Source organism: Leptinotarsa decemlineata, unplaced genomic scaffold (genome assembly GCF_025532065.1).
Source record: "Leptinotarsa decemlineata unplaced genomic scaffold, Ldec_3_MD MMD2_tig00000882_RagTag_RagTag, whole genome shotgun sequence".
Classification (NCBI taxonomy): Eukaryota; Metazoa; Arthropoda; class Insecta; order Coleoptera; family Chrysomelidae; genus Leptinotarsa; species Leptinotarsa decemlineata.
This window is the reverse complement of record NW_027412556.1, coordinates 18,285,560-18,418,943: the sequence shown is the minus strand read 5'-3', so window position 1 is coordinate 18,418,943 and position 133,384 is coordinate 18,285,560. Positions and strand designations below refer to the sequence as shown.

Here is a 133,384-nt window from a genome sequence, read left to right as displayed (position 1 = left end):
TCAGTTCCACCATTTAAAGATGTGGATGCAGTACGCAAGTCAAGATTGGGTCGATATTGTAGATCTCAAATCATCGGTTCAACATTTGTCGTCTAAATTGAAGGTGTTGGGTGATGGAGCCGAACATGCAAGCGTTTATGATATGAGTGTATGCTATGATGAAAAACAAATCGAATTATGCCTTCGTGATGCTGAGAACTATTGGAGTGGTGCAGAAGTTTGCAACAAATTTTTGGATAATGAATTGGAATTGTGGCAACTTTGTGAGGTTATGATTGAACTGAACCTAAGAAGATTCCTGTATAGCCTCCAACCATACTTGCCAGAATGGATTATTCATCACTTTGAATTGAATGATGAAAATCGAGAGGAAATTGAAGATGGTCGCGAAAATGATGATTATGAGGAAGAAGTTATTTTAGATAGTCTGTATGTTCCTGTGAATCATAAATAATGTCAAATAAAAAACTTTGTATTATTTTCATGTTTTATTTATTTAAATCTGATGAAATACAATAGAAAATGATTACAAAACAATAAATATGATATAAAATACAATACATGATATAAGTCAGTTACAAATAAAAAAAAAAAAAGATCATAAAACAGTACATGATAGAGTGAAAAAAAAAGTGTCAATATCTGCTATGAACTGAACCATCCAATGCATTGTATGTTAAAACTGTATCATGCAAAATTAATGCATATACTTTAGTGTTGTCTGGAAACTTGGTCTTCCTCGTCTCAAACTCAATCTTTATATCAATAGTTGATGATTTTGTTGCATTCGGTTGATGGGAACAATCGATGACGAATAGTGGATTCTCTCTAAATTGTCCAATGTCCATCAGAGGTTCACTCATATCTTTATCATAATAACTTCGCTGGAAACTCTCAAAAGCATAATAAGCAGGAGCATCAAGTTTTTTATCGAAATTCAAATTCCAACGCTCATATGGATAAACTTCAGAATTCAAGTATACTCGAATACTATTGATATCAGCAGTTGTGAATTTTGTAATATCTTGTGTTCTATCTTCAGATGTGGTAGTACTTTGGAATGCGATGATGACAAAACGAGGAGTTTCCAATGCGTTAGTTGTTTTGATGGCCCATATGTCTGAAGAAGTCCCACGTAATGATGGTAGTTCATAGAGGTCCCACATACGATACGCCAACTTGATTTTGGCATTCAGACCGCTTTTGTTTATTCTACTCAAAAGTTTGAGCTTGTGTTTATCATCTGGTACAATATGCCTTATTTTCCATTCGATTTTATTTATTTCCAAATCAGCATCAACCTCACCTATATATGAGTTTTTGAATGATCGAGCGATAATCAAAATCAATTCCTGTTTGGCATTCAAGATACTTTTGTTGTAATCTTCAGCAAAACCCATCAAATATTTCAGTGGTAGTTTTCCACTAAAAACATGACTGTTTGTATCCAAGATATCTTGCTTCAATTGTGAAAGTCCCCAACCAGATGTCAATAATGTGTTAGCATGAGATTGTCCAAATGATATCATGGTTTTCATTGTAGATGTTATCCCAGGTTTTCTAACAACAGCCACTTGTTCACCTCCCATTTCATAACGAATTTCGTCAAAGAGAAATGCAATTGCATTATTCGAGAGATAGCATGTTTTCGCTACATCTTTGGGGGTGAATTTACCTTCTATGTAAATGAAGCTCTCGGCAATATCTAGTATAACATCTTGATTATTGATTGCAATTCTGATTTCATCCGAATTCCTGAATAGCGGTGATCCATAGGGCTTATATGTGTGCTCATGTAAACTTATGAGAGAATGATCGAGCACTGGTTCATTGAATATATTCAACTTTTCATTGTTTGTTTCGAGCACCATTGTTATTTTCTCACTTTCAATCCAATCGATTTCAAAAATTTAAGATCACTCACAGACAGAGCGTTATGTGCTAACTGTTTAGCATACACTTGTGGAATGAGCTTCTTTTTATGCACACCTTTCTTTTTGATAGTGCAACTCGTTTGGGATTGTTCAATGCGATTTTGTCTATTATAAATGAAACCCATAACAACAGTTATTCGATTTTCTTCAATTCCAAAATAATGAAAATCTCTTCTTCACTTCCAAAATCGATAAGGTTATTTTTTTCATCCAAAATACGCACTGTAATGTTGTGAATCAATTGACGACCTTCTGGACTGACAGGCATATATATAATACTGTGTGGTTCTTTAGTAAGATTGTAGCCAGGTTCAACATCAATATCGAATGAGAAAAGAATGTGGGATTCTTCACCATTTATATATGAACCAGATATTATATTGCAATCTAAGCGGATAAGTCTCACAGTTGTAATGTTTATTGGTAATGATGATTCATGTATCTGATTTGGTGGAAATATTTCATGAGCGAACCCCATCATTTCTGCTATTGAATTTGGATGTGTCAGATCAATTTCATATTTGGATCGCATTTCACATTTGAATGTATTATTATTGGCGTGTAGATAGAAAATATCATCTGCAACGACATCATTTGGTTTTTTATCATGAAACAATCTGAACATGATATGTTTCTGTATGACGGCATTGATCTCTTCTATTTCATAAGCACCACATGGAATTTCAATTGTCAACTTTTGGGGTATCGATGAGTTGTCATTACTGATTCTAAAACTAACTAAGTTATTAGCTTCAGTTATATTATTGATTGTATTGCATCCATAGAATCCCAAAAGTCCTAATCCATAACGACTGTTCCTATCCAATTCAATTGGTGGAAAAAAATCCGCACTCAAGACACTTGTCCCGACAGCTTGTAGCTCGAACTTTCGTGACATGACTGATGAATATTTTGAAACACATTTCAATTTATTATTGTACACAGCAACAGCACATTTGAGACAATTTACACTTTTTGGAAGGTGTTGTATTGTAATAAGTATCATTTTTATTGATACCAATATTCACATCCTCTATATTACAAATACAACACATAGATTTCCGAGGTATAGGACCGTCATTAACATCCGATTCTGAATTTTGATCGTGGTGGTGGTGCTCATAACAATATCTATGTTTCATTATATCGATGTCATCTTGCAGATGCTTAGGCAACTTTTCCCAAACATATGCAATCTCATGTGCAACACATGCAAGTATCACTTCCTTAGGCATATTTGCAAGCATCACTTTATCCATTTTTTTCAAGGTACCATATTTTGAAAACATTCTAAGTGAAAACCCCATTCCCTTGATAGCCTCCCGATCCAGTTTTGGTGTTGAATCCATTTTTATTTGGAAAATTATTTAGAGAGAAACTGCAAGCACAAGTGACCACAGAGAACTGTATTAAATTTCTGTTGTCGATCATAGTTATATTTGATTTTTACATTCGAACATTTTCGAAAGAATCGAGTCAATTCCAATGGTGGGGGTAGATCTCCAAAACTATCGAAATATGTGACTTCTTTCCCACATTTTTTATATGCCACCCAATGTGTTCCTGGTCCACTTATTCCATCTAAATTAACAATAGCTGTCTCGTTTTGTTTTGGACCTGAAGATGGTAATCTATCACGCATAAAAACACCACGAAAATGTGGAATTTTCATTTTTTGTGCATAATAACTGAGATCGAGATCAGTAAGAGGCCTCTGAGGTAGGGGTTCAATTAGTTTTTTGTTTTGTTTGTGGCTTTGTATGGTTTTAAATATAGTCCTAAACCTTTACGGTATGGTTTGAGATATATTCCACTTCCGCGTTTGCCTAATGCTACAGCCTCCATGGTTTTATTGTGACGATTGGCTTCCATTAAAGCCGCTCTGCTGGCTTTTGCCGAATTCACGGCCTTGGTAATACCAGCAGCAGCTCCCGCCAAACTTCCTAGTGCGGATAGTCCAGCAAAAATTGGTATCAATGGTAAAAGTCCACCGATCTTGGGAACAGGAATTATGCGTGGTGTGCGGATTTTCTTCTTTCCACCGGCAGCTTTAAGGTATTTACGTGCCGCCTGCAATGCCACAGTGATAGCTTTTTTGCTATTATTCGTCACAAATTGATTCCCACCAGCTTTCTTCAATACATTTCGCACTTTATGGACTATCCCAGCACCAAATGCAACTTTTTTAATTTTATTTTTCTTCGTTTGTTTCCTCTTACATTTTTTCTTATTGGTACTACAACCCATGCCCATATGTCTTTTCGCTTTCATAATGTTGGTGACAAGTAATGCAGCTGCTCTTTCCCCAATACTCGCGTCCTTCGATTTAACCCTATCCCAAGCGCTGTATTCAAGTTCTTTGTCGGCTAAATGTCTTGCTGCAAGATCGGATGGATGCTTAGAATATTGAATATCGTGTTTTTTGCATTCAATATCTAATTTATTGATTCCAGGGTCGTTACGAGCTAAACGTTGTTTCAATTTTGTACCCGGTCCACAGTATTGATAACCTCCGGTAGATGTAATTCGAAAGGAAGTTTGTTTATTAAATCATTAACAAAACCACAACCTCTTTTAATTTTACGATCACTTTCAATACGTCCGTATCGTTTGATGGTACACATTGAAATGAATAAGCTAATAACATTTATATAGTCTCCAACCACGGCACGATGCGCATTGTAAAACAGAAAGAAAAGTTTGCTGTAGATAATCTAGATGAGAAATTTGGTTGTGGATTGAATGGACAAAGGGTATTCAGACATGGTCCACTACTTCCATCATCAGTTCGAGGACTCATTATAGGACCTTCAAATTGTGGAAAGACGAATGCAATGATATCACTATTAACACATCCACAAGGACTGAGATTTAGAAATGTGTATCTCTATTCGAAATCACTCAATCAACCTAAATATCAGTACTTGCGAAGTGTTTTGGAACCTATAAAAGGATTAGGTTTTTATACATTCAGCAATAATGCAGAAATAGTGGAACCCTCCGACGCTAAGCCTAATTCTGTTTTCATTTTCGATGATGTGATATGTGAAAAGCAAGATATTATTAGATCATATTTCTGTATGGGACGTCATAAGGATGTTGATTGTTTTTATCTAGCACAGACATATTCACGGGTACCCAAACAGTTAGTGCGTGACAATACCAATTTCATTATAATGTTCAAACAAGATGAGACGAATTTACATCACATTTATTCAGATCATGTTTCACCCGATGTAACATTCAAACAATTCCAATTGATGTGTGTTAAATGCTGGGAGGACCAATATGGATTTCTAGTCATTGATAAGGATAGAAAAATAGATGAAGGTAGATATCGCAAAGGATTCGATAGTTTTATATACCCATGATCTTGTTTTTGGAACTTATTCGATCACTGAATATTGTAGTGGTCACTTCACCAACGAATTAAGCTTTAATTCAAAAAAAAGGGCATTATGAATACAAAAAAAGATCCTGAAAATAAAAACAATGAAATAAATTTGAAACGTCAACTAGTAGAGACAACAGAAGCTGTCAGGCAGAAATTCAACTCTATCAAGAATGATAATATTGAAAATCGTACGACACTTGAAAGATTGTATGAGCCCATAATGAAACCATTGAATGTTTTATCATCAAACGCTACTTCTAAATCACCAGTGTTATCACCAAATCATGGAACTGTTCAATCTACTTCAAATTATCCCATGAGTACTCCAATAGGAAGAAAACAATCTTTTGGTAGTGTATCATCTGTGAATAGTGACACGAGCACACTTCAAGACGATATGAGAACAACTCTATTCGAAACACCATCATCGTCCCACATCGATTCCTCGGATCCTGACATCTCACCTGTTATGAATGAAAGTGGTGAAGATGTTTTGATGAAACATTTGAATAATATAAAATCTAGAAATCCAGCATATGATGGAACATTTGGCGTACGTATGGATCCAATTACACAAAAGCTGAAAATGGGAAGTCTAGTGGTAAATTTCAAAGATGGAAACATTTCATTTTGGGATGCTAATAAAGTGAAAAAATATGAATGCGCAGGTAGTCCAGAATTGTATGATATGATTTTTTTGAAGAATCCACAAGATGTTGATAATGAAGAAACTCGTCAAGTATATTCCAAAATATTGAAAATAACGAATGCTCCATATAAACAATATCATCTGAAGAATGGTTTTAAAAATACAAATTCTAAAAAATTTCGTGAAGTTATCAAACCTCTATTAGACTCACGACAATATCCAATAAGAAGTAGAAGTAAAATTGGTGGAGCACTCAAACGAGTGAAAATGGAGAAAATATATAATTCTAAACCTGTGAATTATGTGTACTGGAATTCACCGAAAGAGTTAGTTGCTCGCCTACGACTATTGGTAGCTTCAAAGTCAGCCGGACATACCGGACATGATAATGAAATAATTTCAATAATTGAAGAATTACGTGAAGAAGGTATAATATATTAACATATTCACATGTAATGATCACTGTCACATCATCATTCAATGCAGTAACATTATCACCTTTTCTCTTTAATCATATTGAAATAGAATGACTAATGAAATAAGTGATGTCAAACGACAAGTTGTTAATGAATTACATAAACCTGCAAGACGTAATTTTCGTAGAAGAATAACCACCATCAAAGGTTTTGCAGATCTATGGCAAATAGATTTAGCTGAACTGCAACCTTATGCAAAAAGTAATGAAGGATACCGATATATACTTGTAGTGATAGATTGTTACTCCAAATATCTGTGGACTGTAGCAGTTAAAGATAAAACAGGTAGTACAGTAACTAATGCAATGAAACATGTACTGAAAGAAGCCAAATACTCCCCCAAACACATACAAAGCGATCAAGGGAAAGAATTTTTCAATAAAAGCTTCTCATCTCTCATGCGAGAATATAATATCAATCATTATTCAACATTTAGCACAAAGAAGGCAGCTATAGCAGAAAGAGTGATTCGTACAATAAAGGCATGGCTCTACAAGGAATTTTCGATGAGAGGTCACCACAAATGGCTTGATATTCTTCCAATTATAACTAGTAGATATAATAATAAAGTTCATCGTACAATAGGTATGGCACCCATCAATGTTGATTCAACAACAAAATTAAAATTCAAGGGTATCAATGGAATTGGAGGAAGACAAAGTAAACCCAAATTCCAATTAAATGATATTGTACGTATAAGTAAATACAAACATATTTTTGAAAAGTCTTACACTGCGAATTTTACCACGGAGCTATTCAAGATTGTTAAAATTAATAAAACCATCCCAACGACTTATAATCTTGAAGATATGAATGAACAGCCGATTAGAGGATGTTTTTACGAAGAAGAGTTATTACGAACCGAGAATCCTGACGTATATCTGATTGAGAAGGTGTTGAAGAGAAGAAAAAATAAAGTATATGTAAAGTGGTTAGGCCTTCCTAGCGAACAAAATTCTTGGATTGATGAATCAAATATGGTTTAAATGTATATAATAGTGACTTTTATGAATAAAGTAATATTAAAGTTCATTATTGTTTTCATTTCAATTATAAGTATGTGAACTGAAAAATATTGCAGCGGTAAACATTGCCCCAGCCATTCGCAATGTTCTGTGTATACCAAACCAAATTAATTGTATACTCCATTCCCGCTTATATTTTTCAACTCACGATATTGAAAACACATTATCATTCCCAAAACTAATCGCCGTCACTTTGAAATGCAGTATCCAACTCTTTTTGCCAATTATCTCTCACTGATAATGCTGTCTCATAAAGCTTAGTCGACTCCTCAAGCTCAGCCTGAGCTTGCATTCTCGAACGTTGATGGAATTGCTTATCTTTACCAATTTTTGAACGGAGTTCATCAGCATCTTTAGACATTCTAGCCAATTCAACCTTCGCTAATGCAATCTTGGCATCTAATGCTTCAAGAGTTTCATTATTAGCATTAATAGCTCGCTCACTCTTTTCAAGTTCAGCAATAGTCATCTGTGCCTTTACAAGACGGCATTTTGCTTTCCTTTTCATTTCCCCAAACCGATGGAGGGGGCTGAAAGAAGATAGCGGTTCAGCTTTCAAATCACTCTTCATTTCTTTAGGAGTACCTTTTGGCTTCCTCTTCGATCTGTCACTTTTCGTTGCGGGTTTTTTCTGTCGCACAACACTTTTGGATTCTTTCTTTTCTTTAAAGTCAGTGACAATCGATGAAGATGCCTTAGTAACCTTCCTCTTGATTGTTCTAGATTTCTTATCAACACCAAGAGGAAGGGTAGATGAAGAGTGTTTGAGTGATGATAATTGCGAAACGATCGGATTTTCAATAATAATTTGCTCATTTGGTTCTGGCACATCTGCAAAGTTAACGAAGTCGTTAATATCAAAATCATTTATCGAATCTTGACTCGATAAATGTAATACTGGAATATTTTCAAAATCAGTCTGATCGATATCAACAAGTGGTGAACCATCTTCAGCAATCAATAGCGGCATAGAGCTCATGATTATTAAGGTCTGAGGAATGATATGTGATAGCAATAGAATGTGGATAGGAAAGGTGATGATGTTACTGAGACCTCACCATTTATAGAAGAAAATAAACTAGCGCATGCGCTCTTTCATCAACTGGCACATGCGCTCTCTCACTAAACTATTCACGCATGTAACAATCTTTGTCATTTAAGAGGAAAACTTTGTGTTGCATGCATGTATTTTTAAATGTTAGAAAATAATACAAATAAATTCAAAATATATATATTTATTAATAATAGAGGACAATAACGATAATAAAAAATGAAAAATGTTAATATGTCTCTGTGGATGTGGAACGTTCTTTGACTCTATTCCTCAATAGTTGTTGCTCGTGCGTCAAACACCAACATTGAAAAAAATGGATTCTCCTATTGGGGTAGAGTTGACCAACCTTCTCACACAGATCCCAAGTACTTCTACATGCATTGCATACATGATTCCAACAATTCATGGAATATGTATCACAACGCAAACAACGTTGCAGTGGAGTTGGAACGGCAGCACAGGTACCACAAATATTTCTACAGATACCTATATTGTTAAATATTATAGGTTCGGAACACTTCAGACACTGTAACTGTTGTTGACGATAATCCGATTTTGTTCGCTTCGGTGGATGAGAAGGAGGCGATAGTTGAATCCGCAACACGCAATCACTACACATACCAGTACATGGATTGATTGAATCCTTAGGTCTACTTATTTGACAAAAGTAGCACACAATAGCCCCTGCAATCATCATTGGGTAGACACACACTTTTGGTTTTTCATTCCACTCTTTTGGAAACGGCATTTTACTAATTCGATTAGAAATATTAAGAGATGACTTACAGAAACTCTGAATGCTCTCTCCTATACCTACGATCTCTATTTATACAAATCAACATCATGTGGAAGTATAGTGGGATAACTTCTCCTACTATTCCACTCTAAACGAGTCAAGTGGGAGTCGCATCACCTCCTATATAAGTTGACTTGCAAACCTAGAGTTCATTCATTCACTCTCTACAACTGTGAGCAAACAACAACAAGATGAATTCTGCAAAAATAAATGCTGCATTAAATAGAATAGCTGCTGTTGATGAAAACAATTGGATAGACGAATCAGATGATGAGGATGTCAATGTTCCGCTAGAGGAAGTGATAGTTGAAGCAGAAGATGTTGGAGTCGATGAAGATGAGATAGACGAAGTTGAAAACGAGGCCAACCAAAGCGACGAAGATGATGACGTGATGGAGTTTGAGAGGGTCATGGATGAAGAAGGAGATGATGAAGGGATAGAAGCTGACACAACTGAAGGTGATGGTGCTATGAGGATCGGTATGCGAACACTCAATGTCAGTGAGACACTGGAAGATCCCTTGGATTTGTATTGTGCATTGGATGCATACGTATTGATCAGCACAATAGATGGAGAGAACAAAAAACTATGTTGGTGCTGCTTTCGGTTTTATTCGCATAGAAACAATAATGGAGGGTGGTATGCCCATGTCAACACCCACAACACTGTCTCAATTATGGAAATGGGACAGAATTGGTGTGAAGCTTGCGAGAGGCCACTAACAAACTTCACCCGAGTATCTACATGTATTATATGTAATAATGTCCAACCTGTGGCACAATAACCGTGGACCTACTGGTCAAAAAAAAACAACAGCCCTTTTCAGGGCTACATTATTCACACAAACAGTAGTTAGTTGTATTAGTATTCATAGATTATGTGACAAATGAATACTTTGACTAATAAAAGTCTAAGTTGGAAATTTGTTAGTCTTTGAATATCTATACATTATATGACAAATAAATTACTACTTTGACTGAAAAGTCGAAATTTGGAATTTGATAGTCATTGAATATCTATGCATATGATGAGTACTACTTTAAATGAAAGTTGAAGTTGGCATTTGTCAATCATTCATATGCATATAATGATGAATACTTTCACATACATATATTTCGTTTGAGATTATAATGTTAACATAATGTTAACAATGGTATGAATCTGTTTCTGTTTGAAAGTATAATGGTAGCTCTGAAAAGAGCTATTTTTTTTTATTGTTTCAGTCTTTAATTGTAGCCCTGAAAAGGGCTGTTATTTTTTTATTAATCCATGCAATGATATGGACTAACGCTCCTCATCATCAGAAACAATAATTATGGTATCGTCATCTGAATCAGATGATATACTAATGATATCATCCTCATAGTAGTCATCTGAATCAGATGATATACTCATGATGTCGTCGTCGTCATAATCAGCTGAATCAGATGATATACTAATCACATCATCCGCATTATTATCGTCAACAGCATCTATGTCGTCCTGAATACCTTGTTCCACTCGTTCTGCGAAATCATCAGGAAGATCATAGATTCGCTGCAGAAATTGAGCGAAGGTTGTACTCAAATGATCAGACGTTGAATCTATTTCATGTACTTGGATGGGTCCTGTACTCGACATTGTGGAAGAATGATATAGAACTGGGATTGTTGCTATATTTATATTGGAAGAAATGAAATGGAGGGGGTGAAATGTAGAACAGTGTTTGAGATTCGAAAACATCAAGAATGAAACTCTGAGCGATTATTAGGAGAAATTCTAGTGATTATTATGGAAAAAAAACTAATAAGAGGGAGAGGAAGGGAGGAAGACACTGCCCCAGCCTCGCAGTGCCTCGTGTACACCAACCAAAAAGTGTGTACTCCGTGGAAGGAAAGGAAAGGAAATGATGGACGAGTAGATGATTATATGTCATCATCGGAATTGAGGACATCATCATCGATTAGGATTGGGGATGGCGGAGGACTATCCTCGATGAGGATAGGGGATGGTGGAGGACGTCTAACGTCAAGCTCGTCATCAGCATCATCACCAGAGTCGTCGTCGTCATCATCATCGTCGTCGCTACTCATTGGGACAATGTCATCATAAGCAGGGTCCCACCATCCGTCAGGATCTGGATATTCCGAGTCATCCAAGTGTCCTTCGTCACTGCCAGTGACATGTTGAACTTGCATCCTGATGTCGTGATCCCGGTATTCGTATGGCGGACTGTGGGGTTCCGTGGTGGAAGAGACTACCTGTACCTGGCTGTTATCCCAGTAATTGAAGTTGTACCCCTGATCCGGGCAGCTATAGGGTTCGGAGGTTGAATCGGGTTCCATCTCGATGCTAGCTGATCAACTGAATGTTTCATCAGATGATTTCTACTTTTATACTTTCGAGAGGGAGTGGGAGAGGAGTGGAACATTGAGTAGGGGTAAATTGTAGTGTGACATAAGACATATTCAATGAGTAGGGGTAAATTGCAAAGTGACATAAGACATATTCAATGAAAGAGATACTTGAATGGATAAAATACAAATGAAATATACTTGTCGATTTCACTATGAAACATGTCTATTTTTTATTTTTTAAATTTTCTTCACATGAAATTATTTACAAGTGATTAGAGGACACAAAAATTGATGTGAGGTATTTGTCTAGAAGAACTTGGAATTGAAATAAAAAAAATAATAATAATAATAAGAGGAAGTGAAGAAAAATGCTCCAACCATCGCATTGTTCAATGTGTACCAAACCAAAAAACAGTGTACACCCTTTATTTCACTTCCTTTTCCTTTATTCAATATAAACTTAACAAATATAAACTTAAAACTACCATAATTAAATACTCCTAACTAACCTAAAACTAATCTTACATTTACACTTCATCTACAAAAAGAGTGTCCATAACTGTCACTATTTTTTTGTACAGCTTTATCGAAGAGGTCTCTGCTTTACACCTTTCCTGCAGAGATGCATAATTCCGATCTATTTCGGCCATTTCCTTTTGGATTTCCCTCCGTCGGTTATCCATTTCAGCCATTTGTCGCTTCATGGTAACCAACGCGGCCTCGCTAGATCGGGCAGCTCGTTCTGCTTTCTTGCATCTCTGCAGAAAAACACTCATCTTTTCACTAACCTCTCCGATAGGCTGTGGCACCAACACCTCAGGATCCGCCGGTGTCGCTGGCAGCGGTGGTAGTCGCGTCACCAACGGCGACAATATCACCAACTCCGGAGAAGGACTCCTCGGAATTTCCACTGCTGCTGGTGCTGCTGCTGGTGTGGAGGCCCTCTTACGAGAGGTCGAAAAACTACCTGCATAAGGATTAGTCCTATTGCAAGTAGCTCGGTACTTTGAAATAGGACCAACCTTTGCTGCAGGTCGTTGGCAAACCTTCTTCACAGCCCTGACTTCCTCCTCCTCCTCGAATAAGTCAGGGCTAGAAGATCTGCACCTAACTCGCGAACGCGAAGTGGTTGGCTGGTCAACCGTCACCGCTCTCGAAGATGCTGCCTCCTCCTGGTCAGCGGACACCGGCAGAATAGACGCCACAGCATTATTCACCTCCTGTGTATTGGTTGCCATTCTGAAAAAGAAGAAATAATACAAAGTTAGTTGATATAAAAAATAACATTCCTAATTTACTTACTCAAATATCAAGTTGGTCGTTGGAACGTACTGCCTTGTTGTGGAGTGGACTGCTCTCGATGAGATGACTTCTCGAACTGAATGTTGTGGAGTGCTCTCCGGAGGGTATCGACTTCGATGCGTGAGCGGTGGGAAAATGGTGGGAGCGCACATGCGCGATGAGGGTAGGGGTGTACATGCGCAAATGTTGGGAGTCGGGGGGCGGGGCTTCGGGGAGGGGAGGGGCGGGGCTTCGGAAAGGGGGCGGGGCTTCGGAAAGGGGCGGGGTATCCGAAAAGTTGGTGGCGACGGGGGGGGGCGTGGCCCTAACGGGCCCCGCCCACTGCCTGGGCTCCGCCCAGGTGGGTGGGGCCTCCGGCCCCAGGTAGGCGGGACATCTGGAGAGACATCTACGCCCTCTTCGCGCGCGCGTTCGTAACATAATATGCAACCGAACACCTAACCTAACGTATTAACGTATTAACGTAACCTAACCTAGTACGCTAACCTACCGCTATGCAACCGAACACCTAACCTATCGTATGTATTAACGTAACCTAACCTAGTACGCTAACCTACCGCTATGCAACCGAACACCTAACCTAACCTAACCTAACCTAACCTAACCTAACCTAACCTAACCTAACCTACAGTAACTATTAACCTAACCTAACGAGGGAATACTAACCTAACACCTAACCTAACGTAAGTATGCAGCTAACCTAACGTAGCTATTAACCTAACCTAACGAGGGAATACATTCACCATGTTGGTTCCATTAATACATCATCAGTTGGTTTTGGTTTTGGTTGTATTATTCTATGATTTGGATTAATGTTCAGTCCTGGATATCCCAGTCCACCTGATGATGATGGCCTGACTTTATAGTTTCTCTCCAAAACTTCTTTATGGTTTTTCTCCAATACTTCAACTCTCTGTTCCAGTACATCATACTTTTTCATTGTAGTCCCTGTTATGTTTGACATAGCATCAAATTTTTTATTTGTAGACGCTGTTATGTCAGACATTTTTATGTCTACATCACTTGTAAGTTTGTCAAATTTACGAGTGAAAGTTATCCGAGCCTCTGCAATTTTATCGTCAAATGCTTGCCGGGCGTCCCGAGCAATATTGCCTATTGTGGATTGTATTGCAGCTTGTAGGGCTAGAAGTATAACTTCCTTTGCTCCATTAATTTCCCCCTCAAGATATGATACAGTTACACAATCACTCTTGTCAATTGGTTCACTTGTATTTTTCAATATTTTCCTTTGCATGTCATAATGACCATCTTTTGTTAATTTAAAACCATTCCCAGGAGGACCTCGAATGACATTACCACCCCATTTTCTTTTTCTACCAAACTTATCGATTGTTTTAGACATTGTGCACTCTACGATGATTCTCTTCAAACTGATATTTCTGTCATTTACATTATACTATATATTGCAGTAATTGATTAGGGAAATAGAAATAATACAAATAAAATTTTAATCATTTTATATTCATTACAGTAATACATATACATACATACATAATACATTAATATCACATTACTTCTATCATATATTATTAATTATAAATGGCTACATAAATATCAATATTGAATTTTCCGGTTTTGAAGATATTGAATGATATTTCAATCATTGATCTCGGCAGATAATAAATTAATCAATTGATCCAATGGAGTCTCCTGAGATTGTGATTGTTGAATAATATTACTTATCCAACGAATGTTCTCATTTGGATCGTTTTCATAAAATTCAATATCATTATGACCCCAAGGAAGAGTGTGGGTAGTATTCGGAATGATAAATCGTTTATCATCGTGATATGATAATGCAACTTTATTTTTTAATTCAGTATACATATCATGTAACACGCTTCTAAATGAATTCATCTTTCTGAATATCATACCACCTTGTTCGACGATTTTTTGATAATCTTCGCATGTCAATTCATTCTTTATTACAGATCGTTTAACCCCTTTGGCTTTCTTAAATTCACCATCAACAGATTTCACATAATATGCTTTAGCACCTGTACCATAAAAACTCATGATTGGATCATTTGGAAATTCATCTTTGAAGTTACCCAAGACTGAACTTGTTACTGGAATATTGAATTGGTTAACTATACTGTAATTGGATGTATCAAATCTACTTATGTTAGTTTTTATGAATTCATAAAAATTTTCTGTGTTTACTTTAAGAATGAGCGAGTCGGTATCTGTGTAAAGTAAAGAGACATTTTCATCAAAGTGTTGTTTGATGCATCCATAGAAAAAGTCATACATGACTGTTTTAGATAATTCTAATATGGAAAATCCCAAATATAATGGTTTATCGTAATGAACCTTCACTCTACCCAATTGAATGGCAACGAAATTATCAGTGAAAATTGAACAATTTTTGAAATTTGGTTTGGCTATGAGAGTGCTGGCACCTATATTTTTCTTTATATTTTCCCAATGTGTAACGAGTCTAACATCAATTCGATTATCTACATTCTCCATTGTCTTTCCATACACCGCATTATTCATTAGTTTATAGAAATCTTTAACAGATTTGTTGTTAGACCTATTACGCATTTCAGTATTAAGATCTATATAGGGTTTCATCCAGCATGATTGTTTGAATTTCAATACTCTATGTGTATTCATTACAATCAATCCATTTTTGACAGCTTGCTGTAGATTCCTATAATGAACAATATATTTTCTTTTATCATTCAAATTTGGAATTAATTTGGGAATTTTCGATTGTGTACGAGGTGGTATTATTTTTTCGACTAAAAATGGAAGGTCAGAATGTTTATCATGCAACTCTTGTGGATAATGAATGTCCACTTCAAATACATACCCATACGGACTATCAGTACTCACATCCATCACATCGAGATTAAGAATTTCATTTGGTGTCAACCATGTAAATTCACTTGTTGGTAGAGGTTGTGACATACTGTGACCGTATAGATTTGTTGCATCTAAATATGTAATGAATGTGGAAGGTTCGTTGGGATTATAATTGGGTAAAAATCTATTATTTGCTATATGTTTCCTCTCGCTACATTGACTAATTCCACCTCGTATACCTTTTTGAAAAAAGTGAATCATATCAATGTCAGTTAGTAATTCCAATTCAACATTAGTGAACTTCAACATGGCATCCCATGATAATCCAGGTGCAGTGTAATATTGTGCCGGATCTAAGTTATATATCTCTAAACTTGTGGTGCGGAAGTTTTCAAAAATATCACATAGTAGCAATACATCCGACTTCAAATACAAATCAGAGTATTCCCCCAAATTCTGACACTCGAATAAATTCCAAACTTTTCTAGCCCTATCATAATCAGTTTCCGATATATGTTCACAATTGAGTGTGTCATAAAACTGATTTTTTGTCGGAAGTAATGGATAATTCAATTTGTCAATGTCATCAACAAAACTATATGGAAATACACCTTTCTGTCTCATCAAATTGAATTTCTCAATTTGTGGGAAATGTTTGTGCATCTCCAAACATTGATCGGAGGTCAAGTTTGCACCCAACTTCTCCAACGAATTAGTCATAAATTTATAACTATCGATAAATCTCATTTTGAGATAATTCTTCCTAACCACACCATCTTTATCGGTATAGCTGTGTGTAAAGAGATGCTTCGTGAAAGATATATATTTCTCTTTAGTTTGCGGGATAACATCAACTTTCTCTTTATTCCTATACAATTCTTTTATGAATAAATGACAATCATAACCACTTAAATTATGAAAAATGATAGGTATGAAGTTTGGTATTTTGAAATTTAAATTACATTTCGAGTGAGCGGCATGTGATCTTTTCTTTCCTGTGACATGACAATGATCTCTTACTTTGACGTCACCATCAGTAAATGCTTTATTACATATACCACAAGTTCTGGCTGCAACAAACTGTTCTTCTTCTTCGACAGTTTGTGTATCCATTGGTTTAGGGTTTCTGAGATGATTTTCATGTATCTCTTTCAAATCATCTTCAATGCTACTCACAAATTTCTGAGCTGCATCTACACCCCTATATGTAACAAATTTTGTCAAATCATCATTATATGAACACTTTATCAAATAAGCAAATGAATATGGGGCATGTTTGAATGTTTTAATCGTGTATGAACTTCCAGGATTTGGCTCATTCACATGAATCGGTTTAAGCACTGATTCAAAATCAGCATACACTACAAATGGCACCCTCATTTGCCTCTCAAAGTTTTCAAACATTAGTTTATTTTCCGCAACCATTCTACCATATTTATTGATCTTTAAATTAGTAGTTGGTGTTGTGGTACTAATGTGATTACAATCATACATATTATGACGTAAAAGCAATCTCTCATCAGAAAAATATATCAAACATCCGTCACAAAAATATTTTTTCTGTCTATGAGCTGATAGTTGATTAGAAACTAATCTTGAAAGATCTTTGATCCAACAATAGTGACCATTACCGGAGTCATCAGTTATAAACAACAAATTGACATGTCTCCGGAGTCTTCTCTGTGAGTATCGCAATGGACCAATCACTTCATACTTCATTTTACCCTTCTCAAATGTACTCTCTAAACCGTAAACATTAATTGAAATATCATTCCTATCTTCGAATATTTCGATACTCTTATTATTAACTTTAACCGGAAAATCCATACCTGTGACATCTAAAACAGTGGAAAAATGTGGATATGACGTAAGTTCGGACACTCGACTATCTGCAGGATATAATGCTGATGTTATAGCCCAAGCAAAACAATATTGATCTTCATTACGAACATTCACAACAGCTTTCTTCCATTGAATACATTGAGGCAGCTTCACATATGAACGTCCTTCCAGTGGACTGTATTTATTAATGTTGACCTCGAGAAACAATATTTTTTCACAAGTCCAACCTGAATTATAAAAAAAAAAAATATTACTATTCAATCTTATTGAAATTTTTAAAAAATAAATACCTGAGTCACGATCCTGGAACTCAGTCGTTTGAGCCACAATTACATCACGGAATCCATCAAAAACAGCATTCAAATCTGAAGATTGGTCCACTATTTTATTTTGGGAATTAAATGACTTCGTGTCCCTCGAATCATCAGTCTGAAGAATATAATTCCCAAAAACTTCCATATTCACCTTGATGCTTTTATGGATCCTGATGGCTGATTCCAGTAATTCAATGACCTTCTGCCTAATCTTATTGAAAAATGACATGTAGTCACTGGTTACAATCGAACTCTCCACCCTGTATGTAGCAATGCGGCAATTGAATGCATTCGTTATAATTTGAACACCGTCAGACAATTGAACACATGCATTATTTTTATGACTCATGGTTCTTCGGTGAGAATTCACTTGGCTCATAGGAATTGTCACATTACAACAATTGCACGTATACATAGGTGTTGCATTATCCACTCTCACCCGTTTCACTGCAGGCCCTCCTTGGCAACTCTGGAGCTGATGCCGACGAAGATTATCACTACGAGTGAAAGATTTACCACAGTCACAGGAATACATTTTATATAATAGTTCTCACTAACTCACTTGATGTAAACTGACATAGCCAACACTCGTACGCTTCTTAAATACACTCTGATAGGACCCGTCAAGACGTCATAGCCAACCCCACTTCTCAACTACATGCGCCAAGATTACCTCCCAACTGAATGCGATAACAGATGTCGATATACGAGCAAGCAGTGGTCGTTGCGGTCTCGGAGAGGGTAGACGCTAGGCAAACAGTCCTCGGCTGCCGTTGTGTCACCATCGATAGCGGGGCTAGAGCGAATCTTCATCGCTTCAGGAGAGGTGAGGGCAGACCGATGAATACGCATTACTCTGCCACACGTCGTGGAGTGAACATGTCGCTCTCTAGCCGTTGAACGGTTATTGCTGTGACGTCACTCCACTACTAACTTGGTGCCCTAACACCGATGGAGCATTTATTACTTGGAGGATCTTCGAAGTATGCAGACGTATGTTTGTACATAGACAAACAAGCACATGATGAAACCCTGTACCGTGCATTCTCCTACACACACACATAAACACACAAAATCTCATATGAAAAAAAAATCTGAACGATCCATGCACCAGACACTTCAAGGTCACAATGCCTTGACTTCACTGCACAACAAAAAAACTTCACCAAACAACAACCAATAAAAAAAGCAATTAATACGTCATAGTGGTGGGGGGAGGCCGAGAATCAGCTGTAAACAACTCACGTACTCCACAGGTCTGGCGATTCCGGGCCGGAACCCGGCGTTGTTTTGCCGATGGTAGCTGGTCTGGAGTAGTTGGTGTCATCGTGAAAGACTTCGTTCTCTGTTGTCTAGAAGGTTTTGGACTTGCCGATTCATTTTCTTCAATTTTCTTAGTGTCTAGGTTTTCTCAATTGGAAGCCTCAAGGCGACCTGGTATTCCCTGTGCTGCCTAGTAAAACTCACTTGAGTTAAAAGGGATGTGTTTATACTTAACAGTACACCTCCAGCTAAGCAGCTATCAAGTAGAAACTTCACAAAGTGTGCAAGAAGCCCGGAGATTCAGTTGTTACCCTCCGACCTGTACTGGAGATTTCGCCAAAAAATTCCTTATCGAAATCAAAACAAGGATATGATTTGTAGGTTATTGCTGCAGGAAATATCCGTATAACTGCACCTTAGGCTTAAATTGACTCCGAAATTTGAAATCTCCGGGGACGAACTTCAAAACCAAGCCGCTTGAATTTCTCCAAGTTGACATTCAGATATATTGACTACAGTGGGTATTATAATTTTCACACATCAAATTTACAGGAGACACTTTTCCAAAGTTGGATCTAGTAAAAGGGGTATAGAAAGTGATATGTCTACGTGTTGTAGCTCGAGATACCTTGAAGTGAATTTCTTCTAGTAACGAGGGTGGAACAATGGAACAATGCAAAATTTTGTATAATGTGATGATACTTGATGAAATTCTACAGTGCTTCAAAGAAGGCAGACCAAATCTTTGAGGTAGTGTGCAGTGGTCAGTTTCTCTACCAAATCAAAGTAGCATACTCTTATTTGGAGCGAACGAGAGATTTATAAAATATGGTTAAGATGGTAATATTGGTGAATGATTTACAGTCGCGCAGAACAAATCCAAGTATTTTTCTAGCCAATACCGCGACAGTATTGGTGTGACCAACATATGTCAAACTGCTGTAGAACATCACCAGTAGATCTTTGACAGATTTTTCTCGATGGAGTATTTCATCCTCGAAAGTATGAAAATTCCCAATAATATTGGTATCTCCAAGTCGTCTGCAAAAAGTGAGTTGTCACACAGAAGCTCGAAGTTGAGATTATTTATGGAGATGATGAAAATCAGTGGTCCCAGATTGGAGCCTCGTGGCACACCAGATGATGATAAGCATGGCGCAGACGCAAATCCATTATAAAATACAACACCGGTTCTCTGATCCTAATAAGAGCGTAGAAGTCGAGTTAGCGAGAGATTTGAACCAATTTGAGCTTTCCTCTCTAGTAAGATGGAGTGACTAATTCTGTCGAAGGCCATTGCTAATCTGTGTATATAACGTCAACTTGCCCTTTTCTGTCCATTACTTTTATAAAAAACTGCTGATACTGTAAAGATTAGATACACTGGATTTATTTTGCTAGAAATTCATTTTGGTTTGCAGGGATCAGGGCTTTGACTTGTGGCATTAGCTGGTTCCAGAGAAGTTATTATTATTTCTGTGATTTCTTGCTTTGCGCATTAATTTATCTTTGGCCTTAAGTGTAACTTCAATAGGACGCCAAGATAACTTTGCAGGATCAAATTTCACAGCAAAGTTAGTATGAGGTATCAAATAACCCAAAACAGTACCTTAATTTTGTCTAGCTCCGGCTTTCACTGGAGGAGCTTGCATTCTCAGGATCTTCAACTTTGAAAAGTATCAAACTTTTCTTCCTTACTTGCCTTTCTGACACTTCCTGAACTACCTTTTCAAAGTTGGTGGTATCATTTCGAAATTGCTTATTACCTACTGTCGATTTCAACTCAGCAACATCCTTTTTCAAGGCAATGATGATAGATTTGAGTTCATTGTCTTTGCTACCCATATCTATACAGCGTGAGCAAGTCCAAGAGAAACTTGTTTTTGATTTATGGTTCTCAGTTCGTAGACGGTTGGATCAACGCATTGGTGAAAGAAATGTTTAAAAGCACAGAACATAGTTGACAACCTTATGTTCTTCCAGCGATTTATCACAACATGATCAGGTAGGATTCGTCATATCCGAAAGATGGGTTCAGCTGAGAAAACTGTGCAACTGTGCCGTATATTTCTTAGGATTTTTTCATAAGAATAACAGCTCAGGTTAGAATACACAGGTTGAAGGCCTAATTTCGGTAGGAACATTCGCAGAATGAGCATCACTGATGATAGTTTACAGGATATCACAAGTTTCGAATATTAGTTTTCACTTTTCCACAGTTCATCTAGTTAATTACTGAGAGAGAAACACATGTATTTACTACAGCGTTACCAGTCAATATTTGTTCAATTATTCTCAAAACATGGTAGATGGCCTTTCAGGAGGTTGAAAAAATTAATATTCTTCAAAAACTTCTCGTGAAAAAATGAGTAACTATAGATCAGAAAAACTCAATTGAAACCTATGTTTTATGTTCTATTTTTTATTCATAGTGATTTCAGTCAATTAAATAATCGTACTTTGAATATTTTATATAAAATATTATACTTCGCAACCACCTATATTTTCCCTATTGAATAATTTGGAGGTACAATATTATTCTCATGTCGGGTCATCACATAAAATACATTCATCTGAAGAAAATATAAATTACGGCAATATATGATAGTACGTGGGAAATATAGCTTGTTAAAATACGAAATGACTTTCTCGTTCCATTCAATATTCTTTACCTTAACATCAAGAGGTCAGTTTGTTTATTTATCCCTTTGATATCCGGCGAATTGCCAGTTAAAATCGGATATTCCATCACATCGAAATCGTTCTCTGTCATCTACAACTCGACAGAATAAATATTTTGATATATTTTCACCTGAGTGTTGATATATCCGGAATTGGAAAATAACTTGCTGTACTGAAAGATTTTTCACAGTCAAAGGAAACATGAAAACTGAGCTAGAAGTTTGCTGACGAAACTAGGTTTCTGTTTCCCATGGAGTTAACGATTTTTACATTTCATTAAAATAACGACATAACAGTATATTTTGATGCACTAGAGATTTCAATTTCAACTTATCCAATTTAGAAAATAATGCAGTTCAAACATTCATTTTCATTCTAGAAGAATTCGACCTCTTACAATTATTTGATTCTCCTACACGTATTACAGATACCACTGCTAACATGTTAGATTTGGTGATTGTGTTGAATAAAGAAACGGTAATTGATAAGAGGGTGATTGATTGCAATCTATCAGACCATGAGTTGATATATGTGGTTATTAAAACTGACTACAAAATTAAAAATTCTAGAATGGTGACATAGAAATCATGACAACTCTAGTTATGATTTATTTCAATACGACTTAACAAGAATACCAGTTTCCACACTTTATACCTATGACAAAGTTTCATTTTTGGTTGATCATCAGTTTATTTGAATAACATGCCCCGTTAGTGACCAAAAGATTCACCAAACCACCTGCACTCTGTTTAACTGAGAATGTTGGAATAATTATGAAAACTAAAGACAGGGCTTCTCATAAATTCAAGCAGAGTCAATGTAACAAAGACTGGGATTATTATAAACAGTTAAGAATCTAAACGAATCAAGCAATGACGAGAGGAAAAAATATTTTTCATTCAAAAATTAAGTCACTCATCAGACAAAGATTGGTGGTCAATTTTATGGAATAATGATATATTGAATTAGTCCAGTCATTTGGTTTTATCTGCGGAAAAATTCCTACTAAGCTGAATTCTGGTATACACCTTCATTACGGCATTATAATGAAGATGTGAAAAATCGACATTGATTTCGTGCCGGCTAAAATAGTTATAAGGGTCAAAAGGTGTCGAAAATCAGTTTTTCGCGAATATTTCGCGACCTATGGCTCGAAGGTCAATAAAAGTTATGATAAAAATTATTTCTCATACGATTATGTACAAAAAATGTCTCCTGCATTTTTCTGTAGAGTCAACCGTTTTCGGACTAAAGCGCTGAGAAAGCGACTACATTATGGTGCGACTACATTTGGTGTAGAATGCAAGACACGTTTTTTTTAACATAGTTTTCCTCGTAGGCATAATCCATGAACTGTAATGAATGGTTTTTTATAATTTTATGTTCAATAATTGTTCATTTGTATATTGAAAAATAGGGAGAAAAAATGTTTGTAGATAATTTTCTTTTATATTCATTCGTCGTCGATACCCTCAATTTCAACTTCATCAAAAATTGCTGACAAAATTTCGAGTGGACTTATTGCTGTATTCAAATCAACATCTCCATCATTTTCATCACTAGTGATGAAATGACTGACCACGACAATGTTTAGAACGACAAGCTTTAGAACACCTCAATTCAATTTTTTCACATCCACATTTGCCACCACAACCTTTTGTACAATTACAAAATATTGTCTTCAGTAGATCATCGGGTGCTGGTGGCAATAAAGTTGTTATTGGTTGTAATATATTATTTTTCAACTCCCAACCCCACTGTTCTAGATCAATTTCTTTTCCTAGCCAGGTTTCTATTTGATGATAGACTCGATATATATGCTGTTGAGCTGCTGAAGAAGTGGGTGGTGATAATTGAAATTTCACAGCTGTGCTTTGTGTTAGTTCAACAAAGTTGCAGTATCTGTAATTGTCGATTGAATTTTCTGATTTTGGAGCACCGTACATTGCTAGTAGAAAATGTATTCCAGCATTGACAAGGGCATCTCGAGCGCAATTTTTTTGTTGTTATATTTCTGCAGAACTGTGTAAATCGGATCTTTTTTCAAACATCTCCTTGACTTTAATTCTTCCTTTCCCAAAAAGTATTGAAGTTGTGTCACATACGGTCATAGCATGTAGAAACAGAATATTTTTCTTGCAGTGTGGATACTTGTTGAGGCTCTCAGTCGAGTATATTTTTGTTTCAACATTGTTTTCCCTGGTTTCTTAAAAATATTGATGTAGGTTGATCAAGTATTTGTTTGCGTGCTACGAGAAGTATAATCTTTACGACAATTACTGTGAACATTTGCGAATGTCATAGTATTCAAATATTCAATGTTACCATCACTTCTTGCGACACTAGCATTTTTTAATGTTTGTAGACCACGTCTCACTTCTACTACGTCACCACTAGATAACGATTCATTACATAAGAAACATTTATCACTTATTCTGAAAACTGTTCAAGAGCACAAAACTACGAAAATAACGTCTTCAACACTTAAGAAATATTTCAATATTTGTTGCAGAAAAAACAAATCCAGAAAATTTTGAAGATCTACTCGAAATCATTATATTACCTACGATGTCCAAAATGATTGAAAAAATAATGGAAAAGTTAATCAAAGCACATCTTTCAAAAAAAGCCACAGTTGCGCTTCGGCACTTTTCCATTTGGTGGATGATATTATGAAAGTTACAGACACGGGCAAATGCACTACATTAGTTATGCTCGATTTTAGGCGTGCATTTGATACAATCATTCATAATATCTTATCATCAATTCTAATACATCTAGGTATGACTGAAAGCCTAGTATCATCTGTTAAATCATATTCGACGGAAAGACAGCAAATGATACGTATTGACCTGAACAGGTGGACCACAAGGATCTACCAATGGGCCTGTTCTTATTTCGTTCCATACAAGTCAAACTACCAAACATATGAAATATTCTAAAGCAACTGAACTTCAAACGTTCTATATACCTACACACTAAGTTTAATGGACTGACGCCTATCAGAAAACAACTACTCCCCTGGCTAATATCACGAAGGGTGTTGGATTATATCCGACAGGCGTCAGTGCAGGAATCTTCACAGAAAATTTCCTGCATATGCAATTGGCAATACAACTGAAAGAGTCGACCTTCAATTATGGAACGGGCACACTTGCAGACCGGTTTCGGGCTTATTAGCAACTCATCAGAGCAAGATAGTGACCATCATCGACCTAAAGTCAATGATATTCCACAATTGAAAATCGGAATTCTTTCAGAGTATTTCATTCCTCTTCCGAAGTTGGAGTGAACATCACAAAATGCCACTCCATCTAGTGGACGAAGTACTAACCAACTGTATATCCGTAATTTGCTCGATTTCTCTGAGTGAGGAAGAAAAACTTTCTTATTAGTCAGTGGGCTATGCTTGAAGACTGGCAGTAAACAATCTAAAGAATAGAATAGAATAGAATAGAATTTATAGTTTCATTCAAATACATAGATATAATATATAAGCACAGAGAATATAGCGCACCAAAATTATAGTACGTTATGATATTTTGGAATAATGATATATGTGATATAGTTTAATTTACATATATAAATATGCTTTTTGTGTACAGTAAATATAACGCACCACGATGTGTGTCATATTACAATCTGAGCAAACAAATATAACAAAACAATAATACAAATTACTACAGAGCAAGCTCGTGTGTAGCAAACAGTAATACCGTAATTTTAAATATGTCTCTAGTGCAACGTTTGTAAGTGTTATGTGTCGCGTAATACAGGACTATGAACTCAGACATAATTATTTGCAACAGAATTTAAGAAAAAAAATGAGTAAAAAAAAGGTGAAAAAAAAAGATGTGGGGTAGAGATGTGTCGGTAGACAGTAGTTGAATATAAAGTGTGTGAGTTTGAAAATGTGAATACAACTTTTTATTGTATTGGATGATATAACAATTGCACCAACTGGTTGGAATTCTCAACGATCCACAGTGTTATTTTTGATTTGAAGGAATTGAGAAACTTAATATCCCTAATTGATTTATCTACAATATTGTACAATTTTTTACCGAGATAATTAAAACTGTATCTCGTCAACTTATAGTTAAAGGATGGAACTTGTATATTTCTATTAGACACAGCTCTAGTTGTGACACTTTCATAAGATAATGCATTAGACGGATTTCGAGTTTTGTGGGTAAATATCAATAAGTTCTTGAGGTACAGTTCTTTGACTGTTAGGACTCTGAATTCTTTGAAAAGAAGATTAGATGGATATCTTCTAGGTTTCCGAAGGCAGATCTTGATAATGTATTTCTGTGCTGTAACCAATGATTCCATAATTGTTTTATATGCCGATCCCCATGCTATTATGCAGTACTGCAGTAAGCTCTGTGTGATAGCATAGTACACTGTTTTAAGAGTTACAGTATTCAGTATGTTTCTCAGTAAATGAAATTTATAGATGGTTTTTCTTATTTTTGAGACCAGATTAGATATATGCACTTTCCAGGTTAGTTTATGGTCAATCATAATTCCCAGATACTTGGAGTTCTCGACATAGCTGATATTATGTTTGTTGATATTAATGTTTTGTAGGTTATTATTACTATTGTTTTTGAAAGGAATTGCTACTGTTTTGACAATATTCAAAGTAAGCAAATTATTATTCAGCCATTTGCTGACAGACAAGAGATTTTGGTTTGTTCGGTTGATAACTTCAGGCCAAGAATTCCCCACAAAGGTAATCGCTGTTTCATCGGCATAAGCAGTGAAATTTCCCTGAATATCTAAAGATAACATATCGTTCAGATAAATAACGAATAAAATGGGACCCAGAATCGTACCTTGAGGAACTCCATAGGAAACAGTTTTGTATTCACTCATCTCACCGTACACCCTTGTACATTGGATACGATCGGAAAGATAACTTTTCATGAGATCATGTCCTGGGCCTCTTATTCCATAACTATATAACTTGTTCAGTAGCTTATAGTGGCTCACGGTGTCAAAGGCTTTCTTTAAATCAAGCAATACCGTCAAAACTTTCTTGGATCTATCAATATTTTTGCAAATGTTTTCCATAAGTTGAGTTACTGCATCGTTCGTACCAACACCTTTTATAAATCCAAATTGTGATTTATTTATTATTTTATGTTTATTTAAAAAATCATAAAGTCGATACGCTAAACATTTTTCAAACAGTTTCGAGAATACAGAAGTGTGAGATATTGGTCGATAATTGTTTATGTCTGTTTTGTCACCCCCCTTTAATACTGGCGTAATCACCGACACTTTCAGCGCCTTGGGAAAAATCCCCTTTTCCATGCAGGAGTTATATATATGAAGCAGTGGGATAGTTATGTCATTTTTTATTAATTTCAATATTTTCACCCTGATATTATCTTTCCCTGGAGAGGAATTTGTTCTCATTTGAGTTATATGATTACACAATTCAACATTGGTTATTGGTTTAAGGAATAGTGAAGACTCATTGGTGGGAATTGGGGTTTCTACAAATGATGGATCATCCACTATCTTATTTGCGAGTGTTTCCCCAACTTCGCTGAAAAATTCATTGAATTTATTATCTATTTCAAACCCATTATCCGAATACTCATTACCGATTTTTAAGTTAATTTTTTCTTTAGCCGATATACCACCTCCTGTACAATTTTTTATTATTTTCCACGTTTCTTTTATGTTACCTTTAGCATTATCCAACTGAACTTCAATATCATTGACTCTAGGTCGATGATAGTCACTATCTTGCACTGATGAGTGGCTAATAAGCCCGAAACCGGTCTGCAAGTGTGCCCGTTCCATAATTGAAGGTCGACTCTTTCAGTTGTATTGCCAATTGCATATGCAGGATATTTTCTGTTAGGATTCCTGCACTGATGCCTGTCGGATATAATCCAACGCCCTTCGTGGTATTAGCCAGGGGAGTAGTTGTTTTCTGATAGGCGTCAGTCCATTAAACCTACTGTGTAGGTATATAGAGACTGGCTTGAACGTTTAAAGTTGCTTCAGATTGTTTACTGCCAGTCTTCAAGCATAGCCCACTGACTAATAAGGAAATATGAAATATTGTCGAATGAACCTTTATGCAGACGATACTCAAATCTACCATTCATTTGATCCTAATGAAATTGATGTATTCAAACTATTCTGACAACTTATTATTGAAATCAGGTGTACCACAAGGATCTATCCTTGGGCCTGTTTTCATTTCGCTCTATACAAGTCAATTTATAAAAATTTATGAAATATTGTCGAATGTCAATGCTAGTAAGTCAAATATTCTAAGTTTTGATCCAAAAAATCATAGAAATTTGGTAAAAAGTCTGGTGAAAATTAAAATGGGACAAGATAAACGTGAAGTGGTTGATTGTGCTGAAAACCTAGGTAACATTATGGATGAGAATCTTCGTTTTGAAAAACATCTGAATGAACTAATTCCCAGAGCATATGAATGTTTCAAATTAGTCTCCGGTAGTAGACAATATTTATCAAGAATGCTTTGCGACAGCTTGGTTTTATCCAGTTTCAATTTCGCAAATTGTCTATATGATCTAAATCTCACAGTTTTAATAAAAAAAAAGAAATAAGAAATACAATATTTTTGTTTGAGATTGTTTTTCGGTATACGTGAATATGAAAGCATCACCCATACTTTGAAAGTTAAAAATTGGTTGAATATGGATTATCGGATGTTCCTTCTCTCTGCTTATATCATAGCAGAGAGAAGGAACTAAACTAAAACACCAAACATTAAATTTAAACTTCAAAAGGCTTTTGATGGGACGGTAGCCGGTTGTGTTGACGTGGGGTGATTGCTCCACTCACTCAATCGACCGCTGTGTGAACTGGTGGTTTGAACTGCAAGGCCGAATGATCGAGTCCACTTCCTATCGTCCAACCTGTGCTAGGAATCACACGCTAAAACGTAAGACCTCGTTAGTCCTCAGCTCGCACCAGTTTCGAGTTTTGACAGTTGTATTATGCCAATAAATACTTATTCGAATTGAACTCAAGTTGTGAAATGGGAAATGGAGTCGCTATTTTTTTTACCGTAGTGTGTGCCCCACACCGTGGTTTATGTGATCATTGTGTCCGTGAATCATGTGTCATGAGCAAACGCAGTGAGCCAATAATGACATCCTTCTTCACCTCAATGCGGCAAGCCGGTGTCTTGTTAATACCGCATATGCTGGACATGCTGATAGAAAGTGCATTAGGGTCTCAGACGCTTCGCTGCAGGCCCTGCACCTTGTGTCAGAACCTCTATACCCATCACGCGACTGCGGTAGACTAAGGTGTTGAAGACACCATCCTGCTTCAATTCCTGCTCTCTCATTGTCGCAGACCATGCAGGCTACATCCAGTACCTTTCTGTCATGTAGACACTCCAAACTAAAAAATCCTTCCTGTTGTCGGGGGAAGTACAACCGTGGAACGGACGATTTGAAATGCAAACTCCTATAGAGATGCATCATTTTTCGGGTCTTCACGTCGAGTTGATAAAGCTTCTGCCGAGTCCACTTCACTACTCCAAACGAGTACTATTATTATTAGTGCAAATGTACCTCAATGAGAACGGTGTCCGCTGTAATGTCTTCTAGAAGATTAATAATCATTTTGTGTTAGTGATATTTACAAATTCACTGCACCGATTTTAGGTTGTGTGGTCTGTTTAAAGCATAGCGGATTGATTAAGTCGACTTCATTCAATAATTTATTAGAATAACCACAACATATGGGCGGATGTATCTCAATGAATAATGGTCCACCCTATTACTAGTCGAGTAATTAATTTGGGGTGAGTTTTAGTCACCTGTGAATAAAACGCCCACATCGAAATGATGCGAAGCTGACTTTGCCAATTATTAAAGTAACTTGCGGTCATGCCCGGAATTTACTAATCCTATTCACTAAATTGAACGGATAAACAGATATCCAACAAACTTTGTGGATTCAATTTTCATGAAACTAGCATCCACTGTAAATAAACGCAATAAGGAATCTTGAAAATTCTCATACTCATTCAAGTACTTTCATGTCCAAAGGCTATTACCAAAATACCTACGATCTGAAATCCGAATGAGACTTCTATTTCCGTTCGAATCAACAAGGAAATCAGTGTTTTTTTTTCTCATGTGGACACATAATGTAACAATCTTCGAAATTATAGCGAGTGTCACACTGACAGTCCAGGTGACATCATTTTGAATACAATATGGCCGACACCTCCTTATTAAGGAGCTCAAAACTTATGGAAAGAAGATTTTGTCATGATGCATTAGCATGAATTGATAAGTTTTGTATAGAGTAGGCCAAATTGAGCAATTTTAAAGGGAAATTCCTGTTTTCAAACTAGAGAGACGAAAACTGATGGCTGTGATGGATTTTATGACAAACTCAACGGTGAAACCCGCATATCTATATATATATATATATATATATATATATATATATATATATATATATATATATATATATATATATATATATATATATATATATATATATATATATATACATCATGTAATTCGAAAATGAGATATCAATAGTTATTGATGAAAAACTATTTTAAACGACATCTTGTATAGTCCTGCATATTTCAAAACAGCTCAAAATTACCCTTCCAAAAATGATGGTTAATGGTTTGCTAGAGTCATCTTTGAAATAGAAAGCTTTTAGGTTTTTTCATGTAGACTTTTAAACGCACACTTTGATCAAGTAGGCTTTGGAAGAGGCGGCAATAAAATAGAAAGTAGTAGCTATCAAATGATGAGAAGGCTTTTCATAGCAGTAATTGAAACGCATAGTTTCAATAAAACTGATAACAGTTTATACTACAGCTGCCGGACTGAGTCACGGCCAGTGAGAAGCCCCTCCCTCACCATCTGCAGTAGATGTGTAGAAATCTGTTACCAGTCTTTTAGATTATTCGAGCCGTAAACATCCCAATGCAGAACCGTATTTACTTAATGATGGAGTTTGAAAGTAAATTGCATAAACTAATTTTGAATAGTCAAACCCGTGACAATACCATACGATTTCTCCTACCGGTCATGACTCAGTCCGGTAGCTGTATATTTACTACTTACGAATGGAACTTCAACAATTATAATGATAATGAAACATATATTTCTTCCTAAAAGGGGTTCAGATATCTACCAGCTTCTCCTACACACAGGCGACACCTTTTCTAAACGTTTTTTGCCGATTTGATTAGTTCAATAGGAGTGAGTGATGTAAAACTTTGCTTTCAATTCGTATCTAGAGTAATTCAAAAATGTGATCTTCCAACTTTCCACAAAGGTGTGAAAGTCCATTGGTGTTAAGTCGGTGACCTGGCCAGCCAATGGTTGGGTATTTTGTAGGCATTTGATGACAATTGCTGTGTTGTTAGGCGAAGCACCGTCTTGTTGACAAATTATTTTTCGAAGCTCCATTGGTGGCAATTCATCAACAAGGGATTCAATATTTTTCGTTGAAATCTCTAATTACTTCTAAGATGTGAGAGTGCCAGTAAAATCCACCGAAAATGCGGTATTACAGCTCACTAATTACGTTTACGAAGCACTTGATAGAGGCATACCATCACTAAGGATTTTAATTGATCTATCAAAACCATTTGATACATTTAACCACTCCATTCTACTATGCACTTTGGAAAATATTGGAATAAAAGGTAATGCATATGAATCAATAGAGACATATCTCACAGGTAGAAAACAGATTTCAAAAATAAGGAATATGAAAAGCGGTGAGAAAAAAAATTGAATGTGGAGTGCCGCAAGGAACGGTTCTGGGTCCGTTGCTTTTTAATATTTATGTGAATAAACTGTTTTGATTGGAACCGCAGGACGCATTATAAGTTCTGCAGACGATACTGTTATTCTTTACTCTGAGCAATCTTGGTCTGAGGTCAAAGACATGGCAGAGAAAGATCTAGAAAAAAATCAAAGATTGGTTCGACCATAAACATCTTTCATTGCCATTTTCTAATAATAAAGCTACACTTCCTCAATTCAATCAACTAACTATCTGAAACTTCTTCAAGATATCCCCAGCTAACCATATAAAGTATTTAGGGGTTCTCATAGATCCTCACCTGAGATGGGGCTTTCATATCAAGCACATTGTAAACAAATTGCGATGTATATCATACAAGTTTCGTCAACTGAAAAATAAACTCAACATTGAACAAAAAAAAATAACTTTAGTTTGGTTCGAAGGCATTTGATATACTGCATAATAGAATGGGGTGGGGTATCCAAATCACATCTTCGCCCATCTTGAAACTGGTGTTGAATAAAGCGCCCCGTTATCCCAGTGATATGCTATATAAACAATCAGGAGTATTTTATCCTAAACAGCTGTTTTACAAGTCACTGGTATTGAATCAATATAAGGAAAAAAAAAACATTGTGTAGTCCAAGCCACTCGAAATAAAAACAGGTACATAGCACCATTTGCAAACAAGTCAATGGAACAAAGATCTTCCTTTTTTGCGCCCCGTTGTGTATAATTCTTTACCAAAAAATATTCAAACTCATGGGTCGTATAGTCGATTGAAACATTCATTAAATGAATACATACGCAACATACTTCGCACAAGAATTGGCGAAATATTTGACCAGAGTAATTAGATGTCCATTTCATGCAATTCTGATATGGAAATTGGTATAATGACTAATCAGAACAATTGGGTGTAAATCTGAAAATCAACAAGTCAATTATGGTTCCGCTGAGACTTTTCATTAATTGTTAATGAAACTGCAAGTATTCATTGTGCATTGCATTTTATTTTATTCCACCACAGTTTATTTATTTATATATATATATATATATATATATATATATATATATATATATATATATATATATATATATATATATATATATATATATATATATAAAATCTAGAAAGGTTAGCTGCTGGAAAATAATTCCATGAAAATCAAAAAATAAATAGATAAGTACTCTTTGATCATTCCCATATTGATTTCAATTTAAGAGCCACCGGTATACAGCTGTTTCACCCTATTGGGCATCGTCAGTACCGGGCAGGCGGTCCTCGATTGAAGACAAAATGAGAAAAAACCAAGAAAGTACTTGATAAAAATAGCTGCGTAAACGCAAGCGAAACATAAGTGGAACCACCTATTGGTGTGACACCCAAGTCAACTTGCCAAGTTGACTTGGAGACACCCAAGTCAACTTGCCAAGTTGACTTGGAGACACCAATAGGTGGTTCCACTTATGTTTCGCTTGCGTTTACGCAGCTATTTTTATCAAGTACTTTCTTGGTTTTTTCTCATTTTGTCTTCAATCGAGGACCGCCTGCCCGGTACTGACGATGCCCAATAGGCTGAAACAGCTGTATACCGGTGGCTCTTAAATTGAAATCAATATGGGAATGATCAAAGAGTACTTATCTATTTATTTTATATATATATATATAAATATATATATATATATATATATATATATATATATATATATATATATATATATATATATATATATAGATATATATATATATATATATATATATATATATATATATATATATATATATATATATATATATATATATATATATATATATATATATATTTAGACAATACCACATCACTTTGTTTTGTTTCATTCTCCAATGATTTTATTCTGTACATTATATACATTTTAGATTTAGCTTTCGATATATGTGAATATACAGGGCTATTCAAATTCGTTTCTGTACATGGTGATCTCGTAAACGATAAGAGATAGTCAATTAAATTGTGGTAAAGTTGCATATTTCAGTGACCTATTCAATGACGTGAAATAATCGAATATAGCTCTTCTAGTTCTGGAGATATACAGGAAAAACCAAAAAATCCCAAATTATTTTTTTGCCCATTTCTTCTTTATTCGCAGACATATTGAATACCTGTTCACATTTTACTATTGGCACTTGATGTGGGCTATCAGAATATGTTCATGAATCTTTTATATAGGGTGTCATCTGACTTGGGTCACTCCCATCTTTGAATTTTTAAATACGGACCTGTATTTTTGTTGTAGTTTTTGTATCGTCGACGTTCACTTCATACTAAGAAATTAAATTGAAATTTATATTTTGGGATGTTTCGGTAATATTTGACTATAATTGTGTGAATTATTCCCTTTTAAATTACGACCCTGGAAATTGCTTGACTAGAGTTGATTAAAAGCACGATAGCATATTTCACGTCTCTCTATGTACCGTAAAGTTTTTCGATAGTTTGTTTTTTCATTTTAAGGTGCCTGTTCATATTTTTTCCATTGCTCTGAGCATTTTCAACAATGAACTTCGAATACGAAAACCTTTTGTGATTATCTGAAATATATCTACATCAAAAATTTATTATATGTGTTTTTATGAGCAGAAAAAGAAATGATACCAATAATAACATCCGAAACTAACACTATAACTGTAATGAAAACTGAAATGAAGTAATTTATATACACAAAAAAATTAATGGCGCAATAAATGTTCGAATTGGAGACCATCCATTTCGAGACATTTTTCAACTCGGTTTTTCATATTATTTATTGCCCTTAATACACTTATCCGCTGCATTGCGAAATCATTGAAAATCCTGAATCTGGAGTCTTCCACATTTTCTATCTCTCTGCCAGCGTAAATCCTATTTTCCAATGTCCCGCATAGAAAATAGTCCAAAACAGTAAGATCTGGTGATCTTGCAGGCCATCTTATCTGGTGATCTTGCAGGCCATTATTGGTCTCGAAATGGAAGGACTCCAATTCGAACATTTATTGTGCCATTTTAATTTTAATTACAATTATAGTGTTGGTTTCGGATGTTATTATTGCTTTAATTTTTTTTGCTCATGAAAACAGATATAATATATTTTTGTTGTTGATATGTTACAGATAATTATTAAAGATTTTCTCATTGGAAGTTAATTGTAGAAAACGCTCAGAGCAATGGAAATATGGAAAAGTATGAGTAGGTACCTAAAAATGAAAAAATCAACTCTCTAAAAACTCTACGGTACATAGGAAGACGTGAAAGTGGCTATTGCGTTTTTATTTAACTCAGTCAACCAATTTCAAGAGCCGTAATTAAAATGAAATAATTCACCCAATTATAATCAAATATTACCGAAACATCCAGAAATATAACATGAAATTCAATTCCTCAGTATGAAGTGAATGTCTACGATTCAAAAACTATAACAAAACATACAGGTCCGTATTTAAAAATTCAAAGATGGGGGTGGCCCAAGTCAGATGACACCCTATATAAAAGATTCATGAACATATTCTGATAGCTTACATCAAGTGCCAACAGCAAAATGTGGACAGATTTTCAATATGTCTGCGAATAAAAAAGATATAGGCAAAAAGATAATTTGTGATTTTTTTGTTTTTCAATATCTCCAGAACCAAAAGAGCTATACTCGATTTCTTCACATCATTGAATAGGTCTCTAAAATACGCAACTTTGTCACAATTTAATCGACACTCTATCTCTTATCGTTTACGAGATCCCCATGTACAGAAACGAATTTGAATAGCCCTGTATGTACCTATATCTGTATATATGAATATTCTTTATTTATTACACAACACACAAGTAACATATGTTGCTTCCGTGGATTGTAAGATATTTATTGGCGATGTATTTCTCTTCTACTTGTCTTGTATGAGAGCAAATAAATATATTATTATTATTGTTATTGTTATTAATGAACGGGCCGATAATTCTACCCCTGAAAACACTTGTCCACCACTAAGTCCTAATCTTTCTTGACTTCTCTGCTCCACAATAGAATGAGGATTTTGTTGTACCCAAGTATAAGAATTGTAACGGTTGAAAATGCCTGGACTGTTCACATTACCTATCCAAATATAATTTAACGGAAAATAACGCACTCGGTTACAACTTTCCAGAAACCACTGGCCACTGAGGCGTTCAAAATCTCCCGGGCTGAGTTGATGAACACTTCTGGTTCTATATGGCTTGAATTTGCGTTTTTTCAAAATCCTTTTAACGTTAGTTAGGAGGATTTTGGATCGGATCGTCACGTGTGATGAAAAGTGTATCCTCTATGCCAACAGGAGAAGTTCGGTACAGTGGTTGGACACCAATACACTTTCCAGAGGCACAAAACTCACCAAAAAAGTACCATGGTTATGGTATGGTGATCAGCGGCTGGTGTGATCCACTATAATTTTCTGCAACTGGGCCAAACCATCACAGCAGTGTCCTATGAGTAAATGGTCAGAATATACTAAAAACTACGTCAGCAGCAACCAGCAATGGTCAACAAAAGAGGACCGAACGTTGAAGTTCTGTCTCACTCATCACACTCCCAGACCTCTCCCTAATCGAATTCCATATTTTTAAGCACTTACATAATCTTATCGCCGGTAGAACTTTCGCCAATCAAGACCAGGCAAAAATGGACTTCGTTGACTTTATTGAATCCCGAGCACCCAATTTTCTTGCTGACGGTTTGAATTGACTTGTACTACGTTGGAAAAAGTTCACCGATTCAAATGATGCTTATTTAGATCGAATTTAATGAGTATTCACTGAGATATTAAAGTTATAAGTTTATTTATTCAAACGGACTAATCTTTTGAAACAACCCAATGTTATGAATGAAGGTAAAATAAATTATCTGTTGAACTGAAGGACATCAATGTGAACACATTATCAAATTTTTCAGTATTACCTAATGTTCAATTGTGTAATTTTTTTTAATGCTGATTGACATGACAATAGAATAAAAATTCAAAAGTAAATTGCTTTAATTTTTCCAAATATCAACACAATATGTGTCAAAATCTATCGATTCGAAAAATATAATTTTTTTTTATTCAATTTAACCAAAAAATCTCAGAGACTCACCATTCATTGTATCCACGTGAAGGGACACTGAATACAAATTTTTCAAATATTCCCAAGTAAAAAAACAGGTATGAAGGTAATTGAATCTTTTCCACAATTCAATTTACTTCCCACCTTTTACAGTCTCCAAGATGAATTACCTTAACTGGACCACGAGATAAGAATTCCAAAATATAACCTCGTATTTTCTGATCTCATATATTTCAGCAACAAATTCAAATCGATGAGAACCTTGATTTCTTATTATCCTTCATGAAACATCTCTTTCATCAATCAAACTTCTTTTGAGCAATCTTCAGAATAGAACTCGTAAACATTCAAATTAGTTTCAGGGCGGGGCACCACGTATAAAATGTAAAGGTCATAATTATATCTGATAGTGATTGCGAGTTCTTATATAGAAGCGCAAGAAAATGCATCTGGTGAGTACTTTCAAACAATTTTTTCCTTTTAACTTAACCTATACCGTGACCTTTGAAACCAAGAGTTCAACAGGTATTCTATATTTAATCATTGGGAGTGTGCTGTGTGGTAATATGATCTGAATTACTTATAGCCAGCATCATACAGGATGGACAAAAACGTTTTACTCTATCCACTATACTATATCGAAGCCATCAAATGAACCATATAAAATTTCAAATGGTAGACATTACAATTAAACAATCAATAATAAACAAACGAAAAGGTAAAAATTCTTCAAAGATTTCCATTGAAAATAAATTGAAGCTATTTTCGCTTTCACACCGGAAGTTCAAATTTTTGTAATAAATAAACATAACACATAACACTAGTCAACACAAAATTTGACTTTGACATTAAAGTATGAAATTTCTGTAAACTAGATCATAGGTGTACGAAAAAATGATACGTCACGACAAAGTTTGCTTTGCTTTGCAATTTTTGACAATTTGCAATTTTGAATTTCATTCTATAATGAAACAATATGAATATAAGTATACATTATTTTCATTAATTTCTATCCTCGAATTAGTCTACTTTTTCTTTTATGTTCGTAAGTACTTTCTCTCAATAAACCCGGAGTATACAGTCTCCTATCATATTTTCATTGTATTGGCTCTGATAACGTTGTTCTAAGTTCATGATATCTTGTTGAAAACATTATCCCCATATTATTTTGAATTCATCTAAATGTGCATGCAGCATAGGTACTTTTAAAGACATCCTGCAATCCATGGCTTCAAAAATTTGTAACATTTTCTAGTTGTTTGTAGTCTTCAGCTCTATTATTTTCTTAAAATCCAGATACTACTGCTACAAATCTATTACAACTCGCATTTTCAACCCTTTTAGGCAATCTTGGAAATTTTCATCAGCAAGAATTTGATTTGTGGACCAACGGAAATTTCAGCTCCTCACAGTTTCGGAAGAATTTACTTGAATATCCAAAATTTCCTTAATTTTTTATCCAATTTTATTTACAAATTTTTTTACAAGCCCTAACTTGTTTCTAACACTTTTTCTGCATCAACAATCGACTCAAATTTTACATTTTATTTCCCGGCACAAAGTTCTGTTTTAATAAACCATGATCGTCTAGTATAATGCTGAGAATTTGCTTTGCTGTCCCATAAACAAAGATAACAAGGATATTTTGTATGTCCACTCTATAGTCCTATTAAAAAATCCTACCATTTCGAAACATCCAATCAGCTGCCACCTATATTCGTGATACTTTACATATTGTAGTAAGATTTCAACACTTTCATAGTTTCCATTCAGATTTACTGAGTGAGCGAGTGGAAAAGAACACAGGGTATCCCAATTTCTTCGAATATACTTTTCATGTCTTTACAAAAATAGATACCATCTTCTTTTGTAAAAAATTATGAAAATGTTTCATGCTGAGTTCGCTGTTCTGTGATAGTCACATCATCAAGTGAATTCCATCGTTTTAAATATGAACCCAAAAGATCTGCTTTACTATTAATCAAATTAGATCTCTTTCTTGTTCGATTAATGGACTATTTATTTTGTAGAAATTCGTATCGAATAAAAGATAAAAAAGACAGCTTGAATATTACTGGAGATCTTTCTCAACACCAGACTGTTATTTTAATACCCCGTCAGGTGTTTCAATCACCTGACTATTACAAAAGGAAACATTGTAAAATTAATTTAAGACAAGTAGATGAGTCAATATTGTGGAATTGATTTAAGACACTTAAGACACAGGTACCTAGAAGAGGTATGGTATAAATAAGGATAACTTTGTAAGTATGATTATTTCGATCCTCCTCTTCAAGATGATCACTTGGTGATCGAAACACGTGTCAAGGTGTTGAAATAAGGGTTTGGGAAAAACTCCGGTAATAAGATAGCTTTTGTCTAATTTTTACTAAAATTTTAGACCATTTTCAAGTAACTAAAGTATTTTTCACAAACAAATTCTCAAATATACAATGAAATAATATTTGGGATCGATAGTCGATCCCAAATAATTATTTTCCAAATAATTATTGTTTGGGTGTTGGTATTGATGATAAAAGTAACATTTTGTTATTTCAGGTGCCTATTAGTTACTTGCAAATGAATATTACTGGAGTTTTTTCCCAACATCAAATCGTTATTTGATCACCTCGACACGTGTTTCGATCACCAAGTGATCATCTTCCAGAGGAAGTTCAAGCAGATTATCTGGGAGATGATCATTTGGTTATTGAAACACGTTTTGAGGTGTTAAAATAACGGTTTCGTGTCCAGTAATATTCATTACTACACCAAAGGTTCCAAACAGTGCATCATAATTATTTGCAAATGGTCTGAAAAACCGAAACCGGTCGTAACAAATAAAAATCGTAGTTGGAATCAGACAAAAACTATTTTCTTTATCCTATATTTACTCTTATTGAGTCCTTGAAATCTTCTGTAGTGATAAGATGGTGTTGTGATTGTTCTGGCGTAGGTAAAAAATCCTTATTTGAAACACATTTTTTGAAACTGATAATGAGTTTTGACTCCGATAGTTTCATCGGAGGTTCAGCTACTATCAAACTATGTAGAATTGGAGTAGGAGAAGAATCAAGAGCAAAAATTCAATTGGTTTAGTATTCTGGCCACTACCTCTTTCACGTGGATCGACAATGCAAAAGTAGCAGTTATTAGCGTGGTTTTTTGGTCCTCGTCAGATTCTCGGTACTCCAAACTTCATAGACCTTCTCTCATCTCCATATCAACCTAAAATGAAGAGAAATGAATATTATTGAGTTAATTACATTATGCCTCCACTTGCTCACCCCCAAATTTCTTTTACATGTACTACAAGCGATATTCGTAGCCCATGGTTTGTCTTGGTTCCGAACAGGAAAGCTAAAATATGTTTCCTAAGCTTCACTACATGTTTCCAATACTAATTTTACATCTAGCAGCATGAAAATTGACCACATATTTATAACAATATGCATCAGCATCATATTTACACTTTCTCGGCGATATTTCAACTTTTTCTAGACTTGAACAAAACACCTGAATGTTATTTATCACTCGAATGCCATCTGATGGCACTTTGTGAATATTGAAATAACACTTTTATCATTGTCATCAAACTTTAGGACAAGGAACGAAATTTTTTGTAGAGCCGTGTAATCAGGGTTATATAAGTTAGGTTATGTAATATCAATATACTCAATCTATTGAACACATTATTCGTTTACATTTACTGAAGTGAAAAAAACTTTCATAATACATCTTGCTCAACCCTTCTCTTATTTCAATCAATTCAAAACAAGTTGACAATATACGCGTCTCTTATAAATACTGGCACAATTTTTTATTCTTATTCAATCTAATTCTTCGAAAGCTAGCCGCAAGGGCCAAAAGAATCTGAACTGTGAATAATTGCCACATTATTTCTCCTATACAATGTTTTTCTTCGGGAATTAAATGAGTTTCCCTCTTATGAATATCGAAAGAACTAAAAATATACTCATTCTATAACGTTTTGATTCATTTCACTGTTTTCATTATTCTGTCATGCTCTATTTCAGGTGTCCACACCTGTTTCTTCGACTATTACTGGTTATTGTTTCACCAGCGAGTAGGCGACCTTGCCAAGGAAAAATTTAACCATTTCGCCAATTAAATTAGTCTCGTATCGAGTTCTGAGTGCTGCTTTCATTCCACTTGAAGCGGAGTTAAATGTCATTGAAAATTGAACATTCTGAACGATATTTTGCTCTGAATAACATTCGAAAATTACTTATTTGAATATTATTCCCACAGGGTGTATTCAAACAGCAGTTTCAAGGACGATGATAATATTGAAATACGGGGCGGCTACATTTTCGATTATATGAATTGATATTTCGCCAATTATTGATTATACAGACTTGGTTGACAGGTAAAAAACCAATGACTGATTAGGCAATATAAAGAAACTCCAAATACTTCATAAGAGTTTTTAGCAAATGAGAAGAAAATTGAACGTCGTCATTTCGTTTTTTCGTTACATGTACCATATTTTTTCCAGCCCCTTTCTTAGTTTTTATTGAAACTGGAAAACTATAGAATAACATTTCCAAGATGACGTTTCGTGTTTTGAGGTTCCCATCAAAACCATTTTCTGAATATTTTTCATCTTGTTCAATATATCAATATCTTGAGAACATGGAGGTATATCATAAAGTTCAATAGACCACTTGCATGCCCATTTTATTGGCGACAAATAACCATTTATACGTGATTATCGCGTTTGCAAAATGTTTTTCAAAAATTTAACAATTTTGGAAAGTAATAGAAACGATATAAATTCAAACAGATAAAAAAGATGCCGTAAAATATTTGTGACTAAGCGTCCTTACCAAAACTGAATGAAATTTTAGATTCTGTAATCACATTTTAGTTTGACGTCATTAGATATTCAATAAAATTGAAGTTATTCACTTCGCTGTTTCTCTGAAGAGATTCTTTAGAGAAACAATGGTTTAGAAATTTAATAATGATATTGTAATAAATGACTCCATTAATAGCTACAAATGAAATGATTAGGTGTCACTTTTCAGCGTTTCTCATGTTGACCGAGATATAGTGCCAAAGCAAAAGCTCCACTTTATCTACCAATTTTTTGTTTATAAAAGTGTCACATGAGTTTAATAAACAAAATACTTTGTTGAAGTAACATAAAAAGATTCCGAAGTGTCATCGATAAAGACCAATTTTTATGTATGTAGCTAAAACTCCCAATAATTTTGTTGAAAGTGAACACAATAGCAGAGAAAATAGCATAGTTGAGGTTTGCATCATTCTATTATTTTCTATGAATATAATAACGTACCTATCAAAGCGATATTCATTCATTAATTCATAAACATATTTCATAGTAGGTAAGATATTTCATTGTGCTATCAAGGAATTCATTGACAACTCTTCATTTCCTCTATTTCTATTAAAAAATCACAACAAACCAACTATTCTGTTCACGAAACATTTTTTTAATCATATTCTAACGCATTTTCTCAAACACTTTCTGAACTTTTCTTTGAACTTTCCCAGAGAATTCATGTGGAACAATATTTAGGTTCATATTTTCAAACTTGACCAAGATACTGATGATGCACTGTTTGGAACCTTTAGTGTAGTAATGAATATTACTGGAGTTTTTTTTCCCAACACCAAATCGCTATTTTTAACACCTTGACACGTGTTTCGATCACCAAGTGATCATCTTCAAGAGGAAGATTAAACTAGAAACTATCGCGAAGCTAACGCTATTTATGCTATATTGATATACCCTACAGGTAAACCCTAAAGGTGTACCACCCATACAGGTATACCACCCATACAATTATACCACCCTAAATTAATTTTACAATTTTGCTTTATCTATCATTCTACAATATATGTTTAAATATTATAGCTTTATATAAAACAATTTTCAGCTATATAAAAATTAACTTCACAATATTGCACAATTTAGAATAAATTTAGATAGGCAATATTGTGAAATTAATTTTTATATAGCTGAAAATTGTTTTATATGAAGCTATAACATTTAAAGATAAATTTAGAATGAATTTAGATAGGCAATATTGTGAAATTAATTTTTATATAGCTGAAAATTGTTTTATATAAAGATATAACATATAAACATATATTGTAAAATATTAGATAAGGTAAAATTGTGAAATTGATTCAGGGTGGTATACCTGTATGGGTGGTACACCTGTAGAGTTTACCTGTAGGGTATATCTATATAGCATAAGTAGCGTTAGCTTCGCGATAGTTTCTTGTTTAATCTTCCTCTTGAAGATGATCACTTGGTGATCGAAACACGTGTCGAGGTGTTGAAAATAGCGATTTGGTGTTAAGAAAAAACTCCAGTAATATTGACCAAGTTACATAAAAAATATGTCGAATTTGTTTCAAATACTGCCTGAACTTTTGCAGTTAGCTTGAAATCATGATGAAGGCTTTTATTCATCTTTTCATGGGGAGTTGGAATATTCTCTGAATTCTTTTATATTTTCAGTTAACACTTGTTTATCGATCGAATTTTTCTGAACAGATTCATCAAAATCAATATATTCTCTGATAATTCTCGAACTATAATGGTTATTTGACAAGTAGAATTCAAAACCTCTGGCGTGGAATGGATCTTTTGAAAACGCTTTCCTCACACCAGAACAAAAATGCTGTTTCTCGACGCGCGAGTTGCTGTCTAATTTGTCGTTAACAGGACATGACTAGAAGTGTCTTCGCCATCAAAACAATCATTTGAGTTTTTTTTGGTTGCAAACACTTTCTATGGAGCATATCTTCACCGGCAGCTAGAGGTTGCATTTTCTAATGAAGATCTATAGATAATTTCGAATTGGAGTGGAAGTAAACAGGATCAATTCAATGCCACGAAAACCAAGCATCGGTTTTCTCCAAAGAAAAAAATTTCTCTGAACAAGATAAACAGGATATAATGCTGTCAGAACAAACAATTCCGCTTTCTTTGATGAGTTTGTTGTGGCTTAAAATGGACGCCAATATGTCTTGGCGCAATCATGTCGCTGGATATGCAAAGGCTGCTTCTCAAAAGCTTACAGAACTGTTTCGAACCAGAAAACTGGTCAGATCAGACATTTTTTGGGGTAGTGCTCTCATGTATGGAGCTCCTTCCCTAAGCAATCCCTGAAACTGCTGGATTCTATTCAGAAAATAGCCACACTTGCAACCTTGATAGCCTGGAACATCGTATAAAGATTGGAGATTTGTCTCCAAGAGCAGTACATATCAAAAATACACGACGGACTGTGACTGCTCATCGTTTTTAGGTTCAACTCAGTACACCTGAAACTTCACTGTTTGGAGAATTGCCTTCATGTGGAATAAACTTCCTGAGAATGTTTTTCTAAATGAATCCAATCTTCAGCATTTCAAATCTAACGTGAATCGCTACTTTCGCACAGATTATGCTCTTAGAGTACCTTAGGGATATTCCTGTAGTGCTTTTGTAATATTTTAATAGTTCGTACTGGAGCCTCTGGCGTAAAATATATCTATTGAAAACACTTTCTCAACACCAGAACAAAAATTGCGATCTCTCAACGCGCGTTTCGCGTTAGTTAGAGTTAGAGTCCTCTAGAGATCATTATGAGATCATAATCATCCGACAACTGTTTTGAACCGTCTTAGAATCATTCATATGGTGAACTCGAATACGCCTTTTAACTGATTCACTCGTGAAGAACTCGATCCTCTGGACATATTATGATGTAATGTATGTAGCGTTTGTTACCTTTGGATACTTCCTGGTGAAGACAAAGTTATTGAAATCGGTTTACCGAAATAATATTTCATAAAAGTAGTTTTCATTTCTTATTTCCCTATACTATTGGTTAATGAATCAAAGATTTGGCCCAGGGCTTGTTGCTTAGTTGTTTTCATCAAAAATTAGATTTGTTTGAACGAAATCAAGAAATAGGTAAACGAGCTGTCATTCACTTCACTCACTCACACAAATTCCTCGACAGCATGAATTACCGTTTCTATTTTCGATGTTAATTCATGAGGTAGTAGTTCAGACTGGTTTACAAAAATTAGTTATATTGATTAATATTATCATTGATATTATCATATTAGTTAATATTTTCATTAGTTACATGTTCGCTGACAACGCAAATTTCGTCCGGCCTCAAAATCAATGTTGTATAAAGTCATTAGTTGTATCCTAAACTTTTTCCATATTATGATTGTGAAGCTCGAAGTGTCATACCCACAAGGCTACTATTGACAGATCGTCTTCATGTTTACCAAAAAATTTTGTGACAGAAAAACAGTATTTGTGATGCACTGTTTTGAACCTTTGGTGTAGTAATGAATATTACTGGAGTATAATCCCAAAACTATTATTTTTAACACCCCAACATGTGCTTCAATCACCAAGTGATCATCTTCAAGAGGAAAAAAAACTAAATTACATACAATATTTATTGTCCTTATTCATGCCATAAAGACCTAGACATTATGATAGAAGAATTATACATGCGCGCAAAATGATAACTATCATAACCTATAAAACCAAACAAATCCACTGAGTCGAGCCATTTTGGAGTTATTGCAAGCTTGTTTTATATATCAGATTCGATCTAGACTCCATTCCCGAATCTTGGTGACGTCCGTTTCGCATTGAGCCGGGCGATGGAGCGGCATATTTGAAAGACACCGCGGCACGATTTATTAGGGATCTTCAGATTTGAGAAAATATAAAGCAGACCATGCTTCTCCTAAAGATAAAAGAATAATTAAAATAGGTTAAGTAGCTTCTGATTTGAGTCATGAACAAATTCACTAATGAACAAATGTTTTCTCTTTATTAAATTATTATAGATGTTTTCCCGATCCCAATATCTTTACTGTAACAAAAATGAATACCAAGCCAAATGAAATTCAGAATAGCTGACAATAAACAACTCCATATAGCACCGATAGCAAATATTCAAATACTCATACATTAATTAACATAACCCCGCTCAGAGAAGTTAAAATTTTATGGAGGCGCGTAAAACTCAAATATTTATTGACACATTCGGCAGTGAATTTTCCGTAGCAGATGTTCATTAAATGAAAAACGGTACTTTCAGACGGGTTTCTTTATTGACATAATAGGGTTGATGGGACAACTGAAATTCACTTCGGATATTTGTCATTACTATAAAATATTCCAGGATAAATTATTCACTATAGGATTAGACGATAGACATGGCTGTTATGGGAAATGGCTAATCGACTCACTAAAGGTAGATGTCGTTAATAACCATTCACTTGTTTCATTCAATGAAGATCACAATAATCAATCCAGTTCTCTGAAATGCAATTTTCTTGAGTTTTTCACATTATACAGAGATAAATATTCATTAGTTCGAGGTTATATTTCAACGTAACAATATTATTTTGTTAAAACAATTTGGAAATATAAACTATGACAATGTTGTTGATTGACTTCTGAAATATATAATACAAGATGTTTTATCGATATCAGTCTTTTGACCTTTTGCCAATATCAATATTTTTTCTTTAATACGAGTAGCCAAGTATGATCCATTTATAAGGAACTGTCCAAATACACTTCTCTACAGATATAAGAATATACAGGCTGATTCACGGTGGATGGCACATTAGACGTTTCTGGTGAACCAGACAACGGATCACTTTGAAAATTCAATGGAGGGCATATTCGGACATTCTCTAGCCAACTAAAATATTTTCGAAATGCGATGTTGCCGCTTCTATTAGAAAGCAGTAGCAACTTTGATTTTTCAAATGAAACACTCTGTATATAATATTATTTTTGAAATCTCCAACAATTGCCCGACAACTTTTCTTAATATTTCCCTATACCTATCTGTTACCGTTTTCGAAATAAAAATTAATTTCAATTTTTTTCTTCGAAAATCATGACTTCTATGATATCGAAATTTGGTTTGGAGTTTGGAGTAATTTCAATTTTTTTCTTCGAAAATCATGACTTCTAAAAATGCCGATATCTTTTAGTTAAGATGTACTATGATATCGAAATTTGGTTTGGAGTTAGGTGATACTTGGACACTTCCCACACGTCAGCCTAATCTCTGTTACTTCAATACAGGGTGGTAAAAAAATACAGTTTTTTCGTTTGCTTGAAAAAGTTGCTGAAATTTGATTATTTTAAATGGAACACCTTGTATATTATTGAAAATTCGGAAAGCTGCTGAAATTTGCTTTCTTTCTATGTATATCATACCTATACCTAACTAGTCAAGTTTCGGACTTATGAACATTTATTTGTGAAAATGTCCCTTCAGAATGGTATTTCCATTCGGTATTTGGTAAGCAGGCCATGATTACTATTTGACAGTAGCGTTGTGACATTCTCCTAATAATATCGACATTTTCGTCACTTCAGAAGTTGCAAATACCTTCAAAACGATGGAACAAAACTATTCAAGCGAAGTTCTTATGAATTTGTTTATTATTTTTGGACAGTGTGACAAAATTATCAGCAGAACATGTAGAAAGTTCAATGAAATGTAGAGAGTAGAATTTTGTGAAATGTTGTTGACACGCATTCAAGAAGATCCACTTTTTTTAAATGAAATTATTTGGACTGATGAATCGAAATTTTCGAGAGAAGGGATTTTCAATAGAAAAAATCGTCATTATTGGTCCAGTGAAAATCCTCATGTCACAAAAGAAGCCGGATTTCAAGAAAAATTTAGTTTTAATGTCTTCTGCATGTTGATGGACAACAAATTAAGGTACGTGATATACGAGGAGTCATTAACATCCAGAAACTACCTGAATATTTTGGAGAATACTGTAGACAGTTTCGTGGATAATCTGCCACTCGAAGATTATCGAAACTGTTGGTACCAACTAGACGGAGCTCCTGCACATTGCACAAGAGAAGTGAGCGCAGTACTGGATAGACTATTTGACGATCGCTGGATGAGGCGCTTGGGACAATGGAATTGGCCAGCGAGATCACCCGATCTTAATCCATTAGACTTTTATTTGTGGGGAATGTGTAAAGAAAAAGTTTACAAAATACCCGTGCGTTCGAGAGATGAATTGTTAGAAAGGATTGCCCAAACATTTGAAGATTTGGATCCTAATGAAATCAGGTGTGCCACCACGAAAGCAGTCAACACCCGCATTTTAAAGTGCTTGGAAGTGAACGGCCAGCGATTCGAATATATTTTGAAATATTCCACATGATTGTTTTACTTTTTTCATATTCATATTCATATCAATATTTCCAATTTCAAGTTTCTTGGTGCTTTTTTAAAGTTTATCCAAACATATTGAAATTGTTCTGAATTCGTATAAATTTCTTGAGGTTCATTGGCGGTAGATTCGGATACATTTCATTGAACTTTCTACATGTTCTGCTGATAATTTTGTCACACTGTCCAAAAATAATAAACAAATTCATAAGAACTTCGTTTGAATAGTTTTGTTCCATCGTTTTGAAGGTATTTGCAACTTCTGAAGTGACGAAAATGTCGATATTATTAGGAGAATGTCACAACGCTACTGTCAAATAGTAATCATGGCCTGCTTACCAAATACCGAATGGAAATACCATTCTGAAGGGACATTTTCACAAATAAATGTTCATAAGTCCGAAACTTGACTAGTTAGGTATAGGTATGATATACATAGAAAGAAAGCAAATTTCAGCAGCTTTCCGAATTTTCAATAATATACAGGGTGTTCCATTTAAAATAATCAAATTTCAGCAACTTTTTCAAGCAAACGAAAAAACTGTATTTTTTTACCACCCTGTATTGAAGTAACGGAGATTAGGCTGACGTGTGGGAAGTGTCCAAGTATCACCTAACTCCAAACCAAATTTCGATATCATAGTACATCTTAACTAAAAGATATCGGCATTTTTAGAAGTCATGATTTTCGAAGAAAAAAATTGAAATTAATTTTTATTTCGAAAACGGTAACAGATAGGTATAGGGAAATATCAAGAAAAGTTGTCGAGCAATTGTTGGAGATTTCAAAAATAATATTATATACAGAGTGTTCCATTTGAAAAATCAAAGTTGCTACTGCTTTCTAATAGAAGCGGCAACACAGCATTGTCGAAAATATTTTAGTTGGCTAGAGAATGTCCGAATATGCCCTCCATTAAATTTTCAAAGTGATCCGTTGTCTGGTTCACCAGAAACGTCTAATGTGCCATCCACCGTGAATCAGCCTGTATGCCGATTCTTTGAGTTTATGCCTCTCACATAGATGGGGTTCATTGGCAATCATTCTAATGTTGTTGCATTCAACTCGATGTTTCACATTTGATTTCAAAATTTGTTCTGACAATTTTGATCCTGTTAATTGTCTTCATTTGATGTAATTTCAATGTTCATTTCCACAAACTTCCAATGGTCTCAAAGTTTAACAAAATTGCATTTATGAGATACGTTGTCCTTGTAGTGAAGAATGTTTTCAAAATATTCAAATGATAAATTCCTAAATGATATTCCATGACAGTCGAAAATTCGGCAAATAGAAGTCACCACTGAGCAAGTATTCAAACCTCAACCACACTGGAGATATTTCCCATTTTCCGTCTCTGTACCTTTCAGAATCGTAGGGGGAAGTAAGATTATTCCTCTGAGTCGTAAGAGGCTGTGAAGATAGACATATGTTAGTAACGTAGAAATATTCATTCAAGTTCCAATAACAAACATAGAAATATTTGTTCGATTGATGACCTATTCATTTTATAGATACTCGTATCAAATATAGAATAAAGAACTAGAATAACTAATTAGTTACTTGAAAATGGTCCAATAAACCGAAACCGGTCATAACAAATAATAACCTAGTAGAAATCAGACAAAAGTTATTCTCTTCATTCTATACTTAGAAATATTTGGATATTTGTTTCAAAGTTCCAACATTATGCATGAATTTTTCTTCAGTGGTATAAGACGACCGCCGAATTGAAGGGAGAGAGATAGCAGAGGTTATGAGCATGTCAAAAGGACGTGTTTGTCACATATTAAATCAATATTTCAATCAATAAACCAATATACTTTATTGTCCAAGGAAAGATATTCTATAATCTAAATCAGTACATAATTAAATTCGACAAATAGTATTCTATATACCTCAGGTCGACAAATACCAAAACACCAAAAGTGAGCATCATCATATAAAAAAAATTCATTAACATGGCTTATTATAATCTGAAATGAATATATGTATATTTGAATTTGTAAATAGTACATAAAATAAGTTGACAAAATAAAAAATTCATCACAATACAAGAAAGTGATCATCATCGTAAAACTCCTGTGGGGTTTTTTGACTTTTTTTCGAAAAATATGGTGTATGAAGATTTCTCTCAAACAAGGTGGCAAATTGTTATATATCTTTTTTCTCTCATACATTATTGATTTTTTCGTTGATTCTAAATGGGGGATGGGGAGAGGTAAGTTTTTTCTCGTTATTTGAGTATTATGACTTGTTTGAGTGCACTCAGTATCGGAGACGTTGGACTTGTGCTTATGCTCCAAACATAGAGTTTCATACATACGAATACAAGTTAAAGTCAAAATTCTGTGTTTTATAAATAACGGTTTACAATGGTCGATGTATTTATCTCTGGACATGAATCAGGGCATGATAAAGCTGTCCGCGCTTTATGCGCAGCGTTTTCTCACGATAGACCAAAAACGTGTTCGAATGAACACTTCTAACGCTTCTAACGCAGTTTAGGCGCAATGAATCAAAGTTTTGGCGCCGATTAATTATTGTAGACGAGACTTGGATACATCATTATGCGCCTGATACGAAAATACAGTCAACACAATAGACTGCAAAGTGAGATCCGGCTCCAAAAAAAAAATTGGGATAGCCATGAAGTTATTTCGTTCAATTATCTTCAAAAAGGAAAATTATTACAGAAGCATACTATGCATCACAACTTGACAAGCTGAAGGCATAACTCACAGGAATTGGCCACATTTGCTGAAGAAAAAAATCCGTTTCACCAAGACAACGTACCGTCTAACAGTGGTTGCCATGGCAAAAATACACGTATTACGGTTTGGACTGCTTGACCATACGCCTTACTCACCAGATCTAGCCCCAAGAGACTTCTTTTTGTTTCCTCATCTGAAAATTGCGCTCGTAGGACACAGATTTTCGTCAATTGGAGGGGCATTCACCTTCATGAATAATTATTTCGCAAAGAAAAACTCCGAGTACTATTTGGACGGGTTACAGAGATGGGAGCTGGGCTACGTGTGTGAAGTTGAAAGGAAACTATGTTGGAAAATGAGAAAAAATCTGGAAAAATGTCTTGTATTTTTGTTAGATCGGAAACTTCTTAGACCACCCTCGTAGTTTATGAGCAATTCGAGAAAGTGAACTTTTATATTTAATTTTTAATAATCCTTGAGGTTATCAACTTGTGATTTCGAAATCGTTGAATATTCTTTGAATATTGTTGTATGTATTTATGCATTCATGTAGGTATGCATGGATACCAATTCCCAGAAGCCAGTATTAACACGTTTTTCAACCTGTGAACCAGTCTGATACAGTTACTATTGCGTTATCTGAATTTTCACTCACTTTGAATTTCGAATGATAAATCGCGCGAAGCAGAAACAACATGAAAGTGGTCTTACGTTCAGATAATACTGGTGTGCCGGAGTTAACAATAAGGGATAAGTGTAGGGGTTGAAATTCAATGTGAAGAGTGAATTCAAGAAAAATTATCCCTCGAAAAAAAGAACAACTGCTGTGGAAACGTGTCGTTACTTAATGGTATCGGACTCCCATATTGTTTAGGCATTTTAGCCTAATCAACAAAAACGCCGTATCGTGAGAGTATGATTATGGCGGCCAATTGAGTAATGAATTGCTTTTTAACCATTGATATGGTTGATATGAATTTTCGCTAATATTTCTGTAAATATCGATAATATTTGTAACTGAATGTTTTTGAAATAATTCTCGAAGTCCAAAACATTTTTGTTCATAAAAAAAGATATTTCACTTGGCTATGGTTAACTATATTTAATGAAAAAACACTTTTTGTGGAGTTTCGAATCTTTGTTATCAAATGCATTGCATTTTGAATTCTCAGGACTCAATAGATTTGAGACTTCGGGATTATTGCTCAATGTGATTTGAATTATTTTCTTTTATTGAATTTGGTTCGCAATGATGAAATTGGTAATTATGATTCATCTTGAGAGAAGATAAAATGAGGTCTCAGGTGAAAACTCCCATTCATTATTCTCCAGTTTCATTAGTTGTTCCAAGAAAGGCGAATATTTTAGATAATGAATTCATTAACATACTCGAAGATTTTCACCAACAGTTTTACAAAAAAACAACATCTGTTTCGCCATACAATGGCTTCTTCGGGCGTATCTTGACAGTAAAGACACGCAGGAAGAAGCCATTGTATGGCGAAACACGTGTTGCGTTTTTGTAAAACTGTTTAGTGAAAATCTCACAATAAAGTATTTTTTGAATACGTTAGTTATGGATTTTCACCAACTATCGGCCAATTCCATGATATATATGAATTTATCATGTAAAATTCACTTGTGATGCACTGTTTCGAACCTTTGGTGTAGTAATGAATATTACTGGAGTTTTTCCTAACACCAAACCGTTAAAATGAGGATTTGGATTGAGATGAGAAAAACCATTCCGTATCCTCATCAGAGAGTCTGAAATGTTTCTGATTGAACTATTGTCAAAGCGTATTCAGTGCATTTTGGAGGTTTTTCATTGGTATCGTTGACTGCTATAGCAAATGTAGTTGTTTTTAATTATAAACCTTGGAGGAAACTTTCATTCGTTTCAGCATTCAAATAGTACTTCACTCTCACTTGGAAAACTGTAGTTTATTTGGAGATTCTTTCCTCAACAAAAAAGTTGATGTTAAGATAGTCCACTTCATCACTAATTGATTGTCCCGCTGATATCTGCTCAGGTTCCCCGTCCAATCAATAGGTGAACTGATAGATCTCACAGCACCGAAATTTTATTTGCGTAATGATTAAGTTTGGGTTCTTTCTGAACAGATATTTTTTGCTATCAGTAGTAGATGTTTATGGCGTTGATAAATGTGTTGTTCTGCTTCTGATCTTGAAGCGAAAGTTGATTATTGGTTCTCCACTCTTCATCTCTAAGCGTATCTGGATGCATCTGCAGTTATTTTTGAAGAAGATTAAGTCTGTGGTCCTCTTCATGAGTATGTCTTGTGATTTTACCAGTTTTTGATCGTCTGGTTTCAATACTTCAATACTTCTTTCAATACTCTTCTTCTGAACTAGTGATTTCTAGTGAAACCCACTGAAACTGACTGACTCATGCTCCTGTTCTTCAGTCAGATTTCAACAATTAAACTCCATCGAGGATCTGGAAATATCAAAGTATGCTCAAGAGTTGAGCCATAAATAAGTGAGAGGTAGTTCAGAAAGATAGAACCAAATTTGAGTATGGTAGATCATCAGCTGCTGGGAAGTTAAATAACTTCTAATGCACAGACATTTCCCATGTTATTCAGTAGATATCCCTAACAAGCCAAATGATAACATCAGACATTCCCACAACAACTAGAGATTTGCCGGTTTTCTAGAAAAGAGATCTTTCATTTTCATAGATTTGACATGTGTGAAACTGATGGACTCCCTTTCATAATCTTCACCAGGTTTACGTTGATGAAATTAACTTAATTGCGTTATTTGTTCTTGTGAAGAATGCTTCAATATGAAGTTCTGTATGACCAGACAATATGGAGCATATTTTCAACTCTACAGAGTCGTATATTAGGCAAGATATTTCAAGAAAAACGCGATCGTTTCTAGAAATAGAATGGGTGCAGAATTCGAAACCTACAGTTTAGTTGAGTTATTGGTGAATGATACAAATGCCATCCCGTCATATAAAAAAGTTGGACAATGAAAGCAACAATTTTGGTGGTTTGATGCAGGAAGGGCAATTCGTTAGGCATTACGCAGGGTGAAATGCTCAGAATATATATGAAAATCTCACCATTGTATATATCTTGGTGAAACTGAGCCGCTTTTATATATCATGAGCTAGATGACTAGTTGGTCTTTGATGACGGAAAACATTTTGTGTTATGTTATTTTTCAAGCAAAATGTTGAAAGATAGTCATCCCCATCACTTTGGCGATCGTATAACACTGCAATCGTGTTTCTCTCCATTTTGTAGCATCATCAGTCAATAGACCAAGATGTTTTGGGCTGAAACTAATCTCTAGAATTAGAGACTAGTTCATTCATGTAAGCTATGAATTAACGCTGATTTTCTTAGTACCTCCAGATTGAATTAGCGTTATCATTCTTGCCATAATATAGTAATATTTTCAAGGAAAAGGTACATATTTTTCAAATCATCTAAAGGAACAATTTGTTCAGGCCAATCTCAACTCCCAATACTGTAGGTTGATGGACTGGCACCTATCAGAAAACAACTACCCCCTTGGTCAGGGGAGAGCGTTTGATTATATCTAACATTAACCTACAGAAAAGGAAGTTGAAACTAGCATGAACAAAATGTTCTTTTAGATGAATTGATTTATAGCCAATCTTCAAATATGCCTACTGACCATATGTGAAGTACATATTATTCTTCCATCGCCTTTGCTGGATAAGGAGTTCTTACTGAGTGCATTTGCCAAAGTCTAGAATAAAATTAACCGTTCGGAGACTTCAATTCACGTATGATTTTGACTTTGACTTTTCAGAACTGATGATTCCATTATGCGAATATCAGATGATATCTTGGGCTATTCCATCTGAATGTCTGAAAATAGAGTTTTTATTCAGGCTTATTTTCATCCCAATCTAGCTGAATATGATTCTGAAGAAATGAGTACGACAACTATCAGCACCTTTCAAAAAATCAAACTTTGATTCAAAAGAGCTACCGTTTAAAAAATATAAATTAGTTTCATTGCGCCAATACCAGAAAAATATGATATAGACGATTCAATTAGCTAATTCCATCTAGTTGAGAGTAAGTATCATTCACATAATATTTTCGGAGCTGGATATCCGCTTATGAAAATTCAATTGTAATGCAGAAATCCAAGATCAAGAAACGTGTATATTTTTTTATTCAAGCAAAACCTCATCAACTACACAGGGTTATTAGCGGGGTACATTACAATGCGATAGATAAAAATACATGAATTTCATATTCGTTTCAATACATCGATTTTCTCAATAAATTGTAAAGTCTCCTCAACAGTGTTATTTAAAATAAGCTTTATGGTCTCACTGATGTTCAGTACCTTTCGTTCTTCATGGTAGTAGGGGCAAAGACATGCAATGTGTTCCACAATCAGCGGTGTATTATTGCAAAGGTCACACAATTTGGGAGCTTGCTTCTTGAATAAATGCTCATGTGTGATTTTAGTGGGACTGATCCTCAAACGAGTTATGGTAACTTGATATCTCCTGTTTAAGTTTGTGTAGTTCTGTTTGGTTGATTTAAATAAATTATTTGTAGTTACTTCCACCACCTTCCTGTCCAAACCTACAATATTTCATTCTAATCGAATTGAATAGATCTTCATGATATGTTTCAGATATATTTATAGCTTCGGGGTTCTCAAAGAAGTAACGTGCCACGAAATCTACCTTTTCGTTACTGAGAATACCATAATGAGCAGGAACCCATACTATTTTCACCGACTGACCGACATGATGCAGTTCTTGTAGATTAACTTTGAATTGAAGGAAGAACGGATGCGTTGGATAAAGCTGGCGTATCCCCTTGACAACGCTCAGTGAATCAGTGAAAATAACTGTATTGCCTATAGCATATATGCTTGGCGTCATCCAAAGCCAGTGTATCGCCAATACTTCTCCAGTATATATGCTACATGTGGAATATGTGTATGGTTCACAAAAACTTTAAATTATTCACCTAAAAGGTCTAATCACTTCAAACAAAGTCTGGTGTAATATAAAATATTATGCCTACTGATTTTATCAGTCTGGCCCTCTCAAAATTTAATCGTTCGTACCTGATGACATTCGAGTGTTATCGTCCCCTCTGAAAGTCATATCCTAAATTGCGTCACTCACTGCTTTTGGGCCGTTAGTCTAACTACAATTTTTCGTCTGAGGGGCCTCATAACATGCTCGTAGAATAATCATCATTGTTATAATCGAAAGAGCTGCAACGAACCAAGACAATGGATGCTACATTTTCTCAATTACGACGCTAATTTTGCTGTGCCCGCTTGGTGAACTTTTACGGCTGGGTAACGGCCATCGTTACACGTTGAATATCACTTCTGGGATTATATCAGTATCTGTTTCCTGAAAATATTATTGCGCTTGCAGAAATTGTACAATGGATGAAGTTTTTTCACCGGAATCACATGTTAGAACATTTTTTGAATATGTTTCTAGACTTTCGGTGGATTTGAAAAACAATCATCAAAAGATTTCAGTTATTTCATAAACAATGTCGTTTTTTGAAATTCAACTTTCTACGAATTTTTTCTACTCCTCTTTCAATGATCTTTCAATTAGTCCATACTTTTTTCATTCATATTTCTGTTCTGTTCTCAAATTCTTTGCTATATCCATACGCACTTGATATCTTTGACATTTCAATTGTTGCATATTTTTCTCAATATGGATTTTTGCTTCACTCTTTGCCCTCCCTTCGTTTTAATTCTACTTATTTGGTATCCATATCAATTTTTCTGAAATGTTTTTTTACCAGTGCATTTACTTCATTAATTTGTATTCAATATCGAGATGTAAAAGGTTGCTTCGAAATTTTTGTCCATTGTAGTATCATGAAAGATGAGAAATTAAGTTTTTTTTATGGTTTTCTACCACTTGTATTAAAACTAACTATTTCTCATTCTTCATGATGATCTACCATCTCCTTTCTATAGTTCCATATCTCAAAATGAATATTTATTCTACTACGTCGTGGTATACAGGGTATTCCTTAAACACATGCTAATATTCAAGGAGGTAATTCTTAGACCTATTTTAGGGAAAAAACGTCCTATGGACTTATGTCCTAAACGCCTTAAGTTTTGAGATACAGGGTGGCAAAGTTTTCAAAAATAATCAGTTTTTTAATAATAACTGAGATAATTTTGTAGACATCTTTGGCATATTTGGTACATATGTTCCAGGCCTCAAGGCGCATTTTTTGATGAACACTTTTCTTAATTTTCTCTGCCAGTGACGTACGTACGAGTTTTGAAATGTATATTTTTGGCGAAATAAATACCACGCCACTGCTTCATCTTGAATTAAAAATTATTTTTAAAATCTCCATACATTTTTGAGCACATTTGATTTGCTGGGTTTTCTTTGTACGACGCATGGTTTTCGCTCAAAAAATTAAAAATCGCTTTACTTAAGGATAAATTCCTTAAAAATCTGATGCAGTATCGTGCATCGACTGAAAGCAAACTAAGAGATCAGATTTGTTGCAAAATAATTGAGGATCTATAAGGTATTTGTTTGTTGTCAGATGCACTGTTCTCAATTAAAATTACGTCATAACGCAGCACTGCTTAATAATTTTTGAAAACATAAACTTAGTTATCCTGGAATAAATGACGTGTAGCAGAATTTATTTACTGCACCTCTTGGAAATATGGAGTTTGGCGATATGTGATTTCTTTTAAAGATTAAAAGCAGAAAAAACAGCGTACCCACCATAGCAATAAAAAACGAATTCTCTGTATGTACAAACGTCAGTAGCTAATATTGATGTTGGTTTAAAGTAAGGTGTTGGTGTTAAAAACTGTCACAGCGCGTTTTGATTGATTTTGAAGTGTTATTGAAGTTATTTTGGTAGTCCGCTGTTTTTCTGAATATCAGAATATCAGCGCGTTTTGATTGATTTTGAAGTGTTATTGAAGTTATTTTGGTAGTCCGCTGTTTTTCTGAATATCAGTAAATATGGTAAATTATACGAATGCGAAAATGGCGCAAATGCATTACGTATATGGCCTTGCCGATGGTGATGCAACAGAAGCCAGGCGCATTTATCAGGAAAGATATCCTAATCGTGCCTTACCAGATAGCCGAACCTTTTCAAATATTCATCGTCAACTTGGGGAAACTGGTAGTTTCAAGAAAGGGACTCCGGAAGGTAGACCTCGTGTAGTAAGAACTCCTGAAATTGAGGAAGCGGTGCTGCAAGAAATTGAGGAACATCCTGAGACGAGTGAGTACTCTGGATATTTGTCATCAAATTGTTTGACGTATTTTGGTTGATTTTTTGTTATACCCATACCATATTTCAAGAGTGCAGGCATTACTCCCCAGAGATTTTCCACAGCGTGTGAACTTCAGTCAGTGGTATCTACAAAGTATTGCACTAAATCCGCAGTTTGAGACACAAATTTTGTTCACAGACGAAGCAAATTTTTCTCGGAATGCCATTCAAAATTTCCATAACAATCATGTGTGGGCTGAAGAAAATCCCCATGCAATAACCGAAACCTATTTCCAACACCAATTTTTGGTTAATGTATGAGCAGGAATTATAGGTGATCATCTAATAGGCCCATTTTTTCTATCAGGACGCCTTGATGGTCGTTCTTATTTACACTTTCTCGAAGAAGACTTACCTGGGTTATTGGAAGATGTGCCACTTGCGTTAAGGAATCGAATATAGTACATGCACGATGGCGCCCCGTCTCATTTCAGTGTAATTGTCCGAAACCATTTAAATACAGTTTATCCTAATCGTTGGATAGGTCGCGGAGGACCTCAGCAATGGCCAGCAAGATCCCCCGATCTCAACAGTTTACTTTTTTTTTATGGAGTCACCTTAAAACTCTTGTGTATAAAACTCCCGTTAATACTTTGGAAGATTTAAGAGAGCGAATAGTTGCCTCGTGTGAAACTATACGAAATATGCCGGGAATATTTGAACGGGTGCCTAATTCCATGCGTAGAAAGGCGGAAGCATGCATACTAAGTGCAGGTGGCCACTTCCAACAATTTTTATAATTAGTTTTGGTATTATTACTAATTAACAAATTTGTGTTATTCGTTCAGACTTACTGTCACAAAATAAAATATAACTCGTTTTTGTGAAAAATTTATTTTTTTGCAGATTATGTTTTCAAATATTATTAGGGAATTGGTAATGCGTTATGAAGCAATTTTTTTCAGATTCTCATTCATTTTAGAATTGATCTAATTTCTTAATTTGCTTTCTGTCGATTTTTATTGTTTTGAGTGAAAATCATGCGTCGGACAAAGAAATACCAGGAGATCAAATTTTCTCAAAAATAAATGAGGATTTTAAAAATGATTTTATTTTGAAAAGAAAGCATTGGCGTAGTACTTTTTCCCCAAAAATATTCAATGCGAAACCCGTAGGGATGCCACTGTTTGAAAAAAAAACAAATTTGTGTACATCAGAAAATGCGCCTTGAGGCATGGAACATACGTACCAAATATGCCAAAGATGTCTACAAAATTATCTCAGTTATTATTAAAAAACTGATTATTTTTGAAAACTTTGCCACCCTGTATCTCAAAAGTTAAGGCGTTTAGGACATACGTCCATTGAAGTTTTTTTCTTAAAATGGGTCAAAGAATTACCTCCTTAAATATTAGCATGTGTTTAAGGAACACCCTGTATACTGATCGATGAAGAGTTTTGAACTGTGTACATCGATGTTGTTAATTTATTTTCTGGATTTTAATGTTTTGCCGTTACGCGATTTTCGGCCAATTTTGTCATAGTATTAATGAACGCACTGTTCGACATTGGTTTGTGAAGTTTCGTTCCAGAGATTTTATCCTCAAAGAAAAGTCCTGAAGAGGTCAATCACCAATAATTCAAGACGTGGATTTCAGGACCCTGGTAGATTCTGACACATTACAATCACAAATGGTGCGTGGGGGGGGGGGGGCGGGCGGAAGAACTGGGCATCGGCTCCCAAGCGATTTTTAATGGTTTGAAACGTATTGGAAAGGTCGAAATGCTCGGAAAATGGGTGCTACGATTTGAACGATCGACAGACATTGTCACGTTCTGAAGTATGTCCTTCTTTGCTTTTGCGCAACCAAATAGATCCTTTTTTAGTCCGGATGTTCACGACAACAGAAGACGTTAAGGACAGTGGTTGGACACTGATGAGCCATATGTATGGTTAGCGGCTGGCAGTTATATGGTGATCAGCGGCTGGTGTGATTTACTATAACTTTCTGCAACCTGTCCAAACCATCACAGTATAGTCTTATTGTGAGTGAGAAATTGAGTCAGCAACAGCTGGCAGTGATCAACAGAATAGGTCCAATCCTGTCCCACAACAACGCCCGTTGGCATGTTACACAAATCACCCACCGACATTTGAACGGATTGAGCGTCGAAGTTCTGCCTCACCCACCATAATCCCCAGACCTTTCGTCAACAGACTATCATATTACCTAGGACTTGTATTTCGTTGAAAGAAATGCATTGATCCATATGACGCTTATTCTGGTTAAATTCAGTGAGTATTCACTGACATATTACAGTTTCAAGAAAACTTATAAAAAATGACAAAACTTTTGAAACAACATAATATATCGTATATTTTTTTGTGAACGTGATCACGATAGTATAGACTGTTTTCTTCATTACTACCTCTCGTCCAGCTAATTTCGCAAGCAACTTCTGTTATTGTTCATTACTTTCTCTAGTTTCTTTTCGCCCCCCTTTCTCTTCAGCTATTTCAATTTTCATTTCACATTTCCTGTGTTAGAGGTTCAGAAACTTCATTATATCAGTGTCACTATTTTTCAGGTTTGAAGGCCGTCGTTTTTTGTAATTTGTTATCTCCAACTCCGAATGTGTGAACTGGTATAGGTTAGGTTAGGTCCAAAGTGAGTGGGTCTATTCGACGCTCCACCGCAACCCGCAAGGGTTTATTGTGGATCACACCTATTCAGACACAGCCAAATAAACCCAGCTTCTTCACGAAGCCGATTAGTTTGTATGGTGAGTGGTCTTTCAGGTCAGATGGTAAGAGTTTGACCCTGCCGAACTCTAAAGACGTGATTCGGTCCCCAGCGGGGCAGGCACAAAGTATATGCTCTGTTAATGTGGTAGTCGGATAGTCGAATTGATAGAATCCCACCTTGATACCCACGATAACCTTCCCATATGAGGGTTTTTGCACGTCAGCTACACCTGACGATGCCTTAGATGCAGGGCTTTTTCGCCTTTGGTTTTGGTGAATCATCACTGCTTACGCCACTCAAGAATTTGGTGCAAGGCGATTTTATAAGGTACTCCGCTCTTGATGAGATGACTCAGTCGTTTCCGGGCTGCACCACCAAACCTTTTTTTTAAGGTTCCGTTGTTGGGTCAGGAGTTGAGGAGTTGAGAAGCTCTCGCTTCTCAAATATATATATATATATATATATATATATATATATATATATATATATATATATATATATATATATATATATATACCGAGCAACGTCTAAATTGGTAGCAAAATGCCAAAAAAGACTCGCTTTGAAGACTAATCAGATTGTCTCTGGTCTGGATTCCTGGCCATACTGACTGTTAAGCTGCTGACTCTTTTGCAAAGGAGGATGCTGCAAGCGGCTTCATTGGACCAGAACCTGTCATTGGCATCGCTTTGGGCTTTGCCAAACAAACACTGAACATCTGGATGGCACGAAGAATTATGGACTTCTGGCAGAATCTTCCAGGATTGGCTACCTCCAAGGCGTTTATTCAACCTTCGAAGCTTGATTCCAAACAGTTTTTGGACCACAGTAGGGATGATGTCTAACATGTGCATGTGATGATTCAAATGACAGTGATCTGTAAGAACAGATCACTGTCATTTGAATCATCACATGCAGAGACTCGGCGACACATGTGTCGCCTCTGTTCGGAAAATGATGAAACTGCATCTCACCATCTGACCTGAAGGACCACTCACCATACAAACTTATCGACTTCGTTAAGAAGCTGGGTTTATTTGGCTGAGTGTGAATAGGTGTGAGCCACAATCAACCCTTATGGGTTGCGTTGGAGGGTCGAATAGACCCATTCACTTCAGACCTACCTACATACGCATATACTTTCTTTAATCGATGCAGGATAGCAACTTATCGTTAGAAAACCATAGTAGGTACCTACCATTTATGTACAAGGGTGGTCTGAAAAGTTTTCGACCTAACAAAAATATCAATCATTCTTCGGATTTTTTTCATGTTTCCTTTTAACTCTACACACTTCTCTCAGCAATGCTCCAATTTCTGTAACCTGTCCAAATAGTACGTAGGGTTTTTCTCTGCAAAATAATGGTTCACGAAGTTGATTGCCTCTTCTTTCAACGAAAATTCATGTCCTCTGACAGAGATGTGAAAAAAAAAGCGCATGGTGCTGGATCTGGTGAGTAAGGCGGATGATCAAGCAATTCAAACCGTAATTCGTAGATTTTTGCCATGGCAATCAATGTGATGCATAGTCTTTGTGAAACAGGATTTTTTTTTTGCAAATGTGACCGTTTTTCTGAAAGTTGTGCCTCAAGTAATGGTGCATGATGGTTTTTCCTTTTTGAAGATAATCGATTGCCAATAAAAAGTCGTCATCACTTTGTCAACTGAAAAAACAGTTTTTGGTTTTCTTGGAGCCGGTTTCTCCTTTGCACTCCATTATTTGGACTGAATTTTTGCTTCGGGCGTATGATAGTGTATCCAAGTTTCTTCTGCAGTAATCAATCGGCGCGAAAACCCGGATTTATGGCGCCTGAACTGCGCCAACAGAGCGTTGAAAATGTTCATTCGAACACGACTGTGGTCTAACGTGAGCAAACGCGGCACCCAACGCGCGGACAGCTTTCTCATGCTTAAATGTTGATTTGATATGTGACAAACACGTTCTTTTGACATGTTCATAACCTCTGCGATCACTCTCACTTCAATTTGGTGGTTGTCTAGCACCATTTAGTGCTAGACAACCACTACTGCTAGTGCGATGTTTTTGACAGTAGTTGCAGTTTTTGGACGTCCTGATCGTTCTCCGTCTCTCAAGATCTTATGGCCCTGTTTAAATTTAGCTGTCCGAAATTTCACTGTAGTGAATGATGGTACAGAGTCCCCATACACAGAATCCATCTCATCTTTGATTTGTGTGGGCGTATTGGATTTCAAAAACAGCTCGATACTCTTTTTGTCCATTTTCATAAAATTACTTACATTAGCTCAGTCAATTGACTGGTACATAAAAACTGCGCGCCCAAAATAGCTGACGCTTTGGTGAGTATCTGTCAATGGATGAACAACGAAATTCACTAGCTTTTATTTTCTAGTGCTGTAATCTTCATGTTGAGGTTGGAAACTTTTCAGATCACTTCCGTATATTCATGTACAAACCCATAAACCACGACATCGATTTTCCAGAGTTACTATTCCAGTTATGTTTTTTTGTACTACGTACAATAGAAATGAACTATGCTTTTACCTATCTACAGTAAAAATCAATATTTAAAGCAAATCTCCAATTTTTTTCCTTATGCAATTAATTAATTCAACAGTTGGATTGAACATGATCATTGTCAACACCCATCACCTTCACGTATCAAACTATGAATTTGTTGTTTCCACCATCAATTTTTTGAGAGAGATTATTTATTCATTCAATCATTTCTGTATTACTACTAAGAAAGTTATGCATTATATTTTCACTCGAATAGAAGTATATTTGTGAATTTTGTTGTTCAATATTTTGCCTATTGTTGTCAATATTGTAATATAATTAGACAGGGTTTTGTATCTAATCGAACAATTAGTCTAGTTCATATGTACTTTTTTCAGCCCTGTCCTAAAAATTACGACCAAGGTGTCATTCGATTCGTATTTTTGCCTAGAAAGTTTAAGGAAAGGTTCGAAAACGCGACGATAGAAATTACAAAAGGTATAAACAATTAAGTGAAAAAAAATGGGGCTTTAGTTTTTTCTTAATATCTCGAAAAATTTCCGAAATTTTGAAAATTTGAAAAAAGATTTAAAAAGATCAATGAATTTGCGTAGAAAAAGTCCTGACTCCCGAAACTGTATCTCGATTATTTATAATTTTTACAGAGCCCTGAAAATAGAGGCAAAAGCGGGTAGTCTGGCTTCCACACGCCTTTCGTCACTCTGACATAAAAACAAAACATATTATTTAAACATATTAAATGTAAAGATTGAGAAATGAAAAAATTCAAGTAATGTTGGGATACATCAATAAACAATAATACGCAGTCAAAAAATTTTTATCCCAATTTTAACGTTAATTATAAATTTGTTAATTAATATCTTTTTCTGAATTGAAAGTTGATATAAAAATCCCTATAATTATTGAACTAAAACCCTGGCATTTTTTTCAATTCTTTTTTCAATTGTTTATAAAAAAAAATTTGTTTTTAACAAATTTTTTTTTCAATACTTTGTTTTATAATAAAAGTAACTATGTGTTTTTTGTTTAATTTATTCTATTTTTTATAAAACTTTTAATATTGTGACACCTTGATACTTGTCTTTTTCATTCGCTCCTTCGCTTTTATAATTATAATAACTTTCAAACTATTGCAGTTATGATAAATATGCTCCAAGTCTTTTTTGTTCATTATGAATTTATTAACAATTAAAGCCTTTTACTGAAGTTGTGGTCTTATTATTTATTTGATTATTGATTGTTATTTATCAAATTCATTAAGTTATTTTCTGATAGGTGTCAACGTAGTGTGTAGGGAGTTGAGACTGGCCTGAACGAATTGTTCATAGATAATTTGACTTATAGCCAGTCTTCAAGTATGCCCACTGACTATATCTGAAAGTTTTCTTTCCTTATACGAGGAATTGGGCAAATTTCGGATATGCAGTTGGTTACCTCGTTCACAGGCAGATGGGGCGACGACAAACCTATTGTTTGTTGTATGCTTCAGCTTAGTTCGAGGAATGATACTCTGACGGAATTCGATTTTCAATTATCGGAAATCATCGACTTTATGTTGATGATATACACTACGTTGCACTGACGAGTGGCCAAACAGCCTGAAACCGGTCTGCAAGTGTGTTCCAATAATTGAAAATCTATTGCGGCAGTTGTATCGCCAACAGCATATGCAGGAATAACTTCTGTGAAGAATCCTGCACTGGCACCTGTCGGATATAATCCAACGCTCTTCGTGGTATTAGCCAGGGGAGTAATTGTTTTCTGATAGGTGTCAGTCCATTAACCTACTGTGTAGGTAGTTGAGACTGGCCTGAACGAATTGTTCATAGATAATTTGATTTATAGCCAGTCTTCAAGTATGCCCACTGACTATATGTGAAAATTCTTCAAAAAGTTATTCAATTGTTAACTAACAAATTTTTTCCCAATCTCCGTTGGCATAAATAATGGGATAAAAGGTATAAATAATTGGCCTATAAATTTTGAACTTCGTAAAGCCCTTTTGAGATAATTTGTTAATTATGATTTTTTATAACTATTGCAAAATGAAATATCTAAAAGATAATAATAATTTTTTTTTCAATTGATATTCAGCTATGTCTGTTTTAACATCAAACAATGGCAGTTATTAACATAGCCGCGCGGAACCCTATTTTCAACGTCAAATTAAAATTATAAATAATGGAGATAGAGAGTCAGGACTTTTTTATTGTAAATTTCCTTCTCTTTGACGAATTTTTTTCAAAATTACTTGAATATTAATATTTTTTTGAGTTATTAACGAAAAACGAAATACCATTTTTTTATCTTATTTTATTAATAACAATTGCAACTTTTTACCTGCACCGAAATCCTCCAGAAACATTTTTCTAAAGGTGATTCCGATTCGATTGAGCTATCGCTCATATTTTTAGGACCTTTATCTCTATTTTTCATGTTTTTGAACTTGTTGATTAGACTATTCGTGCAAGAATTGAAGCCACACGATCAACAAGCAAGGCGGTAGATTCGGTGGATGATCTCAAAATATGATTGCCGTTGATCCCGATTCTCCTAAGCGAATTTTGTAAAGCGATAAAGTTCACTTTTGTTTGAATGGATACGTCAATAAACGAGACTGCCGTTTTTGGGATTATGATAATCCTCAGGTGTATGTTGAAATACAGTCACATCCAGAAAAACTGACTTGTTTGCTGTGTTCCGTGAGCTGGTGTAATCAATGATTCGTACTTCTTCAAAAATGATGCTAGTCAGAACGTTACAGTCATTGATGACCGCTCTAGAGCCATGATTACTGACTCTTTCGTTCATCAATTGAACAACCATGATGTGCAGGAGCTATGGATTTACCACAGACACAGCTCCTGCCCAATAGATTTATCGAAGGAAACGTTTGATAACGGCATAGTTTTACGTTTCGGACCCGTGAATTGGCCTCCAAGATCGTGCGATTAATCGCCGTTTGACTATTTTCTGTGAGGATATGTGACGTCGCCACATATACGGCGACAAATGTTGGAAAAAGTAATCGAAAATTGGACCTCCAGATTAGACTACGTCCGAGCCAGCCGTGGCGGTCATATGTCAGAAGTCGTATTTGACTTATGATATCAGAAGTTTATCTTTCGAGAAAGTAAATTTCATGTCTATTGAAAATTCATATTTGTTTTATTCCATTTGAAATTTCTATACCTATATAAAAAAACACCCTATAGAGGGTGTTTCAAATTCGAACCTCGCCATTGAGATCTCAGACACTATGAGAGATACGAAGACGGCTATATTGGGGCAAAGGTGTGCATTTACCTGACTAACAATATGCCGTTGAGATAGTTTTGAAATTCCGAGTGGATCCGGAGACATACGGAAAAAAAACAGAAATTTCGGAAAATGGTTTTTTATTTTTTTCTGGGTTCATTTTGCGAAGGATTTGAAAATAAATTACACTTTCACATTGCTACTTTTTCTCTGCTATACCATTTTTCGGCCACCATTTTATTTTTCCTTATGGGCGCGACATAGGATTCTTTCTGTTTTGAATAGAACTCGAATTTACCATTTCAATAATGTATCATAAGATTTTCTTTTCCAAAGAATAGGAGATATTGAAAAAAAATAATACTCATTATAATAGACTTTGACTTTGATGTTTCTAAATTTGACTTTGAATTTGTTACACTCAATGACATTTTGTTATTGTACAAGTCATTGATTTTTTTGGCGAAAAATGGATTTCACGAATGAAGAAAAAAGATATATGGTACAAATTTATCACAAATACGATAGAAACAGTGCTATGACATCGAAAATATATTAAAATTTGTATCTCGAAAGACGACAACCACATCAAACTATGTTCAAGTTATTGGATCAAAATCTCATCGAGTTTGGTTCATTTGAAGAGCCGAGGAAAAAATATGCAGAGAGAATGGACCAGGAAACTGAAAAAAATTTGATAAATGAGGTATGTATAAGGTAAATTGGACATTGTGTCCTCTTCAATGAAAATAGAACTTTGAACAAATAACAATAATCAACTAAAATACAAAGACTAAAGTAAATCACAGCAAATGGTCAAAATGCTGGCCTAGTTCATGATAACACAACTGTGTTCTTATTCGAATATTATTCACTGCACGATTAATTTTCCTCCTCCGTAATATTCCGTACTTTCTAACAATGCTGTGTTGAAGTTCCTCAATATTTTGATATTCCCTCTGACCATGAACTCTATTTTTCAGTGTAACTCATAAGAATGTATCCATAACACTCAAGTTTGGAGATCTTGCTGGCCACCTCACCGGTCCATTATTTCCTATGCATTCATCACCAAATTTCCCAGTCAGGTAATCAGATACTCATCTGATAGTGTGCGGTGGAGCACCATCATGTTGAAACCAGATGTTATAGTTAGCCAAAGGTAGATCATCCAAACAGTCTTCGAAAATCGATATTAAAAACTGGTGATAGGTTTCTCCTACCAGAATTTTGTCAAATGATAGAGGACCCTACATTATATCTTTATAAATTCCTGCCGACACGTTGATACTAAATCGCACTTGAGGTCGAATTTCTCGGAACTGCCTGGGGTTCTTCATGCTCCAAATGTGTTCGTTATTTTGGTTGAATATCCCACAATTCGTAAAAGTGCTTTCATCTGTTCAAATTACATTTTACAAGAAAACAGGAAAATCAGGTCTTCTTATCAGCCAATCGCAAAATTCTAATCATTTTTCTGGATCATCTGGATGCAATTTTTGAGATATTTATTTATTCATTTATTTATTTATTGAGAAAATACATCCGACAGGTCAGGAGACCCAATTACAGGAGTACATAATAGGAAATGAAAGGCTTATATTAGTCCTGAAAAACAAAAATGACATACCATGACATACCATGTAACATATCAGTTATGTAGTGCATTATATACTGATTTCCTGATCTGATATAAGGGTAAGAAGAATGTATCGATGTTTTGTAGACTATTGTAGCTTCTACACAAAGATGTCACAGGACAGTGAAAGTGATGTTGTGAGTTAGGTACGTCGATGTAAAAAGTTATATGTGACCTGAAAGTTATACGAGGAACGTTAAAATTCAATGATGAAAGTAAAGTAGAAGAGTCGATTTGATTATGTATGATTTTGTATATAAAAATCAAGTTGTTAATTTGGCGGCGTTTTTTAAGTGATGTATAGTTGAACTCTTGCAAGAGTAAATCATAGCTATACTCTCTTATGGGGTAAGAACCACCTTTTTTCAAGTAAAGAAATTTCAGAAACTTTTATATATATATATATATATATATATATATATATATATATATATATATATATATATATATATATATATATATATATTTTCCCTGACAAGGATTTCATATGGAGCTACAATATTCCAGTTTACTTCTGACCAATGAATAATATATAAAGCTAATTGTCTCTGATGATGAGAATTCTTTGTTATTACGCATAACAAATCCTAATATTCTCATTGCACGGGATGTTATTTCTTCGATATGTGACGAGAACGTTAGTTTTTCATCAAAGATAATAACCAGATCTCTCGATTCGGTAATGCTTGCCAATGTTATATATCCAATATTATATTATCCAATTTGTATATATTTGTACTAAGGATTTCCTTGAAAAAGTCATAATTTCACATTTGCCTATGTTTAATGATAGTTCATTTTTCTGACACCAATCATGTAACTCAGTAATATCGTTTTGTAATGATATACAATCAGAGTAGTCTTCAATCTCCCTGAAAATCTTCATATCATCAGCAGAAAGTAGTTTTTCAGAGTTGATATTATCAGAAATGTCATGCACAAACAGAAGAAATAATAGTGGACCCAAGTTTGAACTTTGAGGAACCCCGGAAGTTGCATCAAATATAAACGATTCAATTCCTTCGTATTCTACGAATAATTTTCTATCACTCAGATATGATTTCAGCAGATATTGAAGACTCTTCTAAATGCAAAAGCTTGATAATTTCATGAGCAACTGATGATGTGAAACCCGATCAAATGCTTTGCTGAAGTCCGTATACACCACATCAACTTGTTTACGTTGGTCCAGTTTGTCAGAAACATATTTTGTAAAAATACAAAGATTTGATGCAGAGCCACGACACTTCACAAAACCATGTTGGAATTCGGAAATTGTGTTTTTCACGTGCTTATAAATGAGGTCCGATAAAATTATTTCAACTAATTTCGAGTACACTGATATTATGGTGATCGGTCTATAATTTACTATTTCCGAATTATTTCCGGTTGAAAAAATAGGGCACACCCTCGACAGCTTCCATATTTTCGGAAAGTAACAATTTTTCAGCATGAGGTTATAAATGATACAGAGAGGCTTCGCAAAAAGAGCAATATGAATCTTAACAAGTTTGACTGGAATGCCATCTGGTCCAACTGTCAATTTGTTTTTCAATTTATTGGAAGCCGAGATGATGTCATTTTCCGAGATTTCACTAAGATGTAAGTAATCACTGGTGTTGAAACATTCTCCATTACTCCAGTTCGAATTTTTTAGATTATTATTAGAAATATACACGCTTTGATAGTTCGTTGCAAATGCATTAGGTGATGACAATATTTGATCATTAAAATACATATGTCATGGAATTCGAGATTTATCATTCATTGAGTTCACATAGCTCCAAAAACCGGAGGATTTGTTTTTAGGTTTTGTTCGAAATTCGCAATGAAATGTTTATATGAAATATCTATATCGCGTTCAACTGAATGCCTCATCTCTCTGTACTTTTCATGATAAAAAAGTTATTATAATTTTCAATTTGATACATATCACAGAAGCTCAGAAAGTTATTTAAATGTAATATCAAATTGGTTTGAATTTCTTTATCATAATGATCTTGAAGTTCTAGAATATTGAAGTCACCTAAAATTATATGTGTATTTTGTATAATTTCAAACATTTATTTTGAGATGTCTCCAAGCACTTGTATAACAAATATTCATTTTGTAGGAAATTTGACGTGTAGATTTCCCCGGGCTCATGTATATCTGCAAATTATAAATTTTTATTGAAAAGAGCACAATGTCAAACTTACCCCATATATATCGCATTCATCAAATTTTCTTCAGATTCCTGGTTCATTCTGTCTCCTATTATGATAAGAATTATTTTTTTTCAGTATTTCCAATTTTTCTAAAAAGAATAATAACTTATGATTCACATTGAAAAGGTAAAATCGGATTCTATTGAAAACAGAAAGAATCCAATGCAGCGTTCATGGGAAAAAATAAAGTTGATGATGGTGGCCGGAAGAAGAAACGTCGGATAGCAAAATTCAAAACACCATTAAGAAGCAGGGAAAAAGTGGCAATGTGGAAGTGCAATTTATTTTCGGATCCTTTCAAAAATAAAGCCAGAAAAAAAAATAAAAACCATTTTTCGAAATTTCAGTTTTTTTCCGGATATCTCCGGATATACTCGGAATTTCAAAACTTTGTCAACGGCATATTGTTAGACAGGTAAATACACTACTTTGCCTCTATTCAACCATCTTCGTATCTCTCATAACTTCCGAGATCCCAATTTTGAGGATCGAATTTGAGACAGCCTGTATAAGGAAAGAGATGACTGACCTCATATACCAGTAACTGAGTACTGTGAACTAATGTTCAGTGCTGATATCTGAATACTGCGACTTTGAATGAGGTAGAAAAATACTTGGTAAATAAATTAGGAAATATATTTGATGATCAGATGATCATAGGAGGACATATAAACGTACTCAACAGATATAAGTGAAACGTTGAAAACGCTATCAGAGGCTTGAATAGATTTTCACACTTTACAAACCGAACTACTCAATCCATCTGAAAGAACCTGTCCAATAAAACTCTTCATGTCAAATGACACAGTACGTTTAAAACAATGACTCCGATAAAAAATGTATTTCAAAGAATATCATTATTCATAATGAATAACAAGAACTCGAATAAATTAATTATTCGTGTGGCTCTATTGCCAAAGAGTAACAAAGATTGTAATCACTGTCTATAAGTTTATTCATCAAAACTTATCAAAATAAAAAATTCATCAACAATCTTCTCTAATATTGTTTCTGAATAGTATCGAAATCTCTTGACAGTTTTCACGAGGCAATTTCGCTGACGAAAAATCGGTTATTGAATGGAAGTTCAGCAATGTTTACATTTTCTTTGGAAATAGCTTCGAGAGTTTACCAAATTTTAAATTGGATAACTTTTGATGAATGGAGTCAGATGAAACATAAATGAAATGTTCAGATTGAAATTGTTTTTCGTCGAAACTCGTAGTAAAGACATCGTATACTTTGAACCAAGAAGTTTTCACTTGTTATAGGTCATGGGCCATTCCTTTAATTGAAATTGTCTTTATATTCAGTGAAAGTAGCATGAGATATTTTATGATCCTGCCATCTTATTTTCTTTTTCGAAGGAAAGTTTTATCTGGAGATTTTCAACAGAAACGCTGTAGAGTATGCTTATTTGTTAAAAGAAGTTCATTGCATAAGAACGTCGTTCTCCAAATGAAGAACTCGAAAATTCTAGTTCGAGGCGTGTTGAGTTGAACACCAATGAGATTTTTTGTGTGGCTTCCTTCTGACATGTACTGCTCTCAGTAAAGTCGAGTGGGATAAGTCAGTCGAATACTTTTTGTGAAAGACAAGCCTCTAACTTACCTTTCATATTGCATATCAAGGTCGTTTGGGTCTCTTATCAGGAGATGTGTACAATTTTCTGGTTCGAAATAAAGTTTTAAGTTTCTGAGGAACTGACTTTGTTATACCAGTAACGTGATTATGCTGAGACATATTTGACTCAGCTAAGGGACTTGTGTACTTCGCCATTTTGTCGTACAATTTCACTACATCCATCTTCTGTGAGAAAACTAATGTTTGGGTTTTCGTAGCATTGCATACTACTTGGTTTCTATAACTCGAACACATTTTTTTCATTCTCATCGAGCTATAATCAGATTGTTTTGTCGGGCAATCAAATAGAAAAAAGAGATAGGTGTGCATTTCTAATTGAAACAAAAATTTGTATTGATTGTTTCTTCCAAAAGATCGTTGATGTTCAATAGAGAAAAAGGGTTGATGACAAGTTGGTTGATAAAACGTCAGCATTGATAGCGAAGGTATATATAAGAAACAGAATGCTGGAAAACCACGAAAAAAGACAAATTGACAAGCCATAACATCTAAGTTCAACTAGTAAACTCTCATGTCAGACACGGTCAATTTCCCCTGTTTCTCGATTATATTGTTCCAAATATGCGTTATATGTATATGTAAGAAGGTCGTCCGTTGATCTCTGTCTCTGGAAATCGTTTTGATAATCGCTCAATATGTTACAGTTATCCAAGACGAGGATTTGAGGACCCTGGCGGGGACTGACCCATCACAAACTGTGTCTGAGGTGGCGGACGAACTGGACGTTAGCTCCCTTGCGGTTTTCGATGGTTTAAAATGTATTGGAAAGGTTAAAAAACTCAAAAAGTGGATGCCTCACGATATGAGCGATCTGCAATTTACGATCTACGTTTAGAGGACTGTTTATTGATCTTGCACAGATCGGATCGTCACATGTGATGAAAAGTGGAGCCTCCACAACAAAAGAAAACGTGCAGGATGGTGGTTGGACACCAATGAGCCACCCAGGTACTTTCCAGAGACGAAAGCTCATCGATAAACAACCATGGTTACTGTTTGATACCTGGTGCGATTCACAAAAAGTTTCTGTAACCGGGCCAAAAAATCACAGCAGAGTCATATTGTGAGGAAATAGACAAAATGTACCAAAAATTGTATCAGCAGTAGCCGACACTGGTCAACAGAAGGAGTTCGAACCACCTGCTTCATGACAATGAGTGTCCGTATGTTTCACCAATCACAGTTTGAAAATCAAACGAATTGATCGTTAGAGTTGTGTCTCACACATTATACTCCCCAGAACTCTTACCAACCGACAACCATCTTTACAAGCACTTCTCAGCGGTAGAACCTTCGCCCATCAAACGGCCTTTGTCGAATCCTGAGTACCCAGTTCTCATGCTGACAATGTTACGTGTTACGTTGGCAAAAGTGCACTGATTCAAATGTCACTCATTTCGAATAGATGGAATGAGTATACTGAGATATGGCAGTTTGAAGTGGACACATTAAAACTGACAAAACTTTCAAAACAACCCATTACCCCATGTTCCATGAGCTTTTGGAGATAATTGACCCCTTAATAACAGCACAATTTGAATTTCCTTTATATTCACAAGGATATAAGTGAAGTCATTTGACTGTACCCTTCAAACGGTTTTGATCATTCTCAGACATACATTGAAAATTGAAATATGTTTTTCCGAAATGACTGAATGAACTTTTAGGAAAAAACATTTTTGAAACTATTAGTATCCTGTGATCATAATTGTAAATGCCCAATTATAAATTACTCCATTATTACTTATTTTCTTCAAGACACTGCAGTTTTCATTGTATTCATATCTGGCAGAAAAGCAAGTTATTCATTTGTTCAACCTTGCTATTGACAAATATTGTGAATCAGTGGTACTAGGCTGAAACACGAGTAATCGGTAAAGGAAAAGGTTGAGTGGAAAAAAGACACCTCCTCTTACATGGGATTAACAATCAATGAGTATCGAAGATGAACGAGGTTATCCAACCGCCAAACGAGGTTCTTCCTCTGATTTTCAATACAGCTTGCTCTACGAGGAAACTAGATCGAACCAGAGCCCAAACACAGAGCACTAATAATCAAACACCATCAAACGCTGTTTCGACTCTCCAATGTCCCATCAGTGGTGCTAGACAGAACCAACCACGTATGTGTTGTTAGAGTCATCTGTCCTTTGAAGAGCCTAAATAGACATCTTCCATCACGAATGCGTCTATGGGATTGACAAAAGACTCAATCCAAGATTGTGAATGACTGCGGTTCTCTTGGCAATCGCAAGTAGGACCCCTTTGATTCTCGTCTCCCCCAAGTTTCGAATTTTTATAGTTGTTATTCGTAGGGGGCGACAGCTGGTTAACGAAAACACATTTTTAACAGATATACAGAGATACGATAAGAGACTATATTTCGGAAACTGGAAACACTAATGTCAATAGGTAAAATGTGGCAACAGCATAATGAAGTTTGACATTTTTCAACATAAACGTACTCGCAACGTTTTGATGTACAAGTGCTATTTTTTTTGTTTAAAGTGAGTTGAGCAAATAAATTTGACCAACAAATGGAAATTTAAAAAGAGAAGGTTTTCGTTGGATCACAACTTTCGACGTGGATTATCTCAACAATAATGTGTCGATAAACTCAGTTTTTTGACTGGCGACAAAGCACCATCAGAAATCTGGCATAGTGAATTCAATCGTGGTCGTAGTTTGGTCGCCGACAAATTTCGTGAAGGTAGTCCAAAATCGGTTTTTGTGCTACAAAACATCAATGCAATGCGTGAACTGATAATGCAAGATCGTTTTTTTTTGGCTCTCAGAGTGCAAGATCATCATGTGATATATTGTGTTTTCGATGGATACCCCATAATTTATCAATCGCTTAGAAAAAGGTTGACTTCAAATGATGTTAGGAAATGATCAAAAAGTTCGACCGTGGTGATTCAAAAGACGTGAAAATCATGGATATATGCGTATCAGCTACAAACAAAACACCAATCGACCTTGTGGGTATTTTATGACGAGCTAAATATAAAAATAATTGTCCGTGGAAGGAGCATAGCGAAGCAAATGATTGCCTGTTTCTTCTGCCAAATGTGTCATGTGGTCAATGTTTTGCTTGAGCAACGTAGAACGGTCAATTCTGAGTGGTACACGTCCATTTGTTTGCGGAAGTCTTCAAAGAAATTGGTAAAACTAACCGGCTAAGACGAATTATTCTCCATCTTGACAATGCGAGCTCTGCATGCATCTCGTCAAATAGGTGAATTATTGAGTAGTCAAAACATCGAATTGATGACTCATCCTCCGTACAGTCCTGATTTGGCATCCAATGATTTCTCCTTGTTCTCAAATATCGAAGGTAAACTGATGCGTGGTGAACGATTAACGAGCGCCAGAAAAGCAGTTGAAGCCTTCAAAAACCATGTTTTGGAGGTGACTCAAGAGGAATAGAAAAACTACTTTGAGAAATGGTTTGAATGAAAACAAAAGTGTATTGACCACTAAAGGAAATATTTCGGAAAACAATGAAGCAATTATCATCGAAAAATGTTAGTTATTATTTGTTTTTCCGAAATATAAATAGTACCCCTCCTATAATGTGGAAAAGAAACCTGCAAAACTACAACGTTTGTGTGATTGAAGTTGTGAAAAAGTAGCTTTCAAAACTCTTTGTTCACTCTAACAAGTATCAGGTAACCGTAAACACAATGTGACAAAAAGTAGATTGATCAAGTTATTAAAAATCCCTTTAAAAGAACAAACTGCGCATATTCGACTTTGGAGACCACAAAAGTCTAGTCTGTTATTGAAAATAACGGAAACTTTCACTCTGATTTGTACTTCTGAAATTCGCTTAGTTAGAGTTTGAAGTAAGTATATAGTCCATCTTTTGATGGTACGAACTTGCAGTTTCGATGTGTGGGAGCAGTGTTTTTGTTGGATGGAAACATCAGTCTTGAAACCGCTCAAAAATCGCTTCAAACAAAAAAATAAAAAGCATTTCTTATTATAATTGACTATTGCTGATGAATCCATACACAATGAAAAAAATGGGTTTACCGCCAACATCATGCAATTAAATGATCAGGAGATTCAAAAATCAATCATTACAAGTAACAACAACTACACAACTACACGTTGCAAACTTCTCGGTATTACAATGGATGACTCGCCTAATTGGTATATTCATACAGTAAATTGAAATAAACGTCTATCTAGTATCTTCTTTCTAATGAGAAGACTACGATATATTGTCAATCCAGAAATACTGAGAAATACATAATTTGGTTTATTTCACTGCCAAATTGGTTATGGCATAATCTTATGGGGTAATTCCTGCTATACCGCAAAAATTTTCAGGTCTCAGAAAAAAGCCATACGCCTGATAACAGGAATAGGTACTAGAGAACACTGCCGGGACTTATTCATAAAACTGTGTATAATGACGCTTTCATGTATTTACATTTTCCAAACTGTCTCTGAAATATACAAAAATGAAAGAAACTATATCCTTTTACCACCGATATTCAAATTCATGGTACTAGATCTGCTGATCTAATAGCGTTGTCGCGGTCACTGAATAATAAAATCAATTAAGTTTTTGGAGATATACCTTTAGACCATTGTTTTGATAATATTGATGAATTTTTGAACAATTAATGATCTATTGATTGATAATATATTAAGCAATAATCATTCACTTGTATATTCATATTTGTGAACATATTCTGAAAAGTACGTTGTATTATGTTATGTAAGTATGTTATATCGTAATATCCTTTTTAAATTGAAAGTATGAAGAAGTTTTCATCAGTTTATATATTACACGTCTCTCTATGACTATTTTCTATGTATGACATGCTGTAAACTCATTGCGAAACATTCAAGTAAATCTATTTAAACACCGTTTGTATGTTTTCAATGATGATATGTATACACAAGATCCACCATCAGTTGGTGTCTTTATAGATTTGAGGAAAGTTTTCAACACTGTAGACCATAATATACTTTTAAAAATCCATGCAGATATAGGAATAAGAGGTGAACCACACGATTTTTTCACAAGCTATCTGATGAATTGAAAACAATTCGTTAAAAAGATGACAAAGTGAGTGATGAAAAGACCGTATTGTGTGGTGTGCCTCAGGAAACGGTTTACGGACCAATGTTATTCAACATATATCTCAACAATCTTTTTCTCCTGAATACTTACTCCAGAATCTTAGTTATGCTGATATCACGGTCTTGATCTGTAAAGATGGTGATTGGTTTAACCTGAAATAGAAATTAGAACAGAATCTGAGTCAGATATAAATGTGGTTCGATTATAGGCTACTATCAATAAACTTTGAAAAAACATTCTACTCACCATTCAGTAGCTATGATATAACCTTGCCTACCTACGAAATTGCTCTCTCCGATGTTGCGGTCATCAGGAATGTCAAAAAAATCAAGTATCTGGGTATAATCCTAGATAGTCATCTCAGATAGGACCACCACATTCATTATTTGATGAAAAAATTACGATGTATTCTATATGAATTCAAAAGTATAACCAGTATTCTCAATTTCGAATAAAAAATAATGATATACAAAAGTTTAGTTCAATCACATCTAAATTACGGTATCACTGGCTGGGGCGGAATCTCCAAAACCCATCAGCACTCCCTCGAGGTAATGCAAAAACGCTTTCTCATAGATGTATTCTGAATAGATACTATACCTACCCAAGTGACCTCCTATACGAAGAAGCCGAAATATTCGATCCAAGGCAGCTTTTTTTAATTATTATAACCACAGCCCAATACACGCATATAAATGAATTGATCATTTTGGACCATAAATATAACAACCGCCACAAAAAACTATAGTGATATCAGTCATGAACAAAACAGTAGATTAAAAAATTATCGCCCAAAAATTTTCAGCTCATTACCGATAAACCTGAAATGCGAGACAAATCCAAAAATGTTCCAAAAACCCACAAAAAATATATCAAACTTATACCCCGTGCAGTAATAGCTGAAAAAATAGAGCATCAACACGATATTTTTCAAGCTTCAATGTAGTACATCTTCCAAATATATCTCTCTTCAACTAATATAATGAGTCAGTATCATGAATTTCAAAATGGTTGCGTCAGTTATGTTCATCTTGATTTGAGACAAATGAGTTCTCTATGTGTCCTATACCATGTAAATGCAATATGAATTTTATCATGATAGTTTTTTCTAAATATGTAGTCTACTATATTGTGTCACTAACAAAGTATGTCTTAATTAACTGTGATCGCTTCCTTATACAATTTTTATCCCTATATGTAACAATATGAATACTATATCTCTAGTACTGTTTCCCATTACGGCATGTATATTCTTCCCAATTTCACGATCTTGTGAGTCCTTTATATCGAGTATATGTGCTATCATATGAATTCCATAATTTAAATGAGTCATTCTTGATTTGAATCTACTGTACTATGACCATTAATCTATATACTTTAATAACTTGAAATCGTTCCTATACAAGCAATTTTGAATTATATATATTATCCTTCCTTACACACAAGCAGTGCAATGCTTCGTAAGTTCTTGTTTTGTTTTATTCATGTAGTGTCTGAATGAATTGTTCAGATACCTTAATCAGCAAGTGGATAAAATTATTATTAGTATTATTATTTTCACCGTAGTATGCGCTGGCCTTCTTGTTTAGTCAACAAGTTCAAAAACATGAAAAATAGAGATAAAGGTCCTAAAAATATAAGCGATAGCTCATTCGATTTGAAATCACTTCTAGAAAAATGTTTTTGAAGGATTTTGGTGCAGGTAAAAAATTGTAATTGTTTTTAACAAAATAATATTTTAAAAAAATAGTATTTAGTTTTTCGTTAATAACTCAAAAATATTAATATTTCAGAAATTTTGAAAAACGCTCGTTAAAGAGGAGGAAATTTCCGACAAAAAAGTCCCGACTCCCGAAACTCTATCTCCATTATTTATAATTTTAAATTGACTTTGAAATTAGGGTTCCGCGCGGCTGTTATGGCATGCGCGCGCTGCCGCTAAAGAGAGTTTATCAAAAGAAATATTTTTTTCATAACATAAAATGTCATTTCAAAAATTTGAAAAAATTCTAGTATCTTCTTAACACTTGAATGAATTGAGTCCTGTAGAAAAAAAGTTTTATCACCATTTTACAAAAAGTTATTCAATTGATAACTAACAAATATTTTCGGAGGCATAAATAACGGGATAAAAGGTATAAATAATTGACCTATAAATTTTAAACTTCGTGGAGCCCTTTTGATATATATACTTCATTCGATCCTGCGATAAAAGTTCATAAAAATTCATTAATTTGTTGAATATGATTTTTTATAACAATTGCAAAATGAAATATCTGAAAATTGTTGATAAACAAACAAATTGTTAATAAAAATTTTTCCAATTGATATTTAGCTATGTCTGTTTTCACAATAAACAATGGCAGTTATTAACATAGAATAAGAATTTTTCACGTAATTTGTTCATTGAATTGTTTTAAACAAATAGATAAATTCAATATTTCTGAATTTTTTTTCCGCTATTTTGTTGTCTAGAGATAATTATGATTAAAAAAAAATTTTCTCATTTTAATTTTCAATTCTTCGATTTTTTTATATTTCGATTGTTTACATGATTAGTTGAGGGATAATTTTGCTTTTTAAAATCATAATTTACACTTTTGAATAGTTTGGCAGGTAAAATAATTTTTTTATTTATTATTTTATTGTTTATCAGTTTATTAATTTGTTATAAATAAATATTGACCAACGTTTTATTTTTTTTCTGAAAAAAAAAAATTATCTATACATGAAAAAGTGCCATACATTTTTTTAATATTTATTATAATACTTTCTAATATCATACGATACGGTAAATATTAATATTTTTTGAATCATCAACGAAAAACTAAATACCACTTTTTTTTAATCTTATTTTGTTAATAACAGTTGCAATTTTTTACCTGCACCAAAATCCTTCAAAAACATTCTTCTAGAGGTGATTTCGAATCGAATGAGCTTTCGCTCATATTTTTAGGACCTTTATCTCTATTTTTCATATTTCTGTACTTGTTGATTGGACTATTCTGCATCTGTCCGGCTGAGATTTCTGCCTTAGTGCGGCAGGCCGGTATGATTTTGAGATTTGAGAGTAAAGAGGGCATCATTCCACCAAGGACTCCAATAATCAGAACAACCATTTCGACATAGTGGTCGGAATAGAGTCTGTGGAGCTTGAAGAGAAAATCTCGATATTTTATCCGTTTCTCCTCCTCTTTTCGGACGATATTCGTCCCGCCAGGAGCTGGAAACTCCACGACAAATATCGTCTTTCTCTGGTGGTCGAGAAGGACTACATCAGGCTCAATAACTTGTATGAGCCTGAGAGTGGGGAACAATTGAGTTCCAATGAATTGGGCACTTCTCGTTCCCCACAACGGATTCAATATTCCCCGGAGCGTAGGGCAACACTGGTGTCTCTTCAATACCGTAAGAGTGCCGTAAATGATAATATAGCACTCGGAGGGCCGCGTTATGTCGATGGATATAGGCCGAGACCACATATGCTGAACATGCTGATAGCAAGTGCATTAGGGTCTCAGGCGCCTCGCGGCAGGCCCTGCACCTTGCGTGAGGAAACTCTATACCCATCACCCAACTGCGGTAGACTAAGGTGTTGAAGACATCATCCTGGCAAGGCATGATGAACCCCTCAGTTTTTGACTTCAGACCAGTCGACCTGAGGAAAGCAAAAGTCAGGCGCTTTGATAAGCCAAGGTCTTCAATGTTATTGAAGAAGACCCCATGCATTGGCTTATACTTGTGTTTCTGCAGAAATGAGGTTACCTCTGCGGCTTTTATATGAGCTTTTTGCTGAACGGGTTCCAACTCAGTGACAGAGTTGTGATCACCTTGTTCAGTGTCCAAAACTATACCGAGTTCATCAGCTGCTCATGCAGCTGCCCCTAACGCCTTTACTGGCTGTATCCAGTACCATTCTGTCCTGTAAACACTCCAAACTCGAAAGTCCACAACCTCCATGTTGATACAGCTCTTCCCGAGTCCACTTCACTACTCCAAACGAGTAGAGTAAGATTGGAACGGCAGGCATATTTGTTGCAGCCACTTTTTTTTCTTCTCCTCATTATTATCATTTTTATCTATTTCTATACTCATTTATTCATGTAAAACTATATTTTGACTTATATTAACCTGTTCATCCCATAACCTTTTAGTTTTTTCTATATGAAGTGTTTGGAAAGTTATCATCTATTCAGCAATACGTACTTTTAGATAACTTCAGGAATTTTAGAACCGTTGAAAAGTAACTACTGCTGATTTACAATCCTCCATTTGATTTGTCTACATATTCCTATATTCAACTCTTTTCGGAAGCAAAAGCTCAATTGTTACCTGAACGTATTTTTTGGAACTATTTACCCTTTTTATGATAAATTTGAGTGACCTTTTTCAATTCCTATCAAATTAATGAAAAATTCAATAATATAATGAACAATGATGAAAAAATTAATTTTCATCATATCATCCCGTTCATGTAGGATCCATTTCTAACCTTTTTTGAAATTTCAGATAATTATATTTGTCATCGCAGTCTTCCAAGTGGTTCGAAGCATACCAGTGGGAGTTACAGTCGGCCTTGATCCCCAGCTTCATGCGATACAAACTTTGTATCACTCTCAAGATAAATATGGACAATATGCCTACGGGTATGCAACACCGACAGCAATGAAAAGTGAGACTCAATCTTCAGATGGAATAACAAGGGTAAATATCCCCAGAGGTAGTGAATAATATGTTCATTGATTTTGACTTAAACATTGTCATAGTTATGTTGACTTATCTATAAAATGCCAAAGAAACACAGGATACTTCAATTTCTAAAATAATATCGAAAACATTTTCGCTATACGTGATTTACGACTTTTATAGGCATTGGTAGAAAAATTATAACGGGAATTTCATGCAGCTGATTTTATATCTGGTCTTTCCCACCATTTTCACAACCATATTTTTGACTCTTATTTCATCACTATTATCATCACTCTCACTGTCTTTATTGATGCTGGATCTGGCTACCGTCCCAAATAACAGATTTTTCTTCAGATTGAAAACGCGGCCCAATTCTCCGAAGATTATTCTGAAAAGTGAAGGAATGACTGAATTCTTTGAATTATGGATAACTTGAAAGTCATTTCGAAATACACTATAATTCAGAGTGCCCAAGATAAAAAGGCAATTGAACTAAGGCTTGGACATCTCGCAAGCCACCAAACTAATTTATGAATTGATATCTGTCACGAACCGCCATGAGTTGATCATGGTGAAACCACATATCTCGAATCTGAGCTAATAAGGTTATGCCCAAAAACATTCTTCATTTCAATCATGATCATATAACAAATAATAGAGCCGAATAATTACTTTTAATCTGTTTTCCCGTTAATCAGCTGTCGCCCTCATACGAACGACAACTCTCCGAAGTTGAGAAACTTATGAGAGATAAGGGCTAAAAAGGTCTTACCTTTTAACGTGTTATTCCTAACACATACTTCCTGTCCACATACTTCAACCAACTTAATTAAACTAAAACGAATCTGTTATCAAACGTCCCTGAAAGCTCCGGCAGGAGGCTCTAGTTTTGTGACACCAAATATTTGTATTATTTCTGTTGAATATCTTACAAAGAGTGAACAATGTTAGCTTTAATTTTGTTTATTACCATAGAACAAAGAATTTCAAGCACTGAAGTGATTCAGCTTGAAACAAGTGAAATGAAAAAAGGGTAATATCTACTCTTTATATTCTCCTTCCTTCGAATCGGGATTTTTCCTAACGTATTTTCTTTTGGCTTTCTCAAAATTATCTTAGTCACATTATCAAACATCATCAAATCTTTTGAACAGACTTCAGTTCGGCGCCTGCTCCAAGTATTATTCAAAGTATTTACATTTTCGCTAAACAACAATATCTATTTTTTTTTAAACTACACCTCTCGATTTGATCTCCACAAACTGTATTTGAAAAATATAATCACGAAATGTTTCGCTAGCACAGTAGCTTTCTAACGTGTATTCAAGCGAAACATGTTGTGATTATATTTTTCAAATAAAGTTTGTGAAGATCAAATCTTGCGGTGTAGTTTTTGAAATTACTATGGATCTTCATCAAGTAACGGTCGAATCAATCAGAAAAAATAAAACAATACCTATTCGATAAGTGATGATAAGTGATCATACCAAGTATTTCAGAGCTGGCAAACATCATTTTCAGTCAGTGAATAGTTCAACGGAAGTTTTGACAAATGTCATTTAAACAATCATAGTGGATCACAGGAAAATTTCATCAATACAATGAATAAAATCGAAATATTGCTACAAATGTATACAGAAAACTAAGAAAAGCACTCAGGAATTTCTGACAGCTGAAATCATTTTTTTGACAAATGAGAACAATGACGATAATATATATTTATATATATTTTGATAATATAGGCTCTTGTGAGAACAGTTGATATTATTTGCAATTGCGATTACATTATTGATTATGAGTGTGACTAGATCTCAGTCTGTTCCATTAGTAATCAAAACGGTAAACACCCTGCACACTCCTAGAGTTATAATTCGTCTATTTGCTCATGGATAGATGCACTGAATCCGATGAATCCATATTATCACAATATGAAAGACCCCGAAAAGTAATCAATAAATTTATTATCGCAATAGAAGTGCCCCCGAGGAGCATATCTTTTAAATATTCTAAATAAAAATATAGTGGGAAAGAAAGGTTTTGGTTTTCTACTTCTCCATACAGAAAAATGTGACAACATTTCAAAGAAAACAAGAAAGCGATTAATTTCAAAATGAGGTTTCTTTCGAACACAAACTGCAAAAAAAAGCCCTCTCGACACAACTACGTTCAAGTGAACATTAAATTACAAGAAATATAAAATACTTTCGAAACAACTACCTTTATGTGAAAAGTAAATTATACAAAAACACTTTCTTCTATTCAGTTTTTATCGCAAACATTCGTTACGGAATTGGATCAAACATCTTTCACAGGATTACTACACTGTATTCATAGTATACGAAAGGAGTGAAATTTCACTTACATGTAACACTGTCATCCTCACTGGCAAACATCCGATGTTTCGGAATAAGACACCTGCCTTATCACTTCTTCAGCACCAATATGGGTAACATTGAAAGATAAAGCACTCAAGTCATTCATAAAATTACGACTTTATGTCACGAATGAACTAAATCAATAACAGTACCTACATAATGACATTCATCCGCTTACTTGATTCAATTCAGTCATAGAAATCTTGTTTCAAATGAGAGAAGTATATTTTTAGAAGAGATGAATTTGGTGATAGAAATGTTTTGGCTTCCTACTTCCTCATCTTTATACAAAATGAATGTGGGAATCTTTCGAAAAAAGGACGAGAGCAATTGATTTCGAAATGAACCTTCGACAAAGAAGTACCTTTCAGACACAAGCTGGAAAAAAAGGCCTTCTCGAAGCAACTACTTTCAAATAAACATTGAAGTACACCAAAGAAAAAATACTTTCATAACAACTACTTTTATGGGAACATTGAGTAATACAAAAAAACACTTTTTCCTATTCAGTTTGTAATCCAAACAATCGTCATAGAACTGAATCAGATATGTGTCTATCGTAAAAATTACTTCTTTGCATGATCTTCACATCTTTATTAATTGTTTATTTTGGAATTAATTGCTTTTTCCCTTTCTTTGGGCGACTCACACACTTCTTGTATAAAGATGGAGAGGTGGAAATCCAAAACCATCCTCTCCTAAAAATATACCATGACGTGTCATGCCATGACGTGCTGTCATCGATGCCATGAGTAGATTCAAGTCATTTGTGACATGAAGCCATGATTTCATGAACTGATTGAGTGCTTCATCTTGTGTTCAATAAGGCAAGTGTATCATTCCGAAACATCTGATGTCTGCCATTGAGTGTCTGCCATGTAAGTGAAATTTTCTCTCTTTCATATAGTATATTACGTAGCAATCCTGTGAATGATATCTGGTTCTTTTCCTTTGTATAAATCAATGTTCAAAGAAAAGGAGTATTTTTTTTTTCACGTAATTCAATGTTTTTATGAAAGTAGTTGTTTATAAAGGGTTTTTCCCAGTTTGTGTATGGAAGTTACTTATCTGCATGGTCTATATATATATATAGAGTTTATTATGAAATTGATTGCTTTTTTCCTTTCTTTTGAATATTCCCACATTTTTTTTCAATAAAGATAGAGGAGTAGAAAGCCACACATTTTTTCACATATAGTCAATGGGCATACTTGAAGACTGGCTATAAATCAAATCAACTAAAAGAACAATTCGTTCAGCCAGTCTCAACTCCCTACACTGTAGGTTAATGGGCTGACACCTATCAGAAAACAACTACTTCCCTGGCTAATACCACGAAGGGTGTTGAATTATATTCATATAATTATATATTGTAGGGAGTTGAGACTGGCCTGAATGAATTGTTCTTTTAGATGATTTGATTTATATCCAGTCTTCAAGTATCCCCACTGAATATATGTGAAAAGTTTTCTTTTCTTATACGAGGAATTGGGCAAATTTTGGATATGCAGTTGGTTACCTCGTTCACAGGCAGATAGGGCGACGACAAACCTGTGGTTTGTTGTGTGCTTCAGCTTAGTTCGAGGAATGATACTCTGAAGGAATTTGGTTTTCAATTATCGAAAATCATCGACTTTCTGTTGATAATATACAGTACCTTGCATTGACGAGTGGCCAAACAGCCCGAAACCGGTCTGCAAGTGTGTTCCAATAATTGAAAATCTATTGCAGCAGTTGAATCGCCAACAGCATATGCAAGAATAACTTCTGTGAAGAATTCTACACTGACACCTGTTGAATATAAATCAACGCCCTTCGTGGTATTAGCCAGGGGAGTAGTTGTTTTCTGATAGGTGTGTCAGTCCATCAACCTACAGTGTAGGGAGCTGAGACTGGCCTGAACGAATTGTTCATTTAGATTATTCCACAAATTTTTTTTCCAAAAATCAATCTCTTCTAATCTAGTGTACTGAAAAATTGGTATTACATCAATGAGCAGAGTTGGAAGTAACTGCCCGTTTTGACAAGTTACGAGTTTATATAACGCTGACTCAGTTCACTTGATCGACGTTGATACGAAATCAATTCTTAACAGGACAAAATACAAGAAAAAATGTGATAAATAAGTTCTAGTGTTTTGTTTCTTAGTTGTGATTGACTTGAAGTGAGATGAACAATGTTTAAACAACCCAATACTGTCCACCAACTTTTATGGATATTATCAAAATAACTGAAAATTCTGAGAGATATTTCACTCACCCGGTATATGATCACGTAACTGAGAAGATGAAAGAGCCGAATTGAAATATACATTGAAAATCCAGTCCTTGGTATCAAGGCCATGGGTAGTAGGAAAGACCGGTGCAAAATTAAGTTCGGGACAGGACGGGAAGTAAGCTTGTGTGCGTAAATAGTTATCGTGAGCGGACCAAAAACGGCGCCACTTACACGAACTTCACTCTCTGGCAGTGGGTCCAAACAGAGCGAACGCGTTGGCACTCGTTATTGCGTTACCTGCCTCGGGGCCTGATCCGGTGGATTGGGTCTTTCCTGAGAGGCAGAACATTTCAGGTTAGAGTAGAGGGCTCTCTGTCTGACAACAGAGAGATCCTCGCTGGAGTGCCACAGGCGGCCGTGCTCTCTCCCACGCTATATTCTCTTTACACCAGCGACCTTCCGAGGTCCGAGCATGTGAAGGTATCCCTCTACGCCGATGACACGGCTCTCCTCTCATCTTCCATGGGTCGGGAGCTCGGGATCGTCTACATGCAACGTGCATTGGGCGACCTCGAGCGCTGGTACCTCGAGTGGAAGATCCGAGTGAATCCGGATAAAACTCAGGCAATAACCATGGGAAGAACGATAGCTTCTCCGGCCATGAAAGTGAGAATCTCTGGAAGGGAGATTGATTGGCAAACGCGGGTCAAGTACCTAGGTCTTATTATAGACCGTAGGCTCACCTGGAACCCGCACCTGTTAAGCGTGAAGGCAAAGATCCAGGGTCGGGTGGCAAGCCTGTACTCTTTGATCAATAGAAGATCTAAGCTGAGCCTAAAGAACAAAATCACGATCTATAACATGATGTTCAAGTCTGTCATCATGTATGCTTCAGGCGTTTGGGGACAAGCGGCTCCGACTAACATCTCCATCTTGGAGACTTTACAAAATAAAATTTTACGGATGATTGTGAATGCTCCGTGGTTCGTGCGGAATGAAGCCATCCGCAGAGATTTGAAGCTGCCTTCCATTCAGCAGTCCATTCAGTCGAGGAATCGGCGAGTTTTAGATTATGCTGAAACTCACGAAAATCCTTTAGTCAGGGAAGCTATAGATTACGCTGTAGACGACCCCTCCCGATATAGAAGGCCCCGACACTCTGTCGTATGAGGCCCCTATGTCCTCCGTTAACAGATGAATAATATCTTCATCTATCTCACCCCAGCCAGGTAGGGGTATAACGCGAAGGGCGGTATGGATGTCTAAGGACTTTCATGCCACCATCAAACATCAGTTGTGACCCATTTGTCTCTCTGACAAACTTCAGTTAAAAGGGGAAGGAGGCCAGGCTTCAACCTGAATAAAATCAAGATGGTTAACGTCGTTATTGCGTTGCTAATTTGCAAGTGTTCTTATGAGGTTTTTGGTTTAAAAACTGATGCAGACATGTACATACCTGAGTGAATATAGTGTTTCGGTCATGAGATTATTATAGTAGCATAAAACTTCGAATTCAGACTAGACTTTTTCGAGGTTAGAATATCTATCAAATGAATTGCATTTACCGAAATACCCTGTGAGTGCGGAAAATCCTATATTGGTGAAACTAAGAGGTCATTGAATGTTCGCATTGCCGAGCACAAGAAACACACACATCGAGGGGAAACCAGCATATTAGGAATAGCAGACCATGTTTGGACCCATCAACACAACATCGAGTGTTCCCAAGCTGAGATCATACACAGAGAGGAACATTGGTTTAGGAGAAAATTCAAGGAAGCCGCATACATGTTGTCCAACAACGTATTCAGCCAAGCTAGCGTAGAGATACGCAACGCATGGAAACCCATCATCAAGCGAAAAATGGCCAACTCCCGCCAAACGGTCATCTCCCACTAAACCAGTGAAGCGGAAAATGGAAAGCGGGGATAAGTGAAAGTACTCGAACGACCCATAAATAGTCATCTCTCGGAGGAATCAGTCCAGTCATAACAATCGAAACATCGTGAACTAATGTGGCTTGGAATCTCTTAACTTTGTATTTTTATTTTCTTTTTTCATTTCCTTATTTTTATTCAATTTTTGTTCAATCGTTTTATTTTTACTTGTATTTTATTTCACTGTTATTTCATTTCAGGTTTTTGCTTGATATAATTTTTATTTTCAGCTATTCATTTTTTAATTCTACTCTTTTACGTATCTCAGGGATTTTAAATCATTTCATATATTAGACAATGGAAGTCCGAACTAGTGAAAAAGATGAGGTTTCTTCGATCCTCAGCTAGGGCAGACGTTCCGAAGTACACCTTAGAATAGAAAAAGCTTATGATACTGTTGATGCCTACACTGATCATGATAATGACTAATTTCATAGCAGAACAAGTAGATGAGATGGCGTAATATGTGAAATCTATGGATGCACGGTTTTTGGGCTTAACAGTTGCTTTGTGTAATTGTTCATCAGGTGAATCAGCGAAATCAGATAGATAACACATTCAATAAAGAACCCGTATAGCGGGAGGAGACGACTTACAAGAAAAACCCTGAAAAGAAGCGCCAAACCAGAAGGCTTTTAAAAAAATTATTAGTCAGATGGCTCCCCCTCAAGAAGAGAATGATGATGACTATACTTGCATCTATTGTTTCCACTAATACTCAAAGTTAACCAAAAGTCGGGCCATCTATAGCATGTGTCATGGCTGGGAACATAATTTATGTGCTGAAGTAGATAAGGAAGGCAAAGAGGCACATATTTGTGAACGCTGTCTGCTCGATTGAAATTTGTCCCATATCGTTTCCCATCTTATTTCTGCTATGGTGCAGAAGAAAAAATTTGCCGAGTTAACATTAAACAAACATTATTTGCCTAAAAAGTTTTGTTATTTCGCATGCTACAACGTTTAATTATGAGAGACAAATGCATTAGTGTCACCTCTCCTGCTGAAGAATGTCATTGAAAAGTTGAATTTTATTTGTATAAGAAGTTTTGTCTCAGCTATATCATCTTGCCCCGGTCGTCCCTACATACGACATGGATATACTGACTGCATAGCTTTGTACATTGAAAGTTGGTAATAATCCCATGAATTTGTAATATAACATCGAGTACAAAAAATTGAGATCAATATGAGAAAGTTTCTGCCACCTTCTCATCCAATATAACACATGAGTAGTCGGTTCTCTTTTCATACAGCACGTTCCGGTGAGGTACGTGTTGTAATATCAATACGTTTTTTCTCGAATAACTAGATGTTGAATTTGATACCTAATATTTATCTTATTTTCTACACGCAATTATGATGTAAGAAGAGTGAATAACGAACTGTTTAAAAGCTTCATCGTTGTTCATAGATCTTATTTTAAATTTATCGGTTCCTGAACTTCAAAACTTCCATTTCCATGGGACAGAATTGTTTCCAGTTCGTTAATTGTTTCTTCTAGCAGCATGAGGGTACGGAAGTGGGAAACCCGTTGTCGTCGTTCATGCCTAATCTGTTCATGAGTAGATTTCAAATGAAAACACGAAAAGAGTTGGATTACTTTCTACAAATCTGATATGTGGATGGTCTATTTGCGTTTTTTGACACAAATAAGAGTGGGGTGAAGGGTTTTTTGTCTCGACTCAAGAATATTCTCGAATATAATATTTACGTATGGAATTGAAAATAACGGAAAGGTACCATTTCTGGATATTTCAGTAATGAGGAACACCGATAGAGGTTTATAATTTGATGTATATAGTGTGTCCAACATAAGAAGGACCAGCATGTTCATCTCCTACAGAACCGTAAGAGATACACAGTTGATTAATTCACGAAAAAGTTGCCCATTTCAGAGCTGGTCTTGATGATGTTTTGAAATTCAGTATCATGTATGATACATCGGTAAAATTCTCGCTGGAAATAGTAACTCACAATGGGTGATTTTTTTAGTTCATTTCAAAAAGTGAAATTGGAGACGTTACACTTCAAAAAGGAAATCTTTTTTTCTATCAACATCTTCCCTAATTTCTTAAAAAAAAATTTGAACTGTATTTTTGAATTATGCTCTATTCGGAAATAATCGATATTTTCTGAATTTGAAACATCGTAGCTGTTGGGTTGGCTGGAGTGGTTTGTTCCATTCGTTCATTTGACCGTTCGGATAGCTGCCCTTAAAATAAATGCTTCAATTCCTTCTCTCCCGTAGTCACCAAACATGTCCTATGGAGGTGCATCATTTTGTGAGTCTTCACATCACACTACTACAAACGAGTATAGTAAGATTGAAACGGCAAGCATATTTGCCGTCAATCTTCTCTGTCAGAGTTTGTGTTGATACTTGCCACGAAGCAAGTTCTTCACTGCTATTACCTTTTATGAGTGAAGTTGTTTCACTCCAAGTTAAGTATACGTCTCACCAGCATCCGGATGGTTCAGGATCCTTTCATCTACGAGCTGTACTTCCTCTCCGTAATATCCGTATCGTCCTCTTTCAAGATGGATCATTGCACCTTTATCTATCCCGAATTCGATACCCATAGTATGCGTGTACTCTTCCATCACCATCAAGGACTGATGGAGATCCTTCTCTCTAGAGGCGTGAAGTTCAAGTTCATCCATATAAAACAAATGGGTGACCTTCCTTCCGGTTTCCAGGGGCACCACATTTATACGCTCGAGTACTTCTGTGTGCAAATATCAACATTATTATTATTATCATCATCATTTGGAATGTACATGAAATAAGTGAGAAATTCTTGAAATTGTTGGGACCGGTACATAATGAAACATTTTTGGACGCTTTTGAAAGTTTAGAAATCCAAAAGTTTTCAGTTTTCTCATGGACAAAACAGAAGCATCACAGAAAAATCCTTAAGGGACTCTAAGAATGGTGTCTGTGCGAATGTAATGATTCACGTTGGATTTGAATCGGTGGAAATTAACTCCATTTGGAAAAACGTTCTCAGGAAGTTCATTCCACATAAACACAGTTCCCCAAATTAAAGAGTTCCTAAACAGTGAAGTTCGAGGTGCATTGAGTTGAATCATGAAACGATGAGCAGCACAATCCGTCGCGTATTTCTGATATACACAGATCTTGGTGGAATCAAATGTGCCAAGTCACTTGAACACCTCCCGTGAAAGTATATATAGAAGACAGACAATCCCCAACATTTCTACGATGTTCCAGACTATCAAGGTTGCAAGTGATGTTTGCGTCTCCAATCAGGCGGATTGCCTTTTTCTGGATAGAATCTAGCAGCTTTGGGGTATGTTTGGGGGCGGAGCTCGAAACATGAGAACAGTACTCCAAAAAAAGGTCTGAAGTCTGTACAGTTTTCTGGTTCGAAACAGTGTTTCAATATTTTGAGGAGCGGTCTTTGCAATTCCAGTGACATGATTGTGCCAAGACATATTTATGTCCATTTCGACCCCCAATAAACTTATCGAAGAAGAAAGTTAAATTGTCTGATGTGACATTATTATATCTGGTTCGGAAAGATATATCTTCATGGAGAAACCCGATGCCTGGGATTGAACCTGGTTACTTTCACCCAACTTGAAATCACTTTTTGATCCTCAATAAGATATGCAACCTCCTGCTGCCGATAAAGATTTGCATTCGCTGCCGATAACCTGGAATCCAAATTAAATGACGAGACAAGTGTGCTGTCGTCAGCGAAGTAATATATTGGATTCTTGTTTTTTCCCAATAAACCATTAATAGTAAAAGTATTCGAGAGATGTCCAGTGACCGTTATTTGCAGGAAACGTTCGTTCAGGAAGCTGAAGAACCGTACACAAAAATTATCCGAACACTTGAATACTGACAAAGGTTGTCTTAAAATTATGGGTTAGAAATCAGAAAACAAAGAAATAACGCCACAAAAAATACCAGGAAATAATTTAATGGCACTCTTTAAATATTATTCGAAGTGATGGTTCGTCCATATGAACATGAAAGCAGTTACTCTAAGATTTAGAAGATGCTTACTAACATAGACATATTTCACATTTAGTAAGAAGGCATACTTGAAGACTTGCTATGAATCGAATTTTCCGAAAGAACAATTCGTTTAGGCCACTTTCAACTCACCTACACTGTAGGTCGATGGACTTACACCTATTAGGAAACAACTAATCCCCTGGCTAATACCACGAATGGTGTTTGATTATATCTGACAGGTGTCAGTGCAGGTCTGCAAGTGTGCCCGTTCCAATAATTGAAAATTGATTCCGGCAGTTGTATCATCGACAGCATATGCAGGAATCACTTCTGTGAAGGATCCTGCTCTGACACTTGTCAAATATAATCCAGCGCCCTCCGTGATATCAGCCAGGGAAGTAGTTGTTTTTTGATAGGTGTTAGAACAATAATCTACAGTGTAGATGAGTTGTGACCAGACTGGACGAATTGTTCTTTCAGTTAATTTATAATCAGTCTTCGAGTATGCCCCCTTACTATATCTGAAGTTTTTTTTCTTATACAAGGAATTTGCAATTCGAATATCGGTTGGTTAGTATCTCGTTTGCGGGCAAATGAAACGATAAAACACTTGTTAGCGGTGAATTGGCGCTGTGGCAGCGCGCCCGACTCACGATCGGAAGGTCGTGAGTTCAATCCCAACCTCGATCAGATATTTTTCTTGGCAGAATTTATCTAGTTTAAGCTGGGATGATTCTGCAACGTTACATGGCTAGGTGGCTCGGGAAGTTATTAACATTGCCTACTCGGGACACGAGGCTAATGAACAATGCAGTCGATGCCGATGACACCCCAAAAAAAAACAAATATATTGTTGATTGTTCGCTTCACCCTTGTTCGAAGAATGATACTCTGAAAGAAATCCAATTTTCAATAATGGAAAATCTTCGACTTCATAATAATGATGGAAATTACCTTGCACTGATGAAAGACCTAATACCCCAAAACCGATCTGCAAATGTGCCCGTTTCATCAATTGAGAATCGATTCCGGCAGTTGTATCGCACTGACACCTGTCGGATATAACCCAACGCCCTTCGTGGTATCAGCCAGAGAAGTGGTTGTTTTCTGATAGGTGTCAGTCCATCAACATTCAGTCTGGGTGACTTGAGACTGAGCTGAAAGAATTGTTCATTTAGATTCAACCACGGCATTGTTTTTCAATAGACTGAATTGAATTGTTGCATTCCTGATCATGAGTTGACAAAAACCGATAAGAAATGAACCAATACCTTCCTCAAGTCAATTGCGACATTGTCTGGACTTAGATCGTTATGTAAAATAAACATATATGCAAATTATGAATATAACTACTTTTTCAACTATAAAACAGTTATCAATCTACTAGATTTCAAAAATTCTCTGAATAATTAGTGTAATTGAATAATTATTTGTTTTTTCTATCGGTGAATGTATCTAGATAATTACCTAACAAATAATAGAGAATAATAATAACAATAACAATTTCTTTTTCAAGGGTGGATACTCCTACATAGACTCGAATGGATATCTTCAAACTGTTGAATACATCGTGGATCCGGTTCATGGATTCAGAGTAGCAGCTTCAAATTTGCCCAGAGATGATCCCGACGTGGTTTTTGCAAGAGCAAAGCATATAGCAGAATATGAAGCTATCAAAGCTGAACGTGCACAGATCGCGGCTGGTTTAACTGCCGTTCCATACTCAAATCCGGTTGCCGTACCAATAAATAATGTTCCTCAGATTTCTTCGGATCATCAGGTGATTATGCTTAATTTTTCATTCATGTACAGGGTGATGTGAATGGTGACATCAAAAAAGCAGGTTCTTTGCCTCAACGGGTATATAAATATATCCTATAATAATAATATGTTTATTCCCAAAAGGAGAAAATACAAATAACTATAGAGTATAAAAAAAATTCAGATTACAAAACGAAAATGGTAAACAATCATATTATCGAAATTTTAATAGTTTTTGAAATTGGTGTCATGATGTATATCGCACAGTTCAGACACTTCATTCAACAACTAACACGTTAAAAATATGGACGACTCTTCAATAAATTTGTCCTACAGGATTTCTATTGTGGAAAGCGATCATATACCTGAATTGTGATCTAGGTACAAAAAATTGAACTGTCCTAACAAGTTACTACAGTCAATTTCGTAATGCAAGAGTTCAACTGAAAACATTATCGCGGTGCATTTTCTTCTATCTGCTAGAGCTTCTAAGTTGAGTGTGTTCAATAAATAATTCTGGTCTATGCTTCTAGCTGAATAGAATTAATTGCACTTGAAAAACATTAATTTCAAGCACTTACGCTAAACATATTATAAACGCTAAACGGAATTTTGATATTAATGGAGACAAAATTAAATATACATAATCTACCTCACTTCTTATGAAAGTAACATACAACAATGTGAGCGTATTAACATTTGAAAAGTTCTCCCAGTTTCTATGAAATATCTCAATAGCTTCAATGCCGACGATACAATGTGATTTATATGATTGTATTATTTATGGAATAGTAAAAAATTATTCAGTTTTTTATATGCAGACTTTGCATTCACTTACATTGAGTTGAAATCACTATATCAGATTCGAACTTCATCAAGCGAGTCCTGTAAATGATAGCAGTCGTCCATGGACTTAATTACTGAATAAGTCATCAAGTCATCCGCGAAAAGTAAATGAGGGCATGTGATCCTTACCAAAATGTTATTTATGAGAATAAAGGAGAAGAGTGGCTCCAGATTAGACCCCTGGGGCACCCTTGACTCGGAAATGTAATATTTCGACTGTACCTTCCCATATTCGACAAACTGAATGCGATGCGGCAGATAAGATTGAAACAATCCCATTAGAGAACTCAAAAATCAGATCCTTTGGTGTTTTTTCAAATGTAGAAAGTAGTCAATCTCATCTATCAACTTATTCTGTTGAATCGAGATTTCAAGAAATATTCTGTTATACTTGGCAGTTTTGCAGGTATTGGCAAGTATTATCATTCTAATATCGTCATATATTTGATCATCGATAATGCTTACGAAGAGTTTTTCAAAATTGCATAATATAGCTACTGATATGTAATTGAAGACGAATGATCAGTTTCCAGATTTGAATACGGGACATATTTTTGCTCTTTTTCAAATCTCTGGGTAGCTTTCGGAAGTGACAATTAAATTGAAGATATGTGGAAGACGTTCTGTCAACGCAAAATACAATGTTTGACAATAAAAATGAAGTTGTCTACTCCAATGTAAATTTATCTTTGAGTTTTTAGAAGATCCTATCATATCATCGTTAGAAATGGGCCTAATCAAGATATTGAGGTTATTCAATGGATCAAATCTAGTCTCGGAATAATTGTCATTAGAGTTCAAGTATACACTAGAGGAAAACTTCGCAAACCCATCCACAATTGACTGGGAAGAATCAAGAATAGAATCAAGAATAGAATTGCATACAACTAATAATTCTTGTTTTCTTTTTCTTGGGAGTACATATTGGGATTACCGGGACCTGTCTCTCGATTTCTTGCAGATAGTCGACCTAATTGCATATCCCTGGACCTCACAAGGAATAATATGGGGAATTAAATGTTTCTTTTGGAAATTATTATTTTTACAATTTTTCATTACTAATTATGTAACAATAACAACAAATATTAAATAACATTATCATCTAGACTAATGAATTGCACTAAATTTAAGTGTTGGAAATGGCCTCCTTCGGCTTCAATACAACCGTCTAGCCGCCGCATCATTGAATTTTGCACTCTTCTGAAAATATAGAATAAAGAATAAAGAAAATACTTTTGTTTAGTTTCTAATAGAAACTGGACAAAAGTATTTTTTTTATTATATATTCAACATGAATTTCTACAAAATAAATAAGTCATCAATCGAATGAGTCTTCTGAAAATACCATAAATAATAATCAAGGGTTGCCTTGGAAAACGATTGCAGCATTTAATAAACAACTTGACAGTTGTTGTCAACTTTATAAGCTTTTAATTTATAATTGTTATGAAAAGTGTGTTAAGTGGTTATTTTTCGAACCATTTTTGTAAAACATGGTTCAATTTACTAACAGTGAAATGGCAGATATGCATTTTTGTTATGGAATGGCTCACGGAAACTCGAATGCTGCAAGACGCATTTACCATGAAAGATTTCCTCAGTGTGTAGTGCCTAATAGAAGAACTTTCGTACGTCTCCATGCACGACTTTCTGAAACAGGCAGCGTTAAAAGATCGACGGTTATCATTGGGAGGCCTGCAACAGAACGAACGGTTCAAATTGAAGAAGCTGTTTTAAATGAGATTGAAGTAAATCCTCATACTAGTACTTGGAAAATAGCTGAAGAACTGAATATTACCCATGTCACAGTGTGGCAGATTTTGAGAGCCCAGCAGCTATATCCCTATCATATGCAACGTGTGCAAGCTCTATTAGCTTTTTCTAATTGGTTACGCGATAAAATAAGAAGAAATCTAGGTTTCCTAAGTCGAACATTGTTTACAGATGAAGCTTGTTTTCTCGCAATTCAATTATTAACTTCCACAATAATCACATTTGGGCCGAAAACAATCCACACACCTTGATAAAAAATATTTTTCAAGAACAGTTTTCTTTTAATATTTGGGTTGGAATTGACGGTGACCATCTCATTGGGCTTCAGTTCCTTCCACCTAGACTTAATGAAGAAGAATACCGAAGGTTTATAAAATTTGTTTTACCTGAACTTTTGGAAGAAATTCCAGTCATGCAAAGATTCCGTATGTGGTACATGCACGATGGTGATCCACCATACTTTATTGTGGTGGCACGGCAATTTTTGGATGAAAATTACCCTAATAGCTGGATTGAGAGAGCAGGCCCACACCCATGGCCACCTCGCTCGCCCGAAATGAATCCCTTAGATTATTTTCTCTGGGGACACCTCAAAGCGTTGGTATACAAAACTACTATTAAAAGTGAAGAGAATTTACGGAATAAAATCATTAACTCATGTGACAATAAAAAATATGCCACGTATTTTCAGAAAAGTGCGAAATTAAATGATGCGGTGGCTAGACGGTTGTATTGAAGCCGAAGGAGGCCATTTCCAACACTTTATTTAGTGCAATTAGTTAGTCTAGATGTTAATGTTATTTAATATTTGTTATTAATACATAATTAGTAACGAAAAATTGTAAAAATGATAATTTCCAAAAGAAGCATTTAATTTCCCATATTATTCCTTGTGAGGTCCAGGGATATGCAATTAGGTCGACTTTTTTTTCTTAAAAACTAAGCAAGTTTCGAAAAAAAATCAAGAGAGAAAAAAGTTGTATTCCTAATTGCTCAATACAGAGAAATAATTAAAATTGCACAAAATTCAGTGGCGTACATTTTTAAGTCAAAAATATTCGTTCAAATCCTGCTTGACACGCCACTGGACTCAATGAATTGAATCACGTTCAGGCTAAATTAGCTCCTCAATGTTATAAATACCATTGCCGAATCACAACAAAATTAGGTGAAGGGTATTTAAAATATTTACGAATAACTTCTTTTTTTTTATTTCAACACCCTGTATCTTGAGAACGAAGGATTTGTGGACCCATGTTTATATGATCATTCCGTCTTAAAATTACCTAAAGAATCGTCTGTTTGAAGGTGAAGTGAAAGAATCGTCTGTTGAATTTATGGTACGTACTTAATTAACACCCTGTATAATACTATAGCTGTCATTTTAATTCAGAAATGTTATTGTATATACTGCTACCCGATCCATTCCATTCAACGTTTAGTATATTAGTGAAAAATCTACAAAAGAGTCGTAAAATGACCAAACTGAAAAATTGGTTTCAATTTTCAACAAGTTATAAAATTAGCAATATACATCTTCAAAAAATTAAAATGTTTAGGAAAATCTGTTTGAAATCTGTTTTTTCGTTAATCAGCTGTCGCTCCCCCCTTCAAACGATAACCCTCAGAAGTCAAAAACTGTGCGATCTGAATATTAACGAGGTCTTACCTTTCAACAAGCGGTTCCTGGCATGAAATGTATTTTTTCCGAGAAAAAATACATTTGAGAAGAATAGTTATAACCATTCTCATGTGAATATTAACGTAATATTGATATAATGAATATATATCAAGTCATTCGAGAATGAATATAATGAAAAACGCACTAAACAAGTCACTCTTTCATATCTCCTGATATCACAGAATATTTGTGATTATTTTTCTACTCAACTACCACAAACTGTTGAGAAAATATAAAACGTATGCAGAACTCCCGTCTCCGAACAATATATATATCAAAAGATATAAACTCGAAATCCATAAATTTCTTCTGAAACAAAATGATGGCCATAAAAAGCCAAAGAAATTACGTGGTTTTTGCTTTTATCAGAAAATAGTTCCCAATAAAAACCCACCTTATCTCTATAATAAAATAATATTAAGGTCTCGCGGAGATTAACGTACGAAACAGGGGTACGATAACTACTCCTTTTAACAAAACAGCCCTTCTTGCGCGTAGCTTTACATACAATATAGCAGAATTGTTCAATTTGATCTTAGATAATCTTGAAATATTGGCGACAAACCCAAACAGACAATGTTATCGCAATTTTCTCTATTACATGACTTCCAAGAAAATTTATATCTTTACCTTTTCTTATGCTCGGATCATGTAACAGAGTACATTTCGCAGGTATGTTCTTTGGTTTCCTTTGTGAGGAAGTATGGTGAATGGGAAAGAATTGAAAACAATTTCAAGCTCATTGCCTGAATACCTGCTATTAAATAATACCTCACGAAAAATTAAAAATTATATCTTTCAGGAAGATAAAATTACCATTTGCTAAAAGAAAATTCAATCAAATTTATATAACATTGTTTGGTGAAAAATATGAGGGAAGCTAATATAAAAATCAATCATGATTTAGAAATCCTCCTTAATCATTCTGATGATCATCTTTCATCTATAAATTGTAATAAATCTTCTGCTGTATTATTCGGTAGCGATACTCAGAAACATGAAACTTTGAGTGAAATGCAGATAATTTAAGGGGCTTATATGATGACTTTCAGAGACAGCTGCAAAAATTTAGGTTTACTCATAGATACTAAATTACGTTTTAAAGCATGTTACGGAAAAACTTCGAGAAGCCTACGCGACGTTGAAGTTGGTATATCAGCAGAGAATTTATTTGAGTTTGGAAGTGAAGAAAATGTTGATCGATACTATGATATTGTCCCATTTCAATGACTATGACATTGTGTATGGTCCATGTATAGATTGTAGTATCACATGTATTACATAAGAGGAGAGAAAGAATTTCCCATAAGCTGAAAGACGCGGGATGGTTGAGTATGTATAACAGACGCAAATTACACGCTGTCATTTTCTACTATAAAATACTGAAATTATAGAATCCTAAATATTCATATAGAAAAGTTATATATAGGAAAGATGTGCATAACGTCAATCTTCGGAGAAAAAATATGATCTAGATTCCTGCACACAATAAAGAAATTTATTAAAGGTCATTTACCAACCAGATATCTCTTCTCGGCAATCTCCTGGATATTCCAGATTTCTCTACATCAATTCACACTTTTCAAAAATATGACACAAAACATTTGTTTGAAAAGCAATGAAACTATAGCTAGAATGTTTATTTATTTTCGTTGTGGTTTATGAGGAAGAATTGGTTTTAAGACCTAGCATAATCCATTTATTCACCCCATTATGTGATCTGAAGAATATTTTTTGTTATGGTAAATAATAAATCGTTATTATTATTAAAAACCTGAAGGCATCGATTGCTGTTTTTGCATGAACAAAATGTAATGTTTTTATGCATGGTGGAAGGTCCAATAAAACTGTCAATTAACACTAATGACCAATAAATAAGAGTAGCTAACTCAAAAAATACATGCACTTCAAATGAAATCTTTATGCGATATCGTTTATTTCATCACGACTTCGAAAAAAACGATATAGAGTATGTAGGTCACCGTAACGAATTAAATGAATATCAGATTTTTGGAAATCATTAAACATATTCAAAAACACTTCATTGTGAGATTTTCACTAATCACTTTGCATTGTGACACCTGAAGAGTATTATGACGCCTGAAGATATTATCTGTATTGTGACAGTAGCATCTCAGGCGTCACAATACAATGTATTGTGATGTGACGCCTGTGTCGCGGTTTTGTCAATTGTCAATTGAAAATCACACATTAAAATGTTGTTTGAATACGTTATGATGGACTTCTACACTTTATCCGTACAAGCAAGAGAGTACTCCAAACATTATCATGCATAGTGCACGTGATCTCCCAAGCAAGGCTGCTTGTACAAAGTCGCACTCAGAAACGACCTAAATTTTTATTTTTCAATTGATACGCTTTTATTAGATTCACCTGTATGCATGTATGTATGTATGTTTGTTTGTTTGTAACTCCCCTTTTCATTTCATATTCATTCCCCTTTAAATGCTCGAGATCTGTTTTTGACAGAATTATCGACATTATTGCTTGATCTATTCGCGGGCAGATGGCACTGTACGTAACATCCTTGATAAGAAAGGAAGGAAGTAATCATGTATACATCGATGTATACCAGTGAGGATGACAGTGTTCCATGTAGGTGCAATTTGCTACCATTCATTCAAAGTAGAACTCATGTGAGTGATATCTGATTTTAATCCACAACGAATATTTGAAATACAAACTGAGTAGAGAAAAGTATCTTCTATATAATTCATGGTTCATATAGAAGTATTTGTTTCGAAAGAATTTTTTTCTTTCGTGTAATTGAATGTTTATATGAAAGTAGCTGTTTCAGGAGAACTTTCTTTCAGTTCCTGTCTGAAAGTTACTTCTTTGCATGATCTACACATCCATGTATAGAGTTACCAATTTTCAAATTGATTACTTCCTTCCTTTCTTTGGAAGATTCTCTCATTTTTTTATTTTTTTGTATCAAGATGGAGTAGTAGAAAGCCAAAAACTTTCTTTCCCAAAAATTAATCACTCCTAAAAATATAACCCCTTCAGTTTATATAAGATTCATCTTGGCTGGGATTAACTCAAATAGGTGAATGAATGTCATTACGATGTCATCGATGACATAAGCAGATCAAGCTTATTCCGTGACATTGAAAATCGTAATTCATGAATGAATTGCGTGTATTTTCTATAATGTTATCCAATTTGGTACTGAAGAGCCTTAGGACAAGTGTCTCACGGCGAAACATCGATGTATACCAGTGAGGATGACAGTGTTCCATGTAAGTGCAATTTGTTACCATTCATTTAAATTAGAACTCATGTGAATGATATCTGATTTTAATCCACAATGAATGTTTGAAATACAAACTGAGTAGAGAAAAGTATCTTCTGTATAATTCAGTGTTCATATAGAAGTATTTTTTTCAAAAGATTTTTTTTCTTTCGTGTAATTCAATGTTTATATGAAAGTAGCTGTTTCAGGAGAACTTTCTTTCAGTTTGTGTCTGAAAGTTACTTCTTTGCATAATCTACACATCCTATATAGAGTTACTTATTTTCAAATTGATTACTTCCTTCCTTTCTTTGGAAGATTCTCTCATCCCTTCTTTTTTGTATCAAGATGGAGTAGTAGAAAGCCAAAAACTTTGTTTCCTAAAAATTAATCACTCCTAAAAATATAACCCCTTCAGTTCATCCTTGATATAATTCGAACTCACTTTACATGTATTTCTTCATCTGAAGAAAGTATTTATTGTATTTTATACAATGATGAAGAAATAGAGAACCAAAAGGTTTTTTCCAAAATCCTGATCATATTCAAAAATCATTCCAATTTCGATTGTCTAGGATTGAATCCACCAGTTGTATGAATGTTTTCAATGAACCGTAATCGTCACTGAGCAGATACATGAAGTTGTTAGTTTTTTGCAAGGATTAAGTGAATTGTCTATCAAATTTATCAAAAAAGTTGAATCAGGATTTGGAGATTAGTGTTTTCACACGAAACTTCAAGAAGTTCACCTGAAGAATGAAATATTTTCCTGTAAATGGAAATTTTCAACAATACTCTTTCATATAATTATTGTGAACTATTTCAGTTCATTGAATTTATGAATAAACAAACTGAGTAATCAAAAGTAATTTCCGTGTGATTCAACGTTCATATGTGAAAGAAGGTGTATTTTATAAGGGAAATCTTCTGTGCATTTTTTATTCAATCACTAATAGAAATTTCATTTCACTTTCAGTTATAAGCGTCGATAGAAAAGTTGATGTTAGAAAAAAATATAAATACATAGCAATTTGCTCCAAAAGCTTTCTAATTTTAGAAACGACCAAATATGTTTTGATTACTATCATAATTCTACCAACTATGAGTGAAGTAATATCAAACGCTTTCTTCACTTCTGAGATTTGCATCAATTTTCACCACAATCCCAACTCAAATTGGGTTCCTTATTAGAATTGTCTGACAAGCACAATATTGAGAAGTATATGATTTTGTACAAGTGTCTTGAAGTAACCCTTTGTTTAATTTTTTGTATGGTTGATATCCATCACGGCTAACTTACCTCAGAGCTACTATTACAACTTTTAACAACTTTTGCTACTTTTTGTGCAGAATAAAAAAGTAGGTAATCCGATACTCGATACCTCGTAATCTTCGAATTTCCTAATGCAATATTATATGAAGAGCATTAGCGCTATGTCTATACATAATATAAATATTTATAGCTTTGTCAATTCTGGAATTTCGGAAAACATTGCAGATTTTGCATGTCATCAGTTCGGACTTCCATTGTCTAATATGATATAAATTGATTTAAAATACCTGAAAGAAACTAAAAAAATGAAAAAGATTAGCTAAAAAAATAACAATTATATTGAGCAAAAAAACTGAAATCACAATTAGATAAAAATACAAGCAACAATTGAAAATTGAACTATTAAGAAATGAAAATTGAAAATTATTTTTAAAAAATGAAAATCAAAGTAGTATGGCTTGGATTCTGTTAATTTTGATTTCTTTTTGATAATTTTTGATTTTCAATTCTTGTTGATAGTTCAATTTTCAATTATTACTTATACTCTTATCTAATTGTAATTTCAGTTTCCTTGCTTAATATAATTGTTATTTCTTCAGCCAGTCTTTTTAATTTTATAGATTTTTTCAGGGATTTCAAATCAATTTATATAATATCAGACAATGGAAGTCCGAACTGATGAAATGCATCACAAAACATCGTCAACCACCTTCAAACAAATTGCAGATTTTGTGGATCCATTATATACAGAGTGGTTCATCGAAAACCTATCAAAAGATTGAACTGCCAGAAATTATGACAGTTTTTCTTACAGAGAACAAGTTTCAAGCTGAGGCGACACTGGATAAAAGATATATTGCGTGCAAGGCAGTAGCCAGAAATATAATTTCGGGGGGGAGGGTTGGTAATATTATCGGTTTTCACAAAATCAAATTTAGTTTTCAAGCTTTCTTTGCAGCGAACAAATCAATCACCACCTTGATGTCGATGTCAATTCTACGGTAGATTGACATTAAAGCCAAACCATTTAGTCGTTCCTGGCTTGTGGAGTTTCTTAGATGAGTTTTGAATCATTTCAGGGAAGATAAAGTCCTCTCAGGGGTACATATGGAAACAGGCAGTGTCGCCAATATCTTTAAAAGTTTGTGAATATTTGGAAACAAGGACTGGTTTCATTCCCCGAGAGAATGGACATATAGCACATATTGGTCGATCTAGTTCAGATTCTTCCAGTCATTTTATCCACCACATGTCTAATTCAGCATTCACAAAGTCCCATTCTGAATATTTTTTATAGAACTCAAAGGAATATTCTTGATGAATATTACTGGAGTTTTTTTCCCTACACCAAAACGTGTTTCGATCACCAAGTGATCATCTTCAAAGAGGAAAGAGGAAGAAGAAAGAAGTTTCAATCTTCCTCTTTGAATATGATCACTTGGTGATCGAAACACGTTTTGATGTTGGGAAAAAAATCCAGTAATACTCATTACTACACCAAAGGTTCCAAACAGTGCATCATGAATATTCTTGATATTCAGCCTTTCCCGTTTATTTAATGTATCATTATTATTATTATTATTGATTTGTTATTCGCAATACACAGAAGGAATCAAAAAGTTGAGAAATGATAATGTGGCTTTATGAATTTGGAATCTCGAGTGAAGCAATGAAATCATCCAAAAGTGGAATCATTATAGTAATTCTAAAATAAGTATCAGGATCTTTTGTGTTGTAGTTTGCCCTATGCTCTTGGCGTGACGTTATTCGCGGAATTTTAATCTCTTCGTTTATAGTGCAGAGCAAATTCTGTGCATTTTAGAGAAGTTTAGCAAATTTTTAATCAATATTTTGGCGAATATCTTCAATTGTCTTCATGATTAAATCGACATGTTGTGAAGCTGCTGCCAAATCGCAAATGGGAGATGGAAGTATTTTGCATAGTGTCAGTGTGTATAGAAACAACATTCTATATCACAACAATCTATCTTTGACAATGTTCATGTCGTTACAGAAACATCACAAGAAACTAATCACAGAACCACCAGCAAGTGAGTTGTGCAATCGCGAACATCCTTCAAATTTCCACCACGGCTTCACTGAGTGGAGTGCATACAAAACGTCCAATTTTCCATGAGCCTGGCGCATCAATCAGGCTGAATTTGATCGTTGACATAGGTTATGTTGCCTTTGAGGACCGCTGTGGTTGATGCTTCATTCGTACTCACCTGCGACTTAACAAAACCCCACGAAGTATAACGGGTCGAATATCACGATCTCTGTGGCAAGTTCACATCACCTCCGCATGAGATGACCATGCCCTCTAATCACTCGCGCAAAATATCCAAAGTGGCATGAGCTGTATGGCATGTAGCGCCGTCCTGTTGAAAGCACTATCATTTGTTTCCAGACCATCCGATTCAGGTTAAAAGAAAATGGTAATCGTCGACCTATGGTGCTTGCCGTTGTGATACGTATTTTTTTCGAAATGCATTGGACGCTCTTGGGTCTCATGTGGATAGGTATCGTCCCAAATTCGATAATTTCGTTTGTTCACGTACATTAATCCAAAAATAGGCCTCATTGCTGAAGATGATTTTTCGATGAGAATTAGAGACAGTTGCCAACTGCTCCGGAGCCCTTTCAGCACAACACAAGTAGCAGTCCATGATCGTTTACCTTCAGTTTCTGGGTCCGCCAAGTTGTGTTCTGTGAAAAGTCGAGTTCTTGTGAGCGACACGAAAGCCGCTGCTTCGGATTCTCCTGGACATTCTCACAGATAGCGGCAGATCTTGCGTTTTGTCGACATAAGGGTGTTGGTCGCTTGTTTATTGAACCAGATATGACTCATATTCATTCACCACATTGCAAATAGTCCTCTTGGTAGGACGATTCTGGTGACCGTAAATTGGGCGAAGCGCGTGGTACTTTGCCCGAACAGAACACCCATTTTGATATTTTCATTATTTGCACATGTTGTTGAATGCTACATCCGTCCATGGTGACTTGGCAATGAAGACTGAATAAAAAGAAACTAATTAGACAACAAGATGGCTGTTATCAATGGTCAAAGTGTGAAAGTCCCTGTTAGAAGACTCTTTTATATCGGCTCGGTATGAATGACTTCTCAGAGACAGCTCTGATTCTAATGAATGTTTTTTATTTCTGTTTTTCAATATTATTCGAAATGAAAAACCTTCCATAACAGTGAATGAGATAATGAAGAAATGAGAATTGAAATTTTCTATGTTTTTTACCACTTTTATTCGTAACTAACGTTACTGCCGTTTCGTCCTATACGGACATTTTCAAACTTTTACATTGAACTAAAAATGATTGATAACATCAGCCCTTTCATAACACCACTGTAGGTACCTAATAATGAAGATTCTTATCCTAATTAAGTACCTGAATTTTGTTAACTTATAACAATGTGGATACGCTAATTTGAAAACCGGTGAGTGAACTAGATCAATTTGATCATTTAACAGGTTGTACACGCAATGTATATGCTTGTATTTCATCAGTTTGGACTTCCATTGTCTAATATATCATAAATTGATTTGAAATTCCTGAAAAAATATTGAAAAGATTAATCGAAAATAACAATTTTATTGAACAAAAAAACTGAAAATTACAAAGAAATAACAACAACTAAACAAATAAAAATCGAAATAATAATATGAGCTGAAAAAATTGAAAAATTAAAAATATTATTGACAAAAAATGGAAAAATAAAAATTAAAAGATTTCAAACCAAGTTATGTCACAACGTTTCGATTGTTAGTATCCACAATCGTTTTCAGGTGATAACTGGACTTATTCCTTCGAGATCTGACTATTTATAGGTCATTTGAGTGCTTTCACCTATCCCCTATCCCCTCTTCATTGGTTTTGGCGGGAGATGACCATTTGGCGGGAGTTGGTCGCTTTTCGCTTGATTGAAGGTTTCCATACGCTAGCTTGACTAAATGCGTTGTTGAACAACATATACGCGGCTTCTTTGAATTTTTTCCTAAACCGGTGTTCCTCTTTGTGGATGATTCCAGCTTGAACCCACTTGATGTTGTGTTGATAAGTCCAAACATGCTCTGCTACTCAGGATTTGCTGGTTTCTCCTCGCTGTGTGTGTTTCTCGTGCTCAGCAATGCAATTGCCTCTTAATTTCACCGATGTATGATTCTCCGCACTCGCAGGGTATCCGGTAAATGCAAGTCTTGGAATCGCAGTCCGCGTTTGGTGGCCTGGTTTTCGTGAGGCTGTTGTTTTCCCATAACATAAACATAACGTAATATCAAAACAAAACCCAAAAAAATAAAAAATTGAAATAATAATAATTATGCTTATTAATATCTCACGGATTCTAAATAACTGAGTTTGCAACTTTTGCTTGCTTAGTGCGGAACTTCCTTATCGTTAAGATTCGGGAACTTGCGGTTGCATGCCAAGGAATGGTCTAGAAACGTCGAATCATTTCCTCCTAGTTTAAAGGACCTTTCATGTTCAGCATACCGTTTTAAGAAATTTCGGCCACATTGTCCCACATAAACACTATTACACTGCGGACACTTAGTCCGGCCGTACACGGACCACATATTTGCAGTAGAGACAACCACAACATTGTGGTCACGTTGACTGCACTTTGCTGTTGACCCAACCATATTTTTGTGGTAGACTTGCGGTCATATAAACCGCACTTGTAGCTGAGGAAACTGACATCTATATTTTGTGGTATCAGAGTTTAGTGCCAGTTTTAATATGGATTTCGAAGAAGAAGCACTACCTACTCTTCTTATTTTGAGGAGAAGGAGAAGACGTAGAAAGGTACGATCGTTTTGGGTACATCCACTTCTGGTTGCGTGATAACAGAAAGGAAATTTTTATATTCTGTTTGAAGGTGGTGCACAATGTTTCGTGGTGCATTTCATCAATTCGGACCTCCATTATCTAATATGATATAAATTGATTTGAAATTACTGAAAGAATCTATGAATAAATTAAAAAGATTAGTTGAAAAAACAATTGTATCAAGCAAAATCTGAAATTACAATGAAATAACATACAAGCAACAATCGATAAACTCCGGCAAGACGAAAAAAAAAATTTTTAATTACTTCAGAATGTCCATTAGTTATTTTGATGAATTAATTAAAATTTTGAAATCAAAAATTGAACGCTGTGAGACCAATATGAGATAAGACGGTATACGCGGTTGGGTACAACTGCAAGTTTGTGGTTATTGTACGGTGGATGCCGCGATGACATCTCGGCGGAGGTCAGCAGCAAATTGACTGCAGACGCCAGTTTTGATTTTTGTGAACAGCCGAGTACGTGTAGTACATTATTTCTTATGGGCGGCTTGAGTTCGCTGGAACGCGACTGCAATTGTGTGGTCGATCCGACCGCCAAATGTGGCTCGTGTACGGGCTCTCTTGAACTTATAAACTCCAGATTTCTCCAACTGTTGCAAATATAACCTGATTAGGTTAAAAAATTCACAACTTACCCCAAAAATTGTCGCTGGTTCCTTCCTTCCACCCAATACGTTGGCAATTAGGGAAAATAGGAAGGTAAAGTAGGAAAATGAAGGAAATATGATTTATAATCGAAAGATCTTTCGATAATTGTTCCCCAGCAAACAAATAATTAAATTTGAATGTATCACGAACCGATTGATCAACCAAATAATAATATACCATGAGTTCCGTCTCTCATAAACGTAAAGAATATACTACTTTTTCGTACCAATATGGTTCGTTTTCCTTTTAAAAAATGCGCAGTTGCCGAACTATATAATTTGTACCTGTATTTACAAACTTCGAACGATACGGAATACCAACTTGTCCACTTTATTTTTGGTATTGAAAAGGAAATTAGATAACCTGTCATGTGTTAGAGTTATCCATTTCTTGATTTCTTATTTTCTGATCTGAAGGTATATTAATCTGTAAGTGAATTTACAGCTTTATTTTCTGACTAACTTCTGGATTGTATCTGCAATGAAACGATTACTTTGGCCTATCTGTGTAATTATATCAATTTCTCTAACTAGTTTGTTAGCAGACAAAGGCAGCAAAGTGGTGAAAAACATAGAAAGTTTCAATTCTCTTTTCTTCATTATGATTTCCTACCACATCGTAACGGCTACATCCATCAATTTAGTGAATGAGATAATCACGTAACAAGTATAGCGATAATGTTAAAGTGGTTTTGTTCAAAAAATTTAATATATTTGAAGAGATAAACATTGAGAAATCATCGTGTTTTGAAATCGTGGACAGCTCTAAATGATTATTTCATTTTGATAGATCCCCCAGCCGGTAACAGATCTTCCTGAAGTTGTTAGAGCTCGAAACGAACATCTAGCCGCTTTACGGGCAGCTTATGCAAATGTTCCTATCTTACCACAGCCAGTTCAAGATCTACCAGAGGTAGTGAAGGCAAGGCAAGAACATCTGGCAGCCGTAGCAGAAACTGAACGAAGAAACGCAGCCTTAGCGAATCAGGTGAATTTGAGTCCTGTACCTCAAGACACGTCAGGATTTGTAGTTCCTTTGAAGACAGTGCCTTCCGCCGGAATATTCAATTCACCAGATCAAAGTATTGATCAAAATGCACAAGTGTCGTATACTCCGGCCCTGTTTGGACCAGCGATATCACAGGAAGCTTCCAATGTAGCTTTGAGACCGTACTCTTATGGATACACAGGCAAGTACAATAAAAACTCATAGTTTATTTTTTTGAAACTAACGTGATATTTATATTTTAAATTGAAAGGGGTATATTTCTCAATCCAGTCATTTTAGGTTTTTTAAACCTCAATCTGCGAAAAAATTCCTACTCAGCTGAATTTTGGTATACACCTTCATTATGGCGTTCTAATGAAGATGTGAAAAATCGACATTGATATCGTGCCAGCTAAAAAAGTTATAAGGTTCAGAAGGTCATGAAAATCAGTGTTTCGCGAATATCTGCGACATATGGCACGGAGGTCAAAGAAGGTCATTATAAAAATGATTTCTTATATGAATACCTACAAAAAATGTTTTTTGCACTTTTCTGTGAATTCAACCGTTTTCGGACTAGAGCGCTGAGAAAGCGAGTAGAATGCACTCACATAGGGTATTGTATACCATATACATATAAGGGGTCAACTCTATTGATTTTAATTAATGTATTTGAATTTTCTTAAAACTTCTAACTTCCACTCGGGCGTATTGTGATAAAATAAAATCAATTGAAATTCTCATTGAGAATTTAGAAAAAGTTAGTATTTCTACAAGACGTTCACGTGATGATGCTGACGTCTTAATAGTTGAAACAGCAATTGAAAAATTAATAAATAATACTACAATTATCGTTGGCGAAGACATACTTCTGGTACTTCACACAAATACTTGATCAACCTACATCCATTTTTTTAAGAAACCAGGGAAAAACAATGTTGAAACAAAAATATAGTCGACTGAGAGCCTCAACAAGTATCCACACTGCAAGAAGAATACTCTGTTTCTACATGTTATGACCGGATGTGAAACAACTTCAACACTTTTTGGGAAATGAAAAATTTGAGTCATGAAGATGTTTGAAAAAAGACCCGATTTACACAATTCTGCAGAAATATACCTACAAGAAAATTGCGCTCGAGATGCCCTTGTCAATGTACGGTGCTCCAAAATCAGAAAATTCAATTGACAATTGCAGATGCTGCAACTCTGCTAAACTAACAAGACAAAGCACAGCTGTGAAATCTCAATTATTACCACCCACTTCTTCAGCAGCTCAACAACATATTTATCGAGTCTATTATCAAATACAAACCTGGCTAGGAAAAAAAATTGATACAAAACAGTGGGGTTGGGAGTTGAAAAATAATATATTACAACCATAAACAACTTTATCGCCACCAGCACCCAATGATCTACTAAACACAATCTTTTGTAATTGTACAAAAGGTTGTGGTGGCAAATGTGGATGTGAAAAAATTTGATTTAGACGTTCTAAAGCTTGTGGACATTGTCATGGTCAGTCATGCAGAGTCCACTAGTGAAGAAAATGATGATGTTGATTTAAATACAGCAATAAGTCCACTCGATGTTTTGTTTGATGGAGTTGAAATTTAGGATATCGACGATGAATGAATATAAAAGAAAATTATATACAAACAATTTTTTCCATATTTTTCAATATACAAATAAAACATTATTGAACATAAAATAAAAAAAACCTTTTATTACGGTTCAAGGATTATGCCTACGAGGAGAACCATGTAAAAAAACGCGCCTTTGCAGAAAAATGCAATCGACATTTTTTGTGGATAATCGAATGAGAAATAAATTTTATAATGACCTTCAATGACCTCCTATCCATAGGTGTCGAGATATTCCCGAAAAACTGATTTTCGTGACCTTTTGACCCTTATAATTTTTTTAACCGGTACGATATCAATGTCGATTTTTCACATCTTCATATTAAAACGCCATAATAAAGGTGTATACCAAAATTCTGCCCAGTAGGAATTTTTCCGCAGATAAAACCTCAAATGACTGGACTATCTATGAGAGATTATTTGTACAGATATTTATACAAATTATTTGTCCAAAGGGAATATGAAAGAAAGGGAGAAATACATTTTTTAAAAAGAAGACTCCATACAAAGATGTGTATTATATATATCAAGTGTAGAATACGCAAAGAAGTAACTTTCAGACACTGAAAGAAAAGCCCTCTCGAAACAGCTAGTTCCATATGAACATTGAATTACAGGAAATAAAACTACATTCGGAACAAAACCTATATTCACTTTGTATTCCAAACATTTGTTATGGAATTGAATCAGTTATCATTCAAATCATTGCATAGATTTACTTCTTTGAAATTGATCACTTTCTTTCTTTCTTTGGAAGACTTGTACATTTTTTGTATGAAGATGGAGAAGTAGAAAGCCTAATCCTTGCTTCCCAAAACAATTATACTGTGTTTTCAAATATTCATTACATTCACATTCTATTCATCATAAAAATGCTAGTATTCAGTGAAACGTAACAGTGGAATATTTCACCGAATTATTCTGCATCTCATTATACAGGGTGTTTCAAATTCGATCCTCACCATTGGCATCTCAGAAACTTTGAGAGATACGAAGATGGTAAAATTGAGGCAAAGTTGCGCATTCACCTGACTAACAATAATCCCTTGAGAAAGTTATGAAATTCCAAGTTTATCCGGAGATATCCGGAAAAACAGAAATTTCGAAAAATAGCTTTATTTTTTTCTGGCTTGAATGAACAAAACTTGGTGAGATTTTGTCCAATAACTTGAACATAGTTTGATACAAGTTTAAATACATTTCCGATATCCTAACACTGTTTCTATCGCATTTGCAATAAATTTTTATCATACCTTTTTTTTCTTCATTCGTGAAAGCCATTTATCGCCAAAAATTCAATGACTCGTACAATAACGAAATGTCATTGGGTGTAACAAATTGAAAGTCAAATTTAGAAACAACCTCAAAGCCTATAATGATAGGAATTATTTCTTTCAATATCTCCAATTTTTTGAAAAAGAATGAAAACTAATGGTACATCATTGAAAAGGCAAAATCTGGTTCTATTCAATAAAGCGCCCATGAGAAAAAATAAAGTTGATGATGGTGGCTGGAAGAGAAAACATCGGATAGCAAATCTAAAAGATCACTCTACAATACTATCTTCAAAAGAATTCCAGTCCCCATCCTATGAGAGTCATAATTCATACATATTCTGGAAGATGAATTTTATCATTACTAGACATATTGTTTAATCACTTTCATTGAAGATAATAGGTAGATTTGAAATCCTTGGCGTTAATTGAATCTGATAGAAACACATGTAATCTCTTGGTGGAGATGCAGATTATGGACGTCTTTGAATAATAATAAAAAACTAGGAATAATCCCAATAAGTGGAATTTGAAACCGCTGACGTGCAATAAATCTAAGGTTTAGTTAGTATAATCATCCTGATGATGCTACGTTAGCATGAACATCCTAAATATGTTAACCAAACTAGCGTCATTAGGAGATTATTGAGCATTCTACCCGTCAATGGACTATGGTTACTAGTTTTCCAATGCAAAAGTGGATAGTGAAGACTGCATAGCTAGAGACGAACAGAATCTTTTGATCTCAAGAAAAAAACTTTGCCATTCAATGAAAATTCTGAATACCATGATAAAAATAAGGTTGGTAAGGTAACTAGGTACTCACAAAATACCAATTCAGTTCTTTTGACATCAGTAGAAGGCCATATTGGTTATAAAGATATAACGCTTTCTTTATTTAATCATCACAATGACAAATCCTGAAGAGTCTAAAGTTCTAGCAACTGAATTAACGAGGTCTCACTTTCTAACAAACTATTCCCGGCACAGGTCAGACGATGCGTAATGAAATAGCTATGATGTTTCATAATGAGTTATTTTTTTCAATGCATCAATAACTTCGTTTCACTTCCATTACCGTCATTCAATCGGAAATGTTATAATAGTGTTATTGATTCATATTGAATATGGTATTATGAATATGTTGATTTAATTGGACTCATATCTCGGCAATGATACAATGATACTTTCATAATAAATGATTGTTTAAAGATTATTTCCTGGAAAATGTTCCATTCCAGACGTTTGAATGTAGATCTCAAGGTCCTCTTTAGAAGTTATTCAAGAGTTATACATGATAAATTATTCACAATTTACAGATAATAATAATGACAATAGTAATAAACAACTTCATTGCTTCAATATATAGATAAATTTGGCCAAAGCAAAAGGCGAAGTTCAGTTTATAAGATGATAAAAAATTAGCTCATGAACTATTCTTACACTTAACCACAAGTATATCGCTAGGGGTGTTGAATTTAACAATATATAAGAATGAAAGAATGGAAGTTGAACAATTATAGCTATTTTTGATCTAATTTCCATCGTATGTATATCAGGATTGCTTTTAAAATAAATGTTTCTTATAGGCCTTCTTGAATAGTTGCAAACTGTAGGATTTGAACATGGTAGGGACCTGATTCTATATTGAACAAATTTGATAAGTATAACTACGCCTGAATATTTCTGAACTGAAGATTGGCGGTGAAAGAGTTGCATTGTATCGTTCATTTAGACCAGGGGTCTCCAAACTACGGCCCGCGGGCCAATTCCGGCCCGACAGTGTCATCAATCCGGCCTGCGACAGCCAATGATTTACTGTCATCAATCTGACCCGCGACAGCCAATGATTACCTAATTGTTGTTACTATTGCTGTGATAAGTTGAAGAAGAAAACACAGAATGATAATTACTCGGTTTTATTTACTTGCAAGGTAAAACTTAACGACAGAAATGATGACAAAGAAAACTAAACTAAGTTTAAGCATATTAATAACTAACAAATAATTGAAATGAATCACAGTAAAACAAAAACACTAATGAGATTTATCTAATTGTGATTTTCCACCGACAATACTTTGTAGTTGTGGATCAATTTTACTTGTACCGATTATCAAAAGAGATTTAAGATGCTCATCGGTTAATTGAGATCTGTAAATATTCTTTATGTACTTCATCTTAGGAAACGTGTTCTCACAAGTAAGTAGTACCAAAAACATAAAACAAACCACGAGCAAATTTATGCAAATTATCAAATTGTTTCAGTGGAAGACTCTTATAGAATTCCAACAAAGATGAATTTTGATATTTGTTCTTAAGCATATCATTGCACCGTAAATCAATAATTTCCATTTGGACTTCCGGAGCCAGGGTTTCAATGTCAGAATCAAAAGGATTTTGAAAAAGCTCAATTTCATTCTCAATGACATCAAAATCTGAAAAACGAGTATCAAAATTCATCTTCAAAGCACTCAAAGTTTCGATTGCAAAATTGATGGGAAATTCAGTCTCTGTAGTGTGGCTGAATATTTTGACATGTTTCAAAATGTGTGAAACATTTTTTACGTAATTGCGATTGAAATAGTATTATTTTCTGCCTGAAGGATTTGATATTGGTGTATAAATCAGGAAAAAGCTGATTTTCTCCTTGCAATCTCAAATTCACTTCGTTCATTTGATTTGTGAAATCGACATAGAAGGCTAACTTCCACATCCATTCACTATTTTCTAAATCGGCAAAAGGGCGCTGCTTCTCATTTAAAAAAAATTTGATCTCTGCTCGAAGTTCAAAAAAGCGCTTAAGGACTTTTCCGCAACTAAGCCAGCGTACGTACGGCAGTATGATATGGTAAATCATTTCCTCCAATCTGTTGAATAAACTCGCGGAATTGTCGGTGATTCAGCCTAGTGGATCTGATGAAGTTAACAACTGATATGACTGGTTTTAGAACTTTAGACATACCCAAACATTTTCCACACAAGGACTGTTGATGAATGATACAATGTAAGACTAATGGTTTTGAACCACCATAATTTTCTACAGCCTTTGACACAAGTGCAACCACTCCTTTTTTTTTACCATACATATTTTTGCCTCCATCAGTTATTATAGATTTCAAATTTCTCCATCGAAGGTTCTTTTTATTAATGGCATTTTCAACTCCCTTAAAAATATCTGCCCCAATTGTGCCGTGAATACTATCGATATCAAGGAGTTCTTCATATTAAAAATTAATAAAAATAAAACAAAATTCATGATTATAGGAAATGACAAGCAGTACCATGACTTCAAAAAATATAATTACAATATTAAAATATAAAATTGAGTTAGTAAGAAAAATTAAATATTTGGGTGTAATTGTAGATAATAAAATGTTTTTTAAGGAACATGCTTCATATATTATTAAAACAATAGCATTCAAAATTAATTACATAAGTAGGCAATCTAAGCACTTAAACCAATGGTCGGTTCTAGTTTTGTATAATAGCTTGATTTTACCTCATTTTACTTATTGTGGAACCATCTTGTACTTACTAAACCAAAATGAAATTGGAAGACTTCAGAAACTTCAAAATAGAGGAATGAGAGTAATATTATCTTGGGATAGAAGAACACATATAACATTAATGTTGAATACATTAAAATGGTTATCAGTAAAAAATTACTTTCGTTATTTAGCATTAATATTTATTTTTAAATTTAAAACTGGTGATGTTCCTGTATATCTTCGTGACAAATTGAAGTATAACTTTGAATATCATGAATACAATACAAGAAGTCGCAATAACTTTCATATACGTCAGACTAGTAATGTCAATTCAAATAATACAGTTTTCATTAAAGGAGTTCAAGCATTCAACGAACTACCGGAGGATATTGAGAATGCTACCTCTCTAAATATATTTTAAAGAAAATTAAAAGTGCACCTTTTAGACCTACAAAGTGTTCAGTATAGGAACCTGCTAATACAGTTTTTTTTCTTCTTTTTATTTTATTTATTGTGCTGTTTTTATTTATATGTTTCAATGTACATGATTTTAAATTTTAATTGTGACATTTAAATTTTTAACATAGATTAAGACTAATATTGTAACTGTATTAGCTTGTGCTAAATAAACCATACATACACTTCATAGCTTTTATCTACTCCGCGAATAAAAATCAACACCTGAGTAGTATCTGACACATCCGTTGACTCATCCAATGCTAGAGAAAACCACTCATGATGTCCATTTTAGTCAGACAGTTGAGATGATATATTTTCTGCAATGTCTTGCACCCTCCGAGCCACGATGTTTGCTGACAAACTGACACTTTTAAATAAATTTAACTTTCCGGGGCATATTTCTTCGGCTACTGCAATCAAGCATTCTTTTATCATTTCTCCATCGGTGAATGGTTTGCCACGTTATCTGATTTCAAGAGCCACACGAAAGCTGGCACGAGTTGCAGACTCTTGTTCAGTATTCGCTTTGGTAAACAGAGTTTGCTGCGATTTGAGTCCACGTTTCAAAGCTTATAATTTTTCCTTCCGCAAACTTCCTGTATACTTGGAGTAACTTTGAAGATGTTTTGATTCATAGTGTCGTTTAATGTTATAGTCTTTGAGAACAGCTATGGTTTCATTACAAATTAAACATAGCGTCTTATTACTAGACTCAATCACAAAATACTGAAAGTTCCAATTTTCGTGAAACGTTCTGCATTCACTGTCGATTTTTCGCTTCTTTTCCATACCAACAAATCACACATAAAAACAATAAGTCAAATCAAAATACTTTTTTTGACGCGTGTTACTTTATTTCACAATATACAGTTTCGCTTCCTTCACCTTTCCTACGCAGACTAACTCACAGTTGCGCCGCTAGCCTTTTTATATGCAATTATTACTGCCATCTCGAGGTGATTGGAATACACTAGCTAGAATCAGAACTTTCTCGAACCAACGCGGTAATTCCAAATATTTCTTTACGCCTACTGCCACCTAGCGGGTAGCTGAAAAAGATAGTACATTGTACCACTACTCGCCACTAGATGTCGTTAATTGTCACAATTCACAATAATAATTGAAATGCAAAAAAGCGTAAGTTTGCTCAGGTCACGCATTTTGTGACTATCCTAGTCTAGAAATATAGTTAAGGTCTGAAATTGGCCCTTGGAACAAACTGAAAAAATCATTATGGCCTGAAGGCTTCAAAGTTTGGAGACCCCTGATTTAGATCATGGTATGTTGGATCGATAGGTGCAAATATAATGTTTGTCAAAATGTTTTATCGAATATAATTTTCTAAAAAAGAACAGCAGCATGTAATCTCTCTCTATTGCTCATATTTGGCTAACCATTAACTTTCAATTTGTGTGGAATATGTTCTATTCTGCGGATACCAAATATTAATCGTAAGCATGAGTTTTGTACTTTTTGTGTTTTCATTTGATATTAGCTGAACAACAATGGACCAGACAGTACAGCTGCATAATTGAATATAGACAGCATTGATGACTCACACAAACTTGACTATATTTCAATAGGGAGGAAATATCTATTGTTATATATAGTTTTGAGAGTGAATAAGCTGATTTATGTATTTTTCAAATTTTGAATTGGAGTCCAATATTAAACCTTAACTTTTTGCTTCACTAATGTTTTGACGTACTTAATTTTTTAAAAGCTTTCATTCAACTTGACTTGCATGTATGTTAACAAATCTTGCAAGATTAATTTGGCCCACTTCTCGGTATCCGATTGACCTGAAATTTTCAATTTCCGAACCAGAACCGATGGCAATGCATGTTAGTCATAAACGTGACCTGATGCTGCTGCCAGGATCGGCTCCGTACGACACATCTCCTCAGCGGTAAATAGCAGGGACACGAAATTTTGTATACACATTCGTTTATGATAGGCAGTTGGTAGGTCCACTATGTAATAGATGTCACATCCAGATGACTTCAATAAAAAAAACATTTCTAGATAAAAAATTAAATCAAGCTTTTACCTTTAAAGAACCCATATTCATTTGCATTGTGAACAAATATTTTCATCTACCACTCTCTAAGTTCCCAGAGTAAGAGGCTCTATCACGCAATGTGAGCAACAGGCACAAGAGGCATACCACGACTTGTGTAATTTGGTGAGATGTGCGTCATTAGCATTGGTCTGCAACCCGTCTAGGAGAAGGAAAACTCCAAAATCAAACCCAGAACGGTGTTCCGTCAGGCACGAGTGAGCACTAAGCTGGAAAAAGTGGCGCATCTTTCACCAAATTACCACCCAAGTTAAGGTGACGCCGTGCAGAGGACTGAGTGGCATCAGGGTGTAAAATGATGCCGTGAACGTATCACCTCAGGGCACCGGAGCGCACCCTGTTGGACATTAGCTCTTTCTGTGCTAAACGAAGCTCTGGGAGGGTTGACAAATCTTTCTTCGGTACTCGTGGGAACACTATGGGAAATATAGGAACATCAACAAAATAGAAAAGAAGGTTAGAGAAAGAGAAATTGAAATGGAATGAAAAACTTGCCAATGAAAGCGTTAACTTGAAACGACAAAGGTTAAAATGTGCATGCAACGATTGAGAACAGCCGAATCCAACGATCAGCGTGAGGCCCGCCTAAGTGCGACAAGAGAACATAACTCTTAAATTAGTGCAGCCGAGTCCATCTAACAGCCTAAGGCTCGTTTAAGTGCGTTAAGAGTACATAACTCTCGAGTACGAACACAAGAAAAATCACAAAGAAAATTTCTACAAAAGTTTAAATATATTCTGTGATCAGGTGTATAAGGTATGCCGGAGGAGTAGGTACCTACCTACTTCTATAGAAAATAGTTTTCCCCGTTCCTTAAGTTTTTCTGTTGAAAGACTCTCCGTTTTATAGATGGACTTTCGTATTGATCGATAACTATCGATTGAAACTAAGAAATATAAAATAAAATAATGATAAAAAACTTTTGAAACAAGTGCCCTAAAAAGATCAAAATAAAATTTTAAATCACATTAACCACTTTCACTTATGACTTTACAGATTTGAAATTATAATAAAAGCTTGTCGCGATGCCTAGAAGAAATCTCTATATATTCAGTCAGATAAAATTTAAATTAAGAAACATTCTGACAGATCAACTAGGTACTGCAATAAATTTCAAACCCGAAAAATCCTATGTGTGCAAAAAAGTTATTCAAGGTTAAAGATCCACATTTCAAGCATTCACGGCACTTTTATTAAATCACAAACATTATGAATTGCTTACAAGTTTAGTAGGTACCTACCTAATTACAAAATTTCAATTACAAATTGAAATTATCGCGACAAGCTTTCATTATAATTTCAATTCTGTAAAGTCATAAATGAATGTGGGTAATGTGATTCGAAATTTTTAACTTGATCGTTTTAGGACAATATTTACACTATCGTAAATTTCATTTCGTTTGTTTTTGTTGCAATTAATATTAAGACAGTAATCTCCTGCATCTTCAGTGAACCTATCAAGTTCCTCATTTATGAGGTCACATGACTCCACTACCGTACTGGGGTCAAATCTATAATAAATTTGATTATCATCCGCATACAAGTGTACATCACAAATCTGAAGAGTTTTCACTAGGCAGGAAGTATATATAGCAAGAAGCAATGGCCCCAAATTGGAATCCTGGGGTACTCCGCATTTCAAATCCATATGATTGGAAGATTGCCCATCAACTAAAACCATTTGTTTGCGACCTCGAAGGGATGATGCCATGAGATTCCTAGCATTATTCGAGAATCTTATGGAATGCAGAATTGCAAGTAATAGATCATGGTTTACAGTATCGAAAGCTCTGCTCAAATCTAGCAAGATTGAAAGAGTACACCCAACTTTGTCTGAGGCTCGAACAATATCATCCATAATATGGAGAAGTCCGCTGTACAACTATAATTTGTTTGAAATCCAGATTGCGTTATAGGTAATAATAAAGAATACTGATCGATATGTTCCTTTAATTGTACTTCTATAGCCCTTTCGAGTACTTTCGATAAAATTGTTAGGACACTTATTGGACGCAAATCTTTGAATTCAAGTGGATTTGACTTTTCAGGCAATATTTTTACAACGGCTCTTTTCCAAAGTTCAGGAAAAATATTATGAGTTAAACAAAAATTTAAAATGTGTATGAAGTGAGGAATTATATGTGGACAGCATAATATCAATAGTTATAAATTTAATCCATCTTCACCGGCAGTATTTGTGTCTATAGCATTTATTGTTTGATGAACAAATTCACCTCTTGAAATTCAAAATTTAATTCCACTATCTTTCTGTGTTTGTATGACAGAAGTAATTCTTCTGGAGGTTCTTTTGTAACACGAGAAAGGATAAAAAAAATAATTTATTTTAGCAGGATTTTTCAAATTACCTGGTACTGTGCTTGACTTGCCAGGTATAACATTAAAAGCCGTCAAAGTACTCAAAATATTTTTAGAGTTTTCATTACTGAGCTTGTATGTAGAAATAGTTATTTATTATACAAGGGGAAAAGTATTAGATTTTAGCTCGACTCGACTCCCGACTCGAAGCGGAAACCACTAAAACCACTAAAGTGACATTGAATATCATAAAATCCTTCAGAAAATAGTTCAGAAAAAAAAACAAATTCTCATTATAGCATATACGAACTCAAACTTCAGTCAAATCATCAATGGAAGTAATCTTGGTAATATTGTTTTCTGCCAACTTCAAGAATACGGTACTTGAACTTGTTTGTCCACACTTTACCATTTTTTCCAGCTTTTTGTATGGTCATCTTAAACAAAGTTGATTGTTCTTTTGTTGAATCTTCTTTGATAACGTATTCAGTATGTTTGAGATAATTTTTGTTGTGCTTGAACCTACCAATCGAAACTAAGTTTGAAAGTTCAAAACCATAAACTAGAAAGGAGATGTTTAATACTATTTTTATTTTTTTTTTCATAAATTCATTATATTCATTTGTTATGCGAAACCTGTTTTTAATTCGCAGGTCCTTTAAGTGGTCACTCTGAATCCAGATCAGCTGATGGAGTCACAAGAGGTGGTTATTCCTATATTGATGCCAACGGCATCGTTCAAAATGTTCAGTATGTTGCGGATGCTGAAAATGGTTTCAGAGTAACAGCTTCCAATATACCTATAGATGTCAATCATATTCAGAGAGAGGCTCCTGCTGCACCAGAAAATCCGAATAACGACAAAGTAATCGTCAAAGCTACACCTGCGAACCTCTATAGTCACGAGATAGTTTACTAATGCTTTTGATGTATTGAGAAATTCATAGGTATTTATTTTCCTTGAAGTTCACTCAATTATCATCTTGAGTTGAGCAAATAAAAAGTTTTTAATTTTCTTGCTTTTTTTTTCTCGAATCAAATCAACTTTGCTTTTAGAGAAATAATCTAATGTAGAGTGCATTTCTTTGATGTCCTCCCCCCCACTTTTATTTTTTGAACGGGTCAACTCAAAAAATTGAAATTCAGAATAATGAAATTAATGCATGAATACTTCATTTTGAAGTGAAATTGACAGATGAAACTTTCGAAATGGAATCTGGGAAAAAATCAAATGGAAAGGGGTCTTGTGACATATCACTTTGAAGCTCCTAACGAATACTTTACAACCCCAGAATATTAGGTCAATATCTTCACCTACTTCGAAATGCAGAAACATTTAATAATTTCCTGAAGACAAACACATTGATGATACTTCTAGAAATATTCCTTTATATCTGCCATATGGCAATTCCAACAACCCGATAAGGTTTGTTGAGTTATTTTTTGTTCATAAAAACGACAAAAAATGACACTACGACAATGAATATCATTGTACAGTTGGAATATTCTCATTTAGTTTTCGTTTTTACTAGTAGAAAGGTTACACGTCAACAATCTTCAAAATAGTCAATTCTCGTCCATTGAAAAATAATTTAAGCTATTCTTATTTACGGTGTAACGCGTATATTTCACGAGACCGAAAGGATTTTCAATGAACGTTTTTTGAATCGTTCTATCTGTAGAAAATATTTGAGGCAACTTGTATCCAAATTCACAACTATCAGTAGTGTACATAACAAAAATCCCCCAGATCATCCGTCCATTCCGGAAGAACAGCAAGTGCAAATAATTGGTGAGATGGTAGTTAATCCTGATCAGTCTTTTTACTTCGTCGCGAATGTTTGTGAGGTGTCTCCTTCTACTATGTGGAGGCTTTTGGAGAGGAATAAGTATCATCCATACAAAATTAAAATGATACACTAAATAACTGAAGATGACCCTGATCGAAGAACACAATTCTACGAAATCATGCCGGAAACCATTGCAAGGCATTCTACCTATCTACAAAAAATTTGTTTTAGTGACGAATGTACATTTTTTAAAACGGCAACGTTCACAGACAAAATTGCAGTTATTGGAGTGACACCAACCCTCACGTTTTCCGGGAAACACATACTCAATATCGAGAAGAAATCAACGTTTGGGCAGGAATATTGGGAAACAATATTGTAGGATTTTTATTTAATATCAAAAATTTAACAGGAGAACTGTATTTGAAAATGCTGGAAACTACTGTGGAGCCTCTCATCACTGAAATCCTCGAAGCGAATCCAAATGAATTCGATATGGATATTATATTGAACAAGATGGAGTACCACCACATCACTCCAGACTAGTAAGAAACTATTTGCATACTACTTTTCCCGGTCATTGGATTGACCGTCGAGGTCCTACAGAAAGGCCTGATTTGACACTTTTGGATTTTTGTAAGAGGCTATTTGAAGCGAAAGGTGTACGAAACTGAACCTGCTTCAAGATTGGGTATACGACAGAAAATAATAAATATTTGTAGAGATATTCACGATATTGTGTTCGAAAATGTTCGGCGTAAAATATCAGACAGGCTGTTCGTATGTCAAGAAGTTCAAGGCAACCATTTTGAGCATCTTCTGACCTGATCTCAAGCTCATCATCTCTTATTATGTAGTTCAATGTCACTGTATTCAGGCATTTATTGAAAGTTCCGCCATTATGTAGTAGTTGAAGATATCGACATTGTATTCTAGGATTGTGAAGTATTTGTCAGGGGCTTCAAAAAGATCTGTCACAAGACCCTCTTTCCATTTAATTTTCTTTCCCATATAGCGCCCAATCGCCTTCTTGAGAGTTTTATCTATCAATTTCACTTCAAAATAAACTATTCATTTGAATTGAAGGGGTTATATTTTTAGGAGTGATTAATTTTTGGGAAAGAAATTTTTTGGCTTTCTACTACTCCATCTGATACAAAAAAAGGGATGAGAGAATCTTCCAAAGAAAGGAAGTAATCAATTTGAAAATAAGTAACTCTATACATGGATGTGTAGATCATGCAAAGAAGTAACTTTCAAACACAAACTGAAAGAATGTCCTCCTGAAACAGCTACTTTCATAAACATTGAATTACACGAAAGAAAAAAATTCTTTCGAAACAAATACTTTTATATGAACACTGAATTATACATAAGATACTCTTCTCTATTCAGTTTGTATTTCAAACATTCGTTGTGGAATAAGAATCAGATATCATTCACATGAGTTCTACTTTGAATGAATGGTAATAAATTGTACTCGCATGGAACACTGTCACCCTCACTGGTATACACCGATGTTTCGCCTTAAGACACTTGCCCCAAGGCTCTTCAGTACCAAATTGGATAACATTATAGAAAATACACACACTTCATTCATGAACTACGATTTTTTAATGTCACGGAATAAGCTTGATCTGCTTATGTCATCGATGACATCGTAATGACATTCATTCACCTATTTGATTTAATCCCAGCCAAGAGGAATCTTATTTGAATTGAAGGGGTTATATTTTTAGGAGTGATCATTTTTGGGCAAGAAAGTTTTTGGCTTTCTACTACTCCATCTGATACAAAAAAAGGGATGAGAGAGAAAAGTATCTTATGTATGATTCAGTGTTCCGTTACAGGCAAAGTTGAAAAACTATTCATTTCGTACCAATATTTTTGGATCATACCTGTTTTTCTCGGTAGTAGGAAAAACATTCAAGAGAAGAACTGAAATATATGTAATTGTGAAAAATTTCAATTTTTAAATTTTTTATGAGAAACAAGTCGTGATCAATCGAGTGATTTAGAAAAATGTTTGCCTTGGACATTGGACACTCTTCTGGTTGATACGAAATGGGGTCCGAAGCAAATATACCAAACTCACCAAGTTCATGTCAATATTTGTGATATTGATGACTTATTTATTTTGTGGAAAAAGGAAAAAGCCCTTCTTATGCGTGTTGCAGGAGTATCATTGGCCTTGTATGGTCCTTGGGGGAGATATATTCATGTTCAGAGGAAGAATGTTCCGATGAAGTATTGGGTTATTCGGTATTTTGGAAATTCTGACGTAAAACGGAAGTTGTGAATTACGGTACGGTATGTTTCAGCAAAGCGATTATAAACTGTATTGTGATACTAGGATTGTTTTTTTTTTGGCTGATTTTCTTGCTGCACATGTATGCAGATTGATAAGGTTGAGTCGACGTACTTCGAGAGGATTTTCTTCCGCCTCAACTAGTAACTTTCCACAGAACTGGTACAGAACGCCCACATAGCAGGTTTGTTCTGGTTCTACGAAATTCAGGTTCTAGGACGTCAGGATCATGCGCAGTTGATGTAGAGCGTTCTGGTTCATTGAGGATAATTTCGGACTGATGAATCCTCTGTTCTGGTTTCGACTGCGAAATGATCCTAAACTGTTTTGAACCGTCCCGAATCATTCTTGCTCTCGAGGTTGAGAACTGTTCCCGTTGCTTATGCGCATTCATGCGGAAATTTGTTTGGGCTATTTGCTAGGATGTACATATTTTATAAAACTTGCCGATTGCTACTCAGAGCTCTCATCAGAACTGAAATATCTCTTGATTTTTTTTCCAAAATGATGATTTTCATAAGTCAAAAATTAATTATCTTCTTTAATAACTTTTTTATTTTGGCAGAGCTATATTCAAAAATGGTTAAGAACTCCAGAACTATTCCATCTTCATCCAAGAGTACCACCAGACTTAGTTTTTCGAAAAAGTTGGCACCGTGTGAAGTAAGCGCCACTATTTTTTCTTATTGAAATACACAATTTGCTGAAACTATTCAATATTTATATCAGGAACTCCAGAACTCTATCAAATCTACCCAGAACTCCAAAAAATGTGTTTTTGCACAAAGTCGGCGCCAGCTTCACATGATTTATTTATATTGGTAAGATGGGTTATTTCATTCTTGATTTGTATCATACACACTCGATAAAATCTCTATCTATCTATATATATATATATATATATATATATATATATATATATATATATATATATAAGTCCGTGATAGCATAATATCTACCTCTTATGTGGTAGCTATCATATGCAAAATACCGAGCCATAATACAATTAAAGTTGATACTTTTTTTACAATGCACATTTTAGAATAACTGTAGAATTCTCATGAAAATTGATACAATTGTCGTTTTAAGTATTCAATATAGATAAACTTTGTCTTCTACACTGAGTAGTTTGGACAATCCATTAAAAAGTTATCACGATAAGAATAACTTGACGCAATGGAGTAAGCCATTACGCATCGCGTCTACTGTAAGACGACTGGGGACGATGCGCGACGGTAGAGAGGCAATGAAGCGCTATCACCAAGAACGCGACCCGAAAGCGGGCAGACGCCTGAGTGCAGACGTCGTTAACAGTTGTGTTAATTTTGCCAAATTTCTTTATGGGTAACATAATTCGATTCTCGAAGTTATTCACTAGTTAGTGCACTTGGCATATTTTTCAGTAACTGTATGTTTAAAGTAAAAATAAGAATCACTAGCTATTGCCCGTGGTTTTGCCGGCGTAGAATTTGATTTGTCACATTAAGTTTCATGACAGACCATTTCAAGCAAATTGTTATAATATTTTTTCATCAACCCAAAACTTCAGGTTTCCAACTTCAAAACTGACGGAATTAAATACAATCTTTGAACCCTTAGTTTCCTGATTCCCTTTCCTGATGTTTTTTCACGCTATACAAAAAACCTACCTGCATATTTCAAGATTCTAGGTACAACAGCTTATGCTTCACGTTATGCTTCCCTGCTGTTTCACCGGCGTTACCCTCAAAAACTACCCTATATTTTATTCTGTCATGATCTATCTTTATACCAACTCACATCTGAATCAATTGAGCTGTTTAGGCGTGAAGAAGGAATAAACGTAAATACATACATCACATTCATCCATACTCATAAACTTAATACATTTATAATATTGGTAGGAGTAGGATTAGTAGGATTACCAAAGTATTTCATTCTAATCAATTCATTTTTTTACTGATGCTATTCAATATTGTATAAGTGGGTACCAATTGACTGACTGACACCTCATATTAACGTACAGCCAAAGCTACTGAACCTAGAATCTCTAAATATTCAGGTAGATTCTTTGTATAGCGTAAATAAGCAACGAGGAAGGGAATTAGGAATTTCCACCCTCAAGGGAGAAAAATAGGGATTTACAGATTATATTGAATTTCGTCAGTTTTGAAGTTGGAAATCAGAAGTTTTGGCTTGTTGAAAAAATGTTTTAACCATTTGTTCAAAATGATCTTTCACGAAACTTAATGTGACACATCGAATTCTACGCGGGCGAATCCGCGGGCAACAACTAGACTATCATAATGGAAAATGTAATTATTGCCTTCATATACGTTTCTATGACACACCTGATAGCACTTCAAACTGAAGAACTTCCACCTCGTCGGAAAGTCTGGTATATGTGCATTTTCTATGTATCGATTAGATCAACACTGGAAGCCCCACATGTATAGTCTTTGTGTACTGATTGAATGAACACGGTATTTCTTTTTTATTTACCTTTCCGATTGATATGAGAAAACAATATAGAAGTTTCCATCATATATGGACCACGCAATTACTTTTGAAAGAGTCTAGCTTGATATTCCTATTTGTGTTCAGGGAATATAAATAAGTTTTCTTGTGTTACTACTCGTGAAAATTTGTAATTTTAGTGGAAAAAAACTGAGTCATTTGGAATATTTCCATGCAGGTGCTCATATCGTAGAAAACCCATGTTTCGATTTTTTCAGCTAAATCAGAAATGTTTTATCGAGGTTTGTGGGATATTTCCAAGTGATTCCGGTTAATTTTCGACTTCCAATGGAAAATCCACTTTTTTTTCTGGGGTTTCTGAAATCGAAGCCATTTGCACCTATTATTTATAATAATTTTAAATCTTTTAGGTACTAGAGCAAATGAAGCTTTTGAATCACCTCCACTTTCTCTTCTCCAGTTGATTTTGATTCGAGATAATAATAAGCATCATTCAAAATAAAATATTTGGAGGGATACACATAATGTACAGGTGAACTTCAGACAGAATGATCAAAAGACCTGATCAGTTTTTGCCCACTCCACTTCAGGATTGGGGTTTTGAAGAAATTTTTTGCAATGGTATTTTCGTTCATATTCCTATTTTCACCCAGCTGGTATATTCAAAACTATATCTGAGTTGAATTTCATATATTATCGGGATCAAGCGCATGCGCGACCAAGGAACAAAAGTTCACCTTTTTATGTGATATTCGTAAATTTTTGGTATTCAGTTTAGTATTGAGATTTTGGAAGGATTTCGTTCAATTTTATTTTTGGTTATATATTTTTTATTACGTACCTGGTATACTTAGAACTATATCCAAGTTGAATAGGCTTGTTTCATGATTTTTGGTTAATAGTTCACTTGATAGAAATTTTGAATTGAAAATCAGTTCACTTTGTTTCATCTGTACAGCTACTTTCATATAGGTAAACATTGATTTACACGGAAGAAAAAAATTCTTTCGAAACAAATACTTCTACATGAACACTGAATTATACAGAAGATACTTTTCTCTACTCAGTTTGTATATCAAACATTTGTTGAGGAATAAGAATCAGATATCATTCACATGAGTTCTACTTTGAATGGATGGTAATAAATTGTACTCACATGGAACACTGTCACCCTCACTGGTATACACCGATGTTTCGCCTTAAGACACTTGCCCTAAGGCTCTTCAGTACCAAATTGGATAACATTAATTTTCATATCTAATATGTTAAAAAAAAGGTTTGTTGCTGTGTCAGATTGACGCCCCGCGCGCGACAGCCAGGCTATCCGTTTTTGGATCTAGTTTCAGGGAAGCCGAAAGTCGAAACTTTTCTTTAGCATTATTGATGATTATTTTTGATCTTTTTTTAAAATTCTAAAATTTTGAGTACTGTTCGAGATATTCAGAAAAAACCAAACCTCAACTTTTTTTTAACTAATTTGTTTATGACTTTCGTAATTAGTTTCAGTACCTTTCCGAACTCATCCTTAAACTTTCTACCTGACAATATGAATCGAATGACACATCGATCGTAATTTTCGAAGACTATATAAAAATTTCAAAAGAAAATGGTATATGAACTAGACTATTGATTTCATTCCTGCCAAGTCCCTTGGTACTTTCATATTTTGGAATCCAAAACCTCGTTATTATTTTTCACCATATTCAAAATTTATGTTTTTTTGTCCATCCTGAAAAATGTATTTGTGAAATTGAAATACTCAAAACATGAACAACATGTATTTTTTCAGTTCATTTTGATTAAAACTAACTTAAATTACGCAGTAGTTTCCACGACGCAACAATCAAACTTTCATGAATCTTCGCTAATATACATTTATCTCTTATCCACCTTGCATCCATCTGTTTCACATGTGAAAAACTCGGCAACGTTTAATGGACTTCACTTTGCCTTAATGATGAATTAGTACGTGTATATATGTCCTCACACTGTTAGGATCTTTGAAAAATATACACGGACCTCACTTCACTAGGAGAATACTACAGTCCTAACTCTGTAGATGTATATTGAAAAAAAATTCATAATTTTCTATTCAAATTTTCACGAGTATATTTTCCATTTTTCTATTGGAAAACAGAGGCCGCGGCTAGGTTAAAAGTTAGAACATTCCCAGTCAACTCCTTCACCCGGTCCTCACTTGGTTAGGACTGAACTGTGTCCTCACTTTGATAGCTGGCGGTATATTTAAAATTTATATATATATATATATATATATATATATATATATATATATATATATATATACGTATTTTTCTTCAAAGTAATTTCCATCAAGAGCCACTTGATCATCGCATTAACATCGGAACACCACTTTTGTAGAACGAATTACCTGTTTGCCTCAAATTAGGCCCTGTTTCAGCAATAACCTCCTCATTCCAGCAAAATTTCTCACCGGTGAAAATTTTTTCTAGGTCTGCGAACAGAAAAAAGTTGCTTGCAGGCCAGACCTAGATAATACGGTGCATACGGAAGCAATTTGAAGTCCAGTCCAACAAATTTTGCCATTGTTTTAATTGACTCGTGACACGGTGCGTTGTCTTGATGGGAAATTTTTTATTTCTTTGCCGTATGCGGTCGTTTCTTTACAATTTCGGCCTTCGAACGCTCCAATAACGCTATATAACATTCCTGTTGACGGTATTTCCCTTCTCAAGATAGTCGATGAATATTTCATCACGCCGATCCCAAAATAAAGAGGACATAACCTTTCGAACCGATTATTGTGCTTTCGGGCGATTTGGACGAGGTTCACCAGTTGCACCAGATGACGATCTTTTTGATTCCGGAGTGAGGTGGTCGAACCATGTTTTATCCATTGTAACATATCAACGCAAAAATTTCAGTTTGTTTTATTTAAACATGGCCAAACACTGCTCAGAATCATCCAGACGTTCTTATTTTTGGTCAACAGTGAGCTTGCGCGGCACTCACTTTAAACAGAGCCATCTCATACTCCAATGCTTATGCAATATAAAGCCAACAGTTTTTTTGATATCTTTTTAATGTCAGCTAACTCATGTAACTTCACTATTCATAATTCAGAACGATATTGTGGATTTTCATTAGGTTTTCTGGTGTTACTGCCTGAACCGTACAAAGTTTGACATTACAGATCTAAGTGGAGGATTTTCAAGACCATTTTAGAAATTTTCCCTGGATAGATGTTATTACATTAAATTCAATAATAAAAAAAATATCTATCAGAGATATTCATTTTTAAAATATTAGGAGTAACATACTTCTGTCCTTTTTTCGTGTACGGCAAGTAATGTGCTTGCTCGTTATGGCCGTGGGTTAAATCTGACAGATAAGTATAAATATGTACGAAAAATTGATAACAAGGGCGCCAAGTAGTTTCTTGTGCACCGACTAGCTTAAACCTGAAATGAAACTACTCAACAATCCAGATACGCGAAAACAGCAAAATGGAATACGACAAAGGAACAGGAATAAAAACGTTGAATGTTGCTTCCCCAAAATACGCCTGTTCAACGGATTTATTCTTCACTTATACTACAAACTAAACGCTTATACAAAAGCGAAGACAAAACTATTCGGAAACACCTATTCAGCGAGGTTCATTGCTTTCGTAAACAATAATGTCAGAATAACGCAAAAACAACACCATTAATAAAACTTCTAATCGGTACTTCTCTAGCTGCTAGTAATGTGTAGATTCCAATGGCCCGCTAATACGCAAATTCGTGAAAAGCTCTTAATTCCACGTCTACACGGTCGAAAAAGGAACACCAGCATCCATATGATTTCGGAAAATTTGCGGTTTAGGCGCTACGTACAAGGCAATGAAGTTCAAAAAGGTCTGACCCCATCCACTTCGACGTGTTCTCAAAGGTAGCACCGTCCGGAAGAAATAATTCATTCGATAAAATTCATCCCAATCGATAATAAGGATATTGCAAGATCGCTCCACAGCAGAATTACCCAATCACAATATCACAACAAGGCACGGCAGGTTTATATCCGTCAAAAGACGTAATTTCATATTCGAAAACCAGAATTTGCCTGAAATCAAATATTCCGAACGTTATCATTCAGTTTCACTTACGAATGCCCCAGAGCGGACGGACGAAAAAAAAACGTTTCTTTTTTATTTCCTTTCAAAAAAAACTTATCAAGTCGGCTGGAACTATATATCGGGTGTTTCACAAATAGAGTTGCCCTAATTTAATAATTAGCGTTCAACTATTTACAATTAATCGTAACAATGTATGTTTCAGTTCTAATGATCGTTCAACTAGTACTTCCGAAATCACGGAAGTTATTCTATCATCCATGGATGCATATATTCCTTTTTTAATGAAACGAAAATTTCGCCTACCGGCAGTGGCGCAAAAATCCCAGTACCGAAAACCGGACTAAGTTTGTTAATGCTCGCAATAGATGCAAACTTATAATGAATGAAAGCAAAGAACTTCACAATCAGAGAATTCGGGATAAACTGTTCGCCAATCCCAACGAGTCTGGATTAATCTAGTCAGTAGCTGAAGCTGTTGATCAAAACTTCACAGAATTCACAATTTCATCACTAACACGAGCGCATGATTCAATTGCAACAACAGCCATAGAAAATACAAATCTACTATCTAGGAACACTATCCGTAACAGTCTTACGAAAACCAGGCCACCAAACGCTGACTGCGATTCTAAGAATTGTATTTACCGGATACCCTCAGAGTGCCGAGAATCATACATCGGTGAAACTGAGAGGCCACTGAAAGTTCGCATTGCCGAGAACAAGAAACACACACAGCGATGAGAAACCAGCAAATCCGGAACAGCAGAGCATGTTATGATCAACATAACATCAAGTGGGCTCAAGCTGAAATCATCCACAAGGAGGAATACTGGTTTGGGAGAAAATTCAAAGAAGCCGCATATATGTTATCTAACAACGCATTTAGCCAAGCTAGCGTAGAGATACGTAATATATGGAAACTTCTAATGAAGCGGAACACGATCAACTCCCGTCAAACGGTCAGCTCCCAACAAAAAACCAATGAAGCGGAGAGAGGGAAGAGGGGATAGGTGAAAGCAGTCGAATGATCTATAAACAGTCAGCTCTTGAAGGAATGAGTCCAGCTATCACCCAAAGACAATTGTGGATATTAACAATCGAAACGTCGTGAAGTAACTTGGTTTGGAATCTTTTTATTTTATATTTTTAATATTCATTTCTTGATAATGATTTTTTAATTTTTCAGCTCGTGTTAATAGTTTGATTTTTTTGTTTTTTTTTATATTGCTTGTATGTTATTTCATTGTAATTTCAGTTTTTTGCATAATATAATTGTTTTTTCAGCTAATCTTTTCAATTTTCTACAGATTCTTTTCAGGGATTCCAAATCAATTTATATCATATTAGACAATGGAAGTTCGAACTGATAAAATATTTCCACATAGAATTGTGATTTTTGTAGAAATTGTGTGCAAACGAATTCAATACGGTTTGTATGTTCCAGCAGATTCCGTTTGTCATCAAATGAAATATACCCGCTAGCAAGTAAGCGTTGAAAAAATCACATTATATACATCATTCATCTCTGTTACGTTCGTCGGGAGTATAGAGTGCTGTTCTCGTCCATCACACTGAATGCAGCGTGGGTCAAACTTATGAAATTTGTTACTTTCAGCAGACGGTCATTTATATTTATAATAGTGTTCTTTCCACAAAATAAAGAAACCTGTTTTAGCTTTCTTTCCCACACAAAGGAAATCTAATATATTCCTTTCACACCACCTCGCACATTTATCTTGTTCAGCTGAAAATTACCCCTAGTTTATAAAGATGAATCCTGAATTGAATGAATATTTTGAGTCGTAGAGAAGTCAAACTAACCATAGACTAAAATCCTCTTCACAAGGATAGCAACATCATATATTTCTCAAAGTTGAATATGAATTGAACTATTGAGAACAAATCTTGCAAATTCTAGAAATCTCTGAATATTCAACATCGGTCATTTGCATTTTTGAGACTAGCTAACGATTTGATATGAAACTCGATGCACTGTTTTTGTTATTTCATGAAGATCAGAAATGACGGGGCCTTCAAATTGATATAGAGTTAAA

At 34.9% G+C, this 133,384-nt stretch overlaps 2 protein-coding genes across 2 annotated transcripts; one reads left to right on the top strand and one right to left on the bottom strand.

Moving 5' to 3' along the window:
• Positions 1-10,111: 10,111 nt before the first annotated feature.
• LOC141482200 (uncharacterized) lies at positions 10,112-19,183 on the bottom strand. Its single transcript, XM_074175180.1, has 3 exons — positions 13,558-19,183; positions 12,968-13,480; positions 10,112-12,904 (listed from the first exon to the last, which is right to left on the bottom strand). The coding sequence occupies exons 2-3, from the start codon at positions 13,117-13,119 to the stop codon at positions 12,193-12,195; spliced, it is 864 nt and encodes a 287-aa protein (XP_074031281.1). The 5' UTR covers positions 13,120-13,480; positions 13,558-19,183; the 3' UTR covers positions 10,112-12,192.
• A 17,916-nt stretch (positions 19,184-37,099) lies between these two features.
• Positions 37,100-121,694, top strand: LOC111512227 (uncharacterized). Its single transcript, XM_074175181.1, has 5 exons — positions 37,100-37,237; positions 81,623-81,817; positions 93,839-94,102; positions 109,221-109,620; positions 121,333-121,694. Exons 1-5 carry the CDS (start codon positions 37,229-37,231, stop codon positions 121,596-121,598), a joined length of 1,134 nt encoding a protein of 377 aa, XP_074031282.1. The 5' UTR covers positions 37,100-37,228; the 3' UTR covers positions 121,599-121,694.
• The last annotated feature ends 11,690 nt before the right edge of the window (positions 121,695-133,384 follow it).

Excerpts from the sequence above, each read along its gene's own strand:
- LOC111512227 (XM_074175181.1), top strand. Across the intron at positions 81,818-93,838 it reads CTTCAGATGGAATAACAAGG|GGTGGATACTCCTACATAGA; the intron begins GTAAATATCCCC and ends TTCTTTTTCAAG. Across the intron at positions 94,103-109,220 it reads AGATTTCTTCGGATCATCAG|ATCCCCCAGCCGGTAACAGA; the intron begins GTGATTATGCTT and ends TCATTTTGATAG.
- LOC141482200 (XM_074175180.1), bottom strand. The coding sequence starts at position 13,119 with ATGTGCGCTCCCACCATTTTCCCACCGCTCACGCATCGAAGTCGATAC. Across the intron at positions 12,905-12,967 it reads ACGACCAACTTGATATTTGA|AATGGCAACCAATACACAGG; the intron begins GTAAGTAAATTA and ends CTTCTTTTTCAG.